This window comes from Python bivittatus, unplaced genomic scaffold (genome assembly GCF_059951505.1).
Source record: "Python bivittatus isolate LINGU-HERP-01145 unplaced genomic scaffold, Pbiv_v1 ctg000580_np1212, whole genome shotgun sequence".
Taxonomy (NCBI): Eukaryota; Metazoa; Chordata; class Lepidosauria; order Squamata; family Pythonidae; genus Python; species Python bivittatus.
Genome location: NW_028277087.1, coordinates 17,358,912 through 17,503,090, shown reverse-complemented (window position 1 = coordinate 17,503,090; position 144,179 = coordinate 17,358,912). Strand labels below are relative to the sequence as shown.

The window sequence follows — 144,179 nt, the reverse complement described above, 5'->3', positions numbered from 1 at the left end:
AAACAGGCATTTAAAGAACACAGAACTCAGAGGGAGCTGTTCTGGATCTAACTGCCCTTGAAGGAAGATTGACTGGAGAGAAAGCTTCAGAGAAATTGCTGGGGGAGATCATTTGAGTGATGGTATCTGCTTGCTTGCCTCCCTCTGAGGCAATCTCATGGCCCCAGCTCCATTTTTTTTTTTTTAATTCAATTGTGATTCAGTGCAGGGAAATGGATGGTGCTTTCAGATAGAGAGGATTCCTCCATCCCTCCCATTCCCGTGCTTTTCAAATCATCCCTTTGGAGTTTAAAAGAATAGTTCCCCCTTCCAAAAAAGCCCCTTCCCCAAACAAACAAACAAACAAACAAAGGCTATTTGTTTGCTTGGGGGCATTCTGCCAATTAGTTTTGTGTGTGTATACAGGCACTAAAGATAGTGATGCTTACACTCTCTCCATAAATATATGCATGCATACATACACACTATATTATTTTAAAAATTGGGTTGGATTTAAAGATTCTCTCTACCACCACTATCCAGTTTCAGGTTATGAGATACATTCTCCAAATTATGTCCCCTGCTTATAGAAACCCTACTGAAGCCACGACTGAGAGCGCTAGGCCAGTTCAAAGGCTGGTTAGATTGAGGGCAGTGTCAAGGATTGCAGGCCAAGGGAGGAGGAGGGGAAGGAAGGCTTGATTTCAGTATCATGCTCAGTCTTCCTGAAACAGCAGAGATGCCACCAGTTGGCATTGTGGAGAGCAAGTAAGGAAAGGCTAAGTGCTAATGGAGGAGCTCTTCTCTCTCACAAGTAGAGGAAGTGATATTGCTTCAGGCAGACAATCCACCCTTCTCCATTAGCAAGCCAGTGGTTGAAAAATTAGGAGAAGTTCTCTTTTCTTGAATCTGAATCCATAGCACATGGTGGTAATAGTGTTGGCAGACCACCCACACACTGCAGGGCCAAGGACAGTATAATGTAGATACAATTCAGGCTTGTCCTGTCTGCAACCACTGCAAGATGGTCAGCAGGAGAAAAAACACCCGGCATCTTTCAACCTTAGGAATGTTTAAGATCTATATAGAATTATCTAGGTGTCATTTCCACTTTGGATAGCCTAGGTAGCCTGGATTGTCAACTAGCAGCAAGGAACCTGCTGTGAAGCAAATCATGTCTGTGCACTGGTTGAAGCAACCATCATGGGGCAAGTGGCAGTGTTGTCCAAAAGCTTCAAATGTGACCTGTGCTATCATGTAGATGATGGCTTTGGATGACCATTCAGCATGTTGGAGGATGCTGACATCTCCTCCAACTGCCCGAGTACTAAATCCCTTCATATACCACCTCCAGCAAGAAATGTCAGCATTGTGAATGGCAGGCCCTGACTATTCACCTCAGACATTTCATTCCATGAAGGTAGAGTGTGCTTTTGATCTTTTCCTCACTGTACACTGGTAGAGTGGGATGAGAATGAAGGGGTGTCTGCTACTGTAAACCCCAACACTTCAACACTGCAAGATTCAGACACAGGTTGGTGGTACTTCATGCCAGGTACTGGACATAGCTTCCATGGATGTGGTCATGAAGTATAGGATGTGTTTTACTGCAAAGGCATATTTTAACTTGTTGATTTTAGTAACTCAAGTGTAAGTAGAGTTGCTTTTCAGAGCTAAGATGTGTATATGACTCATAATTAATGTCTCATAATTAATTTTTTCTATATGCTACTGATGCTGACATGTTACTTACAATTATAAAGTCCACCATCAACCAATGGAGCTCATCGGGAGATTTTTGGGACAGTCACCTCACAAGTTTGCTTGTGCGGAGGATAGTAAATCTTGTACTGCACATAGATATTAGCCCACACCAAATAAAAAATGCAGTACTATAAATCCTGGCAGCCAGTCAAATAGGGATTTTTGGTGTTTCCCAAGGTGGGTCCATCTCCAGAGCACCATCTTTTCTTCCTGCTTGTTCAGGCTTCACAAACAGAAGTGCTTATCTGTTGTTGGCAACTGTCAAATTATCAGGTTTATCCCTCATCATAAATCCACATTTATGACTAGAGTTCATACATGTTAGACATATCAAGCAGGCAGGTATCAAAGGGCAGTCTGAGAGTACTCAAAGGTTGCGATTTCAGAAAAAAGTCAACAAGGAAATCTTTGTTCAATATCCAAACAAAAAGTGCATTTCCAAGGCAATCCAAGAATTCCTTGAGACTTTCCCAAATGATATCATTTCAGCAAATCTCCCATACTGAACTCCATCCACAGCTCCAAGCACAGCTGTTTCTCATCTGCCCTGGACCTGAGATTAACTCATTGGGTCTAGTTGCCTGTAGGTGTAATTAAGCACTCCACCAACATTGTGCTTTCAGTTGTTGCCTCTTTCATGCTGATGCACTGGTGTGCTGGGTGGAGGAGATCCTTGGTTAAGGTCAGGGTCTGCTGTCTTGGGTGGCCATGGTGGAGTCAGAAGTAGGCTCCACGTTTCCTGAATGCTGGTTCTGCCTCTTCCTGATCCCTCTTCTCATCTGGGACCAGGTCATGACTAGTTCAAGGAGGGTTTTTTTGTTCATGCAGCTTATATTCCATATTCTGATTTTAAATACTACAGTATTTACTGTATTTAATTCACTGATCCAGGAACACAATATTCCAGAGAACCCTGGAACATTCCATTCACCTTCCAGATCATGTTGCTCCAGAGTGATTCAGTTTCCAGAATTGTCCAAACTAGAAGAGGACATGGCCCACTCTTGAATCTTTAGTAGAAACTTGCTTTTTAAACTGTTACAGTTGGAGAAAGTGTTTATTTTTAAGCTGAACATTTTTTGTATTGGTCTAGCAGAACTTCTCTATAGGATCCGATGGATAATCTGCAGGCTGTACTTCATTCCCATTATTTTTCCCTTAAAAAGTGGGTACAGGAAGAATATTTCTAAAAATTATGGTAGTGACACCCACAAAATTATCTGGCTAAATTTTGCTGGTTAATTTCCTCTAAAGGAAATTATTATTTGTCCTCATTCTGTCAAAAACAGAAACAGCCGCAAATGTTTTGATGCTCCCCCATTTTAGCCTAAAGCTACATCTCTTATTGAACTGACAAAAACAAATTTGTCAATTTGAATTGGATGCCCCAATAATTTTACCCATCTCTGTCACCTCCACCCCCTGGAAGATAATGAATTAGAGTAAGAGAGACAAGAAAGGTCTTACAGTTTTCTTAGAATCTAATCAAAATAAATTACCCAGAATCTTTTGCGATGCTTCAACAATCAAAGTGTATTAAAAATCACTTTGTAAGTAAAAGCCCTTGTTATAGAGGCAAGTAGCTGAAATAAAACTTTTATGAAGTGTACTGTACAGTCTCATCTTGAAAATATGCTTAATGTCTAACTGTATACAAAAAGTGACAGCATTTTCAAAAAAATATCAAATCCTGTATTTAAAGCCTCTTCACTACCATCATACAGCAAATATTTGTCATCTATAAAGAAAAAAAATACAGCAGCAGGTGATATGGTCTATACTTCAGAAGGTGATTGCTTAATAATTCCATGTCGTAAACAAAAGCAGTTAAATATCCATCCCAGAAGCACAAGCCAAACAACCCACCCCAACTCCTCAGCAGTTTTAACTCACAAGGAACACAATAGAGAAACAATACAAATTTCATTGCATAACAAGCATCATGCCCAAAATCACTCACACATGAGACAGAAGGGTTAAAAAGGTTTTACTACACAGCATCGAACTACAATTGCTTTCTGAAAGGGAGTCTTCCATTATTGGAGGAATAGTATCTCAATATGGCAGAAAAAATCTCTTAACATGAAGGAATACGATAAGCAGAGATGCTGAACCCCCAGTAAGAAAGCAAGCTTCGTTTTTAGTTTGGCTTTTGAACCACAAAGCTTGCCCATTTTTAAAATCTGACCTTATCCTGTCCTTTCTTCCTCGGACAATATACTAAAGGACTTCCAGTCAGGTTACAGGGGCAAGGGAAGGCAAGTGACATGCACAAGATGATGTCATCATACTCATATGCAACTTACAGATTGGCATCAAATGTCTTGACACAAGGACAGAACTGTGTCAGTTGCATATCATCACTTTGCTGTCTTTACAGTTTCTTACAGTCCTCTTTGCTTCCAGCATTTAAGTGATGCATCAAAAGTAAGTTAAAGTCTGACAGAGTCTTTTGTAGACAGAAAGGTGTTCATGAAGTATTTCTGTGGAAGGGGGACAAGACACTGAATGTGGAATTAGGCCACAAGGACTTGGGTTTAAGAAAAATCAAGCAAGCAGCCAATATGCTTGCTTGACACCAATGAATCAGCCAAACAGTGACAAATGGTGCACACCTATCAACTGAATCCTTTCTGCCTTCCCATCCCGTATGCAGCAGAATTTGCAAGATATGCACAGATCACAACATTCAGAGTTTTAAGAACTATATAAAATGCTGTATTATATTTTTCTTATGTTACAGTCCCTTATTTGGAGCAATGGCTGACAACTTGGTCAAGTGCACTAAGTCCAGAATCTAAGCCAATCCCACTAGCAGATATAGCATATATGAAGTCACACTGACGCCACAATGCTTTTATTTCTAGTTTAAGCAGGCCCTACTGTGACTTAGCTGCAACCTTATAATCATTACATAAGAGCCACTGAACTAAACAGGACATCCTTCTGAGCAGATTTGTATGGGATTGCACTGATAGCTAGAAACACAAGATCATGGTGCCTCTATCACAATTTAGCTTTAGGATGGGAAGAAATCAACATGTATTAGGACAAATCTATTATATGAGCTTGATTTCAAGATGTAGCAGAAAAGTATTCTGTCATCTTAGAAAAACTATGCAAAATGTCTTTCAGCACTCGTCAAGAATTCATAAAATTTAATATTTCTATAGAGTAGGCAGAACACAGAAGAGTAATACTAACCTGTTCTATATTTTGACCCACATTTCTCATTTCATATAATTGCATTTGCCTCAAGAGTGTTCTGCAAGTATCACAAACTTGTATACTTTTGTTGTCAGCAATAATTAGTTTCCCTTACTGCAAGCCAACATGGGAAGTATCTGCTGAATTTTTCAAATTTAAACTGGAATTCTGACAAAGCTTCTTAGTATCTTTCCAGAATTGAAACTTGTCAAAACTTCACTTTAATATTTCTACATTATAGCAGATTCCTTTTCAAAGCCAATGATGCCACATGCAGTGCAAACTGGAACAGATGGGACAAGAAGATGTCATCAGAGACAGGTAAGTTTATCAATTGTGTACTCAAGATGAGAAAATGGGATGTCCATACAAAGAAGAAAAGCACACCTATCCTCAAATAATTGCATTAGACAATACAAAAGATGACAGGATGTCACTTCAGAGTTCATTAGCACTGGGGTTCCCAATCATTGCTACCTGAAAATATCTATTATTTTGCCTTACTTGTGAAACATGCCAGGATGCAGTTTTCACAAAGAAGCTAAATTATCAAATATTTTCAGGGATCAGTCAAATTCTAAACCCACCCCCTGTACAAATCACTGTGTTTTAAAGTTATGGGAAGATGCAATATCTTTCAAGAGAAGCTGAAGATTGAGGAAAGACAGGAAGATAATATGTAACCAATGAGGGTGGGAATGGGAAATGCTTACTAAACTAGGACAAGGGGTGGGGAGGAAAACAAAGGGCCTTTCCAAATTCTGTCTGATTTTACTTTGAGGAAATGAATACTTCTACAAACACTACAGGATATATGCTTGAGTTATATCCATTCTTACCATTCAGTTAAGCCAGTCTATTACTTCTTAGGAAGAACATGGACTCCCTAAAAATCCCTCCTGCAAAGTTATTTCCTAAAGAAACCTTGGAAATAGCCGATTTATGATAAATGCTAGAAATCTGTATTAAGCAAATTTCTGGAGACGAAGGAAGTTATCAACTGTTAAAACATGGACTTATCTTTAAGACAGTGATGAAGAATTGTATTCTTCATGAACAGTGATAAATGAGCCCAGCATATTACTCCATGGGAGACTCCATGAAGGATTAGCTTTTTGGTGTTCATCCCAAAACTGAAGTGAGAAAACTGTACATCCAGACTGTTCCATCTATTGCCAATATGTTCATCACATACATTTTATCTAGTTACATTGCAATAATCTAATCATGAACATTAAGAGACATCCTCAACTACAGAAACTTTCCTGTTTAGAGTTTGTTATCCAGGGACCAGAAGTTCACATGATAGTAAGGGCTCCAAATGAACTTTCAAAGACTCTGGAGCTGCCAGTCAAGAGATTATACTGATTACATTCCCACCCCTTCTTGCAAGAACTTTTTAACAGGAATTTTACTTGCAGAAGTGAAGCACACCAAACTCTTCAAATGGTTCTGAGGCTCACTCAAGCTAAAACCAAAATGTCTTAGCTTCAGACTTAAAAGTAGATTATTTTTAGATGGCTCACAAAAAGTATGAAGGCTAATGCAGCTGGGAGACTTATCTGTCAGAAATATCTATCTGAACTACCTAAACATCTAAACCAACCTGGCACTCCCCAAGTGTGTTTGTAGGAACTAAGCATCAAGTATCAGATGTTCATCTCTACAAAGGTTTCTCAAATAGGACAAATCAAGTCTGATGCTGAGAATTGCCTCTAAATTAATGTGCTTTGCTTCTCTTCAATTTGATGAATGAAGGTAGGGTGCCTAGCTCATTTCTTCACAAGCTTCTCCAGATAACCGAAATGATTTAAATTAAGATGTGGTCTGTCAATCTGGTCAATCCTCTAAATCCAGCAATTAAGAAACAGTCATAGCATTGATCCAGGGTTAGTCCTTACTCATTAGGCTAATGTCATTTGATGAAAACTTGATTAGAGTAAGGATTAGAGAGCTGGGGCAGTCAACTTGTTTATCCTAATCCATCTCACACAAAATAAGCGTTGGAAGAGTGCTCCCTCACACCACAAATGGGCTGGCAGAACACAGGTAGGCTCTTCAAGACTCCAAAAGATTACTAAAAACTTTTTTTTTGTAAATAGCAGGTAAGGAGGCAGTACCTCATCAGCCTGCCACAAGTTCAACGGTAGGGCTGAAAAAAAAAAAGATAAACATGAAAACAGTCAGTTTCTATTGTTCCAAGATCAAATAATTTTTAGTTAAAAAATAATGAAATAGAAAGTAAAAATTTGTCAGATATGTATTGCCATTTTGTATGAACCACCTGCAGCTTCCTGACATGATCTGGCATGGGGTCAAAACAAATAACATCTAATGTTTACAAGGGGAGACAGCAGAGGCCATGATTGGCCCAAAAACATTTGGTACTTGTGACAGAATGGCTAGTGGAAATTAAGTTAGTGGTTAGTGGGTATTAAGCCAAACAAAGCAGCATGCTTTTAAATGGCATTAGTGGTCTGTCAGAGAAGGCTACTGTCTCACTATACAGCCAGGCAACATACCATGTGAAGAGACTAGAAACAGTGCTGAAATCCCAACCCTCTGACCAGCAAGAGCTGGGCCTGGTCTTTCCCTTTTCCCCTAAACTAACAGGTATTTGATATTCAAACCTTAAGGGTTACAGTAAATGGTGCAAAGAATTTGAGCTTGCTGTTTTACTTGGACAATGAGTAGGGCTATCAACATCAATACCAAACACTTCAAAGAATCTTAGATGATATTTCATTCAACAAAAAATAATATTGTGGACTTACTGAGCTCTACTGCACTTAAATAGGAAAGGCTTGAGTAAATCATAATGTTGGTGGAGATGCAATGAGATTAATGTTTCATTTGAACATATGTTTCTACAGTGCCCTATAATTGTTCCTTTTCTGGGGGGACATTATTACATGTACTAATTCAATTGTGAGGCAAAATTTAATATCCTCACATTTCAAATTGGTTTGAACTATATTTCTGTTGTAAGGAAATTAACTTTTAAAAAAAGAAAGTAGATTCTCTGTGTCCTACTTATAACTAAAAGACACTCTTCAGCATTAGAAGAGCAAACATATGGCCCCAACTACTCAGTGACCAATATAGCTGACGTTATTAGCAATATATGAACAAATATGGAGGGGCATAAGGAATGGAATGAAATATGATTACCATTCATTGAAATGTTTATGTAGAATTTTTATATATGTATACATATCTGTGAAAATATGCCTTCCATGTTTTTCTTTTTTAGTTTTGCTCATTTTTCTTTATTTTTTTAATATTCAATTAATAAAGAAAATTTTAAAAAACAATAGGCTTTTTTACTCATTCATAAAGGCTTTTCAGAATCTCAAATCAGAAGCTATAATCAGCAGTGTATCTATGATCCATAGATTCTAACTCCCACCCACAACAGCGAACTACATTTTACAGCTCTCTTTAAAATAGCTGTGTTTATTTGCAGGGCACCAAATAACAACACTAAGAATCAGTGAAATTAACCATTTTGCTGAAAAGCTTAAGCATTTCTTCCTACCAAGTTACTATTTCTAGAACATTGTCATCTATATTCCCCTCACCTTGAATGAATGGATCCCCCAGAGATTAACCACAGGACACTGCCGTTTCAAAAGCTTGCCTAAACACGTATACTACATTCAAGCTGCTAACTACACAGAAATGTTCTGTTTACACCAAATGTAAATTCCCACTCTAACTCCTGTTAGGGTCCAGGGTTTTAAAAGTTTGTTAAGTCTGGTGGCAGGACCAATTATTTTACGTTCATGTCAAACCCAATCATTTTAGCTACAATGTTTTCAAAAGGTTTTCTGGGAACCCTAAGTTTCCACACAGCAGTGGAAGTCATCTCATTCACAGATATGGAACTTTCCCTGGAAATGCCCAGCTGCAAGATATAATGTAGGATAATTATGAAATTTAACTCACTATATAAACAGTGTGCACCCTAGAGCACATTTTGCAAACAACCAAGGCTCCTTAGGCAAATTAATATAGAAACACTTGGAAGCCATTTCAATTAAAAAAAAAAAGTACATCAATTGGACACAAATTTGATTACTAGTCTTCTTTGCCTCTGAAGCTTAGCTGCATCATATCTGAGAAAAGCCTTACTTACATGAGGGCCACCAGGTATGGACGGTGCTCCAGCAGGCGCAGGCGGCACTTGGTAAGGATTAGGTGGCGTTGGGTATAACCCTGGAGCTGGATAGGATCCCGTTGGTGGAGGAAATGGGGCAGGAGGCGAAGGTCCCCATGGTCCTGGGGGGACAGCACCCCATGGCACTGTAGGAGCAGCCCCTGGAGTCTGAGTGGGAGTGGAATATGGCCCTGGAGGTGGATATGGCACACTAGGTGCAGGATACTGTCCCCCAACTGAGGGTCCCCACCCTCCAGTGGGCATGGATCCCCATGCTCCAACAGCAGGGGGTGCAGCTGGTTCAGTGGGACCCCCATATGGCCTTGGAAGCTCTGGGAAGGGCATGTTTGGTGGTGGGTACTGCCCTGGTGGGGCAGGACCAGGAGGTGGATATGGAGCACCTGGAGGACAAGTAGAACCAGGAGGAGGAAAAGGAACAGGTGCCCCAGGGGGGAGGGAAGGATACATTCCTGTTGGTGGTGGTCCAAAAGGCACGTTGGAAGTAGATGTGCTGGGAGGCAAACCGGATGGAGCTGCAGGAGGAGCACTTGGTGCGCTATTCCAGGGACTGGAAGCTGGCCAGGCTTGTGGAGGCTGACTGGGCTGTTGAGGTGGCTTTGTAGTGCCCACTGAGGAACTCTTGGCAGGAGAACTATCAGGTAGAGCATCGGCCAGCTGGGAAAACAAAATATCAGTGAGACCCTGTGGCTAATACCTGACCAACAGTAACTTCTTGTGCATCTGTTTAAAGTGGAGACGGTAGGAGAGGAACTCTGTGTGTGTGTGTGCACGCGCGCACATGTGAGACAGAGAGAGAAAGAAGGCCTGTGGAATACACCATGCTGGGAGCCTGATGCTGAGACCATCTGAGGAGCTGTCTCACCCGTTATATCTGCCCGCCCCACTCGGTTCAGCAGAAGGGGCATGTTGCGGACCCCACCAGTCAGGCAATTTCAGCTGGCAGGGTCTAGGAAGATGGCCTTTTCTGCCATGGCCCCTGCCCTGTGGAACAGTTTGCCAGCTGAGGTGTGGGCTGCCCTCACTCTCCTGGCCTTCTGAAAAGGTGTAAAAACATGGCTATGCTGGATGGCCTGGGGGCCTGATGGGGGCTCGCATTGCTGGAGCTGGCTCATGGGATGATTGATACTGCTTCCCCCATCTTCTTGATTTGTATATTGCTTTTATAGATTTGTTATTTGTGTTTTAATCCGGAGGTATTTATATTTTTATTGTTTTATTGTCTTGGTTTTTAATTGTAAGCTGCCCTGAGTCACCCTCTGGGGGAGATGGATGGCATATAAATTTAATAATAATAATAATAATAATAATAATAATAATAATAATAATAATAAAATCTCAGTAAGGAACAGCTACATGGGCTAGTTCAGTGGCAGCAGTGGCTGAAGGGAAGGATGGGAGGCAATGAGATCAGAGGTGGGAGAGAAAGGCAGGTCAGTGGGATATACTGTGCTGGAACATCAGCAGCCTCTATGGGGAGGTGACAGGGAGGGAGACAGAGAAGGGTAGATGCTGGAAAGGATGTGGGGGGAGGATGGATATGCTACTCTCTGGATCACCGACAGTGGAGGGAGAAAAGAGAAAATGGTGGAAAGAGCACTGGGTGGGAGGGTTGGCCAGTGGGAGATGCCTCACTGGGACATTGGTGGCAGCTGAAGGAGGGAGGGAAGGAACTGGGAAGACTAGAATTATGCCAATGGAAGGGTGCAACACACACACCTATTCATTCCTCATATCATTCCAGGATCCACCCAAATTTTGTTTCAGCTGAAACCAGAAGCAACCAAAATACAGGTAGTCCTCGCTAAATGATGGTAATTGGGACTGGAATTTCTGTGGCTAAGTGATGCGGCTGTAAAGCATGATGTCACATGACCACATCACTAGTGACGGCAATCCTGGCAGTCCCTGTTGCTGTCACTAAGTGAGGATCGTGGGTCATTAAGCAAAGACCTCATGTGACAACTTGCAACCTCCTGCCTGACAATGGGGAAACTGGCAGGAAGTTACAAGTCCCAGTCACAACAAGCCTCTTTTCTTAGGCGGCTTGCAAGCAGGCCTGTGGGCAGGTGAGTGCTACTGAGTGTGGGTGGGAGGAGGGTGGGTGCTGAGGAGTGTGGGCAGGCATGCAGGTGGGTGTTGCGGCTTGGGGTGAGCACAGCCAGGTGGAGGCAGGGTGCTGCAGCACAAGTGTGGGCGGGCAGGCCATGGGCACGATAGAGTGTAGGCAGGCACGCAGGTGGGTGCTGTGGCCTGGCGTGAGTGTGGCCAGGTGGGGGGAGTGCTACGGAGTGCAGGTGGGTGCTGTGGCCTGGTGATAGCGTGCCCAGGTGGGGGGGGGTGAGCACTATGGAGTGTGGACAGGTACGAGATCCCCAGAATCTCATACTCCGTAGCAGCGCTCCCCAGGAGAAAAAGCAATGGAAGCGGGAGCAACTTGTGACCTTCCCTGCCGGCTTCCCCATTGACTTTGCTTGTGGGAAGTCTGCAGAGAAGGTCGCAAATGGTGATCACGCAGCCGCAGGGCACTGCAACTGTTGCAAGATGTGAGCCAGTTGTCAAGCACCTGAATAGCAATCATGTGACTGTGAGGGTGTTGCAACGGCCACAACTTTAAGGACCAGTTGTAAGTACCATTCATTCAGCGTTGTAGTAACTCTGAATGTTTGCTGAACGAGTGGTTGTTAACCAAGGACTACCAGTATTCCAGATTTTCTTTGCACCAAGCTAACCTGCAAAGTTTCAGCAGAACTTCCAAAATGTGATGATTTGTTTCAGGTTCAAAACAAAGCATATTTTCCATTTTGGGTACACCCTCGCTTAGTTAGTGCTTAACCCATAAAAACTCACTTTTCACATATTTAACATAGTAATGAGACTTTATAAAAAAGCAACACTTCATCTATTGAAACATCTTAATTCTTTTCATTACAAACTGGTTACAGTTTATGAGGCTGACAGAATGGACTACTCACCGAAAAATCGTCAGCAGCTAACATTTTCCTGAAAAAGAAGACAATGATTAGTTTAATGCAACTTCTGGCTGCAGTATTTATTTATTTATTTATTTATAAATCAAATTTATATCACCGCCCAACTCCCCCACAAGGAGGGACTCTGGGAGGTTCACAACCGAACAATTTAAAACCAATAAAAACATAAATAATACAGCATAAAATACAATTATTAAATATGATAAAATCCAAGCGATGGTGGTATTGTTGCAGCCTATGACCAGATAATATTGGTCAGGTAGGACTAGGGAACCAGCCATCCCCAAAACTGACTATTCTCATCCCCACCCCATGCATAATAACAAAACCAGGTCTTCAGTTTTTTTCTGAAGTCTAAGAGGGAGGGGGCCAACCTCACTTCTGGGGGAAGGGTGTTCCAAAGGGCAGGGGCTGCTGCAGAGAAGGCTCGCCTCCTAGACCCCGTCAGATGAAATTCTCTTGCAGACGGGGTCCGTAGTATGCCCTCTCTGCATGACCGGGTGGGACGAGTTGATGTAATGGGGATGAGATGGTCCCTCAAATAGCCTGGCCCCATGCCATGTAGGGCTTTAAAGGTGATAACCAACACCTTGAATTGGACCCGGAAGCAAACTGGCATCCAAAGCAGCTCACGGAGCAGAGGTGTTATATGTGCTGATCTTGATGCACCTAAAATCGTCTGTCCTGCCACATTCTGGACCAGTTGAAGCTTCCGGATACTCTTCAAGGGTAGCCCCATGTACAGCGCATTACAATAGTCTATATGGGAGATGACCAGGGCATGAGTGACTGTTCGAAGGGCCTCCAGGTCCAGGAAAGGGCGTAACTGGCAAACAACACGAAGTTGTGCAAAGGCCCTCCTGGCCACAACTGCCACCTGCATATGCAAAAATAAAATAAAATACAGGACATTCTCGACTTACGACCACAATTGGGACCGGAATTTCCATCACTAAGCGATGTGATCATAAAGCGAGATGTCACGTGACTGCATTGCTTAATGATGGCAATCCCAGCACTCCCCATTGCTGTCATTAAGCGAATTCCATCAGTCATTAGCCGAGGACCCACCCCAATTCAAGCCATTCTGGGCTTGGTCCCTCCCAGCCTTGAGCCTCAGTAAGGTAAGGGACTGCTCCAACTCCTCCCTCCTGCCTATCTCCCCCCAATCTCTGCCCTTTTGGACGCCCTGCACCCTGCCTTGTGGGGCGGCAAGCAGCCCAAGAAGTGTGCAGCTCTGGGGCTGCTTGCCATGCTGTGGCTCTGGGACTACTTGGCCCTCCTTCCCCCTTCATTCTCTTGCACGCACCAGCATCTCCCTTCCCCCCTTGCTCGTTCACACGCACCAGCACCCTCCTTCCCCCTTTGCTTGCTCGCATACACCAGTGCCCTCCTTCGCTCGCTCAAGGGTACTCCAAGAGCACTTCTGGGTGCTGAAGGACTCTCCAGGGGCACTTCTGGCACACACTCTTCAGCTCACGTTGGAAGCCGCTGGCCATTCGTGAGGCTTTCTCCTTTCTCCTGCAAAGCCTTCCTCCTGCAAAGCCCCAGAGCTGCAGCGCAGTGTGAAGGGAGCATGTTGCGTGCAAGCGAGCAAAGGAGGGCACTGCTGATACGAGCAAACGAAGGGGGAAGGAGGTTGCTGGTGCATGTGAGCAAAGGAGGGTGCGGTGCGTGCATGTGAGTGAAGGAGGGCATGGTGTGTGCATGCGAGCAAAGGGGGAAGGAGGGTGCAGTGAGTATATGCGAGCACGGGGGTAGGGCAGGTACGGTGTGTGCGAATGAAGAATGGCCAGGGTGGGTGGGGGAGACTTACCTTAGCAACTTGCGACCTCCCCTGCCAGCTTCCCCATTGACTTTGCTTGTGGGAAGCTGGCAGGGAAGGTTGCAAATGACAATCATGTGATTATGGAGTGCTTGGCAACTGCTCATAAGTGTGAACAGGTTGCCAAGCACTCAGGTCACGATCATGTGATTGCGGGGGCGCTGCAAAGCCATAACCTTGGGGACCAGTCATAAGTCCATTTTTTCAGCACCATCGTAGCTTCGAATGGTCGCTGAATGAATGATTTTAATTCAAGGATTACCTGTAAAATAAAGCTAATTTCTTGCTCTGATCAAAGGATGCATTTGAAGCTCCTAAGCTGCATATCTTTAGGTCTGCAGTTGTCTTTAAAGAACCATGCAAAGGCTACACTTTAGGGACAATGACCACAATCACAATGAAACAGAGAGAGATACCACCATAGTGCTTAGGTGAAGGATTCTGACTAAAGTTGGGGGTCATGACAGAACTTGATAAAAGAGGAAAAACAGCCACCATAATAAATAGTTGCACAGAACAGACCTTTGTCTGCCCTAAGATCAAGAGTTTCTTATGTTTAATGGTGACTCTCTACTTCTCAAGTGAGCAATAAAATGTAACATGAAGCATCAGCAAAACCAAACCTGCTCATGTATGATCAGACATTCTGTTTGGGTCTCCTTGAAGAGCTCTCCAAAACATCACAACTAAAAGGCCCACCTGCCTGTGCCAGCCCCCAAGCTAATACAGATTGATAGCATAATGAGCCACATGTAAAGGAGGGCACCCACAGAAAAAAGTTATCCTCAAATATCTTCCTTGCAGCTGGCATTAGTCATATGTTTTCTCAACTTTAGTTATTAAATCTCCTCTAATATTTCTAGTGTAGTCAGGGATCCAGAGGTGGTGGTTGTAGCAATTCAGCCTGAATGCAATTGAAGTTGCATTGTTGCTTTCTTCTACACCCTCTGTCTCTTGAACCAAGGAGCTCCACAAAAATATTGCCACTTCAAAGTTATCACAAACATAGCATGTGTTAATTCATCTACAAAGGCATATTCCAAACATCAAGGTTAACCAATATTGCCAAAAACTACTTATTTACATACTTTTTGGCATGAGAGAAACTCCTCCCTCCCCACTTCAATATGCAGTTAACACCTCTACCAAATTTGACTTTGGCTTCCTGTACTGAAAGAGGAAACCAATAGCTTCAATTGTATCATTCTAGAAGAACAAACACTATTAAAAGATTACCCCACTCAGTTATGAAAAAGCTAAAAATAGAACTGTTTGAGCAGCAATAACAGCTACTCTGGTAACCATCTTTATTGCTGGCACCACACCTTCCCACACCCTAGGAATGGGAAAGAGAAATATAACCAGATAGACTTTTAACCTTGCTGCTTATTAAGCCTAGGGTGGACCTAGCTGGGATCAAAAGAGGCACAAAGATTCTTGCATAGTCTCACCCCCAGGGAGAAGCCTAGCAGCAGGCAATACTGTACCCACTGGGAGAAAACAGCAACACCAAAACTCAAGCAACAGATCAAGAGCAATACGGAGAGCCATAAGACTACTGATGCTAGCCTATCTCCTTTTGCTCCTCACCATTCCTTCCCAGTCCCCCAAATCAACTCCAAAAAGCCAGAGGGGATGGCTGAAGGAAGTAAACTTTAAACCAAATAGCAAGAGCAGGGACTTAAGGACGGGAGGGGACAGGAAGAAAATGCTGACAGGAATCAAGGAAGGAACAGGAAGCTAGAGAAATTATGGGACATGGAAAGAGTGAGGTGATGCCATATCATGATATTGTTTTTAATCTTGTGAAACTGCCCAGAGTCATTCTAGAGTTGGGCAGCCTTGACTGAACAGTAAATAAATATGTTTAATTATTTCAGTAAATAATTATTTATATCAGTAAATAAATACCTGAAATAAACAATATAATTTTGGCATAATCTTATGAAAATGGCAGTTTCCCTAAAACATGCAACATCAAGAATGGACTTCTAGGGCAGATATTCAACTGTATATATTCAGTTGTATTCTGCTCAGCATTTCTATGCTCATGGCATGACTCAACTGGATTATATTAAAACATCAATGCAGATTATTCAGAGGAAAGAAGCATCTGCTAAATTCAAATGTATATAATTGGTGTAATTTACATGATTTGTGTATTGATTGACAATAGACAACTGAGAAAACTGCATTTTTAATCTTGTATTATTCTTCTCATTAGCTAATCAATTAGCTGATAAAATCCCAGGTAATTCAAAAAGCACAAAGATAAACTGGATCAACTGCCTTGTGGCTTATATTGTTAAAATATAAACAGCATCAATTTGCCTGAGGAGATGGATAGAAAAATATTAGCAGGAAAGCAGAGAGTTGCAAGGAATGCATATCAAATCTGAAAATACAAAATTAGGCAGGATAACTTTATTGCAAATAAAATAAAATTCAAATAAAAAAGCAGACTGTTACCAGCATGAATTTTAAAAGACAAGGCAGAGTTGTTTACTTAAGGGGAAAAAAAATCAAATGCATGGATATGGAATGGGGGAATGTTTACCTGTCTTACTAACAATATTTGCAAAAGAAGATTTTGGAATAGAAGCTGATTCTATAAAGCACAATTTTAGGTTGAATCAACCAAAGTATAATTTTTAAATCACAATTAGTAAAGTTTCATTTTACCTTGCTTTGGTCAGATCCTATCTCAAATATTTGTATCCTGAAGAATTAAAAGAAACTGGAGCAGGTGCTAGGGCAAAAAGCATGATCAGGGACCTAGAAACCATGCATTAATGAAGAAAGGATCACTTGCTGATTTTTGCCCTTTTAGTTTTCCTCCATGAGGAGAGGCTGAAGGAGTTTGCTACATGCTTAGCATTTAAAACCAATGGCTGAGGAGAGATATGACAGCACTTTTCAAACACTTGAAGACTGTCAGAAAAACAATATCTCTGTGAAGGACACAGAATAAAGGAGTCTGTTATAGGAAGACAGATTCTGGTTCAATGTTAGGAAAAACTCTCTAACAATAAGAGCAGTTCAACAATTGTAGAAGAGTATGGAGATAACATTGAAGAAGGAATGCAAGAGAAGTTACGTGAACATCACTTAGCCCTGAAAGGGAAAAGGGGATGAGAAAGAAATCCTGTGAAGCTTTCAAGATTTCATTACAGGTAGTCCTCATTAATGACGGTAACTGGGACCGGAATTTCAGTTGCTAAGCTATACGGCTGGAAAGAGCAATGTCATGTGACTGCACTTCGCAATGGCAGTTCCAACAATCCCCAGTTACTGTTGTTAAGCAAATCACCACATGTTGTTAAGTGAGGACCTCATGTGACTGTGACCTCCGACTTCCTGCTGGCTTCCCCATTGACTTTGCTTGTGGGAAGCCAGCAGGGAAGGTTGCAAATCATGATCATGTGACTGCGGGACGCTGCGACAGTTGGAAATACAGGGCGGTTGCTGAGTGCCACAATCACATGCCTGCGAGGGCACTGCGATGGCTGGAACTTCAAAACCAACTGTAAGTACCTCTCGTTCAGCCCCATCATAAGTTTGAATGGTCGCTGAAAGAATGGTCATTAACCAAGGACCATCTGCAGTATACCTGGCAGCAACAGAGTTCCAGCAGTCCTTAGGAAGTCTTTTTCCTGACGTGGTATACCTTGAAGGGCTAACAGCAGAACCAGCTGCAAAAGGAAGTAAATTCCTGTACATCAGATACATTCAAAAAGAGGCTAGATAGCATTCTGTCTGGGATGCTTTAATTTGGATTTCCATACCAAGATGTGAGTTGGACTCAGCAGCCTAAATGGCTCCTTCCAACTTTATGACTCTAAGTGTATGGAACTAGATTTTTGCCATTATGTTTCTGTGTTTTCATTCATTGCTTATCTGGCAGAAAGTTACAGGTATTTTTTTTTCCTGGCATGCAGATATGCACAAATGAAGAAAGGATCACTTGCTGATTTCTGCCCTTCTAATTTTAAACTCTACTTTGGTAGTCATTGCACACAAGTAAGGCAACACAGTCATCAACATCTTCCTTAATGACTTGGAGGAAAAGCTATAGGGAATGCTTATCACATTTGCAGAGGTTATGAAACTGGGTGGGACTCCTAATACTAAAGAAGATGAAATTGAATTCTAAATAATTTTAATATGAAATTGAACAATAGCAAAGGTCAAGTTCTTCACTTATGAAAAAGAAACTGAATGCCTAGTAACAGGATGGGGGTACATGGCTGAGTTTATTGAGTTGATCACAAGTTGAATATAAGTCAGTAGCATTGTGCAGCTGCTAAAAAGGTAATGCAGTTTTAGGCTGTTTCAACAGAAGTATAATTTCAAAATCACTGGAGGTAAATGTTCTAGTCTATTTAACTTTAGTCAGGCCCTAAGTTAAGTATTGTGTACAGTTCTGTGGACTACACTTCAAAAAGATTCAAAGAAATTGGAACAGGTTCAGACAGAGAACAATGATTATCAGAGGACTAGAACTAAACCCTGTGAAGAAAGATTGTAGAAGCTGGTATTATTTGATAGATTGATCATATTTATATAGCCGCCCATCTTACACAGGAATGACTCTAGGCAGCGTACAACACTCAATTAAAAACCCATAAGTACATATAAAAACAATCATTAAAACTATAAAAACTATAAAGAACACACAAAACAGGAGAGCATGATATTAACTGTAGTAAGGGAGCCATCACAAAATCTCCCAGGTCCCCTGGACCCCTCCAGGCCTGGTCACATAGCCAAGTCTTGAGGGATTTGCAGAATGTTAAGAGGAATGGGCTAATCTCACTTCGAGGGGGAGAAAATTCAACAAGGAAGGCACCATGGCAGAGAAGGCCCACCTCCTGGGATCCACCAAATGGAATTCCCTGGCAGGCGGGACTGCAGCATGCCTTCTCTGCCAGACCTGATGGGACGGGCAGATGTAATCGGGGAGAGGCAGTCCCTCAAATAACCAGGCCCCATGCCATGAAGGACTTTAAAGGTCAAAATGGTATACTGTATTTAGCTTTGAGAAAAAACAATGGAGGGGGGAACACCTGACAGGATTTCACTGAGAAGATCTGTTCTCTTTCATTCCAGGATGCAGGACAAAGAACAGTGGATTTAAGTCACAGGAAGGCAGATTCCAATTCAGAAGGAAAACAAAACCTTTGCTAATAGCAAGAGCAGTTCAATAGTGGAATCAGTTGCCCAGAGAAGTGGGAGTCTCTCTTTCAAGTGGGTTATCTGAAGGACCACCTCTCCCTCATTACATCAGCCCATCCTATTAGATCTGGCAGGGACTTGCATTTCGTGGGTCCCAGGAGGTGGGCCTTCTCTGCCAAGGCTCCCTCCTTGTGCAACATTCTCCCTCCTGAAGTGAGGCTCACCCTTTCCTTGTTGATTAGGAAGTTTCTCAAGATCTGGTTATGCCATCAGGCCTGGGAGCCTTTGGGAACCAGAGACATTCTTAGATGCTCCACTGTAATTGATATTCTGCTTTCTCCATGGGGTTTGTATATTTTAAAATTTAAAATTTTAAAAATTTTTGATAATGTTTTCATTTTAATAATTACTTTTTATCTTTTTATAATGATTGTTTTTATCCATTTGTTATTTTATTTAATTGTTGTACGCCACCCAGATTTGCTTTGTGTGAGATGGGTAGCTATATAAATGTGACATGTAAATAAAAACAGTTTAGTAAATCACTTTCAACTGCCCAGAGTCGCTTTTTAATGAGATGGGTGGTGACAATTTCGATATATACAGTGGGGCAAACAAGTATTTAGTCAGCTACCAATTGTGCAAGTTCTCCCACTTAAAAAGATGAGAGAGGCCTGTCATTTTCATCATAGGTATACCTCAACTATGAGAGACAAAATGGGGGAAAAAATCCACAAAATCACATTGTCTGATTTTTAAAGAATTTATTTGCAAATCATGGTGGAAAATAAGTATTTGGTCACCTACAAACAAGCAAGATGTCTGGCTCTCACAGACCTGTAACGACTTCTTTAAGAGGCTCCTCTCTCCTCCACTTGTTACCTGTAGTAATGGCACCTGTTTGACCTTGTTATCAGTATAAAAGACACCTGTCCACAACCTCAAACAGTCACACTCCAAACTCCACTATGCTCAAGACCAAAGAGCTGTTGAAGGACACCAGAAACAAAATTGTACACCTGCCGCAGGCTGAGAAGACTGAATCTGCAATAGGCAAGCAGCTTGGTGTGAAGAAATCAACTGTGGGAGCAATAATTAGAAAATGGAAGACATACAAGACCACTGATAATCTCCCTCGATCTGGGGCTCCATGCAAGATCTCACCCCGTGGGGTCAAAATGATCACAAGAACGGTGAGCAAAAATCCCAGAACCACACGGGGGGACCTAGTGAATGACCTGCAGAGAGCTGGGACCAAAGTAACAAAGGCTACCATCAGTAACACACTACACCGCCAGAGACTCAAATCCTGCAGCGCCAGACGTGTCCCGCTGCTTAAGCCAGTACATGTCCGGGCCTGTCTGAAGTTTGCCAGAGAGCATTTGGATGATCCAGAAGAGGACTGGGAGAATGTCATATGATCAGATGAAACCAAAGTAGAACGTTTTGGTCTAAACTCAACTTGTCGTGTTTGGAGGAGAGAGAATGCTGAGTTGCATCCAAAGAACACCACACCTACTGTGAAGCATGGGGGTGGAAACATCATGCTTTGGGGCTGTTTTTCTGCAAAGGGACCAGGATGTCTGATCCGTGTAAAGGAAAGAATGAATGGGTCCATGTATTGTGAGATTTTGAGTGAACACCTCCTTCCATCAGCAAGGGCATTGAAGATGAAACGTGGCTGGGTCTTTCAGCATGACAGTGATCCCAAACACACCGCCCGGGCAACGAAGGAGTGGCTTTGTAAGAAGCATTTCAAGGTCCTGGAGTGGCCTAGCCAGTCTCCAGATCTCAACCCCATGGAAAACCTTTGGAGGGAGTTGAAAGTCCGTGTTGCCCAGCGACAGCCCCAAAACATCACTGCTCTAGAGGAGATCTGCATGGAGGAATGGGCCAAAATACCAGCAACAGTGTGTGAAAACCTTGTGAAGACTTACAGAAAACGTTTGACCTCTGTCATTGCCAACAAAGGATATATAACAAAGTATTGAGATGAACTTTTGATATTGACCAAATACTTATTTTCCACCATGATTTGCAAATAAATTCTTTAAAAATCAGACAATGTGATTTTCTGGATTTTTTCCCCCATTTTGTCTCTCATAGATGAGGTACACCTATGATGAAAATTACAGGCCTCTCTCATCTTTTTAAGTGGGAGAACTTGCACAATTGGTGGCTGACTAAATACTTGTTTGCCCCACTGTATATAAATAAAATAAAATAAATGGAGGCTAGACAATCCAGGATATTGTAATTCAGATTCCTGCACTAAGCAGAGCAGATTTGATGGTCTCTTCCAACTCTATGATTCTAAAGAAACTCAAAACATACTATGCATAAATACCAGGAAGAAGATGGTTTATTCTCCTGAAAATTACTGGGGGAGTTCCTAGTTGTTTTCTCAGGCTCCTCAGAACTAGGTTTACTCATGCAAAAGAAACCTCAGTTCTTTTTAAAACTCCACAGAAGACAGTGACAAATATTGCCTTTATGTACTTCACCAGAGCTGATATAGCTTGGTTTAAAAAATCCAGACAACTGCAAGATGGAGGAGAGGTACAGAATAGTCTCTGCTGCTATCTAGCAGTCATCTGGCATTCTGTATGCCAGTTCAGATATGACAGCCCTATATTTCAGAGCTACAATCCGGCTTTCTTCATAAAATATGTAATTTGAACAAATACAGTTTAGTAAATCACTTTCAACCACAGCCAGAACTTTAAAGACACTTCTCACAGCATAAAGACCATGTCTGCACAGCACTCTATCCCACAGTTAAGTGAATCATGATTTACTGAATTTGCCTACTATCCTGGGTTTGTACAACACACTGCAGCACAAACAACACTGTACATGGTGTGAACCCAGTCAAATAAAGCTTGTTTTATGAAGTACTAAATGACACTTGGCAACATTTTTTCCTTGATCTATACTAGAAATACTCCATTTTCATCCAAAATGTTTTTTTCAATTTGTATTCCCAGAATGGCATGGTCAAGCAATGTAACACTGCTCAATTACTCAAACCTCAGGAATGCGGTTGTGTGTTCTGCAAGTGGTGGTGCTCCACAATTTCCTCACACTTGCGAGCTGTATCAGGAAATATCCAGAAATATTTATTTCCTTTAATCAGGACATCATAAATGCCCTCCATTTAGATGAGTACCTCTTGGGGCTCTTTAAGAGTCTGAATGAAAATACAAGGCCTCTGTAAAGCAAAATGCTTATATTTCCACCAATAAACTCTTCCCAAGCCCCTGTATCAAAGAAAAGTCTTCTTGGAGAAAATCAGCTATTTGGCCACCATAATAGTACTATCCCAAACTGCTTAAGATGACAAGGAAGTGTTGGTGGCCATCTGCATTAACTGATCAAGCATAGTTTACAAAGTGTAATGCTCGAGCACATACACACCAAAACAAGCAACGTATTAAAATGTAGGATGCCGCACGAGCCAAGCCACTGTTTGAAAAGTCTAATATATGGCTTCAGATATGTCTATATGAGCCCATACAACTAGCCAACAAAATAACCACCATCCTCATTCAGCTCCCTCCCCATGCTACGGGTTAAGTAGCCCGATTAAAATCGAAAAAGATCCTCTAGTAAGTGCGCCGTGTTAGCCAGATATGGACAAGAAGCTGCTCTGCTCAACTTACGCCTCTCTAGGCCACTTCAGTAGCCGCTCTTACCTGAAGCAAAGCCCGCTGAAAACTCACTCCTCGGAAAACCGAGGTCCGCCCCACGGGCGCTTCTGCGTGAACCAGCGGGAAGGAGGAATCGGCAGAGGAGGGCAAAGAGGCAAATGCCACTGCCCGTTCAGGGCAGGCCCCGCCGCAACCGGGACGAATAGAAGAGATCAAAGAGGCGAGCGAGGCCTCCTCTTCCTCCTCTCCCCGTTCAGCCCAAACCTGAGACCGATGGAAACGCCAAGCCCAGGCCGCGTCTGCGCATCCCCACCAGCGTCGACTTACCTATGACGCGCCGAGGGAGCTTGACGACAGAAGATCACAACGGCAACAGCCGCCGCTCCTCGCTCGCTCGTTCCTTCCTCCCTTCCTCCCTCCCTCTTCTCAACCAAGCGGAAATGAGCGTTGTTGTCACTTCACCACTGCATCCGCTTTCCTGGAGAGAGGGAGGATGGGAAAGAAGACCCATTGATCACGTGACAAGGTCATCGGCAAACAGGCTCAAGACCCAGTCGGGCGGGTCGAGAGATCACGTGATCTTAACCCGCCATTCCGCGCCTTAACTCTTCCCGCGCCGAACTACGCTTTCGCTTGTGCACGTGACGACCCCTTATCGTTTTTCAGGTGCGCGGCCTTCCTCCTCCTAAAGGTGGCGTCTCTCCGCTGACAGCATCTCCTGGTGGTGGGAGGAGAGAACTACACGTGGGATTAAACTGGATTTGCGTTTTGCCCTTTGCTAACGAGGCGGGACAGATGCTCGATTTCGTCGTCTCGAAGTAGGATCCCAAACTCCGTTTCTTCAGAGAAGCCCGTTATGAAGAGCCTTTCTAAAAAGTGGCAGGCATTGGCACAGGCTGTAGAATCCTGTATGCTGAGAATCGCAGCTCCGTATTTCGCCGCAATTCAAATTGACTTAAGTTTCTAGTCCTTAAGAATGTGTAAACAGTCTTGAAAGGTGATGGGGCCGAGAGATTGATTGAATAAGATACCCGCTGATGAGCATAGGGCCATGCATCATACTCTCACTAGTAAAACTAAAATAGTGGTGTGTGAAATGAAGTAGTGCATTTATTACAGGAAATCCCAGTGAATTTTAAAACCAACCTAAGCAAAGTTGTAAGAGTGCAGTGTATTTTGAAGCTGTACTTGTATGACACACTTATCCATAGGTACTTTACCCATGGTTTACAGAATCTGTTTGGAGGGCATGGAACTAGCCACATGACCTAAGTTCAGATAACACACCGGATTTAGATGTAGCTGACCAGTTGACACAGTGTGTTGTTCAAACACAGCCATAATGAAAAAAGGATGAGGAAATGTGACCCCTAAAAAAGCATCTTGGGCAGCTTTGTTGTTTACACACACACACACACACACACACACAATATTTTGTACACCACCCAGAGTCACTATGTGAGATGGGTAGCTGTACAAATGTGATAATCAGTCTTTGGAAGTGATTAAACTGGAGAGTCTGGCAAGTCCATCATGTATTATTTCTTACTGTTCTTGGAAATATTTTTTGGACCAAAGACTCTATTTAACAGTGTTTCTCAACCTCAACAAGTTGTGGACTTCAGGTCCCAGAATTCCCTAGCCAGCTGGGGAATTCTGTCCACACATTTTAAACTTGCCGAGGTTGAGAAACACTGCTCTATAAACACAAATGGTTAAAACTTTCTTCTAAATCATTTATATTCTAGGTTTCATTGTCCTAAATTGTATCAATGCTGAGAACAAGATCAGTATTGAAAGACCAAACTATTTATTTACAGAATTTAAGGCATAAGAAAAAGAAAACAAAGCATAGTTTAATCTAATTTATGACAATGCCATTCACCCTACCTCTGCATAACTTTCCATCATCCTTGCTTCTGACATGTCTTCACACTGCTTTATACATTGCCTTTTATCTTTCTATCTATCTATCTATCTATCTATCTATCTATCTATCTATCTATCTATCTATCTATCATAATTATATAGCTGCCCATCTCACACAAGGTGACTCTGGGCGGCGTACAACAATTAAAAAAATAAATACATAAAAACAACTACAGGAGGGGATAAAATTAATAAGGGAGCCATCGTAAAATTTCACCTGTCTTCTTTTCAGGATCTCATCAGTTCCTCCCAGCCAGGACTTTCTCTGTCTTTACCTTCCTTTCAACCCATTCACTCTTTGTTCATATATTTGTTTTGAGATTTTATCATCATTCTCTGCAAATGATCAAACTACCTCAATGCACTTCTTACACATTGGTCACTCAGTTTTATGTTCCATCTCCATTCTGTCAGTGTCTATTCATTCTTGACCCCATCTCTTATTATTGTACAGAAATACAATGCTTAAGTACCCAATTTCCACTATGTTCAGTTCACTTTTTATGTTTCTCCTGACATAACAGACTCTTATTTCCATATAGCAGAGTGGGCAGGAGCATGCTGTTAAACCTGGTAATTTTTGCATTCATTCTTGCTACCTTTTGTTTTACACAGGAGAACAATAATGGCATTCTTCCAATTGTCAAATGCAGATCCACTCTTCACACATACATTAAACAAGTTCCACAGCCATTCCATAAACAAACCACATGCATATTTGAATATTTCTCCTGTTATACTCTCTAAACCTCCAGCTTTACCATTTCTCAACATTCTCACAGTATTCATTTTTTAAAAAAAAATGAATTAATCATTTTTAAAAGAAGAAAAAAGAGTGAATGAACAAGTGAAAGGAGAAAAGAAAAAAAGGGGAAAATGGTTGATGCAGAAATATAGTAGCAAGTGGACAAAGGAATTACCAAAACTGTAGTTAGTACTCAGTATATCATTGATGAGAAATTAACCATCAAAGACAAAGTACATTGAATTATTTTAACAATAAGAGAAAGGATTTGAATCTCGGAGCTGAGTGCCAAAATCTTCACTATTGGTTATTTAAAAATAAAAAATAGAAGAAAAACTACTAAAAACTTTACAGATAAATGTTTAAGATTTTAACTTCTCTTTGTTGTACTCCAACTGATGTACAATATTTATAAACATTAAAAAATAGTTTTAGTTCAGTTATTCTCACAGATTTATGATTTCCTTTCATCATTTTCCCTTTAGACTTTAACTTATATAGCAGTGTTTCTCAATCTTAGCAACTTTAAGATGAGTGGACTTCAACTTTCAGAATTCCCCAGCCAGCCATGCTGACTGGGGAATTCTGGGAGTTGAAGTCCATACATCTTAAAGCTGCTGAAGTTGGGAAACACTGCTCCAAGATCTACTCTTGATGCTGCCAAAAATAGTCTGTCCCACTCTCAGAACCTCTATCATTCTTATATCCCCCACTAATTCTGTCACTCTTTCATCATTAATCAATTATGATTTTAGACATACATCTATATGTATGAATATATGAATATATTCATTCATCATGTATAAGCATTTATAAACTTGTGTTGTATCCATGCATTCAAAACAGACCTTTTTCTAAACATTTAAACAAAGATATTTACCGGACTGTCACCCTTCTCATTCATTCTTAGGCCTCTGAATGGCCCAATTTTTTTTTTTTACTCTTGACATCTTGTTTCCATCCCTGCATTCTTGATATCTCGCTCAGACTCCATCAACTACAGTAGGTGGTATATGCAATGTATGGACCCACTCAGTTTCTTCATTATTATTACTTTCATTTACGTTCTGTTGGAAAGAAATGCACCTAGTCAAAAAGCTTGATGTACTTTCAACATATCTTTATTTATTTTCTATTTATTATTGTAGTTTTGTAATTTTAATTGATTTTAACTGTTTTGTAAACTGCCCAGAGTCATTCAATGAGATGGGCAGTGACAAATTTGATAAATAAATAAATAAATAAATAAATAAATAAATAAATAAATATCTGTTAATATAATTCAGTACAGCAGTGGGGGCAGCCTGCAGTCTATGTCCATGTGTCTCAGGAAATCCTGAGGGAGTTGCAGCCAGCAACAATTAAGAAGGCTAGAACCCTGTTCCATGAAAGAAAGAGTGAAGAAATAATGCCATTCCCCATTTTGTACCCACTCTATTGAGATTCTCCAAGTGACCAAGGACAGAGTGGGTAGAAAGGCCAGAGGAGGAAGTTGAAGGGCTCAAAAGAAGTAGGCTAGTTGGAGTTAAGAGGGAAAATAGATTGGGATAGTTTAAATAGATAAATAAGTTAAGAAAAAAATATTTGGCAATATTATATTTAGAATACAGAGTCGTAGTAAGTGGACAGAGTAGAATGATAAAATAAAATTGGACAGAGAGTAGAATAGAACCACACAGGTCAAAGTAAAAATAATTTGTGGGAATACGAAAACAAAATGAACTCTTTCTAATACAAATCTTTAAAACAGAAATCTTTATTTTGAAGTATATTTGTAATAAAATCCTTTTTGAGGGGACTTGTTAAGCTTCTAGCTGATTCTGGCACCATCAGCCAAAAAGAACCCACAGCAATCCACAAACACTTGTTGAGAATAGCTCATGAAAAATGCTTGTCCCTGCTGTAGTAGTAGAGGGTAGCAGGACAACACTGCAAGTCATCAACAGAACCAACTCAGAGATTATGGGCTAGTTCTGAGAACTTTGCTCCGTTGTTTAAAGATATGCATGACAATTAGATCCATCAGTTTAAAACAGATGAATTTTCCTGCCCTTACAGAAAGATCAGAAGCTTCTTTAACCCATAGAAATTGTGCAGTTCCTGAAATGGTGTCTATCCCTTAAGATATGTGGGTCAGCCTGACCTTGCTATGTGTTCTGTTCTCTTTGCTGCCATATATTTCTCTTTAGCATGAGAGAGTTGAAGCATACTGCCTTAGGAATTTCTCTAGTATCTTTTAATTGTTTAAATTTATTTGTTTGTTTGGTTGTTTAATTAATTAATTTGTGTGGCTGCCCATTTCACCAAGTGACTCTGGGCGGTGAACAAAATTTAAAAAATAAAAACAATTAAAGTAATGCAAATATTAAAATACATAGCCGAGAATAAAGCACCAAGATAAATGGGTGGTTATCATTCCATCTGAGGGCAGCAAATAAGTACAATTTAGTCGGACTCTGGGAACTGATTTCATTGTTGATATTGCTGGTCAGAAGGCCAGGCTTATAGTCAGAAGCTCAGCGACTTTTAGTTTTTTAATGCTCTTGGTTGAGCTCACCAAGTTTCCATCCTGAGAATGTCGTCTGGGCAAAAGACAAGTTGTTTCTGATTGGGAAATAGATACTCCACACCCTGTTTGTGGCATTATTGAAACTATCAGTCATTTGTTGTTGGACTGTGTTCAATTACTCACTGAATGAGAGGTTCTTTTTATGTCTATTAATTCTATTGGTTCCTCTATTCCAGCGTTTCTCAACCTTAGCAACTTTAAGATGTCTGGGCTTCAACTTCCAGTGGAAGTTGAAGTCCAGACATCTTAAAGTTGCTAAGGTTGAGAAACACGGCTCTATTTCATCACTTCAGAGACTGGGGATCATCATTATTGGTCATTAGCTCGCAATTGTGGAAATTTCTTCTAACATCCCACCTCCATGAAAAATTGAGATGTGACTTGATCATTTTCTAGATGGTGGTGTTAGGGGGACCTTCTGGTCCTGATACAAGAAGAACTGCATTCATATACTTTTCTTGGTGCATTATGGAATTGGTTTGCCACTGCCTATCTCTGAAATGCTTTTTTGACTTCATATTCTAGCCAACAATTCTAGAATTTCCAAGTGGGCCTCCAACCAAGTACTATCAAGAGGAATTCTCTTTATAGTAATTTCCAAGATAGCCAAGGTCAGCTAAATGCTGCTACCTCTGGAAGGAGTATCCCTAATTATATTGTGGTTCTATTTCATAATCTCCCTATCTTATTCTTTAATATAGTGTTTCTCAACCTTGGCCATTTAAGATGGGTGGACTTCAACTCCCAGGACTCCCCAGCCAGCATGGGGAGTTGAAGTCCACCCATCTTAAAATGGCCAAGGTTGAGACACACTGCTTTAATAACAGGAGCTAAATAATGAAGACTGTTAAATATTTTTTCCATTGAACTGTTTTGACTCTTGTCTGTTTTGGTAGTATAATATAAATAGTTGAAATCTCCATCCCCACCTTTCCCCCCCCGCCCTTCAGGATGCTTCTGACAATGGTGAATTCTAGAGCCATCGGCTAATTCTTCCAATTCTCAAGGCTATTAATGTAACTCCTACCAGTTCCTCTTCCCATTTTTGAGGAGAGGAAGAGGCGATGTTGGAAAAGAGTCTTTGCAAAATAGCAGCTAGTGTCCCTGAGGGAGTTTGCTGGACATTTCAGTGATAAATTGAAAGAGGGAGCTTACAGGCTTTCTGCACACGAGCCCCTCTGCAAGTATCTCATGAGGGTGGGGTGCTTTAAGAGTAGGCAGTTGGTCCAAATTAGCTCATTCAAGTGCCTGCTGGCTAGGTAAATAGTAGGGAGGGTGAGGAAGCTTCCCCTGAGCGTTTGTTTGAACTGGCCCCCTGCCTGCTTTAGCATCAGGCAGTGCCCAGAAAAGAGGCTTTCCCAGTCAGTGTGCAAAAGAAGGAAACTGGAAATGCTCCGGTGGCCTTGGGCACCATCTGAGGAAGTCAGATGTATAATTGAAGGCATCAATCTTTTCCTCGGGTCTCTAAAGGAGATGGCTGTGCTGCTAAATTCATTCCCATCATTATCCTTTTCTGTCACTGCACTCTTTTTATGATGAATGGTAGCCCCATTCTTCTGCTGAACACCGACTTAACCCGATGGATGAGCCACTCAACCTTGCAAAATCCATAGCGAGGCCATATTTTTACGAGGCCAACTCAAGATCACAAAACAACATGGAAGCTTTTGCAGTCTCCAGCATTCTCCATCAGGTACAATGGGAAGCAAAGGAAAAAAAGAAAAAGGAGAGAGGGAACAGTTGATGGCTGACGCTCTGCTCACGTGTGCATTTTGTAGCATAAAAGAAGATGAAAAGTGAGGTGGGCTAGAAGGAAACATATCAGGTCCTATCAGCTCCCATACATCCTGAGACAAAGAAACAACTGGAATCCTCCAGACACTGAAATCATGCAATATTTTATTATTTATTTGGATCTGGATTTGGATGCATTTTCTTTATGATGGTATACATAGTTGTCTCTCTCCAGTATTATTTTTGCAAGACTCTGTGAAGGCCTAAGGGGGGAAAAATAGCTATTTAGATTAGAATGATGTCAACCCCCAACGTCTCTTGGCAGATTATGATTTTTGTTCTAAGGTGAAACAACAAAAACCGTTAATACAGCAGTGAAATCAAACAAGTAAACTCAATAATTAAAATTAACCGTTAAAATGGAAGTTAAAAGCTGGTACAGAAATAGGTATTTTATGGGCTTTTTAATGAACTAATAAAGATGCTGGGCCCCCATCTCTGCAGGGAGTACATTCCAAAGAGCTGAAGTAGCAGCAGAGAAAGCTTGATCTTGGTTCTGCCAGAGAAGCTTGTGGCAACTGTGGGCAGATCTCCTCAGATGATCTTAATAAACGTGCAGGTTCAGAAAGAAAGAGACATTCTCTCAAATAACCCAAAGTCATTCAATGAGTTTCACGCCTGAGTAGAGATTTAAACCTGGTTGTCCCCAGTCCAATCCAACAGTAACTTAATTGTGGGGAATCCATGGTCCTCCTTATGGTGCTAAATTCCAAATACCCATAACCCAGCTGTTCTCTCCAGGCCAGTGAGAGCACATGGAAGTTGTAATCCAACATGTATAAAAAGTACCAGGTTTAAGAGAGTTGGCTTAGAAGTATGGCTTGGGGCAGACTTTCTGCTAGCCAAACCTGCACAATAGGGTTGGGACTATATATTACAAGGGTGACACAAGGACCTTGTATGCTGTTCTTTGAGGAAGGGAAGAATAAATGTGTAATAAATAAATAGAGACTATAGAGCAGTGTTTCTCAACCTTGGGAACTGGGGAATTCTGGGAGTTGAAGTCCACACATCTTAAAGTTGCTAAGGCTGAGAAACACTGCTATAGAAACACAACACTACTGCTGTCTCCATTCATCACAGTGAAACTGCATTCACCACAGAAGCAAAACACCCCGAATAAGTTACTTGTCCAGAAAAAGGGGAAGTCATCTTTGAGAGGATATGTGCACAGAAACAGGAAAAGAAGGAGATAAGGTCCAGGGAAAATAATACCAAAAAAAAAAAAATACCCACTACAGATTTTCATGGGTTTCTCCAGCATATTTGTGTGTGAGAAACTATGCCTATGCTGTATTAAAAAGTTTCAGGGCCGCTAGAAATGGCCTCATCCAGTCTTGTTTCCAAATAAGAAACAGCAATTGGATTAGCTGGTAGGTTGATAATTGTTATGTCGAATTTTGATGTGCTGCTAACAAATCCCCTGAAAACAGAAAATGGTGTAAAAGACATTCCTGGAAGCCAAGCTGCTGTGTTGATCACAATATCACATTTAGCAGAAGATCAAACAAGGGTAGTTAGTCAGTCTGCTGGAGCCCTCTCATTGCGTAGATAATTTGAAATGGTCTCTTGGGCATTAAACAGTTCGCTACTTTTGTGAGGGAGGGGCAGGGTGTAGGATAGCAAACGTGTTGGGGGGAAAACAAAGAAGATTGGTTCTTTTCACTGATATTTAAACCCTGACAAGCTGATGCAACAAGCTGCAGGCAAGTGAAAAAATCAATGGGGCTTCAGAGATAACAGCGGCATGAAGCTATTGCAAGAGAAGTGTGTTCCTAAATATCAATAAATTCATTAATTTCTGAGACTTGTAGGCTGCCTATCCCTGACAAGGCACAGTATGGGCTGCTTTATCAACATTTCTCCCTTGCTAGCTGGCAGAGGGGGGAAGGTTTTTATGTCTTTGGAAATTCATTTGGGGAAAGGTAATAAACTGGGTGTCCTCAGTTCTGCAAGCAAGACACCTTTGATGTGTCTGTGATTCATCGAGGTTTGGTTTCTTTTGAAAGACGATTGTAAAACATGGTTGTTCTTAATAATTATATTCATTTATAAAAATACAGGCCTGGAGTAGTGATGGCAGCCCAACTTAGAATGATCAGAAATAGCAAAGTCTAACATTCAAGATACTGTTAGCGTTTCAAATTGTTTTAAAATCAGTTACGGAGAGTAATCCGTCCATGTATTTTGTTTTCATGGCAACATATACCCAACAAAAAAAGATGATTGTCCTGCCCTGCCCAGAAATATTAACGTAACCTTTTGTCCAAACCGGGGTGATCGCAGCTATAAAATGTCATCCAGTGAAACCCCACAAACTTCCAATCCTGTTTGGCCTGATTCAAACAAACCAGGAATTAACTGAGGTCATTCCATGTGGTCACACGCACAGAAAATGAGCAGTTAAGGTGCAGGAAGGGGAAAATCTGAAAGGCCACTCCCAAATGGCAAAGTGGAGTAAAATAGTCCACCTTTATTTATTTATTGCATTTAGAACATTTATTGCCATTGACAGCAGTATTTCTCAAGCTCGGCAACTTTAAGATGGGTGGACTTCAACTCCCAGAATTCCCCAGCCAGCCATGCTGACTGGGGAATTCTGGGAGTTGAAGTCCATCCATCTTAAAGTTGCCGAGCTTGAGAAACACTGATTTAGAGCATGGTTGATGATCCTGTTGCTGTTTAAGCTGCGGAGAAGAGGGATAGAACAGGGTTTTTTTTCCCCTCCTCAGGAGAAGGGGAGCCACCATTCTGTACAACTACCAACAATACCTTTCTCCATGATTTGGCCCTCTGAATGTGGAATGGGTCACTTGCATCCCCGTGGGACATTTGTCTGGTTCCTGGATCTGCCAAATGCCGTGATACGCTTTGCTTCAAAATACGTGGCAGCTTTGGGCAAAGTAAGGGAAAGATTCTTCTGATCTTTGGGCAGCTACTTGTTTATCTCTCAGAAGAGGGAGAGGCCAGACCCTGCCGCTGTTTCAAAACAGGCTCAAAGCCTCAAGCCATGTTATTTTCTTCAAAAGCAAACTTCAAAGGTTGTTATTGTCAGTCAGGTGATAGTGCTTCTGGTTGGCAGGTCTGTTGATCGAGATATCTCATATATACAAAACAAGAGAGTTGATCTCTGTCCCATCACATAGTTACTCTGTCACAACTTTCTTGGATTTTGTGCAGTCAATTCTTCAGTCTAGGTCAGTGTTTCTCAACCTTGACAACTTTAAGATGTGTGGACTTCAACTCCCAGAATTCCCCAGCCAGTCTTGCTGGCTGGGGACTTCTGGGAGTTGAAGTCCACAGATCTTAAAGTTGCCAAGGTTGAGAAACACTGGTCTAGGTTGTTCCTCTTGATACAGGAACAATTCTTTAGGTGGCCATTGTAAAGCCATGATGTTCTAGATCTGCTTGGTTTTGATGGATAGCTATCCCTGTCAAAGAATCAGGGGGGATACTATATGAGGAACCTCAAAGCCCATCTTAGTCCAGCATACTCTTCTCCCAAGGTCCAAATCAATCCATATGGGAAGCCCAGAAATGAAGTGAAAAGGAGTCTCTTGTTCCTCTTCTACAGCTGCTGGCAAATTGTATTGCTTCTATAATGTAGATGCATGTAGAGGGTTACCAGATCTGTGCTACAAAAATTTGGATGACCACAAGATGATTGCAAGGGGTTAGATTTTTCTGTATTTCATTGCTGCAAGCTAGTGATTATATGGACTTCTGCAGCCTCACTCTGGTAGCCCTAGGAATTTAGTTACTGATATTCTTCCATTTCTATAATCCCTTTTTAAGACCATCTGAGCTGGTAGCTGTCTTCACATTTTTTGATAGCTAATTCCATAGTTAAGCTATGCACTTTAATCTGTCCCAAAATGCTCACAATTCAGCAGACTGCTTACAAGCTCTCTCTCTCTCACACACATTCAAAATGACCCAAGTTTATGGCTCTGAAGTCTTTGAAAAAGAAAGATACAAACATTAAAAATAAAGAGGCGCCAAAGGTATATTAACCTTTAAGCTCAATATTTATCATTTTAAAAATACTCAGTTCATAAATCTCCTTGAGCAAAATGCTCCCATGGCAGCATAAAGGCTAAATAACAGATACAATAGAAGTTGGGAAAACAATAAATATAACAGAGAAGCAGTATAAAACCAACATCTAACGGAATCACAAGAACAACTTGGAAGCCAACTATAAAAATATGACAAGTATGGGCAAATTCCAAAATCATCACTAGGCCTGCCAGAAATACAGTATATCAAAATTGGAACTAGATAACTTAACTGGGGATGACATTTCATATGAGATGCACCATGTTCCACAAGACCTGCCCTTCGGGTGGGCAGGAGAAAGTCCTCAGATGACAAATGAAGTTTCTGGAAGATCATATCACACTAGGAAAGTGTTCCTTCAAGGAACCAGGAAAGCGTTCCAAGGAATCTCTGAGTATTCATTCCTTCAAGGTAACAGCCTTCAAAATATGCCTGGAAAGAAACTTGAATGAACTAAAGCAGCTGTTTAAGTGTTGCTGAAATGTTTTGTAAAGAAAACAACACAGAGGAACAGCAAAGTTCACTGCCACCCTGCTTCCACACCATGTTTTAATTTTATGTTGTTATTCCATGTAGAATCATAGCAGTTACATTCCTTCACTGGCAGACACGTATTTCTACCCAGTTCTCTTGCTGTATACTAATTAAAGAGAGCTTGACTAAATGAGAGTTAGCTTATTAGTATTATAAAGGTTAAAAAGCCCATTCATATCAAAGGTAATTTTTCTCCAGTTAATCAGTGTTCAAGTTCCTTACCGGATTTTTATTAGAGTTAGAATTGACAGAGAAAATGACAAAGATAGACTTAAAAATGGAAAGGAAATGTGGATTCCTAATAAATAGATCATCAAAGGTCTTCTGTGCCAAAGGAAGGAAGCTGTCTTTGTATTATGCCAGCTATAAAAAATGATTAAAACTGAAGTGAGACAGGAAGCTGATAATTTGATTTATCATCTTAATGGATACACTTCATAAATAAATAATAGAGGCCGGTTATGTTATCTCTAGTAAAATGTTAAAAAGGCAGGGGAGATCTCAGCAAAAGCCATTTCTCTAATAAATGGTGATGAGAATGACATTCTGAGTCTTGTTCTAGTCTGCTTAAAAGGGTTAAGGAAATAACTTATTTCTCTTTATTTAGGAGATAATGTCTGGCTTTGTTTCTAAGAATCCAGAAAGCTTAACTAAAAGCCATTCACTTCCCATTAGCATTATAGAAAGAGCAGAGACCTGATGACCAGATCATCAATACACTTGGCCAAAGAACAGACTAAAAGCTTCCTTAAGCTTCTTTTCTTCATCCTGCTCCCTTCATTCCAGGGTATGTTTTTCAAGACTTCCTCCTCCAGTTTTCAATTATTTAAGAGCATGTCAGCTGTACAGTCAGGTCAGGAATGAATGCATCCTACAAGAATGACTTTTTTCAATGGAAAATAGGGGAGTGTTTTTAAAGGGGTACACCACTTTAAAACAGCTGCACCGTGTAAAATTATATTTGTATCTATTTATGTTCACAAATAGTGCTAAGCCAGAATGTAGTGTATTTGGCTTTTGTTTAGCACATTGTGTCAACCCAGCCGCTGCCCTTTTGAGAAATATGAAATACGGCTTAATGTGTAGAATGAATCCAGCCGTTTGAGATGTATTCAGTAAGGCACAATGAAGCAAGCCATGGATCAGCACAATGTCTGAACCCAGTCAGTGCTGTGCCCTTGATATATGTGTGCCAATGACTGGCAATCACATGGGCCCTGTGGCACTCCACTTGATACTTCCTTCCAAGCTGATGGGATGATGGGAACTAGAGTAGATGCCTCTAGGTACCAGATGCTGGAATACATGAGTGGGAAGATGATCTTAGTATTCTTGAGCTGTTCAAGCCATTGTATGAAAGAATGCCAGGCTAGATGAGGTAGAATGCCAGGCTAGATGAACAGTCCTTCTTAGGTGTTGATAATCCAGTATGCCCCAGTGAAACTGAGGCTGGAACTCAGTATGGGAACTCAGTCAGAGAGGTTTTGGGTCAGCAAATAGACTGCATCTGCCCTTATTAGCCAAGAGGTTAACATTCCTCAGTATCAAGCTCCTCCCATATAAATTTGCCCAATTCTCTATTCCACATGTTGATGGAAGTGGTTTGTGTAGCAGTTACTGTTAAAGCATTCAGGCAGCAATACAGTATAAAGCCTCTCTTCCACTCAATGTTCAGCTCATTTGCTCTGGTTTTTTTTTTTTTTTTTTGCTTCCATTCACTTTTCTATTGTTTTAATGGACTTTCTCGTGTTTTTTTCAATAGTTTATAAAATTATATATCCTATATACAGATGGGGACTGAACTATTAAAAAAAAAGTCCAAAATTGCTTCCTATGCTTAAAAATAACATTACAGTTTTTAAACTGAAATATAGAGCTTTATCCCACGATTCCCAAGTGAACCTCCCCTCCTGCCATTTTCTGACCCTCCTTCCCTCTCCTCAATCCATGGTGGGAGGGCACCAAATTTGTCCCTCAGAGTTGATTTGGGAAGAGATGTAAAAAAGGGAGAAGCAGAGAAGAAAAATCCATTCTTCGGACTCCATCAACAGAATATATTGTCCTCCCATAATTTCCCATTCAGAGAAAATGTTGCTATTAGAGGTGGGGTCTCAAATAGGGTACATGTAATCATTTCTGTTGATACGCAACAGGCTGTCTGACTCACCAGATGCACAAACCTGGCAGGCTTATAGCACAGCACCAGCCTCCAGCATCATGCTAATTTGCCCTCCACTTTCATAGATAATAAAGATGGCCTGGGATGCTGCAGAGTGCTTTTTTGGGGTGGTGGTATGGCGGGGGAATGTGTTCACCTGCCTGGAAAGAGGACAAAAATAGACTAGCCACAGGAGAGTGGCGTTTTTCAAATTCTCCATTATTGTGTTGCTTGGATTTTGCTGTCTCTATTGTAAGCCTTTGACTTAAAGCTTTTCTTTTTTTCTCCAGCATTTTGCTTAATTGCAACAAGAGGACCAATTTACATAAGCCCCTGTGGGTTTACAGTACTTCTCTTTTCTACATTGCACATGGTTCTTTGTTTGCTTGTAGATTTCTTTCTTTGGGGAGAGGGGAATTTAGAGCAATCTGGGTAGGGTGTTTGAGGTTTTCTTAAAAGAAGGTCCTCTAATACGTTTGAACATCTCTGGATTTTGGCTCAGGGTTGCTGGTTCATGAAAAATGCCTATTTTCTTCTCAGAGAACTGGAATGGTCTATTCTGCCCTAGCACAGGCAGTATGGCGATGGCAGGAATTTGGAGGCGGAGTACTTGTCTAGATTACCAGCAAAGAAATTTCATATATCCCAGAACTAATTTCTGCTACTTTTCTTCCCAACATTTTTCTTCTGGACTTTTCATTCTGATAGCTCGATCAATTTGTTTTACTGCATGATGAAACTTAGGCTTTATTTAATTATAAAAATAGCAAATGCTTACTTTGTGGCATCTTAAAAGCTTTTTAAGAAGTCATAGCCGTTTACGGACATTGGTAAGTGTAGTCATCCTTTTGGCACCCAGGAGACTTTTTTTGTGTGTTTCTTTCGGGGGGCCACTGAAGGATGCAGTATTCACAGTGATGTCATAACCAATGCAGAGATGTTGGGGGTTTGTGAGGTTTATTGACTTTGGGGATGTACTAAGCATACCTGGCAATTTATAGATTTGCTCTTTTCCTTCCTGCCCAAATTTCCCAGAAAATCACACCATCATTCTTCCATGATTTGTGCCCAAAATTCAGTGGAGCCATTTCTGGAGGCCCCAGAAACTACAGCAAAGGGGTTTAGAGGTGGTTTGCAGCTTATGTGCCAAGCGTTGTTTGCTACAGATGCACCAGTGAAAGGTTGCAGGGCAGAATACATCTATCCATCTTTCGAAAGCTACAACATTCTGCTGTTCTGGCCATCACTCTGAAAATGTGAAGTGTAAAATCTCCCCCAGTCTCCAATATTTGCTACGTTACTTAGAAAAAAAAATTAAGAGGGACCCACCAGCAAAGTTTTGTGTATCTGTCATAGGGATGATCACTAGTATTTAATATGAACCAGCAGCATTAGCATAAGCAGCCTGATGCCTGATGCACAGCAGTATACCTTCACTCACTTCCTCTGGCACCCAAGAGTTTTCCTGCTCTATTTGACTGTATCCGTTTTTATATCTATAAGCCACGTTTGGATGATGGGCAATGCCATCAGTGGTATTTAAATTGTTGTTCTAGTACCAAGCTGTACAGTGTTAAGATAAGCAATCCTCTTTGTCTGTGGTTTGGCATTTGGGCATCAGATCTGGGCTTGCAGAGGTCTTCCTTTTTGGAAAGAGTCCTTCCTTGTTCAACAGAGGCATGGCTGTGGACAGGGCAGAAGGGAACAGTCACTATTTTTACCAACACAACTGCCAACTGGATGAGCTGTTTTGTCTGCTGAGATAGTAAAGCACGACTGAGAAATGGTTGGCCTCAGCTGCTGTTGTGGAAACAGATGTCACAGTAAAATGTCCTGCATAAAACAAAAAGCAAACCAAACACAAATATTATAGCAAGTTGGAAGATTATCTCTTGACCTTTCACTATCAACTACACAATCTGGTTTTAATCTAATGGCTGAACACTATCGCCATTTTCTTGGCAAGTGGCTCTTCTTCGATCTTATATTAATCCTGATGAACCAAACAATGCTGCTGTCAAATCATTGCATTCCAGCTATATGGTTCCTGAATTTACCTAACTTCTTCTTAAAGCCATCCAAACTGGTGTCCATCATTACATTCCATAGCAGTGAATTCCATACTTTGCTTATGCATTCAGTGTTTTTAATCTCCTGCTATTTAGATTAATTTGATAATACAGATGATCCATGATCCCTCTCTCCAACATCATCTTTATTTCCCAGAACAACAATTGGTAGCTGTAGCCCAGCACTTATGCATATGAGTTTGAATCTGTTGGGCCTGAGGAAGCAGACAGGGTCCTTATGACTGTGAGCTTGGCCACCTGCTTACTAGATCCATGTCCTTCCTGGTTGGCAAAGGCCTCCTGGGAGGTGATGTGTGGCTGGGTTCTAGCAGTGATAAACTCTTCCTTGAGAGAGGGGGTTGTTCCTCTGCCTCTTAAGGAGATGTTGGTTCACCCCCTCCTCTAGACCACTGTTAGACCCAACCATACTGGTCAATTTTCATCCAGTATCTAACCATACTTTTTAAAGAAAGGTTGTTGAAAAGATGATTGTGCAACAGCTTCAACAGATCCTGGATGAAGCAGATTATCTGGACCCCTTTCAATTGGGTTTCAGACCTGAGTATGGGATGGAAACAGCATTGGTTGCATTTTGGATGATGTCTGGTGGGAGCGGGATGGGGGTAATGTGTCCAACCTTGCTCTACTTGACCTCATGGTGGCTTTTGATACTGTCAACCATGATATCCTTCTGGACCAGCTGTAGGGGTTGGGGTGACCAGCACTGAATTGTGCTGGTTCTCTTCCTTCCAGTCAGTGTTAATCAGGAGTGAGAGGTCCCCTCCTTGGCCCCTATTGTGCAGGGTTCCACAGGGTTCAGTACTCTTTCTGCTGTTTAACATCTACATGAAGCTGCTGGGTGAGGTCATCTCTCACCATGGGGTGAGGTACCATCAGTACACTGATGATATCCAGTTGTACATCTCTGCCCCTGGTAAATTAAGTGATGCTGTTGATGTCCTGTCTGTGTCTGAAGGCTGTGGGGGTTTGGATGGGCTTTGGCTCAATCCTAACAAGATTGAGTGGCTTTGGGTTTTGGGGCCTTCAGAATCTGGGAACTTACCATCTTTGGTGCTGGATGGGGTGTCACTGTCCAAACAGACCCTGTACGTAATCTGGGGGTCCTTCTGGACTCACAACTCCTGCTAAAGGAGCAGGCGGCAATCATGACTAGGAGGGCCTTTGCACAACTTCGTGTTGTGTGCCAGTTGTGCCTGTTCCTGGATTGGGAGGCTGTACTCTGTCACGCATGCCCTGGCCACTTCCTGCATGGACTATTGTAATGCACTCTACATGGGGCTGCCCTTGAGGAGCATCTGGAAGTTGCAACTGGTGCAAAACATGGTGGCATGGGCAGTTGTGTGTGCTCTGAAATCAGTGCACATTACATTTGTGCTCTGCAAGCTGCACTGCTTCTCAATTTGCTTCTGGGTTCAATTCAAGGTGGTTATGGCCCTTGAATCCCTATGTGGCATGGGGCCAGGTTTTTTGAGGGACCATCTTTCCTTGGTTATATCTGCCTATCCCATCAGGTCCAGCAGAAGCGACATGTTATGAGTCTCGTCTACTAAGGAGTTTCATCTGATGGGACTCAGAAGGAGAGCCTTTTCTGCAATGGCACTGCCCTCTGGAACACCATCTCCCCTGAGGTCAGATTGGACCCAACCCTATTGGCCTTTTGGAAGACTCTGAAGACATGGCTTTGCCATCAGGCCTGGGGATCCCTTGGAGGTAGGGAGCCTGCAAGATGGCTGTATTGTAAAATAAAATAAATACTATGAAAGTTTCTGAGTATAGCAGTATTGGTGATTGAAAGGCAGCCTACACAGTTGACTTCTAATATGGGGGCAGAAGAGACTGACTCCTACAGAGATAGGGAAAGTATGTGATGTGAGTATTTAGAACGTATTTTGACCATGTAAGAAATTCATGTAAGGAAGAAGCAATGGAAATAGCAGACATCCTACTATAAAGATGTCGATGGATCTATGGCACTGAAAGAAGCCTCTTTAGATTTAGTAGTTGCTCATGAACGAGGACCAACTATTTATGAAAACAAGGCATCTTCCTCCAAAATATTCATAGAATCAGTGTATCTCCAAATATATGCAATTACTTTTGTTCTTTTAAAAAACTGGCATCTTCAAAACAAAATCAGAATGTATAAATACTAGAACAAATTTAAATATATATTTAAAGATTATATAATTGAAAGTCAGTAAATGTTCCCATGCATGTGTTTTATCACCTGTCCATATCAATGCTCCCATGCAAACATTTTGACTTCCAAATTATGTCTTCATCATGAATATATTACAAGCACTGTTTTCATTGTCAATGAAGCTGTATTTATATTGCCTCAACTGATGCATCCTAAGGGGAAAAAAATCCCAGATCTGAGGTGGCATCAGTAAAAACATATTTCAAAGTATTAATATCACACTTTTATTTTTCTATAGCTGTGTTTTAACATAGAATAGATCCTGGTAGAGTTTTTATATAAAATCCCTTTGATTTGTGTTAGTAATTCATGTGTACCTGAACAGAAAGATATTAGTGACTTTCTCAAGCATTAGTGCTATTTATAGGGCTGAGCAAATTCTTCTAAAGACATGCTTTGCAACACACAAGACTGTCTGAAGCACCACTCTTCAAATAATTAAGGCAGCATAAGATTTAAGAGCAATATGGGCCCAAAACAAAAAAGAAATAGGAGGCAGTTAAGAAATCAAGAATAATTCAGTTTCTAAATGAAATAAAAAGAAAAGGGAGTTATTGCAAAAATAGAATCAGGTATTTGTGGCCTTGAGTTTTAAAAAAACCGTGAAAAAAGCCTAGTAAGTTACTTTTAATCCTAAGGGGACACAGTGCTGTCCTTGAGTTGGCAGATAAATTATATATATAGTTCAATTTAGACAGTTAAATTTATACTTTTTTCCAAGAGATTCCTATCTGAAAGAGGAGGGTAGTACTGGGGAGGGTAGTACTGCTCTAACCTTTATCTTAAGGACACACTCCTCTCTATTCTTGGTGATTGTGATCATCTGCAGTAACAACACTCTCACGCGTGACAGGAGTGACCAAAAGTATGCACTTGGTAAATGCTAGAGTGGTATCATAAGAAAGGAATGGCAACAATTTGAAGAGTGGATGTGTTGTGTGCCTGAGGAACTGCTTTATTCAGGGATAAGGGAAGGAAACAAGCAGAGTGTTGCAAGGTATTAAAAAGACTGTCGCCCAGACACATGGACACACATCTGTAAACAGTAGGTCGCAATTGGCATATGGTTATGCCAAGTTTAACGATGGGTATTCTATTACCTGCTGTCAATGTTCATTCTTGAACACTGGGTATCAACAGGGTTTTCTGGAACTGTTATATACTTTGGGCCCTATACATGACTGCATAAAAGTTAGACTCAGTTACAGGGACAATGGGTGCACTGTTGGAAGACCTGAAAGACCAGGTTAGGGAGAGATGGAAAAAAATCTATGGGGTTGCTAAGAGTTGACACTGACTTGATGGCCATCCATCCATCCATCCATCCATCCATCCATCCATCCATCCATCCATCCATCCATCTTGGCTTAGCTTCCAGACCTGTTGTATACCTTTCAAGCATCCAGTGTGCTTAAACTTGAATGGACATAGTATGCAACAACAGTAACATTCAAACATTGAGTTTTCTTTCAAAAAGCTTATGGAGCAACAAAAACATGAACTGGTTTTGAAGATGCACAGATTCCAAGGACAGCTTTTCATCCATCTCTATTTCAGCAGGATCTTCCTGGGTCTTTTCTCCCTTCCCTTTTTCAGGCCTGACAAGAGTAACTCTCAGCTTTGGAGTTCTAGGCATGAGTGTGTGATTGTGTGGGTATGAGACAGATTTAGAAGAATAATGAGATTTACCCTAAATAACATCCATATATCATGGAAGTGTTCTTTTTTAAAACTGTTTTGTTATCTTAATGCTTCCCTTCAAAGTACATTACCTTGGAAAATCTTTTTAGTCCCACTTGGTATTCCACTTGATGATGAAATATAAATCTGCTTTTTCCTTTTCATACAAATGTTATAATTGTAATTGCCTTTAGAGAAAAGATCACATCCTCTTCCCCACATCAGCATGGCATTTATACTTCTACTGGCATCTGTGAAATCTTTTTCTTAAGTTTAAATGCCACATGGAGAATTGGATCTTCCAAGGGATAAGTTTTAAGTGAAGAGGAACATGGGTAGTTAACCACTTAGCTATAATTGCCCTTAGAAATTGCCCTACATAATAGTTAAATCCAAAAAACAAACAAAAAAATTATTAGCACCAAAGGACATTCAGCAGGCTGAGAAAAAGATCCAAGGCCCTGCTGAAACAGAGTGATAGGCCAGAGCAGGGAAGCATGATGATTTGAGGTAGTTAGATATACACCCATCAGATTTTTTTCATACATTTCCTTTAGCACTTACAGCTGTTAGCTTGTGGAAACTGCATCCAGCTTGCGCTTCAACACACAGTTCCTTTTAAAACATATACTAACTTCATATCAAAATCCTTTAAGATGATCTGCAATAGTTTTAGGATTCTTAGACATATATGTTCAACATTTATTACAAATGATTTTAAAAAAACACACCAAATCATGTTCTGACAAATAGCATATGACTATGACATTAAATCTTAAAACACAAACAACTTATATGAAATTTAAAACAATAAGCACCCAAAGATTAGTAGGAACAGGGTAATCTTATTAATTTTACTTTTATAGCAAGAACAAAATAATAATTAAAAAAATAAATTACAAATTGGTAATTCTTGGAGAACTACCATATTCAGTGTTTCAAACATGCCTATACTGCATATAAATTAGTTTATAAAAGGCAAGTCAAATTTGAACCTTGACTTAGCTTTGTATCTAAAAAGTTAAGCTTGAGTGAAAACTTTAAAATATCTTCCTTGAAATTCCACAAAACTTTATAGAATGTTAGTACCAATTTTGTGTTTTGCGTTCATTGGGGCAGGAAATAAAAACATATTTGGATGTAAGGCTCAGGCAAAGTTAAATTTGGTCTGTAGATATTTTTGCATGAACATTTTGTTAATAAGAGAGAGAAATAACAACAAAGTCCCCGAGAATAATCATAAATAACTAGAACAACTTCCAGAATGTCTTCTAGGCGTGTTGATCTGGTACATCAATTCTGAGGACTCTTACTTTTGATTTATAATGATATTCTTTCAAATACAACTTTACAGATGGAGGAATAGGAAGGGCATTTATCCCATCGTAAGTTGTAGTGTTACAAATAACTGTCCTGCATAGATGTTGAAGGGAAAAAGGGAAAGTTCTGTTTAAGGGAGTAGAGAGAAGCGGCTCAAAGAACATACAAGAACTTGGATCTTTATAATGTTCTAAGAGTCCAGTAATGTCAGGAGAATGGAAGACACATGGATCGTGAGCATCAAAGCTGAAGTTGTGATTCCACTGTTCAATCCTGGCATGAAGTGAACGACTATAACGCCTGAAACTAACAGAAAATAAGTAATCCTCCTGGGCAGAATCACGTAACAAAAAAGTCCCCTCTGGCTTTCCATCTAAAAGTGCTTCTGCAGCATATTTATCCATCACTCCCCAGTAACATGGGTTATTATTGATCTGAAGGAGGTCAGGAACAAGACAATGAACATAATCAATCTGGGTGTGATATTTGAGAGGCATTTGCAGCTGTAGCAGTTCATCATCTGTTTCCCACCGTGGCTTGTTTCTCTTCCTAGAGCTAGTGCAAAGTGTCACCACTTCATCATCAGAGTCCATGTCACTTTCCTCTTGGTTGCTCTTTAGCTGCTTACCTGTGGCAGATTCATCTCGAGGATCACATGGACAGGAGGCATTATCAATAACATTACTTGCCTGCAAAACAGCAGAGTCTTGTTCATCTCCAGTCTCAATCTCCCTCAGTTCTTCATCTTTCCCTTCACCTTTTGATGAGCCCGTACTTAGCCAACTTTCAGATTTTTGTTTTACAGGGGCAGTGTGCCGCTTGATTAAATGCCAACGAAATGCTAGCTCAGATCGTGGTGGAAAAGGGCACTTGTCCAACATAAGCTCGCTGATATGTATTTTTCTCTTTGATGAAAGCCCTGAAGAATGCCGAGTGCTACAACTCTTTATGGGGAAACATTGTCCCATCGCATCCTGCAATTTCTGTTTAAAAGAACGGCCTATGAACCTGTGACCACATGCATGTTCCAATTCCACCTCAGTTGAAGAACAGCTGTGTTTCCTCTCCTGATTCCTTAGACTTAATATAGGTTTTCCTGAGGTACTTGCCATTTCAGCATTAGAACTGTTCTCATTCTTTTTCGTCCAGGAAAGCTTCTTTCCACTCCATACATATCCGTCCTTTCTGTCTGCACTCCTACTCCGACTGGTTTTAGGTCTCACATCTGCATTTTTAGGTTTCCTTTCTTTATTTTCTGCCATATTTTAATGTTACACGCTTCATAAAGATTCCAGAACTAATGTTGCCAAAATCCTTCTTCCTCAGTGACTATCACAGAAAGCACCCCTCATGTGTTCTGAGGCTGTATCTATGAAAATAGAAAAAAGAGTACTCAACATATTTATTTCTCACATTTCTATACTACCAGAATCTGAAGGCTGTTTACAAGAATAAAAAGGACATAACAGAGATTAAAAACACAGTGCAAACTCTGTTAAAAAAATCAAATAATCACTTTAACATCAGATAGTGCCAACTCTTATAGGCGACATCAACTTTTAAACCTCTTCAGAATAATCTGATCACCTTCTGGAATGAAGTCAGGATTGTTGCTAGTCTTACATTTTGGGGAGGAGGCTGTTTCATAGGAGAGGGGGACCACCAAAAAACATTGTCCCCAGGCCAGCGCTGATCTTATCTCATGTAGACTGGGGACCCACAATATTCTGACATGGATTGAGCATATGTGATGGAAGTACCCAGGAGTCAACTCATTTAGGGCTTTAATGGTTAAACCCAACACTCTGAATTATACCCAGAAGCCTACTGGCAGCTAGAGCAATGCCTGAAATATTGGTGTAACTTAGCAGTAACAGCTCTAACTTATCACCATGTGGGCCATATGCAGAATACAGTGCACAGATTGCAGCTTCTGAATAATCTTGAAAGATAGTTCTATATGGAATGTATTGTAATAATCTATAGAAATGGTGATGAGATCATGAATGACCATCACCAGGTCCTTTCTAGATAGGGCCACTAGTGGTACACCAGCCAGAGTTGGACCAAAAGCTGTCTTGCACATCATCTCCACTTGCCCATCAATCAATTACCATGAAACTATGAGAAAACCCTAAGTCATGGACCTGCCCCTTCAGGGTGATTGCTACCCTGTCCGGAGTAACCACCAAAGTAGATAAAGAAACAGATGATCTCTGGACAAACAGTAAGTCCTTCTTGTTTGGGTTCAGCCTCAACTTGCTTCATCCCAGTCAGCCCCTCAAAGCCTCTAGGCATGGTCAAGACCTCAACAGCATCTCTTGGAGTCCAGAGGAGCCCTCCTTCAGAAGGAGGCACACTAGTGTCTTGTTACAGACAACTGGGATGTCCTCATCCACCAAAGAGATGTTGCCAATCTCCTGGATCCAACTATTCTCTCCCCCTCTGGCCATCTGAAAGAGCCAGGAAGGGCATGGATCTACAGATGGTATAGCTCATGCCACAAAGCCTTATATTTGCTTCATCAAAGTCTATAAGCCAGAATGAATCACCCACGTAACATAACAAGATCTTTCCCAGTCACCCCTTCAAACCTCACTGATGAGGAATCAAGATTCTGGTGAATATGAGCAACTTTATCAGCAAAGCATTATATAATATCCTCAGAGCAGCCAGATAGTAAATGGTCCTGCTCATTCCTCCTGCAACAGATATTAGTAACTTTAAACAAGACAACTGGACAACAATCTGATGATGGAATAAGGGTGGAGAAGTGAGAATGCTTCACCACCCTTATCACCACGGTACTAGATTGAACATGAACTCTTACCTATGCTCAGTTAAGTTCGTGATTAGTCGCCTATCAAAATATATATATATATAAGAGACAGAGCAGGCAGTCCTGCTTTCCTGCGCATCAATAGGCTGCCACAAGCATTACAGCCAGAATATTCTAGCCCTTTCTACGGAATATTCTAGCCCAACACGAGGAAAATCTGGTAGCTTATCCTTCTCTAAACTTCAATCTACTACAAAGAAAAGGATATTTTTGGAGAGATTTTGAAGGACAACTTCAAAGTGAACAACTAGCTGCAATGTTGTGTGTGGATTTAGCAGTGTGGAAGTGATTCTGTAGAAAAGGAAAGGCTATACAAGTAAGATGTATAGTAAGTTTAAAACTTTAGTAAGACAAGATTGAACTTGGTCAATTAAATTCAAATGCAGTTAAATACTAAAGATAACTTTTCCCCACGATTATATACTTACTCTCCCATTTAATCGATCTCTTATAGTGATAATTGTACTAAAGGCAATATATGTACTAGAGAAAGCAGGCACCAATTCAGCTCTATACCATTTAGGCCGCCATTCTAATATTGTTTTCCCCAAAGTTATGCCTCTGATTTCAGGGGATCTTTCCAAGGTGCTCTGACAAATGCAGCATATTTTAATTTCCCTGAATAGTCTATATGAATTCAAATGTGCCTTGCAGGCAGTACTATGCATTTTACATTCAGTAATGATTACTCTAGGAAAAATGTATATATGAATGAAGTCTTGGAATGTCAGACTAGAGGGCCTTAGTGAACACTCAGCTGTAACATCAGTGTTCATCTTTGCTTTAAAAAGGGGATTTAAGGAATAGAAACAGGAAGCCCCATTTTTCTAATTAGGTGGGGGCTCTATAGGCAGAAAAGCTGTCCCAACGGAAATGAAAGACACCATACTAATGGCAGATCCTTTCTCTATGGAATGATAAGTATTAGCATTTTATGAGCTACTTTTAAACATGCATAGCCACTGGTTTAATTCCATAATAAAACACTGGTAGATCCTTGGACTCACTCATCTTTTAGGGCTTTCAGATAAATGGATCTGTGAGTGATGATGTTCTGAACCACCTCTAATAGAATTCTAATCTAATTAACTTTCCAGAGCTTCCTCCATTATCATGTTAAGGCAAACAAACTGTAGATTAATTTAACCTCCATTCCTGGGAAAATACTGTTTTCCCATTTCTTTGCCTGTCCTTTGGACAAATGCCATATTCAGGCCAGCGAACCATTCAACAGCAAAAAACCCAATGAGAGATAAAGTAGGTCAAGGAATAAAACATAGTCAAAGATTCATGTAATGCTTCTTACAATACTAGTTCACATAAGCATAATGTTAAGAGATGGTATTCTGTGCTGAGACTTTCACGTCATTCTTAAGACAGAAACTAATTAAAATATATCAGAGATTGGGTATTCTAGTCATTTGCTTTTCAAAATGAGTTTTTAAAAGGGTATCCCCAAGGCACTTGAAGAACCTAGGCTTTACATCCTGAAAAGGATTACAAAAAAAAAAAACTTGTTTTACTAAAAGCAATTTTATAAAACCATGATGCATGGAAATGCTTTTAAGGAACTGCAGAGGAAAGAAATGGCATTACAAAAAGTAAGACTCCCTCAAGGTCTAATTCATGCATGGTACGTGCCTTTGTTTGCCTTAGTTATTCTTTTGAGTATTTGTGTTTTCAGAACATAATTCAACCACACAATATTTTTGAAGTGCGTCATAACAGCATCTGAATCAGTGAGGCCACTTTATGAAGACTAGTTTTGAAAAGCATCTTTAAATGCAAGTTTATTATGCCTTAAATATGCGGGAAGAAAGCCACATGGAAGAAACTACACTCTTTCCTGAGAAGAAGGAAGGAAGGAAGGAAGGAAGGAAGGAAGGAAGGAAGGAAGGAAGGAAGGAAGGAAGGAAGGAAGGAAGGAAGGAAGGAAGGAAGGAAGGAAGGGTGTAAAAAGCCAAAGTCAAGTAATCCAGTCATGGACCCTTGCCCTGAGCTCTTTCCAAATCCACTCAGAGTCATCCAACCCAATGAAGCACATTTGAAGCTGCAGGGGGACCAAGTAGGATACATCTGAAATGAGGAATTTGAATGGGTTCAGCATGTGGATCGATAGTGTAATTTAGCACAGGAACAGTTTCATTTAAGCCTGACATCATCTTACAAGTTGCTTGATTAACCATCTTGTGCACTAGTCAAGTTAATACCCTTGAAGCCTCTTACTGTCTCATTCATCAGATTCAAGTCTAGTGAGGAAAAATGAATGAAAGCTGTTCAAACTTGCATATAAGAGTGCAGATGGGGGTAGGGAGGGAAGGCTTATTTTAGAATCTTTTCCTAACACTTTTGCCAACTATGCATCTAACTGCAGACAAGACTACAAGAAAGCTGTAAACTTCATTCACCATGAACACTATTAATCATCACGGGGAAATAAACTTCTGTGGAACAAGGATTAGCAGCCAAAAGCAGTTTGTATATTCAAGCATTCATTGAACCTACACATAAGTGTATGTTTTTGTTGCTTTTAATACTAAATGAACAAGGTAGAGAAGCATGCAGAACATGGCTTCTGGAATTTGTTCTAAGCCTTTCACCAGCAATGGCAATAGGAGGCATCTGTATTTTCTTTTGTGTAATCAAGGAATGTGTTCTTTATGTGTGTGTTTTTGCTCTCCCCTTGTGTTGCATCTGTACATGTGTATATTGGGAAGCACAGGCAGGCTACATATGCTGTGCTTTGGTCATTGGTGGGAGAATGGAGAGGCACCTGGCATCATCCGGAGTCCTCCTGAATTGCTTCTCCCTTAAGGAAGCATGGAGGAATTTTTCAAGATTATTTTTCTCCACAGCCTTCAGCCTGATCCAGCCCATTTCCAAACTCAATTTTTTTTGCTGGCTTTTCCCTGATACCAAATTCGGTTCAATTTTTGGAGACTTAACCTGCCGATGGACGAACACTGAGACCCTGAACATAATTGCTTTCCAAGTCTCCACTGGGTTGGAAATAAAAATGGAGCTAGGTATTATCTGTATTATATTCATGACACCACACACCAAACAATTTTACTCAGCAGTTTTATATAAATATAAAAAACAGGAAAGATAGAGAAGCCCCAGTATGACTATTAAGTAGTTAAATCAGCAAAAAAGAAAAAAAAATCCTATTAATTCCTCTTAGTTTCTATTAATCAGTTCCTATTAATGTTTTATTACTTAATGTTACATAGGGATTCTCTGAAGCATCTTCTAGAATTTTAACTGGTTCATGATATGGCATCTTGGTTGCTAACTGGTATTATGCTATAATAGGCATACTTTAAAGCAGTGTTTTTCAAACTTGGCAACTTGAAGATGAGTGGACTTCAGCTTCCAGAATTTCCCTGCCAGCATGCTGGCTAGGGAATTTTGGGAGTTGGAGTCCACTCATCTTCAAGTTGCCAAGTTTGAAAAACACTGCTTTAAAATAATGCAAAATGTCCTTGAGTCAAGCTTGATTCCTGATGATTACATGAGTGCATCAATATCATAGGTATGGGAGGCAAGTGACAAAACATGTGTTGCAACACTGCAGTGCAAACTGATGTTGGGACACAAGTATGAAAGATTGTAATTGTAAACATGCACTGCAATGCATGTTTAGTCATTTCTTTGACACTGTGGTTTGTGCTGAATGTCTACAATCAATATAGGTTTTTTTGGTAGCAGTATAGGAGTGGTTTGTCACTGCCTTCTTCCAGGACTTTTGTTTTACTTTCCAATCCAGCCTACAGTTCTGGGATTTCATTATGGTCTTTCATCCAAATACTGCCCAAGTTTGACCCTTCTTAGGTTTTTTTTTTAGGATTAATGAATGTTAGTCAGCTGCTGTTACCTGCTGTAGGCAAACATTCTTCACTGATGCTAAAAGATATCAGTAGGTTTTACTATATTCTGGGGCATAATTAAAACACAATTATCCTATGCATGTTTTTATTACTCTTATATCCTGTACTTCCTGTAAGACTCAGGTGGAGCACACGGTATGGGTCTCCTAATTTTTATCCTCAAAACACCAATCCTGTGGGATAGGTTGGTCTGAAACAGGAAGTGGTTGTCTTTCTCAAGATTAACAAAGGTTCAGTTCAGCTACGATCTGGTTCCTTCAGTTCTTTAGAATGTAATTAATCTGGTCCTGGAGATTTAAATTCTCAAATTAAAGAGATATTCTTGGACCACGATTCTATCACTCTCAAGCTTCAATCCTGGCCCTTTACCTTGCTCTTCATAATTTGCTGGTAGAATGTATACTTTTTGTTGGAAACAAATCATAACAGGAGTTGAGTAGTGTGGCCTTTTCTTTGCTATCGCTTATCATCTGCTATTTTCATTGAATAGCTGGTATACTGATTCTTTTCCAGTTCTTTTGAACATATATAAAGATGTTCTTTTTGTTATTCTTAACATCCTTTGCTAAGTTAGCTTATTCTAAGCTTTTACTTTCTAGAACTATAGTGTTAGATTACCTACTAGTTTTCTCCCTTTATGACTGGGCCTCTTTCCACTTCTTATATGTGTCCTTTTTTCCCCTTTCGACTTGAAAACAATCTAGATATGCCAGGGTTAGTTCCAAAATATCAAACTATTCAGAAAGGATCCTCTCTCCAATTTTTATATTTTACAACGAACCCTCAGCTTAATTTTATAATATTTTTTCTGGGTAAGGGGGATGCTTTGAATAAAGCATTGGACTGCACTGTCTATACCGCTGCAAAACAAAACACCTTGATTTTTTTGGGTAGGAGAAACCATAAAGTAAAAGAAATTAAAGTATCCCATCTCAACAATTAATTATATTAGTTCAGTGGTTCTCAAACTGTAGGTTGTGACCTCCCAGGGAGTTGTGAGCAATTTATAGGATAATCACAGCTTATGATCCTGACAGCAATACTGTATTCTTGAAAGTATTACAGGCAGTCCTTGACTTAGACTATTTGTTTAATGACTGTTCAAAGTTACGACGGCACTTAAAAAGTGATTTACAACTGGTCCTCGCACTTACGACTGTTGCAGCATCCCTGTGATAAAAATTCAAGCACTTAGCAACCAGCATATATCTGCAATGGTTGCAGTGTCCCAGGGTCCCATGATCACCATTTATGACCTTCCCAAGGGGCTTCCAACAAGCAGTCAATGGAAGCTGGATTCGCTTAATGACCATGTGATTCACTTAACGGCCGCAGCAATTCGCTTAACGACCACAGCAAAAAAGGTCATAAAATCAGGTGTGACTCACTTAATGACCATGTCACTTAGCAATGGAAGTTTTGGTCCCAATTGTGGTCATAAGTCGAGGACTACCTGTATTTGTGTTATAGAATGTTACTTTGAAATAAAGTTGTTTTTAATATTTGCATATCTATTTATTCTACAAAATGTTTACATTAATCAAAATCCTTAGTTAAATCAAAAATGCCAATTTTTTGTACTTTCCTTTGATTAAAGTGTAATGTATTTTGTGAAAATCGTAATAAATAAGCAAGTAAGTTTGGGGTAGTGGTTAAGGCAGCAGGCTAAAAACTAGGAGACTATGAGTTCTAGTTCCACTTTAGGCATGAAGGTGACTTTGGGCCAGTTACTCTCTCTCAGCTCTAAGAATGCAATGGCAAACCAATTCCAAAATCTTGCTAAGAAAACTGCAGGAATTAGTCCAAGCATTATCGGATACTGGTAATTCATTGACACTGACCACAAATAATTTGGGCTTGACCTCTCCTAGAAATATTTATGTGTTTCAGACTTTTTTGCTGGTGAGGTATATAGTAGTGTATCCCTAGATTTTGGAGTGTCTGTAAAAAAGTATGTGTTAGTGACGTCCAGATTTTATTTATTTTATAAAGCTGTAAGGTTCTGTCATGGTTTTATTTGATAAATAAATTAACATTTAATCATTAAAAGTAACTAATATATTTATTTCTTGCCCAGCGCTAACCCCAATGGAATCATTAGCTTTATTTTGAGGGAATCACACAAATTCTTTAATCATTTAAGGGGGTTGCAGTATTAGAGTTTGAGAATACCTCTTCTGGTTTTTAGAGGAATTTAAAAAATTCTCCATATAACTGAAATCACAGATTTGGTTTTTCCCACAGTAAGAAACAAGCTTGTCTGAATTTTAGAAAAAGTGGGTTCAAAATAGTTCTTTCCACATTCCCCCCTCTCAGCCTTGCTATTCCTCTTTTATTAAACTGACTGAAGTGATAAAAGAACAAAGCTCTCACTTCTACCCTCTGTTTAATTAACCTATTCTCATCATTATATGTTTTTACCAGTCATAATATTGCTACTGAGAGGCATTCCTCTTCCCTGACTTATTCCTTTAGGGTTTATACACAATCACTCAATCAGTGATTGAGCAAGACAAAGGACCTTTTATTAAATGTTATGTTTAAGCAGCACCGTGTTGAGCAAAAGGAACCTAATAATAGATTTAAAACAATAAATAAGTCCACAATACACAGTTAAATAATCTTATGCATGCAATATGTTGATGAACATTCTCAGTCATCCAGGTGGAATTATCTGGAGGTTGAGTCATGGCAACCGGACTTCTTTTCTAAAGGCCAATTACATTTTGACAAACAGACTGATGACAAAAAACAAACAAAAATCCAGTTCAAATTGATTCAAAACAAGCACTCACATAAATTGTATTCATACATATTTACTTAAGTCCATATTCATTTTTGTTCTCCTTCCCATCAGTTTCACCCTCCCCAACTATGCTTCATAATCTATAGACATTTAAACTAAATACACATAGCTTTATGTCAGCTAATACCACCAAAACAAATTAAAATGAAAGACAGCCTAGTTATTAAGCATATTTTCACCCAGAGGGCAGTATTAATGGAGTGAGCCATTTGGTAAGTCAAGATAAGACGACTGCCTTATTTTAACAGAAAATTAGCAGAGGTAATACAGGCAGGTCATCTCAGTAAGAAGGAGACTTGCATCCTCCATTTTTAACTGCACTTGAAAAACACTTAAATGTGAAGCTAGCTCTCGGACAGAGACAATAACAAAAAATTCTTTTGGGTCATACAACTTTTGGCTATAACAAAAGTCATCGCAGCATGAAAATCACTGAAGTGTTTAAGCCATTGTTCCTTGACACATGACTACCTCCCTGGCTATAATGTCAAATCTTATCTGAGCAAGAGAATGGAAATTGATGCATTCGCTTTAACTTCACTTAAAGCTTGACGTAGATTTTATCCTGAAGGGAGAACATACAAGATATTTTTATTTATTTATATTTCAAATTTAGATACTGCTCATCTCACGAAGAAGTGACTCTGGGCGGTTCACAATAAAACAATAAATATTAATTAAAATACAATAAGAACAGTATAAAAATACAGTAAAAATAGAATAAAACCAAACGCATACACAAATAATAATATCTTCCAAGATGCTGATGTTCAGTAAGATGTTAACGTATGGGAGCATCTTCAAGGTGCTAGCCACCCCCAGGGTTGGTTGGTCCTTTTTTTGCCCCATGCCAGTTGGCAGAGCCAGGTCTTAACTGCTTTCCGGCAGGACAAGAGAGTTGGGGCCTGCCTCACCTCTGGGGGGGAGAGTACTCCATAGGGCAGGGGCCACGGCAGAGAAGGCTCTCTTTCTGGACCCCACCAGTCAACATTCTTTCATCAACGGGGTCTGCAGCATACCCTCTCTGCCTGAACGGGTGGGATGGATAGATATAATGGGGGTGAGATGGTCCCTCAGGTAACCCGGTCCCATGCCACAGAGGGCTTTAAAGATGATAACTAATACCTTGAATTGGACCCAGAAGCAAACTGGGACCTAATGCAGTTCACGCAGCAAAGGTGTAACATGTGCCATCTTTGGGGCACCTAAAATTCCTCATGTGGCTGCATTTTGAACCAGCTGAAGCTTCCGGATACTTTTCAAGGATAGCCCTGTGTAGAGCGCATTGCAATAGTCTATACGGGAGACGACTAGGGTATGAGTGACTGGAGGAACTCCCGATCCAGAAAAGGGCGTTACTGGTACACAACACGTAGCTGAGCAAAGGCAATCCTGGCCACATTGCCACCTGCTCTTCAAGCAGAAGTCATGAGTCCAAGAGGACCCCCAGATTACTCACCAGGTCTGTCTGGGGTAGTGTGACCCCATCCAGAACCAAAGATGGTAAACTTCCGGATACAGGGGAGCCCCCAACCCACAGCCACTCCATCTTACCAGGGTTCAGCTGAAGCCTGTTGTTCCCCATCCAGACCCACCCAGCCTCCAGGCACCTCGAAAGGGTAGTCACAGCATCACTCAGATCACCTGGGATGGAGATGTATAACTGGGTATCATCTGCATATTGATGATACCTCATCCCATGGTGGCAGATGATCTTGCCCAATGGTTTCATATAGATGTTAAAAACGAGTGGGGAAAGTATTGAACCCTGTGGCATCCCACGAAGGAGGGGCCATCTGCTGGACCTCTTGCTCCCTATCAACACTGATTGGGACTGGCCTTGAAGGAAGGAAGTGAACCAGCACAAGAATGTGCCACCCACCTCACTCCCCAAGCTGACCCAAAAGGATACCATGGTCAATGGTATCGAAAGCCACTGAGGAGTCAATAAGAGCAAGGATGGATGCACTACCCCATCCCGCTCCCTCCAGAGATCATCCAAAAGCGCAACCAATGCTGTTTCAGTCCCAAATCCAGGCCTGAAACCTGACTGAAAAGTTCCAGATAATCTGTTTCATCCAGGATCCTCTGGAGCTGCAACACCACCACCTTCTCAACCACCTTCCCTAAAAAGGGAAGGTGGGAGACTGGATGAAAATTGTCCAGTATGGTGGGATCCAGTGATGGTTTCTTGAGGAGGGGCTGTACCTCTCTTTGAAGGCCACTGGAAACACTCCCTCTCTCAAGGATGAATTCATCATCGCCTGGACCCACCCACAGGTCACCTCCCAAGTTGCCTTAACCAGCCAGGAGGAGCATGGATCTAATTGACAGGTGGTGGCATTTACAGCCTGGAGGACCCTATCCACTTCCTCAGGTCCAACAGGATTAAACTGTTCCCAGATAACAGGGTAAGTACTGTAAGTAAGTATTTGACTGATCTTTTCCTACATCAAACCCAGGAAGACAGAATACTGCTGGAAGCCATGTCCTAATTCTTTTCAAGTGTGTATCATGTCTCCTCTGATACCAAATTTTGACTAGAACAGAAATTGCATAATGGTTTTTCTTATATTGTTAGGACCACATAAGGCATTTGCACATCATATTACAAGTATATTGAATGAAAGTGAATTATTATTGACTTGGAAAATACTGAATTTAGCCATTCTGCAGTGAATTACATAGGAAAAGGAGGATATTATATCACTTGAGAGTTTACTCCCTCTCACTAATTTGTTAACACATATTATATTACCAAATGTATTTCCTTTAATATAAAAACTGCCCAAGTGATGCAGTCTTGAACATCAATGTTTGATGTCATATGTTAGCTATAAGGAATAATAAATTGAACTGGACTTGCCAAATATATTTTGGATTCACAGAAGAAAAATCCAGAATGACTAGTTAATATGGAACACAATTAATTCTGAACGTCTCCTGTGCAACCCTTGCTCAAATGAATGAGAGCTGGATAAGACCATTACAGTATGTAGCAGGGACTTCTACAGGAAGAACTTCCCAGTAATGTTGGGATCAGTTGTCTCATACTATGCTCTCCAGTGGGAACCAAGATCCATTATATCAGTAAATCCTCTTGGTATTTGGTCCTGAAAATCCACAAGGCTACTGGGATGAGAAAAGAGAGATACTTGGAATGTCAAGCAGCAGAACAATGCTGTTATCCAGAAAAAGAAAAGAAAAACAATAGCAATAATAGCTTCATGTTGTGCACCAAATGCACCCCTTCCTGGATTGGGAGGCTCTGCTCACAGTCACTCATGCTCTAGTCACCTCCAGATTGGACTACTGTAATGCACTCTACATGGGGTTGCCCTTGAAGAGTATCCAGAAGCTTCAACTGGTGCAGTTATGTGTGCTCCTAGAAGAGCACATATTATACCTCTGCTTTGCGAGCTGCATTGGCTGCCAGTTTGCTTCCAGGTCCAATTCAAGGTGATAATATATATATATTGAGATGCATAAAGAGAACAGGCTGATAGGAAATTGTCTACCCTGACTGTTCCCTGGCCTCCTAGATTGTTCCACTTACAGAAATATCCTCAGATTCATTCAACAAGGATTAAGATCCTCAAAAGGCATTTTTCACAATTCCTCGGAAACTATAGATATTCTAAATAGATATTAAATGGCAGAGTAAAATGCAAAGAATATTAAGAACATTTTCTAAAATAAAACAAAAGTTAGTTAACTTCAGATATTTTGGTATGTCATGTCTCACAGCATTAATGAGAATGATTAGAGCAATATTCTATTTAAAACCAGTTAAATAAAATACCTGCTTTCCTAGGAAGAAAATACATCACCAACTTGTTTTTTAAAATAAATTTCTCTATGTATCCCAAAACGATCTGCCCCATTAACAAAGCATAGCTTGAGACCAAAAATATTTCCTTATGTAGTGTAAACATGGGCAAACAACCTATCCAAAACTATTTATATATTTTGTCAGCCAAGAATCAGTAACACCCAAACTAAAATTATAATGTAAGTGGGCAAGGACAAGAATCCACACTCCTTATGGTTTCTCCAATTTTTAGTTTTTATTCTAAAAGAAGCAGTCTTGAGATGAAAACATGAATAAACGGTTCCTGGAATATTCTCAATAAAAGTCCCACAGATAAGTATTTCAATTAGTCTTAAGTGACATTTCCATGTAACTTTGAAGACTTTAAAATATGTTCAGCAAGAAGTGCCAGAAGATGAAGAAGAGAAATAAATTTAATCCTTAACTTTTTAGAACTAGAACAGGTCAAAGTTCTTTTTTTTAAAAAAAAGGTGCAGTGCTTGCTTTAGAGCTGAAATGTTCCAACCTTTAGAAACACCATTCCTCGGCTAAATGTAGAAGGTGGATGCGATCACCAACGTGGCAAATGCTGGACTAACCACAATGGATATTTTCCATTAAACCTTGCATTTCAAACATTCAGCAATGTAGCTATTTCACCACAAATTCTAAACATTTTATAATATGTACCTCCAGAATTGTTACAAATGTTAGAATAAAGCGGCACTTTGAAAGCCCTTCTAACAAAGTTTCATTAAAAAAAAAATGTTGCCTTTAGCTGTTTTTAAAAGTTATACTGCTGAAATGATGGCCATGGCTATGAAATTAACATTGAAACTAGTTTTCTGTTTGCTCCGAACCACAAACAATGGACATCTATCTCAAATTCAGATTCAATTCAGTTTTCTTTCCCCAGAATTTAAAGAAACATATCACTGAGAGATCGTGTTAGCTAATAAAAGTTGAGTATCTTTGGTGGAGTGGGATAACTTTGTCAGAATGAACAGATGCCAGCTCTCTCCCTCCATCTCCCCCCTTCCCCATCCATGCACATGCTCACCTGCTGCTTACCTGAAGAAATATTTTGAGGGGATGCCAAGAAGCAGGGGCGAAAGAGGAACCTCCTCCAATACCCTGGCACGGACAGGCACCTCTGCTCTCCATCAGACACAAAGGATGACAGAGCAACTGCACAGCTGGAGGAGGAGGAGGAGGAGGAGGAGGAGGAGGGGTCTGGGCTGAGGGGTCCAGAGATGAGAGGGGAGGAGAGAAAGGAAGATGTCGGAATGGAAGGGGAGGGATCTTTAAATTGTGCGTGCCTGCGTGTGTGTTTGTGGGTGTGCGCGTGAAAGAAAGGGGACTGGGGGATGAGGCGAGAGAAGGGAGAAAGATGAAGGAAAAGGGGAGACTGGAGGACAAGGTGTGCCAGGAAGAAGTGGCCGAAGATGGATGGAAGTTAATGAGGAGAAGCAATGGCTGCAATTCTAAATCCATTCGTTTGGGAGGAAATCCCTTTACGATACATGGAAGTTATTTCTGGCTACGTATAGTTGCAATTAAGCTGCAAAGGAGAGGAGGCTGGGGGTGGGGTGGAGGAAATCTGGAAAAGCTCCAGAAGTCTCGATGCATGGAGAGGAAAAGGGGGGGGGGGAGGGAAAGGGACCGTGGCGAAGAAAGCTGCTGCCGCAAAACAGGAGAGTGTTATTTTCTTTCCCCCGTAAATCTGTGTCCCAAAAGAAGCGTTAAATATGGGGAAAAGTACAGAACGGGGAGGACGGGAAAGGAGAAAGAAGGGCGGCAGCAGGAACGGAGCAACCCCGCGACTTCGAGGAAAAAAAGCCTCGGAAGGAGACGGAGCCAGGGAAGCCCGGTGGATTCCCGCCCGCCCCCTACCCCACCCTTCCCGCCGTCAGTCCTCCCTCAGCCGCCCGGGCAGAGGCGCTGCTTTTCCTCCCCGCCTCTCAGGCAGCCGGGGAGGCGCCGACGCGGCCCCGCCCGCCGCGCGCTCGCCGGGACAGGATCCATCCGGCTTGGGAGGGCGGGACCGAGCGAGGGACGGAAAGCGCCGCGGCCGAATGAGAGGGCGAGAAAAGCCCGTCCCGTCCTCTGGCGCCGATGACGTCGCTCGGAAGCAAAGCGCGGGAAGCCTCGAAGGACGGCGGGCGGTGGATCTCGTGGCTTTGCTGGTGAGGGGCTGTGAGCCGCTCTTTGGGGCTGCGCGTGGGGAATGAGCGTCCCCCGCGGCTGTTCTCACACACGCTGTCGGGACCCGGGAAGGGGAAGGTCCTGTCGCCGCTCCTCGGATGTCCTCAGCGGGGAAGGAAATAAAGCGCGTTAATTAGCTGAGCCATAGACCGCCCTTCCCAACCTGGTGCCCTCCTGGTATATTGGGCGACATCTCCCCCCAGCCTAATGCGGCGTGGTTTGGGGGAGGTCGTGCAACCCACTTCGAAGGGCACCTGGTTGCGAAAGTTTGAAATAAGGTATAACCTTTCGGGTTGCTCTCCCTAAATCTGAAGCTGCAGCCATAATGATCATATCATTGATAAAACTCTGGATTGCCTGGTCAGCATCAGTAAAACAGGGATCCTACCGATCATTCTTCAGTAGGAGAGGCCTGCGCCATATTTTGCAGTTCTTTTACTTCAACGCTTTTTGTTTCTGCTAGAGTAGTTTTTATTGAAGGATATAAAAATGTTGCTTTTGTTATTGGTTAATGCTTGTATTTAGTTGCTGAAGTCCTTTATAATATCTTGTTTAAACAGGCAAAGAAAATGTCCTCACAAAAACCAATGAGGTACGGACATACAGAAGGCCAGACAGATGTCTGCTTCAATGATACTGGAAGGTGAGTTATCAAGGCATTCCTCACAGGGCTTCGTTTCCAGATCCTTCTCTGTCATAGTAGCCATCCTCTGTACTTGCTCAAATTTATTACTATCCTTTTTGAACTGTGGTTCACAGTCCATGCACATTCATATCCCCAACTAATATATCTCTAATGTCACCACAAACATTCTTTATACATTTATCCTTACGTGCAGTAAACAATCAAGGGGACATCACACATCCTTGACTTACTCCCTGTTGTCCGTAGCAGGCTTCACAATAAATCTTGACTCTACACAGCAGAGTGTAGATCTCTTTTGCTTCGTTCCCACCTATTTATTCATGTCACCTAACAATAACTTTTTCAACTGGATCACATTCATTCAGGATGTTGTGCAGCATTTCCTTAGTCCTTCTGTACATGGATTCATCAACTCATCAGTCCACAAGATCAGGCTAAGATTTTTCATATAGAGACTACCTTATAAGCCATCATCTTAATATACTCAGGATCCTGTGGGCTAAACATAGTTTGGTTAACCATGGTCTGCATATAAACCATAGTTAGCTAGGTTTGCACCTTGTGGTAAGTCATAAACTGGTTTAGAAACCAGAACGATCAGATTCACCCAAGACAGGAAGCCAAAACTAAGGAAATCACATGATTTAACGGGTGTATGGATACCTGAGATTAATTAACCTGGGGGCTACTTTAGGAAACATCAGTCCTGTAAATGCCTTCCTGGAGATCACCATCTTTGCTTGTAGTCATTACTCATTATCCTTTAAGGAAAAAATACATTTGGATACTGTTGTTACTATATATTTTAATGAAAACTGAATGTGTGAAATAATTATGCATATCTTTCCTGTATGCTTGTATTACTTTGATTTTTATTTTTTTTTTGAATAGTTGTATTGTAACTTGTGGCAGTGATGGAGATGTCAGGATTTGGGAAAGCCTGGATGATGATGATCCAAAGTCAATTAATGTAGGAGAAAAAGCCTACTCATTTGCTCTCAAGGTACTCCTGATACAAACGATAGCCTGTTTTCTTTCATTATATGTATAATTTTTATTTGTGACAGTATATCAGCTAGGTTCATATATTATCCTTAGCAGTGTTTTGCTAAAATATGATTAGTGGATTGTACTACAATTTGGCTGGGGGCATACATCAATCTAAGTTACATAATTCATAGTGTACAAACTACAGTATCTGGGACCACATAACATTGCTAAGGCAAACGCAAACAAAATACAGGATTTTTGTTGTTGTTTAGTCGTTAAGTCGTGTCTGACTCTTCGTGACCCCATGAACCATATTGCGCCAGGCCTTCCTGTCCTTCACTGCCTCCCTGAGTTTGCTCAGTTTCATGCTCATTGCTTCAGTGATGCTATCTAACCATCTCATCCTCTGCCGTCCTCTTCTCCTTTTGCCTTCAATCTTTCCCAGCATCAGGGTCTTCTCCAAAGAGATCTCTCTTCGCATTAGGTGACCAAAATATCTGAGCTTGAGCTTCATTATCGATCCTTCCAATGAGCAATCAGGGTTGATTTCCTTTAAGATTGACTGGTTTGACCTCCTAGCAGTCCAGGGGACTCTCAAGAGTCTTCTCCAGCACCACAGTTCAAAGGCATCAATTTTTCGGCGCTCGGCCTTTTTTATGGTCCAGCTCTCACAGCCATACATTACTACTGGAAAAACCATAGCTTTGACTATGCGGATCTTTGTCGGCAAGGTGACGTCTCTGCTTTTTAATATGCTATCTAGGCTTGCCATAGCTTTCCTCCCAAGGAGCAAGCGTCTTTTAATTTCATGGCTGCAGTCTCCATCTGCGGTGATCTTGGAGCCCAAATAAATGAAGTCTGTTACTGCTTCCATTTCTACCCCTTCTATTTGCCATGAATTGATGGGTCCAGATGCCATGATCTTAGTTTTTTTAATGTTGAGTTTCAAGCCAGCTTTTGCACTCTCCTCTTTCACCCTCATCAAGAGACTCTTTAGTTCTTCTTCACTTTCTGCCATTAGGGTGGTATCGTCTGCATATCTGAGGTTGTTGATGATTCTCCCTGCAATCTTGATTCTGGCTTGTGATTCTTCCAGCCTGGCATTTCTCATGATGTACTCTGCATATAGGTTAAATAAGCAGGGTGACAGTATACAGCCTTGTCGTACACCTTTCCCTATTTTGAACCAATCGGTTGTTCCATGACCGGTTCTAACTGTTGCTTCTTGGCCCGCATACAGATTTCTCAGGAGACAGGTAAGGTGGTCTGGTACTCCCATCTCTTTAAGAATTTGCCACAGTTTGTTGTGATCCACACAATCAAAGGCTTTTGCATAGTCAATGAAGCAGAAGTAGATATTTTTCTGGAACTCTCGTGCTTTCTCCATGATCCAGCGAATGTTGGCGATTTGATCTCTAGTTCCTCTGCCTCTTCGAAACCCAGCTTGTACATCCGATAGTTCTCGGTTCATGTATTGCTGAAGCCTAGCTTGTAGGATTTTGAGCATAACCTTGCTAGCATGTGAAATGAGTGCAATTGTGCGATAGTTTGAGCATTCTTTGGCGTTGCCCTTCTTTGGAATTGGAACATAAACTGACCTTTTCCAATCCCGTGGCCACTGTTGCGTTTTCCAAACTTGCTGGCATATTGAGTGCAGCACTTTAACACCATCATCTTTTAGTATTTTAAATAACTCAGCTGGAATACTGTCATCTCCACTAGCTTTGTTGTTAGCAATGCTTCCTAAGGCCCACTTGACTTCACTCTCTAGGATGTCTGGCTCAAGGTCAGCGATCACACCAGCGTGGACATCAGGGACATTAAGATATTTCTTGTATAGTTCTTCTGTGTATTCTTGCCACCTCTTCTTAATCTCTTCTGCTTCTGTTAGGTCCCTGCCTTTTTTGTCCTTTATCATGCCCATCTTTGCACTAAAAGTTCCTTTGACATCTCCAATTTTCTTGAAGAGATCTCTAGTCTTCCCCATTCTATTGTTTTCCTCAATTTCTTTGCATTGTTCATTTAAGAAGGCCTTCTTATCTCTCCTTGCTATTCTCTGGAAATCTGCATTCAGTTGCTTATATCTTTCCCTTTCACCCTTGCTTTTCGCATTCCTTCTTTCCACAGCTATTTGTAAAGCCTCATCAGACAGCCATTTTGCTTTCTTGCATTTCTTTTTCTTTGGGATGGTTTTAGTTGCTGCCTCCTGTACAATGTTACGGACCTCCGTCCATAGTTCTTCAGGCACTCTGTCTACCAAATCTAATCCTCTAAATCTATTCATCACCTTCACTGTGAACTCACAAGGAATATGATCTAAGTCATACCTGAGTGGTCTAGTGGTTTTCCCTACATTCTTCAATTTAAGCCTAAATTTTGCAGTAAGAAGCTCATGATCTGAGCCACAGTCAGCTCCTGGTCTTGTTTTTGCTGTCTGTATAGAGCTTTTCCATCTTTGGCTGCAAAGTATATAATCAATCTGGTTTCGGTATTGACCATCTGGTGATGTCCATGTGTAGAGTTGTCTCTTGTGTTGTTGGAAAAGAGTGTTTGCTATGACTAGCTTGTTCTCTTGACAGAACTCTATTAGCCTTTGCCCTACTTCATTTTGTACTCCAAGGCCAAACTTGCCTGTTATTCCGATTACTCCTTGACTTCCTACTTTAGCATTCCAATCCCCTATGATGAAAAGGACATCTTTTTGGTGCTAGTTCTAGAAGGTGTTGTAGGTCTTCATAGAAGCGGTCAACTTCAGCTTCTTCAGCATCAGTGGTTGGGGCATAGACTTGGATGACTGTGATATTGAATGGTTTGCCTTGGATACGCACTGAGATCATTCTGTCGTTTTTGAGGTTGTACCCCATTACTGCCTTTCCCACTCTCTTATTGACTATGAGTGCAACTCCATTTCTTCTAAGGGTTTCTTGCCCACAGTAGTAGATATAATGGTCACCCGAATTAAATTCACCCATTCCCGTCCATTTCAGTTCGCTGATTCCCAAGATGTCGATGTTCAATCTTGTCATCTCATGTTTGACCACATCCAGCTTGCCTTGGTTCATAGATCTAACATTCCAGGTACCTATACAATATTGTTCTTTACAGCATCGGACTTCTTTTCGCTTCCAGATACATCCACAGCTGAACGTCCTTTCGGCTTTGGCCCAGCCGCTTCACTCTTTCTGGAGCTACTTGGAATTGCCCTCCGCTCTTCCCCAGTAGCATATTGGACACCTTCCGACCTGAGGGGCTCATCTTCCGGCGTCATATCTTTTAGCCTTTTAACATTGTCCATGGGGTTTTCTTGGCAAGGATACTGGAGTGGGTTGCCATTTCCTTCTCCAGTGGACCACATTTTGTCAGAACTCTCTGTCATGACCTGTCCGTCTTGGGTGGCCCTGCACGGTATAGCTCATGGCTTCACTGAGTTACGCGAGCCCCTTCACCACGACAAGGCAGTGATCCATGAAGGGGAAATACAGGATAAGTCATGTTATATGTGAACCAAATTATTGAATAGACCTGTATATAATGGTGAACTAATCCTATTTTGAATGTGAAAAGTTGCTTTGTTTATTTTAGAAGTGTTTTGAATTCAGAATATAGCATCTCAAACTCAGCAGGGCTGTTCTGAGATTGAAACACTTCCAAAATGACCAAAATAGTGCATATCACACTGGCTCAGATTTAGAACCATTGCATTCAAAACACTGGGCAAATATTTAGTGTTAATTTTTCAGTTTCTCATATGTATATGATTCTGGCTTTGAGTTCAGAAACACAGGTTATTAAACTGGGTTTGAAAACAAGTCAAGCTGTTCATCTGAAGAAAACAAGATTATGATCAGATTCACAAATTTTTGTAAATTGAAATAAACAGTTCTTTCTCACCCATCCCTTTCTATTTTTCTGGTCATGTATGCCACAGATGGTTATCTGTGGGGAGTTGGGGTAGTAAAATGTAACTTTTTCTGTTACAAGACTTCAGTTCCATTCAGTTTATTCTCTGAATGAAATTTAATTTCTTTATTTGTATTATCCACCTACAGTTTTATCATGAAGTAACAATACAAATGTCTGAATTGGGTAGAAAATTGATATTTTTATTTATTAAGCTTCTTGCTCCAATGCAAAAGTCAAATGTGTACAAATTACAGTTTTTCCCTGAAACATTATTTACGCTTCTCTAAAGCTTTAAGTTTGGCTTTTGCTTCAGAATTTAATTAGATTATTCAATGGACTGTTTGGTGTCTAGATTAACATTCCTAATAGAAATTTGGATCAAGGCTGCCCCCTGGTGAATATGGCAAATTAAAGCAAATCCAGGGCTTTCTATAAGATATCCAGCCTTTATATCACGAGTGGGCAATCCTTTCCAATTGGAGAGGTGCACTTCTTTGTGTCCTGCCAGAAAGTGTGGTCTGGGTTGAATATTTTGAATGTATTCATCTGTTAAGCTTTGGGGTAGATTTAAGAGATGTTACATGAGCCTTAAGTCTCTGCAAAACTTAAGCCTTCTGTTTCACCCCTTAAAATGGACCCCCAAGTTAAAATGATTGGCCCTGCATCCCTCGGCAGACTCTAGGAGACCCAAACAGGAGGCTGGGAGGTCAAATTTATAGTCTGTTTATTTTCTTACGTTTACGTATAATTCATGTGCTGTGTATTTACCTGAAAGTTTTTAATATTATGAATGCAATCAGTCTGCCATTTTTTGTTTCATCACAGTTTTGCAGTTTTCTCACAGGACTTTATTCAATATTGATCTTGTTTGGTGGTTAGTTTCCTACTCTTTTCAAATGTTAGAATGTAGTTGGTTCTTTCTTGCTATTCATCTATATATTTTCAAGATATACTGGCTGCATGATTCTTCCTTAACTTTATATTTATATGCATACATGAATCATTGTGATTTGTAAAGTGAACCATCAGTCTAGGGCACTCCAGGATTAAAAAAAAAGATGAATTAGAAAGGAATGTTTTAAAATGGAATCTGGCCATATAGTATCTGTGACACCCCAATATGATAAACTGATTCCCAACATTTATATCAAGAAATTGAATTAAACAATCAAAATTGCTGAAATATTCTAAGATAGCCAAATTATGCAAAATATCTGACTTCTTGCATGTTTTGGCCCTTTTTGATTGATTCATATATTGTGAAGAACATGTGACATTGGGCAAAATCATAGGTACCTGCAATGTAAAGTGGTGGCTGACTCTTGTTTTAAGGCGTCATCTTTAGTAAATGTATCAGCCTTAATGCCTACTCATCCTGTACTTCAAATGTTCTCCTGTGCTATTTTCAGCTTTGGAGCTGTGTATAGAAAATAATTGGCCAAAGAACTTGGGAATAGCATTTGCAGGTAACAATTACAGGCTAGGCTAAGTGCACAGTTTTAGCCTGGCAGTGATCTCTCCAGTCTCTGCATGAGTATTCTGAGACACAAATGAGGCTGGATTCATCATTTTTGTCTCAAAACATACAGTGCAGAGTAGGTCCACCTACAACTGCTTGGTGTAGTTACAATGTTTTTAGTATTTGAAAAGGCAGTTGGAGAAGTTACTGGGTTTTTTTCAGAAGTTTCCTTTTGTATCTGTCAAATTGCATGAAAGGTTATAATTTACTTTTTCCGTTCAGGGCAATGGATGATGGAATAGCCTATAATCCTAATACTGCTTTATTTGTAGAATGGAAGATTGATTACTGCGGTATCTAACAACACTGTCCAAATCCATACATTCCCAGAGGGCCTTCCAGATGGTATCTTGACACGTTTTACCACAAATGCAAACCATGTGGTTTTCAGTGCTGATGGGAGCAAAGTAGCTGTTGGATCTAGGTAAATTTATTTGGAAGTTGAAAAGAAAAATACTCAAATTGTTTCAGCTATGGATTATTTTTCCTGTCTGAACTTGCTGGGAATGAAGTATTCTTTGAACAAAGACGTAAGCATTCTGTGTAAACAAGTTTGTGTGTTCTCATTGATTCTCTGAGACAGAGAATTTGAGTTATCCTTCCCCAACCTGCCGTCCTCCAAATTTGTGATCTACATTTTCCACATCATAAGTCAAGAAGCCAATGCTGGGCCAGAGTGATGGAAATTGTAGCCCAATATATCTGGAAGCTTTAGGATGGGAAGGCTGCCCCAGATTGTTATTGTATTATAGGAACATAACAGCAATGGATAGTAGTTGTCTATTCTGTTGTGAACTGCACAAGTGGGATATGGAAAGCTGTCCTCATGAGAAATTATCTCTGCACTCTTGATGTGACTTGCAGTTATCTAAAGATGTAAAAGGGAATTTTTGTGTAGTGTTTCACATAAGCAGGAGAATAATATTTGCTATGGAAGATTGATAAGTTTCCGAAAGTTGGTTTTAAACTGCCACATTCTAGCTGGATTCTACTGCCATCCTTTAGTTCTTGCTGTTACTATAAATAGGTTATAGTGGTATTTATGGAGATGGTTCTAAGGTTAATTCTAATTTTTGAATGGATCTGTTATAAATAAAGTGTGTTTGGTAGAATTTTCTTTAAAAGATTGTCTATTTCAATCAACAATTAATATGGTGTAAGTTTAAAATGAGAGCCAATTTGGTGTAGTGGTTAAGGCATCAGGCTAGAAACTGGGAGACTGTGAGTTCTAGTCCCGCCTAGCCATGAACCCACCTGAATGACCTTAGGCCCATCGCTCTTTCAGCCCTGGGAAGGAAGCAATGGCAAACCACTTCTGGAAAACTTTGCCAAGAAAACTGCAGGGACTAGCCCAGGCAGTTGCCAGGGGTCAAAAACTGACTTGAAAGCACACACACAAAAAAAGTTTAGGATAAATAATGTGAATTAATCTATAACTTGTAGAGATTTTTACTTCTATAGTTTTCTTTACTAAAACGTGTGTGTGTGTGTGTCCATAGATATGTCCAGAGGTGGCTCTCAAAGGTAGTTAAAATACTGTTTTGAATGGTGGTACAGTGCTCATTTATTCAATAAAAAGAAGTACTCTTGGTTTTTTTCCCCCAATTATTATCACTCTGATAATTATCTCTAGTGACTTTCTGGTGAAAATAGTGGATATAACTGACAGCAGCCAACAAAAGACATTTCGAGGACATGATGCACCTGTTTTAAGTGTATCATTGGATCCAGCAGATGCCTTTCTGGTATGTCCTATAGATTTTCTTTCCATTGCTTTTTAATAGCTTATGCTACAATTCTACATATTTTGTATTGTCATATTTCCTTAGCACAGCATTTCATTTGGAGATTCTGTTGCAGGAATTTGCATATGCCAGCCTATTAACTTATGCCTTATGACTTAATCTCATATTTACTTCATGAAGGGAAGTTATTTATTTCTTGGTCTTTGTTAAGCCTATTTCCAAAAAAGATCAAATGACGATAAATCAAAGTAGTGTAACCTCAAAACCAAATTTGTAGATCATCTGTGAACCTACATACGTGAGTAAACTTGTATAGTATTGTACTGTTAAAGTTATTTAACAACAATTATCTTTTACCTAAGAAAGATGAATATAGATTTGAAAGGTTTAGTTGTGGTTAATACTTAGATGGAGAAATTATTGCACCAGTATATCTTGCGTAACTTAAAAATACACAGCATGAATAGGTGAAAAGGTATATTTATTGGACTAAATGGTAGTTTAAAATTTACCCAGGTTTTAGAGTTTTTAATACCAGCTTTTATTCTGGCATACTGTACTTACTTATTCCCTTACTAGAATAGAAAAGTAAAGTCTGTTAAATACCTGTTTCACATTTCACCTAGCTGGTTCCTACAGGCAAAGGAAAGCCCAGTCAGGTGAATAATTTGATTGTTATTTATGTATTAAAATTACACCCTGCCTTTCTGCTTAAAAAAGCATTTGTTTTCTTCCAGAGTGGGGTGTTTCAAGACAAGTATGTCAACAAAAATGTAGCCTCATAAACTGCTCATGATACTGAACTCAGTGCAATTTTAAATGTAAATCTTAATGCAGTAAGTAATGCCAGGTGCTAATATCTTTAAAAATGTTCCTTCTGCAGGCGTCAGCTAGCTGTGATGGGACTGTCAGAGTGTGGAAAATTTCAGAACAGGTGAAATAATATTTCCTGGATTAAACTTAGAACTTTTCAATACGCCTTAAATATTTTCCAATGTATCTGTCCTCTGCATTGATCCCATTACAACTCATAGGCCTGCCTTTGGTATGAAAGCCATCTGGATCACTTTGGGTCGGCCATTCTCTCTCAGCCCAACCCACCTTACAGGGTTGTTGTGGGAAAAACAGGAGGCAGAAGTATTAGGTATGTTCACCACCTTGAGTTATATATAAAAAAGGTGGGATAAATAGCAACAATAATAATTCATGTTCCAACAATATATTTATCCTCTTAAAAATACAGCCTCTGCTGTGTATTTTTTATAATATATTTTATTATCAATATAATATAAGAAGATACAATATAGACAAAATTAAATAGGCCTTCCTCTTCCCTCTTTACAAATAACAAAATAAGTAGAAATAAATTGCATTTACCAAATGACCAGTTTTACTTCGATTTGCTTAGTTAAAATATATTTTGGGGCAATTAGTACAAATGCACATTTTAATATTTGTTTTTTGTTTGTCCATGTTCAGAGGAAATATGTGATTGATGGGCACCAGTCTGATATAATCATCACCAGTTATTTAGATTTAAATTCCACTTTTTCTCCAGGAGCTAAAGACAACTTATATGGGGGTGGGGGGGTGGGGGGGGTCTTCCTTCACTTTATGCTCATAACAACAATCCTATGAGGTTGGTTAGGCTGAGAGAGTGACTGTCTCAAAGTCAGTGAGAGTTTCCGTGGCTGATGTTGGGCTAGAACCTAGATCTCCTCTGTTCTAGTCCAACATGTAACACTATACCACACTGAAACTATTTCTGTTTCCCCTTTTAAATTCTGATGTAAATCCTAATGCAAGTGGGGGGCCTCAGTGTGGAACTAATATGTAACCAATTACAGAGTTAAGACTAATTCTTTTAGCAGTTTGGAATAAACCCCTTTGGATTCAGTAGGGCTTACAGCATAATCCTCAACATGTTTATTCGGTTATAAATATTACATCTAAGAATGTTTTGTCTTGAAAACCAGTCATGATAGGCTGGTTCTTTTTATGGAAGATGCCTATTGTTACTTGCTTTCTCAGTGGGGAACTCTTAATAATGCAAGAAATCCCTGGATATAGTAATAAAATCATAGTGTGAGAAACAGTAATTAATTTTTATTATTTGTCTTGGAAGAGGAACCCCTTCTAAAGCAATTGCCTGCAAAACAGGACTGTCACATGAATTAGATTGATAAACTGGTTAAAACTATCCAGTGAGTTTTGTGTCTGAAGGAAGCCTAAACCTGGATCTCTAACATTCCAGCAATGTCAGTGCAAGTATTCCATATTTGCTTCCATGCTAAAAAATCAATATAGCTGCTGGCAAGGTGACCCTATTCCTACTTTTTGCAACTTGCAAAATACTTTATATTTCAGAAAGGCCTATATCAAGCTAGTTAACCACCATTAACTTATTTTACTTCTAGAATTGTGAGACAAGCTGGCCGCTGCTGCAGAAATGTAATGATGTGATAAATGCAAAATCCCTATGTAGACTGTCCTGGCAACCAAAAAAAGGAAAGGTAATATGCTCTGTGTGCGTGTGTGCGGGCATGCATGTGTGCATGCCCTGTGGGGGTCTGCAAATGGTGGTGCTGATGACATGTGTCATCATTTGGATGTCACTGCTGTTTTATATGGATGCCTCTGGGGGTTTGTGCATGTGTGCACATTCTGCAATGTTGTTTAATCCCTCCTAATGCTACTGTGCAGATAGGTGTTTGAATTTAGGAACTGGCATCTGGTCTAAGCCGAACAAAGGCAGAACTGGTAAAGTTTAGTGGCAGAAGGGAGTTGGCAAATGCATTATTTTCTAAGTAATACAGATTCAAGGAGAGGTCAAATATAAAGTAGCTGTAGAATCTCTACCTAGAGCTTTATATGCACAGCCTGTCCTTCCTTAACTCCAAATACCTTAGAAAATTATTCTGATTCAGATAAAAACTGTATGGCAGTGGGTGCTTGAACAAGAGCACTCTGTAGCCCACCCTGAGAATGTTCAAATAATTGTTCCTTTCAACCTATTAGTAAGAAACCATAACCATTATGCCCAATGAGTATGTTCACAAATCACACTAAGCTAAAAACCAACCCCATTCTGGCTTACCCAGATGTGTGAACCAAGTCTTTGACCCTTGTGAGTTTGTAAACAAAACCAGGATAGAACTTATTTAAAAATCATTTAAAAATCAGATCCACCTTATTAACAACCTTTTTTTCCTCCCTAAATAGCTGCTAGCCATTCCGGTAGAGAAAGTAATCAAGCTATATGGAAGAGAAACCTGGGATCATGAACTGGATCTGTCAGATAACTTCATCACACAGGTTGGTATCCTTTTAGATAGCTGCTTTTTAATATGCCCCTGTTCTGAGAAGTGTTTGCTTGGTAAACCAGGGAAGAGAAAACCATACAGTATTTTCTTAAGCTGATTGATTGTTAGTGGGTTAGTCTCCCTGTGAAAGAGTTTAGTGCTATATGGGAAGTCTGATGTTTGGGTGGTGTATGTGTGTCAGATAGACTAAAAGCAGAGACCTGTAGTAGTAGTAATCAGAGGTTAAAGTTCCTTTGTTTTATGAGCTGTCTAGAAATCTATTGCAGAAACAACAGTTGTGCTGCCTGTTACAGAAGTGTGCTTTCCTTTTAACATTTACTGTGTGTACATTTGTAAATAGATAATTATTAGGTACCTACAGCAGTGGCTGCTGCAGAATCCAAAACCCAACTGGGCAGATCTCTGAGAGGGCAGTATTCCTGCCTTTGCCCAGCCAAGTCTAGGTTGTACATGCCAGGTCTGTATGCTCATCCGCAATTAAGTTGTGAAGGAACACGGTCTTATTACAAATGATCAGGTGTTTACCAACAGCAGGATAAACCCAAAGTCACCAACAATCCAACTACTAGGACCCAGGATTGGCCACTGGGCCAGAACTGAAGATTGACTCCACATTATTTATTTCCCTTCCCCTAGAATGACCCACATGGCACCCATTATCATATCTACCCTGGCCTATTACAACCAGGATTGTGCTTGCCTTCATCCCTCAACCATGGGCACCTGCCAGTCCCCATATTCTGCTGCTTACAATCACACCCATATTTCACAATGCTACCACCATCTACACTAAAACTCAACATAATTAAAATTAACACTTCACCTTTCCAGTTCTTCACCTAGCATTTGCTAGCAACCTTTATTAGAACATCCACCCCTCACTCACTCCTGATTATCACTCACACATCTTTACAATTGCCAGCTATATTCCTGGCAAAGACACCCAGAGAGGCTGGCAAGCCACTTCAACACTCCCATCCTTACCAAAAAAACAGTGCAAACAACCTGTTCCCTTTTACTCTGTCAGGCAGTCTCTTACTAGGCTCCTGGTTGGGGGAAAAAGAAGCCCCTGCTTGCTTGCTTATTGCAGGAGGGGCATTACAATTCTAGTTTCCAAGTTTTTATCTCACACATGGATTATGTTAGTAAAAAAACCCTATTATCTCCTTATATTGTCCAAGGCTCCAAATAAAACTCACCTTCTGACATGGTTGAGACCAGACAATTCAGCCTATGTTTTACTGTGGTTAACTGGTGAGCTTCTAGGCTGGCCTCCACTGCTCAGTCTGTTGAGGCTCCTATCTCACCACCATTAGCTGTCCAAGAGTAGGCTGTCTAGGCTTATAGGATGGACGCTCTGGCCTCCAGTTTGGGTCCTGAAGCTGTTGGCTTACAGGCTCCTCTAGTATCCAACATCCCAAAACCAGTCTCTTCTTGCTCCAGGAGATAGACTTCAGGCTGCCACAGCTGGTTGCTTCTCACTGTCTGCACACTCCTGTGACTAACTTGTATTGGTCAACCCAAACTTTCCTCCTACCCAAACCCACTGTTGCCCACTGCCACAATGAATTTCTGGGATGTGGGCACCAACACAACTCTGCCATTGCCACAGGTCTCCTGTCAAGATATAAACTTGTTGTCTTGACTTTCTCCTCTCCTCTCCTCTCCTCTCCTCTCCTCTCCTCTCCTCTCCTCTCCTCTCCTCTCCTCTCCTCTCCTCTCCTCTCCTCTCCTCTCCTCTCCTCTCCTCTCCTCTCCTCTCCTCTCCTCTCCTCTCCCTGTCTCTCTCCCTCCAAAACAGTAACATGATATTAACAAATTAACAAAAAAACTAAAACATCTTTCACTTTCTGCTCAAGGGATGGGCACACCAACCACAATCTTAGCCGAAGACACAGAATTTGTAATATCAAGGACTTACTTTCTTTTTTCCATGTTAGCCCCTAAATGTTGTGGCCTGGTCTCCATGTGGACAATATTTGGCAGCTGGAAGTATCGGTGGCTGTATAGTCATTTGGAAAGTGGAAACCCAAGAATGCTTGGAAAGGTACCAGTTGGTTTTCAGTATCCATTACAAAGATGGGCTTTTGCAAAGAAAAAAAAATAGGAAAACTTGCGGGAGCCGCTAATACATGACATAAAAGGTTTGGACAACCTCTACCATAAAATCAAAGCTGTGGTAAATCTGTGAGACTTTCTGGGTTCACATGTCTTGATCGACTAGCATAAAGTGGTTTGTTTGGTTTTGGTTTAGCACAATGTTTAAGAACTTAAGGCCTGAGCAACAGCTAAGCAAAGGTCTGCCAACCTACATGATTTTGGATGTAACTTATACTTTTTATTTTTTTTATATTATTATTATTATTGCTTTTGTTATTGCCTTTTTAGGGTGAAACATGAGAAAGGTTACACAGTCTGCGGTCTGGCATGGCATCCCAAAGGAGGCCAGCTTGCTTATACAGATACAGAAGGCAATCTTGGACTACTTGAGAATGTCTGTGAAGTAGGAAGAAAGAAATCATTCCATAAGGTAATATAAACTGAAATCTTTTTTTTTTTAAATTATCTTCGTGATTATTAATTCAATCATGTGAATCTGAAGTTTGTTAGCTGGAGGGCAGAGCTTTCCTTTTTGAAGAATATTTGCTAATTTGGCATATATACATTTATTAACTGTTAAATCCTGGCTTCAGGCACCTAATTCTTCTATCAAAAGCTATGATGAACTTTTTGATGAGGATGACAAAGAGGACTTTCTGAATAGGGATTTCATTGAGGATGACTGGGGCTCGAAGGCAGCAACAAATGATGAAGATGAAGATGACTTTAAGATGGCGTCGGGACGTCCCAGAAACCGAGGCGCAGTAATAGAAGATGATGATAACTCTCTAGGTTAGGATTTCCCAAAGTGGGAGGTTTGGAGCAGAAGCAGAGGGAGGGGCTGTACATTGGGGCAGCTATGAACATATAATCATGTGCTAATGCTGTCAGTTTGGCTGCCAGCATTCTGAAGATGCTACAAAATGTCCTGATGTGTGCTATCTGCCTTTCATAGATGCTGGATTGTTGAAAGCTAATCCTGCTCTCAACAAGGAGGAAGAAGAGGATGATCTGGAAAAATTTGTTCCAATCCAGACACTGCCATCAGTCCAGAGGCCGTTCTACAATGGGCCATTGCCAACTCCTCAGCAAAAGCCATTCCAGTCTGGTTCTACCCCAATACATCTCACCCACCGCTTCATGGTTAATTTCAGGTTTAAATTGTTTCATTAGCTGATCTTTTAAACAGTAAGATTATTAATGTTTTAAATAATTTGTAAACTGCCCAGAGTTGATGGGAGTCAGGCAGCATTTACATTTAAATAATAGTAATAGTAGTACTAATAATAATAATAATAATAATAATAATAATGATGATGATCGTAATAATGAAGTTTCTAGATACTCTACTTAAGCAGTTCCACTTAGTAAATGTAACCTTATGGCTTTTAACATATGTAATACAGTGCTCAGATCACTTTCAAGATATGGCCACAGCCTAAGCTGATAAAGGGCTGCAATTCTCACAAAAGCATTCAAAAGCAAGTTCATTTCATAAGTAAGAGGCCAGGTTGCCTCTTATAGGACTATAAACCTACCCCTATAAAAACAAGATAAGTACCATCAGTTGGTCCTCTACTGTTAACATTACTGACTGTACTTTTTTGTTGTTGGAATCTTTTTTACGTTTTGAATATTAGTAAAAAAAAGTTGCAAAAAAACCTTTCAGAAATAGAGGTAGGTTTAAAGACATTTAATTTAAAATTTCTGAATAGGACTAAAAATAATATAGATTTCTTCACAAATGGGAGGGAAAGAGAAATATATTTATTTAACTATATTTGGATAAGGTGAGGGTTAGAATCCATTGCTTCTACCTCTAGAGAGAATGGAAATCTGTTCCAGGAGTTAGGAATTTAGCTTATCTCTCAGACATTAACCCTGTCTTTTGCTGCTTGCCTGTTCTGATCTCTTGATTGCAATAACTCTACTTTTTGACAAATTTGTGATGTAACTTATATGCCTATCTTGGGTGTATAGTTCTCCACTGATGGTGTTATCCCTTGTTCTCTCCATCTCAGTTTCAGTTGCAGTGATATTATATTGGCCCATCTCCAACTGCTGATTAAACATACTGAGACTATATGAATGGGCTGCATGCTATCATATAGCCTATATACTGTATATAGGGCAGATCTAGAGTCAACCTTGTAGAAACATTTATACCTTCTTTTCTTAACAAGTCTTGACATCCTACTTGTAGGTATGGAACTCTGTCGGTATTATTCGCTGCTATAACGATGAACAAGACAATGCTATTGATGTTGAATTCCATGATACTGCAATACATCATGCAATGCATTTGCCAAATAATTTGAATCACACAATGGCAGACCTTTCCAGTGAAGCTATTTTATTGGCCTGTGACAGCACAGAGGAGCTAGCAAGGTAAAAAGACAGAGTACTTCAGTGTGAATTATAGCCAGTAAAACTAATTTTTGTATTCCATGAACTCACAAGGGAGTGGGAGTAATAAGGATGGAATCAGTGCATATCAGAGCTGCTGTTAGGTTCTAATTGCTTCAGATTTTCTTTAGAAAAACATGTGGAGAATGAGGAAAAGGAGAAACCAATGACTGCAGATCTCCTTATTGGAACTACTTAATATCAAATCAAAAGCATCAGTGTAATCAACAAGCATTTTAGGTGACGATCCTCAAAAGTGCAAGGCAAGAGGTGTGTATCTGGACATCCATTCATGTTTTGCTTACGTTCATTTCCCTCTTTCTTTTGTAGCAAGCTTCACTGCATCCATTTCAACTCCTGGGATCCTAACAAAGAATGGACTGTTGATATGCTGCAGGGTGAAGACATTGAAGCTGTTTGTTTGGGCCAGGGCTGGGCTGCATGTGCCACTGGCTCTCTTCTGCTTCGGGTGTTCACCATTGGGGGAGTTCAGAAAGAGATTTTCAGCCTCCCCGGTCATGTGGTGTCGATGGCAGGACATGGAGAACAGCTGCTGGTGATCTTTCACAAAGGTGTTTTTGGTATTCTTTTATGCATTTAGTTGTTTAAAATTTAAAATGTTGGTTATTCAAACCTCTTTCAGGTGTCCTTCTGTGCTTGGGGAAGGGGGTGTGGCTGTGGGATGCACAGCTAGTGTTTTCTAAGGCCAGGAAATTCCAATAATGTTGACCTTAGAAAAAGCTTGACCTTGAAATGATCCCTTCTACCCCTGAGCCTAGGGGCAAATTTAGATCAGCCATTTGATTGTTCTACAAAATTTCCTCTTTATTTTTTTTAAAGACCATGCTACAGCCATTATAGCTCTGAATTTATTGGGTCACTTCATTTTCAAGTAGTCTTTTGGTCTTTTGATTTTAGTCACATGACTAAAATAAGCTGTCTTGAAGTACTTAACAATGGCTTGATTTCATTGTGATTACCACATTCCTCACTTTCTGTTATCTTTTTCCAAAACTAGAATTTGCCATGTAGTTCTGGCTTCTGCATTTTGGAAATCTTGAGCTATGAAGCTGCCTTATATCAAGTAAAATCAGTAGTTAACTAGTCTAGTGCTGTCAAATCTTCCTATAGCAGCACTCTAAAACCAGGAGATCTTATGCTGTGTTGCTAGTTCCCCTCCTTCTGAGTGGAGATATTGAGCATGAATTCTTTTACATGCTAAGCGTGTGCTTTGTCATTGACCTATTATTCCCTCTGGCTTTCTACTATTTTGTCTTTATTTTTTTTTAAATATAAAGATGCAGTACTAGTAAAATTAGAAGTTAAGGATTCAAAAGACAGCAAACATCTATTCTACATCTCACAGTGATTTCTGTAAGAGTAGAATAATAATTACTACTATTATTATTAGAATTTCAAACGGAGAAATGTTTTAGACTTTACGTCATGAATATAATATTATTTTCCTAAAATAATTTCTTAAATCCCAAATTATAGTCATCACATATTGACAATGTTTAAAATTACCCAGCAAGTGGAAATCCATCACAATAATTCAGTAACACACAAAAAGGTTTGTTTGTACACAGCTAAATTCCTTCCTTTTCTTTATACTTTCCCAGCAACTTTTCAGTGTGACTTTCTTTGGTCAGAATTAACGGCATATATCCTTCCCATCCCCAACCCTCACTTGTAGGCACCGGCTTTGAAGGGGATCAGTGTCTTGGAATTCAGCTTTTAGAACTTGGAAAAAAGAAAAGACAAATTTTACATGGTGAATCACTTCCCCTTTCCAGGAAATCATATTTAACATGGATAGGATTTTCAGCAGAAGGTAAGATGGATCATTTAAGATATGGTTAGATCCCAATTTATTCTTTTAGTGTAAAATGAGGGAAGGAGAATGTCATCAAATCTTGTACATTTGCAATCTTCAACACTTTTCCATGTCAAACATCCTCCAGACATCAGGAATGGAACGCATCATATGCTTTGTTAACTAAAAAGTATGCATCAATTATCAGTGTTAAGACAATGCTATTGGTTTCTAGGGGGATGGGGAAAGGAAGCTGGCTGATTGAATGTCCATGGTTTTTTTACTCTGGATCACCAGAAGAGGGAGCCATTGCCAAAGTTAGCAACCAATCTGTTGATTCTCTTCAAAATATTTGTACTTTTTAATGTACATGATGGCAATGAGAGATGTAGCATTTAACGTCATGTTCGTTCATTAATCAATACAGCTGCTTCAAAGAGAACTGACTGTCAAAACAAAACTATATATGTGCTTTTCTAATGAATAACTAGGTACCCCCTGTTACGTGGATTCTGAGGGTATTGTACGAATGTTGAACAGAAGGCATGGTAATATTTGGACCCCAGTCTGTAATACCAGGGAGCACTGTAAAGGGAAGTCAGACCATTACTGGATTGTTGGCATTCATGAAAACCCTCAGCAGCTCAGGTACAAAAATAACTTGAAGGTTGTCCCTGTTGTTCTTTAGAACAGTGAGAAGTGCTCAACACAGAAATATTCAGACAGATCTGTTGAAATATGACTTCCTCAATCATCCTCTCTTGTTATCTTCCCACTGCCTCCATTCATTTAAACTAGAGCCTTCCAGGATTAATTTTTTTACTAGAAAGAGGCCTATGGTACTAGCAATAATTCACTTACCAAATGCACAAAAATATTCAGCAATTCCCCTTTCGAGTAATTCTTTTCTAGGAGATTCATTAAAACCTTGGAACATGTCAGCCTAGGAAGATTGGTTATGAATGAAAGTCATTGTGGGTTTTTTTTTCTCCTGCTCATCCAAGATAAGTAAAAACAGAAAACACATCATCTAAACCTAGTTAAAAATGGATTTCTGTGAAAATGTTCCCTTCATTGAAGGCTTGGTTTTAAAAGAGTGTCTGATTGGGCTAGACATTTCAAATCATAATAAATACATAATGAAATACAATTAGCAGAATGACAGGAGCAGAGTTGTGAAGAGGAGGATATAAGAGATGGAGTTCGAAACACTGCCTCTAACCCCATTTATGCTCAAGAACTTCAAGTGTCATCCAGTAACACTTCTTCGGTGAATTGGGCATCTTTATGAAGCAAAGTTTTTTTCTCAGCTCAGCCTTGCAGAGAAGTCCAGCAAGTTACTCACTGATTTGCCTAAAATGGCAGCAAATTTTTAGGCCAGTCCAGAGATAAGAGGACTATGACATTATGCTCTGTATGTGAGCGATCTTTTCTTGTCCTTGACTTTACTAAAAAAAACTGCTGAATAATTATAGAATAACATGGCATACTATGTTAAATGAATTAAAGTGACAAAGGGACAGTTCTGTATTTCTAGGGAAATCTCATTTGAATGCTAAATAAAGTATTTGTATATTCAAGGCTTAGAGAAAACTCCAGGTTTTTTTCCTTAAATTGCTGTTAATTTTTAGCCTGTCATTAAAAAAATTGAGAAAAATGCAGACTTCCTCTTCTTGACATATATACTGCTGAATATGTAAATAACTTGCTTAGACTGTGGTGATTCTGGGAAGGAGAAGAGGATGCACTGCTGTTAGATGTATCTTTTGATTCTGTATTTTTCTTGAATAGATGCATTCTTTGTAAAGGAGCTCATTTTCCACCTACACTTCCCCGTCCCGCAGTAACAGTGCTGCCATTTAAGCTCCCTTTTTGTCAGACTGCAACAGATAAGGGTCAAATGGAGGTGGGTAATTAGAATTTATAATATAATTTTTAGATCCATCCTGAAAAAGGAAATAAGGAGTTGCAAGTTGCTTCCCTGCTCACATCTATTTTATTTGCTTTTCACTTGGTTGTTATTGCATGGAAATAGATATGATATCTCCAGTAATTTTATCTTGCATTCTGCATTAAATACTGTACTAAATATACTGCATGCAGATAATCTCTAAAATGAAGAAAGACCATAAAACTGCTCTTACCTATTAAATTAATATCAAGATCATTTGTACAATTTGGTTGCAATTGCATATAGTACACATATACATAGGAAATGTATAGAAACAGTGGCCCAACTTATGTATGTGTGTCACAACTTTATGTAGATGGTATGCATGTCTATGGCTTTATTTATAACCCTAATGTATAGTGGCACAATAGTGATAATGTTTTGGTAGCCCTCAGGGCCTTGTTAAAACAGCAAGTCTTGTTTTCAGTAAAACCTTAAAAATCCCTTAACAGTTTTTTCTCAGCTGTTTTTCTCTCTGCCCCCCCCCAAAGCAAATTAGCAAGTTCCTAGTCCTTACAATTGCAGAGTTACGCTTGGGAGCATATGGATACCATCTGCTGAAATCTTGAAAGCAAGAGGGGGTGAAGATGAATAATCTCTCAAGTAATTAAGAACAGAGCTTTTGATGTATATAAATACGTGTGTGGTTGAAAGGATCCTTTGCTCCACATTATTCTGATTTTTAAAATTTCTTTTACATTTTCAAATTCTAATTAATGTGGTCTACTTTGTTTGCTTATTTCCAGTCTTTTGGAATTTTAATTATCACATTTTCAAAGTAATTTATAAACTTCTCTTTGTCTCTTTGAATAAATTTTATATTATTTTTGTGTTCTTGCAGTCATGATGAAATAGTTATATGAACTATGATATTCTTTCCTTTCTCTGCATGATGTAGGAGCAATTCTGGCGCTCAGTCTTGTTTCACAACTACTTAGACTACTTATCCCAAAATGGATATGAACATGATGAAAGCGTGAAAGGCCGGGCAGTCCAAGAGCAGCAGAATCTCTTGATGAAAATGTTTGCAGTAAGTGGTAAAGTTGTAAATGGAAGAGAATATATGTAGCTCAGGGTTGAACTGTGGAGTCCTTGGGGTTCTCTGAGCTTGCCTGTTTCCTTGCAAACGTTTCGTTACCTGGCTAAGTAACATCTTCAGCGCTGAAGATGTTACCTAGCCGGGTAACAAAACGTTTGCAAGAAAACAACCAAGCTCAGAGAACCCAAGGACTCCAAAGTGGCAAATCTGTCTTCTTCAATCGAATCCCTTTCAGTTGTGCCAGATTTCAGCTTCCATGAAGCCTCAGCCTACCACCAAGTTGGTACAGGAGTTAAAGTGAAACAGCAGAAGGATACCACATTGGGGAAGACTATTTTAAATTTACCTGAATAAAGCTTCTTAGACGTTTGGTTGTTATATTACTTGAATAAAGAATCCTGTTTCATGATTTTTTTTCTTTGCAATTTTTGAATTTGTCTGTTCCATGCAGTCATTCATTCCATGTGACTAGCTGTTGACTTTTGTTAACTCTGAAACAGATGAGGAATGTTTTAAGCACACAATTAGACAAAATATAACTTGCTAATATACAATACTGTAATGCTCAGTATAAGCATAGATAGTCATCCTGGACAATAAGCAGACATTTGCCAATCAACAGAAAAAATATTGCAGGTGTCCACAGCAAATCGAGATAATGTCAAAATGATGAAATGTGCATAAAGGCCCAGTCTTGCCTTTACGTACTTGGATCCTGACATCTGATGCATGTATGTAAGTTGTGGGTTTTGTGTCATGGTGTTGTTTCATTGCTTGCCTCCCTCCCATGGATGCCCCTGGTCCTAGGTAATTTGGCTGTGGGCAGAGCTGCTGCCAGAGAGAGGAGCCGGCACAGCACAGCAAGGCACAGATAATGAGCGGGTCCAAGGCAGAAGAAGCCTGAGCTAGCGGAGATGAATGGGCCTAAGCATTTGTGGCAGGAGTAGCAAGAGCTTTGGGAGGCAGAAGGCCAGACCCAGTGAAATTGCTGCAATTCCACAATGGAGAGAGAAAGGCAGACCAGGCTCAGGAAATGAGTCATCTTGATCAGCAATTTATGTTCAAAGCTCAGTCTCTTAGTGCCAACCTAGAAATGAAATTAATTAATTGTGTGACTATCCCGCCATGTTTTATAAATAGCCTCAGGAAGCCTGAGTATTCTTGAGACTATGGGGGTAAGGGCTGAAAATTTAACACTTATCTGTTCTTGCCAGGGTCCTAATAAAAATGGCCTGTTCTGGCCAAACCCATTTGTTTTTCAAGATAAGCCTGTTTCAACTTCCTTGCAATATAAAGGAGAGGCCATTTTTGGAGAGGAACCTGAGAAGGAGAGAGGCACTTCATTTCGCCTTTCCACAACCCATACTTCTGTTTACTCAGGCTTCCCTGTGGCTTTTATGTACTGTGCAGGTTAATTATCAGGTGCATGAGGAGTTTGATCCTTAACTACACTATTTTATAGCTATCTGGAAAAGAGCATCATTATGTAATAGAACTTTTGAAAGCAGAAAGAGACATGGATCTCTTGAACTCACTATTTTTTTAATTAAAAAAACTACTCTGGATGTTCTCTGGCTCTTTTAAATGTAGTTTTTCTTCAATGGAGGTTTCATATGCATTGTTCCTGAGGTTGCTCACTTTAATTGCTGCATCATAACTCGAGTTATTTTCATAACTATGAAATGGCTTTATAAGAAAATAGCTGGGACTCATTCTGCTCTGGCATGGATGTATTAGGAGGCTGCTTCCTTGAATTCTGTTTTGTAAAGAAAGAATGAGAACTGAATGTTCTATCCTTTTAGAGACTTTTTTTAATCCTCTTTTTTTTTCCCAAACAAATATTTCTCAGATAAACATTAACATTTTTTTTTCCTCCTTGCTTTAAAAATAGCTATCTTGCACACTGGAACGTGAATTTCGCTGTATGGAGCTTGCTGAACTCATGACACAAAGTGCTGCAAGTTTAGCTATCAAATACGCCTCTCGCTCTCGGAGGCTGATTCTTGCCCAGAGACTTAGTGAACTTGCCGCTGAGAAGGTGTCAGAGCTGGCATCTGCTGAAGAGTATATTGAGCAAGAGGAGGAAGAAGAGAAGCCGCAACAGGATTTTAGAAACCACCTGAATGCTGGGTAAAAGTGAATTCTGAAAGGGACACAACAGAGAGAGAACTTTTATTTTTATAGTTGGGTTTTTGTTTAAAGTTGGGCAGGTGCTTTCTAAACCACTGTGGAAGAAAATATGCCACTGCCCCATCCCTCTTACAGCAGGACTGGGTTGGACTAACAGTAAACAAAGGCTCTCAATTATAATATCAAAAACAGGAACCCTGAGTTCAGTAGCTTACTTTTAACCCAAGAAAAGACAGAAATGCAACTGATCAGGTGACGGGATGGGAAAAATCAGCAATCCAGCCCTTTTAAAAGGCTCTAGGTGAATGGAAAGAGGAAACATTGTAAGCAGAGTGGAAGAAAAGGATGGATTCAGTCAAGAAAGGAGAAAGGGTCTGGGCAAACCCAGAGGTGGCTATTGCCACTGAAGGAAACAAAGAAAATAGTACAGTAGCTTGTAATGAAGTGGGTGTTCTGGGCAGTAGTATAGTTCATCACATTTTCTGTTTTTAAAAAAGTACCATATTTTTATGGAAATGGCTGTTGGTAATTGATTCCATGAGGACCAGGATAGCCTGTTTTAAACAAGTATTATGGAAACAAAAGGTGTTGTTTTATCATTCTTCTTAAGGCCTGGCTTTTCTTGTAGAGGATGTGTGGCAGTTGCCCCTTCCTTAATATTTTAAGCAAAGGAATAGAAGCCATTGGCTGACTGCATTTCTCTATATGCAGGTATAGTAATACCCCCACAGAATGGAGTCACGCTCGAGAAAGAAACCTTCAACGCCAGCAAAACATGGAGACTTACGAAGAAGAGGATGAGGAGAAAGTGAACACTGTTAATGAGGCAAAACCTAGTAAGCTGAGCAAGCACCCATGAATATTAAGGCAGAAGGCTACATGGTCATAAATTCAGACTCTGAAGACTGGCTAGTCCTTTCAGAAAACAGGATGTATTTGGAACAGAGATGGGCAATTTGTGAGGAGATGGGAGTTGTGATCCAGCCTTCCAACCTCCAGGAAGGCCACAGGAGGCCCTCTGGTGACGCAAAGTTGTTACTGAAAGACTAGTTATGGGGAGTGGGTAGGAGCGGGAGTGGGAAGTTCAACCCAAGCTCGCACTGGGTTTTCTCATACTTGTGCATATGTAACCCTATTGTGCATCCCTTCTGTTTCAGTATTTATCACATATGGCTTATATCATAGTCTTAACATAATTAAACTGGAAAATGTTTAAGTATTTCTACTGGAATATTAATTTTTCCTCCATTTTAATTCTTCTGAAGGCTCTCCCACACTGTATGGAAATGCATCTACTTCCAAGTCTGGTGAGTCAAACTGAATTTATTTTAGGGAAGGAAAAACTCTTAATTGTTCAACATTTTGTCCAAATATTAGGTTTCAGCTATGCAACTGTATTCCCACAGAATTTGTTAAATGCTTTTATTCTCACGAAGAACTTTCAAGCTGATTAAATAAATTGGAAACACACATATATGATTCACATTTTTGTTTAATAATCCCTCCATTGAAATCTTGCTGCCTGGTTAATAGAAAGCTCTACTGCTTCCAGTGATGCTGCGGTATAGTTTGCCATTAGAATGTGATGCATCAGTTCAGTTTCACAAATCAGGGGCTACACTCGCCCAGTGACTTTTTACTAAGAACAGTGTAGTGCAAAAGAATACTAGGCTGGTGGCACTCAGCGTGATCCTGTGCACATCATTAGAATCAAGTTTCTCCTTGCAGTGTTGTAATAGTGTTATGTAAATTGCTGAAAGACCACAGTATTTCGTGGTACAAAAAGTAAAGTAAGTCGTACAAATATTGCAAATTAGCAGATGTATAAAAAGGGGGAAGTCAGAAACTTAATAGTTCTTTTTTTTTTATCTCTTTTTTTCCTTTTTTCCCCTTTTTTTACTTTTTGGAATTTAAATTTTTGTTAAACTTGCTTTGTTCATCTTTTTTTTCCTTTCCTTAACGTGTGTGTGTATACACATACATATGTATATATACCAAGTAACAATACAACAGGGATTTTAACATTAAGTAATTTAGCTTAAGACAAAAACCTTTATTGTATAGCAAATACTTTGATGCAAGTCACAGTGTCTTCATTTTTATTTTTTCATTTCCAATGTTATACTTAGCCTTGAATTAAAAAGCCAAATAATTTTAATGCTCGTAACACTGATACCTTAAATTGTAGCTTATATTTATAGAATATCTAGTTTTTTTCATTTCCAATATTCCAAGTTATCTAAATAATAGAATGTCAAGAATTTGTAATTATATCATATAAATATCATTGTATTGAAATAACATATTGTATCAATATAACAATAAAAAAGGTGGGGGGAAGTAAAATAAATAAATAATCGTAAGGCATAAATATTAATGTCTGGGCCTAACTCAGACATCCTCAGTATGTGAATATGATACCAACCATATTACATGCTGACTCTGTTGGGCACGTCCACAGACTCCAACTCATTGCCATTCAAAGGGAAGCACCTTGATTAGAGGGGTGCCACAGGAAGGGCTTGAGTATCACAGTCTGCTGGAGAAGCAGCAATTCTGCAGGCGCACAGAGGAGCAGATTGTTAGATTTCATCTGGCAAGGTCTTTTTTTAAAGCTCAAATTGTCGGAATACTAAAGTAACAGCAGAGACCAGGTCCTGTTCATGTCTTAAAGACTAGAGGTGGGGGGATATGAACAGCCCTGCTTAATTGTTCTCGTTGTAAATAAAAATTGTGCAGTATCTCTTAAAACATATGGAGATAGTTTTATAACGGTTTGCACTGGTATTCTTCCCTTCCCTTCCCCCCTTTTTTTTTTTTTTGGATAACCAAAGCTGCCCATGCATCTAGCAACCAGGTGCGAGTAAATCCTTTCAAGGTGAGAATTGATGGCTTTAACTTACCTTACTTTTAAGATATTTTTGAAGTCCTGTGGGGGGAAAAGGCAAGTTGCTTAAATCTCTTGCTCCTGTAGGTATCCAGTAGCCAAAAGGATGCATTTGTTCACTCACCCAATATTCTGGACAACCTGACTAGGCTGCCTAAGAAAAATCCCACGCTGAATGGCCAAGGGGGTCCAAACAAGAAGAGCCCAGTTATCAAGCCGTTGATTCCCAAGCCCAAGTCAAAGCAGGTGATGGATTGGACCTTTATCTTGGTTTATGGAAACAGAGCTTGGAAAATTCATTGTTTCCAGATGTAGCAAATTTTATAAATTTAATGAAAACAGAAGGACTACCCAGAGATTGGTTGGCGGGGAAAGAGATTGAAAAGGGTGGGGCAGGAAACTGACATTAATTAAGTAGTAAAAAGAAATTTCGTCTTGATGACCATTCAGGAAATGTTTATAACATGGTATTGCTGGTATTTTTTCCCTCTTCTTTCTTTCTTGTCATTTGATATGCAGTGGTTGAGTAAAAGAGGTAGTCATGGGGGTGAAATAGATGGTTTGTATAGTACAGTTAGAAGTGACACAGAATCTTTACTTGAGTTAATAATGTTTAAAATTTTTAACTTTATTTACAGCAGTATATTAGTGATGTAATTGGTATTACGTACTTGGTTTACTCTAAGTATATATACAAGTGCTGTCTTTTAATGGCATACATTTTTTTTGCTTCTGAATTACTGCGTACGTGCTGCTTATAGTTACTAAGTCTACAGTATTTCTCACCTACAAGATGTTGAGCAATAAGCCTCATGTATATACGTATGTATGTAATTATTTCCAGTCTGAGGGCTGCATTTCCTTACTGAGTGGCTTTACAGAAGCTGCACTCTAAACAGTTGGCAGTTAAGACAAAGAAGTGGGTGGATCTGGAGCAAAAATTACATTTGCTTTATTTTATTTTAAATTAAATTAGATACAGTTAATATGGTTGCTTTACATTTAAATCATAGTTTAATGCACTGCTTAAATCCTTATGTATTTCTTTACCTTACTATCTCCTTCCGTTGTAATCAATATTACTGTTTCCAAAACTATTGAGTAGATAATTACTGCAAAAATACTTTTCCCTCAGAAAGTTAAGTGGACACTCACCAAAATTAGAGGTTCTTGCTCTGAGAAATTTAGAGTAACAAATGCAATATATAAAGAAGCCATTTGCATTGAATTATAAAAATATATTCCATTGCTCAGGCCACAGCAACTGCATTTTTCCAACCCCGAGCACTTACTACTGAAAAGAAAGTCGCAGAAGATAGAGAGGGAAAAAATGACACTGTACCATCTGAACTTCAAACTGTGACTGAGAACAGAGATAATAAAAGGTCAGTGTGCCAAGGAGTCTTACATTGCCATTGTGAGATGACTCCACCTTCTGGGAATATAAATGTTCACAGGTAGTATAAAGGTTTTGTTTCAGAACATTTTCCTTATCTGTATAATTTTTAGGCCAAAAACTGGATTCCAGATGTGGCTAGAAGAGAACAGAAGCAGTATTTTGTCAGATAATCCTCATTTTGAAGAAACAGAGATAATAAAAGAAGGCATGATTCGATTCAGAATTCTGTCTGCTGAGGAAAGAATGGTAATGAAATCTTCTTTCGGAGGATTATATCTTTGTATACCATGTAGAAATGTATTCTGTTTTCACTTTTCCTAAAGTCACACAATTTTACATGTAAAAGCAGGTAGTAGAATGCAAAGTATGACAGATCCTTTTCTGGAGAGATGTATGAGGAGTTCCTCATCTGGATGCGTATTTGGCTAATACCCATTTCATACATTATCTTGCCTCTTCTCCAAGAAGCTTTTTCTTCCTACCCATTGCAACGTTCATTTGCTATGATTCTATGCAGTAATTCAGACAAAGACAGTGATTGGCCCAAATTATTCATTGAGATTTATAGCTGAATGAAGATTGGACCTGACTAATTCTATTTCAGTACTAACCTTGACCTCACACCATCCATGCTGCTCTGTTTGTGCAATGGCCACCCAGCTGGAGTAGTCAGAACATGATTCAGTGAAAATGTGCAAGGCGATCTCATGTCATTGCTCTAGTGCCAGATCATTCAGTCACATAATTCCAGTATGGTTCTAGTGCTACTATCTTCAGAATTATATGCTCCACCATACATATATATAGGTGCCTAATATTTATGGGAAAGTCATATTAATTAATGACAATATTATAATTTAATAGTGATTGTAGAATTATTGTTTTGTTTTTGTTTCCATTAACTAAAGGCTTGGACTGAGAAAGCCAAAGGAAGAGAAACCAGTGATCCATCTGAAGGGAAAAAGCGAAAGCACCCAGAAGATGTTAACGATAAAGGGCAAGAAGGCCAAGAACAAAAATCAAAAGAGGATGTAGGCTCTGCTAAAAAATCCAAATCATTTAATCAGTCTACCTTCACAAAACTATCAACATTTGCATATAAGCAGAGTTAAACAAATCTTGCACTTGTCACCGTTAGCCTGTAGTATTAAAAAAATTCTAACAGATGGATAAAGACTGTTCCCCTATGGAGATGTGCTTCTGTTTTGAGCATTCAAGGAAAGGAAATCTGTGGAAGCTTGGCTATTAAGATACGCAGAATACATTGATCTAGGAATGGAGATTCAGCACGTTCTGGAGCAAAGTGGCATGTTCTGAAGTTCTGTGAAACATTTTGCTCCCATATAAGCACGTCCCTCATGGCTGTAAGGCTGACAGTTATAGCTTATATAGCTTAGGATAGTAAGTAACCTAATTTGCCTTCATAGGTCTTATGGCATTGCCATTGAATGTCATACTCATATAGAGTGGGTTCCAACTAATGTATGTTATTGACATAAGGCCAAGTATTATCTGAATTGCTCATTCAGATAGTACATTCAGATAGTGCTTTATAGGACACTAAGGCAGGAGAGAGCAGAATGGAGCAAGGAGAGGAGGAGACATGTGATTCAGGAGATGAACTGTGCTAGCTTGATACCAAGTTGTGATTTCAGTGTTATGTTTTCTCCATTTCCTTCATACCCATCATATAACAAGGGTTATTAATTTTTCTGCCTCCTTGACAGCTGAACTTAATAATGGAGCCAGTTCATTGTCCCCTTGCCATTCAAGTCAAACTCTCCAATGGTTTGTGTTACTCAACTTCCATTCTAGAAAAATCCATAAAGAATGGATTTTGGTTATCTTGGTTCAGCCTTCCCTTCTGCTGGATTTCACTCCCAGACAGCATTGTATTATAGAAGGTAAGTCAATCTCCAGTTTAGGGAAGGATCCTAGCCCCTTTGGCATTAAAAAGTATCTCTTAGTTCTGTGTAGTAAACAGAATCCTGGTCTCAGACTATTATGCCGTTGTTCTCCAGATCTTACAATGCTATATTTTTATGTTACTGATGATTTTAAATAAAGCAAGGACCTTTTGTATTTTGGCTGTTGAATACTTTGTTTCCATATTCATTATCTTAAACAGGTAGTCCTCCCTTAGCGACCACAGTTGGGACAGGTAACTCTGTAGCTAAGCACTGTGGTCACTAAGTGGAAAATCACATGACTGCAATGGACTTATGTCACTTCCCATTCAGTTGTTAAGCGAGTCAGCTCAGTTGTTAAGCAAAACATTATGTGTCCACAACTTATGATTTTACTTCCATGTTCTCCATTAACTGCTTGTCACAAGCCAATTGGGAAGCATGGAAATCACATGATCGTGGGATGCTGCAATGGTCATAAATCTGTGCTGATTGTGAAGTGCCCAAATGGTGATAATGTGACCATGGAATGCTGTGACAGTTGTAAACGTGAGAATTGGTTGCAAAGCTTTTTTTTTTTTTTACACACCGTTGTAACTTCGAATGATCACTAAATGAGACAGTCTGTAAGCAAGGACTACCTGTTCTGCAACTGCTCCAGAGAACTAAGATGCTAGTTTATGTAATTTACTTCTATTTCTTATATTGCTAGAGATAACTGTACTTTGGTCATTTCTGAGGTCAGGAACAAAATAGTTAATTTTTTTTTTCCAGAATAACCAGCACTGAAAAAGCAGTCAGGTGGTATCCCTTCTCACACTAAGAGAACACTTGAAAAAACTTTATAGCATTTAACTTTCTCTCACATAGGACAGAAAATTCCAAATCTGAAATTTAATTCTGTTTCATTTCCCCATGGCATTATTTTCATCCCCAAATTCGTCCAAAACATTTGACATCAGCCATATAATTGTCTTTAATTTCTGGCAACCTTGGAATGCTGAGAACACATAGAGAATGCCAGGAGCCAATCAGTGTTCCCTCCACCTGACCCGTAGAGTAGTGTAAAAAGTACCATTCAGTGAGTGGGCTGAGGCAAGATTTCAATGTTTATACACTACTTATGCACACAGCAACGGTCATGCTAGGCAAGTTTTTAAAAAAAGAAAACAGGTATTATTAGAAACTGACTAGAAGGATTCAGATGGAATTTGCTGACAAGGTTGCCTATGAAATTACAACAAGTTCAAGCAACACAAAGTGAAGCAAGAGTGTTTATCAATGGGGAATTAACCTGTCACCAAGCCCTGCAGAGCTTCCTCCATTTTGCAATTTCAGCTGTGCCAGAACTGAATGGAAAGAATGTCAGATGGGTTGCCCAGAGAGGACAACGTGGGAGTTCAGTAGTGTGTGAGCTAAATGAGTGAACATGCCATGGGTGAATGCACCCTTGAAGTGTTCAAATCAGTGGGTCTATGTAAGCTAAATGGGGAGCCTCACATTTAACAAAATAGATATACAGAGCAGAAAGTCTGCGGCAAAACAGTTCAGCAATATAGCATATCTCCATGTAGGAGAAAAGCATTTTTGGCTTTTCTCAAGCAGGGCTGGAAAAGATTGCCTCAAAGTATTGGACAGCCAGAGCCAAGCCGCTGTAGAGTCTGTGTATCGACCAGTGCTTGAACTCGACAGAAGGTAGTTTTCGACAGACAGGCCTGAACCCCAAATACAGCTTTATGAGTTCCTTTTAAGAAGCGGTTTAGGAATATTCTCTTGGATCATTAAAGCAGGAGATGTGTATTTTGACAAATGAACAAGTGGTATGCATGTCTAAGGCTTTAAAAATACAACGGAAATCAACAGCTCTCTTTCTTCCTGGCTTAGCACCTCAGTCTCTAGTATTTTTGAACACTGAAAGGCTCTAATCCTATGGAACATCACTTTCATCCAGATAGTAGATAGGTAGATATAAACAGATAATACCTAACAGCAGCTTCTGCTGGACTGAAGAAATCTAGATGTTTGTTATAAACAGTGTATTGAAGTATGAATCACCTCATCAATACCAAGATAATATGCCCAGATATAAACAAACACAGCTGCTTTGATCCACAAATCGAAAAGGAGGCCTTGTTTTCTTTTTTATTCAGAGGAATTTCGAGAAGATGGTGGTTTTAAAAATGCAGGAGTCGTTTGACAGTTTAGTGAACTGAATAAGCTCTATGCCAGAAATGTTCACTTCAAATTTCACCTATACGCTAAAAGGCTAGCTTAAGACTATTGTGCCTTGTGCAAATGCTCAGTGTAAAATATCTCACCTTACTGTGGTAGTGTAAAGGTTACTGAGATGATTACAGATGAATAGTTGCTGTTAAAGTGATAAACAGTATAGACTTTCTTAATATTTTTTTTCATAGCCAACTGAAATATTCCGTTCTTAAATGGGAGTGGATTTCTGGTCTTAATTAAAACGGTATCAATGGATATGCACGATCCTGTTCTTTTCCACATCTCTTAGAATGCAAGCATTCTTTTTCCACATGATACCAAGCTCCATCTAGTCAAATATTGTCTCTAACAGTAGCTAAACGGTTGGGTAGTCCTGGGCTTCAAGGTTTAGTGACCACAGCCTAGACAATAGCTAAATAAACACTTTTGGCAGGTTCATAGGACATGATGGACGCTTATCTATTGTCTTCTGCATCTATGAATCCAGGATAAATGCTTCTAAACATGGAAATTTCATTTACCAATTGAACCTATATTTAAATATCAGCCAAATTCCACTTAAATATCTTTTCAGCATTCATTTCCCTTTAGGTTTCAGAAGTGAAGATCCAACTCTTGCCTTCACCTGCAATTTCCATTGTACAGCTGTTATTTATTACATATAGAATTTATGTACTGCCTTTCCTTTAGGAGTTCAAGGCAGCATATGTAGCACTCCCATCATTTTTTCTGCACAAGAACTCTTTGACGGAGATTGAGCTGCGAGTGACCAGGCCAAGTCATGCAGTGAGCTTCCATAGTTGAGGTTAAGCATAAACCTGCTTCTCCTCAGTTATAATCTGTAACCTTAACAACTACATCACACTGGCTTCTACACTAGCTAGACACTGGCTAGACATAGTTTGTTTTCTCAATGCTTTTAAAAGGAGAAAAATATCCAAGAAGGCTGGGAGCTTCTGTGAAACAAGATACTGGAGGTGAAAACCCAAACAATTCCTACAAGAAGGAAGAATGGGAAACATCTAAAGAGACCAAACTGGATCCATACAGAACTTAATAAATTACCTAAAAGAAAAAAATGAAATGTACAAGAAATGGAAAGAGGGGAATATATAGAATACAAAGCAGTTTGCAAAAACTGTAGGTTTAGCATGAGAAAAGCTAAAGCCCTGTACAGGGTTAGGCTAGTAAGGGACATCAAAAACAACAACAAAAACTTTTTTAAGTATGTCAGAAGCAAAAGGAAAGTTAAGGAGACAATAGGTCTTCTGGAGAGAGAGAATGATGAAATTAAGAAGGAGGGTGAGAAAGCAGAAGTCCTCAACAACTATTTTGCCTCTATTTTCTCTCAGAAGGTGACCAAACCCTCAGCTGGGCCTCATTGTACCACTAGCTAGGCATAGTTTCCCCTAGAGGGGAAAGTAAACTGAAGCTCAAGATAAACAAAGAGCAAGTGAGGGAATTCCTAGTAATCTAAATTAATTAAAGTCTCTAGGGCCCAGGGTGAATTACACCCTAGGAACTAACAGAGGTAATTACAGAACCAGTCTCTGTAGTCTTTGAGAAATCATAGAGAACAAGCCAAGTCCCAGAAGACTGGAGAAGGGCTAATGTTCCTATTCTCAAAAAGAGAAAGAAGCAGGACCTGGAAAACTACAGGCCTATGAACTTGACTGGGCAAAGTCCTTCAACAAATTATCAAGCAGCATCAAATCTACCTAGAGAGGCATCTTGAGTGGGGTGCCACAGGACTGTCCTGGGCCCAGTGCTGTTCAACATTTTTATAAATGATATGGGTAAGGGAGTCAAGGGAGTGCTTTCCAAATTTGCAGACAATACTTGAGAAGAGATGGAAAAAATTCACAAAGTCTTAGACAAGCTAAAACAGTGGGCAGAAACAAATAGAATGAACTTGAACAGGGAGAAATGTGAAGACATGCACCTAGGTAAGAACATGAAAGAAACCTGTACAGAATGGGGAAAATCTGGCTTAAGAGCAGCGTATATGAGAAGGATTTGGGTGTACTAGTGGATCACAAGCTCAACATATCCCAACAGCTTAATGCAGCTGCAAAGAATGCCAACAGCATCTTGAAGAGCACCAAGAGGAACATTTATTTATTTAAAACATTTATATGGTCACCCATCTTAAACCAAACTCTGGGCAGCTCACAACCCAAGGAAAAAACAATATATATCAATAGTAAAATAAAAACAAAAAACAAAAGATCTGGCACCACAGCTAAACTTTCCCATGGAACCCACAAAACATTTGTTTCATGGCAATCTCACCCTATCCCAGCACTTGGGGGAAAAGCCAGCTCTTAAGTGCTTTCTGGAAGGTTAAAAGGACGGGGGCCTGCTGGACCTCAAGGGGAAGGGTGTTCCATAGGGCAAGGGCTGCCACAGAAAAGGCACGCTTCCTAGGTCCTGTAAGATGGCAGCATTTAAGGGAAAGGACCTAGAGCATCCGTCAGAGATATTTTAATTTGGTTTTTGTTACTGATGTTCTATTTTTAAGACTAGCTTTATTTAACAAATAGAAATTAGTAATTCAACAGCCCTCTGAATAGCATTTGACTCTCAGGAATTTTCATTCCTTGGAGCAGTAAAATATGCTGGAACTAGAAAGAGAAGTCTTTAACATTAGATAATGACCTTTGCTTTGGGTAAACCTTATAGAAGAAATCTGGCCATGGAGAAAGGTATTATTGGCCAGGGCTGGCTGAGAATTCTAGAAGCTGTTCTAACACGGACAGTTCCCAGAATGGGGAGAGCAGGAGGAGGAGGAGGAAAATTCAGAATAAAGCAAAGCTCAATGTTTGGAGAAGTTCATTATTAGGAAACTGGAGCCCTTCTGTTTATTGGGTAACAAGGTTCAGTAATATTTTACTGTAAAGCAGCCATAACTCAGAGCCTAAGGTCAAAAGTCTGTTGCATTGCAATATGCCATGTTTCCCAAAGGTCACTAAAGAAATGTAAATGCAGTGAAACTCATCCTCTGAACTGACATAATTAAAAGGAAATGATTCTAGAATTGATACCGACATTCTTAGCAAACAAGTGTCTCAGTGGACAACCTGGGAATAATAAATGCTGCAGCTTTACTGAATTAGGCACAGAGGTAGTGATATTTGGATGGAAGATGTACTCAGGACCTCTAACAAATGTTTATTTCTAAATTTGTACCCACCATACTCATAAAGTCTCACAGTGGCTACAGAAAACAGCATTATAAAAACAGGAAAACAGCTGAGAAAGTTCAATATTGATTTGGGGAAGTCAGGAATAAAAAGGATAAGAGTAATCAAGCAGCGTTAAGTTTGTAAGAACAGGATGGATTTTGCTACTGTATGTTATCACTAACAAGAATCATGGGTGAGGAAAATATTAATTATTGTGGAGTCCTTGGTGCTCTCTGAGCTTGGTTGTTTGCTTGTATATTAATTATTTCTATAGCAGTTCCTGCTGTAGAACATTCTTTCTCTGCATTGTGAGGTAAGGACACAGAGAACATGCTTGCTTTTTAAAATGAGTTAAATTAGAATCCTATATACACTTCTTAGAGGAAGTCTAGTTGAAGTAATGGCTGCAATTCTGACTGCCTCTCCCATTATTGGGCAAATGCTGGCAAGGTTAGAAGCAAAGGGCCAGAGAACAGACCAGTCTGTTACAGTAACAATGCCCAGGTGCCAACCATTCCTTCCACTGAGAAATGAACCTGTCAATCTGCCATGACCGGAAGGCAGCTGAAAGAGACGCAAGATTTGAACCTGGGGACCACTGTGTACAGGGCTTGAATCCCAGAGTTTGAAGTAGCTGCTTTTCTGCATGATTAAGGACTTCCCTGGTATCTGCATTAGAAGTAGCTTATCAGAGCTGCACTTTTGCATCTCTGGTTGATAGCTTCCTAGTTCATATATTGGTGTGGGAGAAGCCTGACATCCTTGAGTCAGGAGAAAACTCTACTGGCCTGCAATTTGCTGTCTCCATTGACGGTCCCTAGTCTGCTTCTATTGCCTTGTGTTTCCAGTCATTTCCAGTCACTTGACTTCTCTAGGTGACAAAGCTTACCAGTCCTGAGGCTACTTTAGTGTAGTATGAGACTGAGGAGGAGAAACAGCACTTTAATACCAATACAGCTAAAGAGGATTTCAGCCTGTCTTATTCATGGACTGGGGAATGAGACAGATAACATCATGAGTGATTGGTCACGTGCTGTCAAGTCGGTGTCACTTCTTAACAACCACAAAGATCAGTGTTTCTTATGGCATTCATGGCTGGCTGGGGAATTCTGGGAGTTGAAATCCATGAATCTTAAAGTTGCCAAGGTTGAGAAACACTGACATAAATAGATTTCTCCAGAAGCAACATCATGGGGACATGAGGGGGAAAAAAAAACAAAACCATTGACAGGATATGTTTGTGCCACAATTGGATACAACTGGGGAAAAGCCTTGAGTAGCTCTAAAGGGGGGGTACAAAAAGGGACTATTAAAATTTGTAGGAAAAAAGATACTAAACACATAGGACAAATGGGGCTTTTTCACTTCACAGATGCCTGTGAGAATTCCAGATGCATTGGAGGGTGAAAAATAACATATAACTCTTAAAAAAAAATAATAAAACACTAAGGAAAAAAATTGCATAATTTCCTCTGCACATATTTTGTTCCCACTTTGCACCATTTACTTTCTCACAAGGTTCTTATATATGTAAAACTTAATTTAAAGAAGTTGAATCATTGCATTATTTATAAAGCATTCTGTCCCTTCCATTTATGGAAGATTCACACGAAGCCCACTACTGTCTTTTAAAAGCATTCTTCATAGCTAACCTCAGAGCTAAAAACAATGTTATCATTAAAAAAAAAGCATGCTTTCTCAGGCTAAAGACAGTTGTTTTTTCTTTAACTGGATGCTTTATAGAAAACATCAGATGTAGCATAATAATGTAGGAAGATGGCCTGCTGTTCTCAGTCCAGCTTTTTCTTATGAACACAAACCAACCCTTGAGGCAAGTGATGGAATTTCCCAAAATCTTTTCCAATGTTGGGGGGGGGGTGCGGTGGAGAGGAACACAGGTTCTTCCCCATTGACCAAAGTGAACATGCCACATCTCTAAAAATCAGAACTTGGCAAATAATTAAAGTGCAACTCACATGTGGACAGTTGCATCTCAAAATTAGGTCTGCCATCTGCCACACTGTAGTTTGGAAAGAGCTCTGAGCAATGAGGCAATAGCTGAGGAAGTTTATAGACCATCAGGAACAGTTCAGCAGAAAACATGAACAAAATATGTCAGTAGACAGGATATTCTGAGGAAAAAGCAAGCAAAGATGAGAATTTAAAACCAATCTTCACCTGATGGTTTGGAAGATAAGCCAAGATGGAGAACAGGGACCAGAAGGAAACAGTTGGGTTTAGGAGGATTTTAAAAAAATTAAAATTATGGAAATGAGGCACATTCCTGCAATTATCTCTCCCCTCCCCCAAAAATGTTTGCAACTTAGCTGATATATACTGATGTCATTTTCATATACTTCTTTGCTTCTGTGTTATTTATTTTCTTAATCCTTAAATTCATACTCTGTGCTATCCTTGCCCCCTACATCTAGTAACATGCTATCCATGCTTAAAAAAGGTCTATGTTTGCTTCTTTTTCCTGAGAAAAAAAGATGGTGGTACCAGTGCTGAATTTTGAATGGAGAGTTTGGGGGATGGGGGATGGAGGGTGATCAGAAAATAAGAATATAGAGTTTTCCCCTGGCTTAGAGCACTGGTAGTAATGAATAAGACATCAAATAGTTAGCTTTATTGTCACTGTGATCATTGTTATAATTATTACTGTTATTTCTTCCCTGCCAAAATAATTTGGCCAGCCATAGGTATTCTAACTGTAACTTGAGAGAGACTGTGGCTCCGTTCTTAGCTGTAATGCTGTTATTCCTTTGTAGCACCATCAACTTCAGCTGCAGAAGTTGACATTATTGCAAATCTTCCTGAACCTGGAGCTGCCCAGTTGCTTCTATTTTCTTTTTAATCCCATTAGTGACTCATTTCCTCACCACCCTTGGGCACTCATATGTATTTGTGACATTTCATTGGCTCTGCCTTTTGGACAGCCTACAATTTCAGCTCTTCCATGTGACAGCCTGTAATGCTGACCACCGACTGACGGGCAGGAGTTACAGAGGGAAGAATCCTTGCTGTTTTTTTTTCAAAGGTATCATGAACATGTTTTAAAAAAAAGTTTGTATGATGCTTCTGTGAAAAAACCCAGACATGCATCAAAATATTCAACAGTGATGTTCTGATATATGTAAGATTGAAAAAAGATTTCAAAATTAAATGGGGAGAAAGTATTTAATGGCATTTGCAGGGGAAGTAAAAAAAAAAGGCAAGATGTGTGATTGAAGCTCAATCTTTTCGTATGTGCATGTTCAAAAGTGATTTGATCTTCCTGCCACAACCACCAAATCACCTTTTTTGAACACGCCCACCCCCTCTGGATGCCACAGAAAGTGTCCTACATTGGATTAAATCAAATGTCTATCTATCAGATCAAACTATTAACCACAGATGTCCAATGACTTCTATTTGCCACAATGGCCAACCAGACATGTATGGCAAGCCCACAAATAGGATGTGAGCCCAATTTTGCAAAGTTGTTCTTGTTCCTCAACAATGTAACTTAAAGAGCTGCTGCCTTTGATCATAGAAGAAACTTAGTGTCATCTTGAGTACTGGCCACTCATTGTCTTATGCTCTCTATGAATTTGTGTTCTTTTTAAAGCTGTCTAAACTGGTGATCATTATTTCTGATGGACATGATCAACTAAGCCACAGGAGAAGCAGCAGAAATAAAGGCCTTTAAGCTCCATCAAAACTGAAGTGACAAATGGAGGACCAACTTGAATTCCACTGATGTCAGTAGGTTGTAAGCATTACTAGATTTCACTCTGCTGAAGCTAACATCGTTCGAAGACAAATCAATGGATGATGATGATGATGATTTGCAAGAATGGTATTTTCCAATGGCCCTCACAGGACATAGCACTCAAAGGCAGATATGTACATCAGGGTTTCTCAGCCTCAGCAACTTTAAGATGTGTGGACTTCAACTCCCAGGATTCCTCAGCCAGCATCTTAAAGTTGCTAAGGTTGAGAAACCCTGATGTATAGGATTGGGATTTATGTGCAAAAATTTGCTTGGCTTGTAACTTACTATATTAATGAACCTTAGCATGAGATAATTGATCATCTAACCAAAAGAGATTAATATTTCCATTCAGGCTAAGAGTCTGGTCAAGGTACATATTCTCACAGAATGAAATTTCGATGCCCATTTCAGGCCTGAAACATCTGGAAAGTGTGTGTGATAAAAATAGAACAGTAATTGACATACTGTCCTCAGCTGAGATTTTTTTTTTTTAAATAAATAAATAACCAGAGCCATTTTACAAATAAGAGTTTTTTTTAAGTATGTTCTTTGTTCTAATATAGGAAAATGAATATATGTCAGGCATACATTATACATGCATTCCTTTTTCTCTGTAACCAGACTGGAGCAACATCTCAAGAAAAGGTGCAAATTGCAACTTCTTACAAGGAAATTGTAATCCAGTGGCAATCTCCAGGTTTGGCTAAGACACTTCTAAAAAAAAATTTTGGGGTACCTTCCAGTCAGTTTTTGACTCCTGGCAACTGCCTGGACAAGCCCCTGCAGTTTTCTTGGCAAGATTTTGGAAGTAGTTTATCTTTGCTTTCTTCTTCCTAGGGCTGAGAGAGAGTGACTGGCCCAAGGTCACCCAGTTGGTTTTATGCCTAAGGTGGGACTCAAGATCTCCCGGTTTCTAGCCTGATTCCTTAACCATTACACCAAACTGGCCTTCCTTGGCTAGGCCATTGCTTAGTGCCTGTTTTGCAGATGCATAAGTTGTCAGTCAGTCCTATAATCTCCAGCGAAACATTTCCAAGAAGCCTTTCCAAGAACATTTCCAAGAAGCTAAGACTTATTAGCCTAAAACCAAGCTTAGTCATTATGTGATGCTTCTCAATGACTCTTTCTCAACTGGGAGAACAACTGAGGGCGCCATAGAGTTCTGTTCTGTGGTAATTTCTTTAAAAATTATTTGGACAGAAGGATGCTCATTCAATCTGCAGTTGGCTCCAAACTTGAGAAGAGGGCAGCTAATGTGTTAAGAATAGGATGAAAGATAAGAATGATACATGAAATGTTTTGCAATGCATGTAGAAGGGTGACACCTGAATTTACACCAGCACAGCAGAAAAAGTTGAATAGGATGGAGGAGACCTCAAGCTGCGTGTGGCAGTAGCTAGAAAGGCAAATACCTTTCTAGCAACTGCAACCTTTCCTCGTAGTATTAGGTGTGGTCGGCATAACCAATGCTTGCGTTTACAGATCCCGCTAAGCCACAGACACAAAACGGCTCGGGTCAGTGTTGCTAGTAGCCAACATAACACGGTTCCAAGGCCTGAGTAACGATTTAAGTACCCTACCAGGAAAGTGCTCGATCGTCATACTCTCCTATAACTTAGTCTCAGCCAATTTAAAGCAGCTCCGAGAACAATCCCCGCCCCCCCGCGGCTGTGGAGGATGGGGCGTCTCCTTCTCCTGGCCACCGACGAGCTCTCGCAACGGGAGAAGCGCTCGCCCAGCTTACGCTGCCTGTGGCTTCCGGCGCTTGAGCCTCTTACAGGCTGCCGGGCGGGGTGACGCACGGGCAGAGGTGCCCAATGAAAGAGGGCGCCGTGCCCAGAACCGAAACCAGGCGATGTATAAAGTGGGGCGCGCCGCCTGCAAGGAAGGAGCGAGAGGGTGGAGGGATCCTGTGGGGCGCCGGTGGTCTTTTTCCTTTCCTGCTTGTCAGAGGGGGAGCCTTTTGTCCGGGGGCGACGCGTAGGGACCACTCTCTCGGCTGACACGGAGGCCGGCCGGTGCTTTTAGAGGCGATTTCTCTAGTTATCAGTTCCCACTTGGGTCCCGGGAGTCCGTGAGCGGGGCCGGACGCTGCCTTTGACTCCGGGCTGGGCGCACGTGCTCTCACGAAACGTCCTCTCGCGCGCCAAGCCTCCCGCCCAGCCACCCGCTGTTGCCAGAATAGTTTCTTGGCGATCGGTGATCCTCGCTTTCAACTTCTGGCAGGGCTCCGCATCTAGTCGCGGCTCCTTTTCCAGCGCGCACAGGAGCCTCTGAGGAGCACCGGCTCTCCAGGGCTGGGCGCACCCTTGAGCAGATGGAGAAAATGAAGCCGCGGCCCGCGGTGGACCAGCCGCTGCGAACCGCCAGCTGCAATGGGTACGCGCTGGCGGAGAAGCAGCCGCCCCCCCAGCGGAGTCGCTCCGGGGAAGCGCCGTCCCGCAGCTGGAAGGCCGCGGCTGGTGAGCGTTCCTTAGAGAGCTGGAAGGAAGAGAGGACCCGCAGCGAAGAGGACAACGAAATGAACTTGCCCGGCCTGACCGCCGCTTACACCACCATCCTGCGCGCCTTGGGCGAGGACCCGCAGCGCCCCGGGCTGCTCAAGACGCCCTGGAGGGCGGCCACGGCCATGCAGTTCTTCACCAAGGGCTACCAGGAGACCATTACAGGTGGGATCCGGTGGGCGCGCGACCCGTGGCGGTATAAGCCTCGGAGGCATTGAAATGGGGACCTTCGCCACAGCCCTGTGGGGTAGGCCAGTTATTACAGACGAGCTGTCGAGGAGGAGCCGGTGTAACAGTGTGGTTCAAATGAACGAACACCGTTTCTGGAGCCCAGATTACATTTAAAGTATAGGTAGCGTCAAGAGGTTTAACAGCTTTACTTGTGAGGCAGCTGGTGCCTAAAGTTCGTTTATTGGAGGTGATGGTTGAGGGAGAAGTGAGGATCAAAGCCTAGACGGAGGTTTGTTGGAGCCTGGTGCACGCAGCTTCCGTCCGGTGAAATCAGTGTGACTTGAAAGAAAAAGTGTTCCTCTTAGTCTAGATGGCCTGTTCACTTTCTGTAGTCCTTTTACAGAGCTGAAAGAGGTGGAGCCATGCCTGCAGGATGCTTTTTCTAAATTGCTTCATAAATGATATTTGTCAGTACTTACCCGAAGTAAGTACGGGCAAACCTCTTCTGAAAATGTTGCCAAGAAAGCTACATGGACCTGCCCATATAGTCACTAGGAGTCAAGATTTACTCAAAGGGTCTTACCAGCAACAAGGGGTGGAGTTGTATCAGCAGGATTCTTTCCCTCAGTTGCGTCATAAATAATAAGGCTGTCCTTGCTTTTCATAATCCTGATCAATGAAGATACAGCAGTACTGAAGGCCTGGGTGGTTTGCTTGTTTATGGCTTTGGACTGCATAATCTTGGTTCCTGTAGTTTGCAAACCATTATTCTGGGGTTAGCAGGTTGCATAAACCAACCATGCTTTGTCAAAAACCCATTGTTAAACAAACCATGGCTTACTGCATAGTATGAACACAACCAAAGCATTCGTAAGTGCTGGATACTTTACAAAAATAGCATTAGTGCTTTCAAATATATAATAGAACTGGGAATGATGGAAGTCATAGTCCAGTACAACAGGAGGAATATCAGTTGTAGAAAAACTTTCATTAGCACTCTAATCACTCTAATTATTTCTCTTTCTCTCACATGATTTAGATTTAAATTTATTGAAAATTGACTCTGTGTGCATATAACTGAACACATAAAAAGAGAAAAACAGAGTTTTGCGAGCAAAATATTATTGTACAACATACATGCATAATTCAAAACAACCCAGTTGTTAATTTAATTTGCACCCTTAGCAATGGAAGGATTTCAACTGAAAGCAATGGAGGAGGAATGCCTAAGTTGGTAAAAAAACAAAAAAAAAAGTTTAGATTTAGATCCTGCCTTTCCTCCAGGAGTTGGACAGTGTCTCATGTACTTCCTGTTTTTTTTTTTTTTGCACAACAGCAACCTGATGTTCTCTCTCAACTCAGCCACCTAGTGAGTTTCCATGGCTGAGGGTAGACCTGAATCTGTGTTGCTGTGGTCCTGGGCCAGTAGCTTAATCACTCCACCACACTACCTCCTCGAGAATGAAACAATCCTTCTGGCTTAGCAAATATCACTTTACGTATTTGCTGATGAATGGCCACCTTGAAAGCTGGATCTCAAACTCCTTTCTATGTGACTGGAGGCAAGAAATTTATATTCTGGGCTAAGACTTCCATCTGTCTGATGGTTACAATCCAGGTCCTAGGAAAAGGGATCCACCTATCTATCTCAATGTTTCTCAACCTTGGCAACATTTAAGATGGGTGGACATCAACTCCCAGAATTCCCTAGCCAGCACAGCTGTGCTGGCTAGGGAATTCTGGGAGTTGATGTCCACCCATCTTAAAGTTGCCAAGGTTGAGAAACACTGATATATCCTATCAGGTTGACAAGATTGGGCTCCTTCTCCTGTAACAGCAATTTTGAGGCAGAAATTTTAAAGAAATTGTTCTCAACATGCTAGTAAAACTTTTGCCAGATCATTTGCAGTGCATAGTGATATGAAGGGCTGGAAAATCACAAAGCCAAAGATTTCTTCCTTGGTTTTGTTATCTCTGTCCCAGTTATGTTCACGATCCCCACAGGAGAGGAAGGACATAGCATGTACTGTACAGAACAGATTGCAATTGATGTGTCCATTTCAAGTTAATTGTCCTAGATCAAACATGGACTTTGTATTTTGTGCTCCTGTTGCTCACCACTTTTTTCCTGGTGTATGGTGTTGTTTTTCCATGGAGAAACAAGGCTGGGTATTTTTAACTCCTATATAATTAGCACATCGATAAAAGAAGAATGGGGTAGCCAATTTTTGCTCAGCAATTCCTGTGATTTGAAGCTGTTGAACACGCAGAAATGAGCGAGATGTTTCTGCCAAAATGATGGAGCTTTACTAGGTTGAAATCGTCCAGGTGAAGCTTTCCCTGCTGTATCTTTAGGTAGCAGACTTCTTGTAAATTGCTTTGTAGGAACAATGTAATTATAGCCTTTCGCATTTTGGAGTCCAGAGGCACTGTTCCCATCACATTCAGCCATGGACATTTGGTTCATGGGAATTGTAGGAATTGCAATTCAACAGGTTTGGAAGGATGGTTTAATTCCAACTTATCTAAATTTTCTTTAATGTTCCTATTTTGCTTTGTGCAATGTGACAGATGGTAGTGTGTCTTGTTTAGCACTGCATTTTTATGCAGCATGTAGGATAAATAAGTTTTTATTCAAGCACTCTAATATTAATGTGAGGATAAATATGGGAATCTCTTGGTGTGGGTGGCCATAATAAATTTAATAAAATAAATAAATAAATTGGCAAGCCTGATGCCAAATGAAGTGACTTTGTGCCTCACTTGCTTACAGCACATGTTCCCATCTGGTACATTCATGTGTGTTTAATTAAACTCTTGTCATCCCAGCCAGCATACGGAAAATAGGAATTATAATCTAGTACATCTGATGGGTACCAGGCTGGGAAAGGTTTGCTAAGGCTAGGAAAGTTTTAAGAAGCCAAATGAAAATGATCTTAATTGCAATTTCCTTGCTCTTTGACTATGCAGTTGTCCTGAACTTTATGGGGTGGCAGACAGGGAATCATACTGATGTCATATTCCATTCGTAATCCTCCTATATAATTTGTCTTCTTTTTCCTTACTGAAAAAGAATATGGTTAAGGAGGCAAAGTTGAAATATCTGTGAAGCATTAGGTAGCACTGTCAGATTTGGGCTGAAAATAACCCAGATGACCACCAGATGAAAACAAAGAGTGAGTCTTCTGGACCTCTTTGCCTCCAAATAGTGATTATCCATGTTTTGTAGAACAGGTTTGATAGCTCTAGCATCAGGCTATATAAATATGATGAATAAATAAACAAAGAAATAAATAAAATCAGGTGCCATCTCTCTAGAAACAGCCTATTCTGTTTTCCAGAATTGTGTTTTTCTTATGATTAAGTGAACAATGGGTTAATGTTTTCTATGCAAACTACCAATATGAACATAGGCATAACTATGCCAGGGACTCATATTGTTGACTGATTGATTATGCGCCATCAAGTTATCAACCACATAGATAGACCTGACCATTCAGGACTTCCAACAATGCACCATTGTAATCGTCTATACATCTTGCTGCTCGTTGTCCTCCTCTTCCCTTTTCTTCCACATTTCTCAACATTATGGACTATTCAATGCAGCTGGGTCTGTGTTTAATGTGTCCAAAATATGATTGTTTGACCCTGGTCATTTGTGTCTCAAGTGAGAACTCTGGGTTGATTTGTTCTATGAACCATTGTTTTGTTTTCTTGGCTGTCCATGGTATTCCCAAGAGTCTTCTCCAACACTGAAGTTCAGAAGCATCAATACTCTATCTTTTTTCTTCCAAGTCTGACTTATATGATGTATCCCTCTATTTGCTAATTTATTGTATTTCTCTGAAAGGAAGATGACCCTGCATTTATGAAGGCCCCCCCCAAAGAAAATTTTAAAAAATCAATAAAAAGTCTTGTGCAATATCCTGCTTCCCTACCCTGTACACCCAGAGATGCCAATTCCAACTTAAACGAATCCTGAAGAATCTTTCCTGCCCCCTAAATGTGCGCATGTGTTTTCTAAATTTTTTATTCAGAAAGGAAAAAAGGAAATATAAGACATAACTGAAACTAACTAGATCCAGGGGGAAGAAAAAAGCATTATATTATATTCACAATACTGTACACATACAAACGTAGCCAATAAGCAATACATTAAACCTTGACCATATGGAAGAATATTGGTCAGACGTTTCCCTGTATTGATATGAAACAAACTTATAGAGGGAGAGTAAGCAAATCTGAGCAATCTATGATTTAACACTGGGCAATACAGAACAAAGTACAGTACTCTATTCTGTATTAGGTAAAGCCATTTTTTCAGTGACAGTCTGTGTATAATAAATCCAGAGTTCTTCATAGGTCATTCAATTCCACGTTTTTGATATATAATTCAATATTACATTAACATCTTTCAATCTTATTTCTCTTCCCAATTTTATATTATTTGTATATATTACTCCAAAACAGGATAACCCATCAAGAAGTTCCAAAACATGTATCAGTGTCTCTTCCACCATTTACATTTCCAACTTACTGAAGTTGGCAGCCAGTTTTTAAACATCCTTTGAGGTGTCCAGTACACTAAAAAAACCCACAATATTTTGTTGAATTAAATGCATCTTAAGACCACAGGACACATATTCAGCATTCTTAAAAACCTGAACATATTGATTTGCTAAAATAGGATATTCCAGCTCTTTTGCATGTTTATAATGCATTGCACACACATTGTATGGTCAAAATATATGAACTGTATATAATATTCAGTGATTTTAAGCAGAATGTGTGACATACTTGTATTGTGTGTGTGTATGTGTATATGTATCTCTCCCAAAAAAAGGATTTGAACTGAATGAATACAGTAACAATTGTTTCAAAATAATTGCCTGTATAAAAGTGCCCCATTTCTACAAGTAATTGAGCTCCTCTCTATACATACACCAAGCATTTTCTCAGCCCCTTCCCTACACACACACTGTCTCTTTCTCACATACACATACAAACATTTTCTGTTCAGGGAAAAAATCCTAGGAAAGAGGTGGGATATAGGGAAAGGGTCAGTGTCCCCTGGGAAGAGAACGGAGATAATGAAACTGAATGGAGATGAGATTCAGGGAAGAGACGGCTGGACAGAGCTTGATGGCTGAGTTCACATAACACATTACACAAGCTAACAGTGTTGGGTTCCCCCAACATACTGAACCATAAGTTCACTTTAGCTGAGTCTAGTTGTGTGAATCTAGCAGCTAAACAGCTTCAGGCAGGTCCCCTTCCTCATGTATCTCAGCCTCAGTCTGCACCAAGAAAATTATTACTTTATCTTGTAGCCTTAGTGGAAAATTATAACTGGCCATCAAGGGAAATACTTTGAACACTGAAAAGCACTATATAATGGTTAAGCATTATTAACTCCAAATCTATTCTGAACACACAAAATGTCATCAGTCCCAGTAGTACAAACCTTTCTGTTATCCTTTTGCTTAACTCCATCAGTAGTGACAACAGCCTTCTTCCCTGGCTCCTATTTCTGAACAGGTGATTCCTAAATCCTAAGTGGGCCTACCCTTGTAATAGTCAAAGGGTGCAAAGGGATCATCTTTGTCCTCCTTGACACTCACGAGGAGAGTAACATTGCTGCATTTCTAAGGCATTTCCATCTTCAGATTGCAAATTCTGGGGCTGGGGTTCACCACGTGTTCTAGAAAAATGGTGAAACAACCACCAAAGTGAGCTGAGGATCCTTTTCTTTGAAGTTTTTTTTTTAATTTCATGCTAAGAGTTTGTTTTAAAAAAACAACATTGTACAGGAGGCAGCAACTAAAACCATCCCAAAGAAAAAGAAATGCAAGAAAGCAAAATGGCTGTCTGATGAGGCTTTATAAATAGCTGTGGAAAGAAGGAATGCGAAAAGCAAGGGTAAAAGGGAAAGATATAAGCAACTGAATGCAGATTTCCAGAGAATAGCAAGGAGAGATAAGAAGGCCTTCTTAAATGAACAATGCAAAGAAATTGAGGAAAACAATAGAATGGGGAAGACTAGAGATCTCTTCAAGAAAATTGGAGATATCAAAGGAACGTTTAGTGCAAAGATGGGTATGATAAAGGACAAAAAAGGCAGGGACCTAACAGAAGAGATTAAGAAGAGGTGGCAAGAATACACAGAAGAACTATACAAGAAATATCTTAATGTCCCTGATGTCTACGCTGGTGTGATCACTGACCTTGAGCTGGACTTCCTAGAGACTGAAGTCAAGTGGGCCTTAGGAAGCATTACTAAAAACAAAGCTAGTGGAGATGACGGTATTCCAGCTGAGTTATTTAAAATACTAAACGATGGTGCTGTTAAAGTGCTGCACTCAATATGCCAGCAAGTTTGGAAAACGCAACAGTGGCCACGGGATTGGAAAAGGTCAGTTTACGTTCCAATTCCAAAGAAGGGCAACGCCAAAGAATGCTCAAACTATCGCACAATTGCTCTCATTTCACAAGCTAGCAAGGTTATGCTCAAAATCCTACAAGCTAGGCTTCAGCAGTATGTGAACCGAGAACTACTGGATGTACAAGCTGGGTTTCGAAGAGGCAGAGGAACTAGAGATCAAATTGCCAACATTCGCTGGATCATGGAGAAAGCATGAGAGTTCCAGAAAAACATCTACTTCTGCTTCATTGACTATGCAAAAGCCTTCGATTGTGTGGATCACAACAAACTGTGGCAAATTCTTAAAGAGATGGGGGTACCAGGCCACCTTACCTGTCTCCTGAGAAATCTGTATGCGGGCCAAGAAGCAATAGTTAGAACTGGTCGTGGAACAACCGAGTGGTTCAAAATAGGGAAAGGAGTACGACAAGGCTGTATACTGTCACCCTGCTTATTTAACCTATACGCAGAGTACATAATGAGAAATGCCAGGCTGGAAGAATCATAAGCTGGAATTAAGATTGCAGGGAGAAACATCAACAACCTCAGATATGCAGATGATACCACCCTAATGGCAGAAAGTGAAGAAGAACTAAAGAGCTTCTTGATGAGGGTGAAAGAGGAGAGTACAAAAGCTGGCTTGAAACTCAACATTAAAAAAACTAAGATCATGGCATCTGGACCCATCAATTCATGACAAATAGAAGGGGTAGAAATGGAAGCAGTAACAGACTTCATTTATTTGGGCTCCAAGATCACCGCAGACGGAGACTGCAGCCATGAAATTAAAAGACGCTTGCTCCTTGGGAGGAAAGCTATGGCAAACCTAGATAGCATATTAAAAAGCAGAGACGTCACCTTGCCGAAAAAATCCGCATAGTCAAAGCTATGGTTTTTCCAGTAGTAACGTATGGCTGTGAGAGCTGGACCATAAAGAAGGCCGAGTGCTGAAGAATTGATGCCTTGGAATTGTGGTGCTGGAGAAGACTCTTAAGAGTCCCCTGGACTTCTAGGAGGTCAAACCAGTCAATCTTAAAGGAAATCAACCCTGATTGCTCATTGGAAGGATTGATAATGAAGCTCAAGCTCAGATACTTTGGTCACCTAATGCGAAGAGAGGACTCTTTGGAAAAGACTCTGATGCTGGGAAAGACTGAAGGCAAAAGGAGAAGAGGACGGCAGAGGATGAGATGGTTAGATAGCATCACTGAAGCAATGAGCATGAAACTGAGCCAACTCAGGGAGGCAGTGAAGGACAGGAAGGCCTGGCGCAATATGGTTCATGGGGTCACGAAGAGTTGGACATGACTTAACGACTGAACAAAAGAGTTTGTTTATTGCTGTGTTTCTCAACCTTGGCAACTTTAAGATGGGTGGACTTCAATTCCCGCTGTGCTGGGGAATTCTGGGAGTTGAAGTCCACATGTCTTAAAGTTGCCAAGGTTGAGAAACACTGGTTTATTGTATTAAATTTGCATCTTGCTTTTATCCAGCAATTTTCTCCCATCACCCTCTAACTGATCTCTTAAAATGGGGCCTTTTCAAAGCTCTCCCTAGCTCCTTCATTGAGTTATGATCCCTTCAGAGACATTACTAGTGATGTATGAAGCTGAGTGACTCTGTTGGATGTCCCCTGCATCTCCTGCCTTTAGGACTTTTTAAAGCCCCTGCAGGCTACCATCAGTGTGCGGCTGGTAGGTTGTTTTCAGTATGCTGGTTTATCAACTTTGCAAGGCTGCTGTCGTCTCTTGCTTAATGGCTGTTCTTGTGCCAAAAGCTTTGCGTAATGTTTAAAACGCTTGATCTGAATCCATCTTAAAGGTGGCAAAATTACGCTAAGGTGTTTCCCCCCCCGGTTTCGTTCTGAATTTTCCAGTATGTGTTAAATTATACTTTTTTTTTCCACTGCTGTTGGTGACGGAACTACTAAATATTTTCCAAACAATTGATTCCATTGGGGTGAGAAGAGACAATATGTGTTTGCAGACCTTGTTAGTGTTGGAAAATTACTGTAGGTAATTTCCAATTTAGTTTCCACCCAGCACGCTCCCAGTCAATTCCTATATCTGGATTAGAGCAAATAAGCAGGGCCATTCCTTTCAGTTAACAAAAAATATTGTTTATTAAACAACAACAAACATAAAAAACAAGTTAACTGGCACAATGGGATGAAAGGCAGGGAGGCAGGGAGACATAAACAATGGACAAGAATTTACATTCTGTATCTCTATCAAAAGGCACAGAACTTTCTAGTCTCTTGAAAACAAGACTGTGGGTAATTAGCAGGAGCAGCCCAAAGGGAGCGGCTTTTGGTTATTCCAGCCTTAACCCTTTTATGTACATAACAACAGCACAGTAGAGATGGAAAGTAAGACACCAGGTGATCCCTTCCTCTATTCTGCACCATGAAGGATGGCAGGGAAGTATCCACCAATTCGAGATTGTGATTACAGAACCAAAATGTGTTGCTCTTTACATGTCACTCTTGGAAATACTGTTTTGGCAGGTGCTGCAATTTGGATCTGTTGTCACTTTAAGGATTTTGTTTTAGTTTCTTTCCATATTGATTCTGCCATGTTTTCACCTTATTTTATCTGCCTTTTGTGGGCTCTGATGAGTATTATTTAATTTTGCTCTTAGCTCCTCTTTCTCCTGTCAAATGTGGTTAGGTTGAAGTGAAAAAATGGTTTTGATACACTGTATCACTGTATCATTATCCCAAGTCAAATATTGACTTATGGACCTATGTCATCTCTGCCGAATTTTGTACTCCAAAAATCTCTTCTTTTTGAAAGCACATTCTTTATTTTAGATGGATATTCATACTAAGCATTTTTCTGGGTGTAGAATACTGTGGAAAATGCAAGATGGTTGATTGTTAATGTCTTGGCAAATATCCTCTGCCATTATGAGCTGTGAACAGACAGAAAATTGACAGGTGAGACTTCTGGTAGGAAAAGGATGCACAGGAGTATTTTATTTCAAGAGGTAACTCATAGAAATATGCTCATTTAATTCCACTTCATGATGGACACCCATTTTTTCCTTGGGAGCAGCTGAGTGCAATATCACTGAAAACAATGTCTTGCTTTAAGGAATATATTAATGAATCTTTATCCCATCTTTCATTCATGTTTAGAAGTTCAGGGCTGTTTACGTGATCATTCATCTCCCCCTACCCTCTGTTGTCCTTGTAACAATCCTGTGAGGTAGGTAAATGTGAGAACACATTGGGTGTAGTACAGTATTTTGCATTAGCACAATAGTCAACTATTGTATCTTAAAGAGGAAGTTAATACTATACAACGTGAAACTAGGGTGCAGTTATCTATAAGAAATCTTGATTTGCATTAATACAAAGGTTAAGTTGGAGAGAGTGGGGTTTAGGTACCATAGCCTCGAGTTTGGCTTAAGGCTCTTGAACCACAGTACAAATGAATAGTTATTCCAACTTTAATCCATCTACCCATCCATCCATCCATCCATCCATCCATCCATCCATCCATCCATCCATCCATCCATCCTGCCTTTATTATTTTTATAAATAACTCAAGGCGGCAAACATAGCTAATACTCCTTCCTCCTCCTATTTTCCCCACAACAACAACCCTGTGAGGTGAGTTGGGCTAAGAGAGAGTGACTGGCCCAAAGTCTCCCATCTGGATTTCATGCCTAAGGCAGCGCTAGAACTCACTGTCTCCTGCTTTCTAGCCTGGTGCCTTCACTAGACCAAACTGGCTCTGCATTATGGCAACAGAATAGAGATGGAAAGTAGGACACCAGGTCATCTGTCCTCTATTCTGCTCCATTAAAGAAGCAGTTTGGTAGATGTGGGTGATATATCCAACAATAAGAATCTCAGAAAAAAGTGGGTTGTTGTTATTGCCCAGTAGTTGGTGCCTAAAGTGGTCATCTTAGTCTGTTCATTGGTGGGGCTGACCATGACAACCAAGAGTTTTATGGCACTTTAAAGACTAATACATTTAGTTGCTGAACATTGCAATAAATTTGGTAGCCTTTAAAGTACTACAAGCCTCTCTGTTGTTTAGAAAGTTCGTGATTCTGTTTATTCTAGGAATGAAGGATGTAAATTCTCAGTTGCTCAGGGACCATTAAGTATGTCTTCTATATTCTGTTGACCTGCCTTTTGAGTATCAAATTGACTGTGCTCCGGAGAGGTTGCCCAAGTGACATTAAAGCCATGCAAATAGTTTCTATAGCAACAGGCTCCCTTATCTCTGACGCAAAGTCTGTGTTTCCCCTCATTTAGGTTTTATCTTTTTTCTCTTCCTTTCTTGCTGTGCTCCTTGCTTTCATCCAGCATTACTTCCGTTGAGTGCAGTTAATCATGTTCCACTACCAGCATCTTCTAAATCTTTCAACTCGAAAGAAGAGACTCCTGATATGGTTATTGTGTGTGGAGATTCCACATCTCCTTTGTTGTTGTTGTTTAGTCGTTAAGTCATGTCCGACTCTTCATGACCCCATGAACCATATTGCACCAGGCCTTCCTGTCCTTCACTGCCTCCCTGAGTTTGCTCAGTTTCATGCTCATTGCTTCAGTGATGCTATCTAACCATCTCATCCTCTGCCGTCCTCTTCTCCTTTTGCCTTCAATCTTTCCCAGCATCAGGGTCTTCTCCAAAGAGATCTCCTTAGCTATGGGTTAAAAGAGATTGTGTCCATACAAGATGTTCAAAGATTAAAACTTAATCCAAATGAGGTTTCATGCCCCTGTTGCTTCAGCAGACTGCTCATTCAAGGACTTGTGGCTCCTCAAAGACTTATGTTCTTTTGTGGCTTAGGAGCAATCCATTGGACTAGATGTGATACCTATTTTGTCATATATGCAAATTCTTCTCCTTGTCTATCAGAGTTAGACATATGTATAAGTAAATCTCCTGTGAGTCAAGCTTTCTCCGTGCCTACAGAGAAATAAATTATAAATTTATGTTATAAAATAACTTACAAATGTGGCTAAATTGCAATTAAAGGCAAAAGACTGAATCTTTGATAATTTGGTCAATCTTAAATGTATCAAAGATGAGCCCAATTTTCTTTATTGACAGTAGCAACCCAGATTCAAGATGGTCATAATCCTAGCTTTGCTAAGCTCATTCTTCAAGTGGAAAAGGAAACTATCATTACTGTAACCAAAATACAAAGAATCAAATTTGCTAATGCGTTCTATTTAATCTGATGAAATATATCTCCTGAAGTGGACTGGGATCAACCAAAGCCCATATAAAAAGAAATATTAGTATTTAAGGTGCCGCAAGACTTGGGTTGGGTTTTTCTTGGAATGATTCATTACAAAAAATGACAATGCGTTTTGGAAATATTTTCATCTCTATTTTACCACTGCTTTATATCTTGCCTTTTCTCTTGAGAGCTTGGGGGTCAAACTGGTAGGTGATTATAAGGAATGCAAAAAAAAAAAAGAAAAAGAATTTGAGTTTCTTTTCCCTTTTATTTTTTGATATATAATTGTTGTCAAATTTGTTCTGTGTATCTTTTTTTCTTTACCAACGTGTACAAAAAACATTAAGTAACAATATGATGGAGATCTTAACACTAAGTAATTAGCTTAAGACCGAAACCTTTATTGTACCACAAATATTTTGACGCAATCAGCAGCAGGATTTTTAAACGCTGTATTCAATTCTGGATGAAAAAGCCAAATAATCTTACAAACGTTAACATTAACATCCTGAATTGTAATTAATATTGATATAATTCTTCTTTCTTCTTTTTATCCTCAACCGTCTAAGTTATTTAAACATTAAGAGTGTTAACAATCTTCAATCAATACTGTATAAATATTGTTGTATTGAAACAACATAATGTATTAAGACTTACAAAATAATAACAACAACAACTTGGAGACACCAGAATAAAGGAGAAAGAACTGGAGAAAATCACAAAATATAAATACCTGTAAATAGAAGTAGAACAACTGTGGCAAAAGAAAACAAAGATAGTATCAACAGTAATAGGTGCCTTAGGTGCAATCCCAAAACATCTGGAGCACCTTTGAATACCATCGACATTGACAAAATCACCATCAGTCAGTTGCAAAAGGCAGCTTTACTTGGAACAGATTACAGCCTGCAACAATACCTTTAACACCATCAAACAACCACATCTGCCTATCTCAAGTCCTTGGGAAGGACTTAGGTGGATAAAAATGCCAGATCCAGCCTAAACATCTGGCTGACTGTGCGACCAACAGTAATAATAAAGAAGTGGGGCTCTAGACAGCTGGGAGCTGCCATTTTTCTCTCATGGGGAGCGGGGAAGAATTTGTGGCAAAAAAAATATTAAAGGAAACAATAAGAAATATATTGCGAAGCAAAAAGCATCTCAGAAAGTGTTTGGATTGTTAAATGACCATGAAGGGGAAGGAGGCTATGGAGATTGCAGAGAAACTTGATACTTCTTTGTATCTGTCTTTACTACGGAAGATACAGAGCAGGTACCTGAGCCTGCATTGACTTTCTCAGGAGAGAATTGAAAGATGTAGCTTGAGGTAACTGGAGAAGGAAGTCTGTAGTACCTTGAGAGACTATAAACTAGTCAAAAAAATCACTGGGTCCTGATGGCATGCGTGCACTGAGAGATTTTAAAGAACCCAGATGTGACATTACTGGCCTCTTAGCAAGAATATGTAACTTGTCCCTCCAACTGGACTCAGTGCCAGGGGGTGGAAGCAGCAGCATCCCCAGGCAGGCCTAGGATGGTCAGAGCATGGCAAGCAGTGTCATGGTGTTGTGACACCAGCTCCATGTCCTTTTCCAAGCGTGCTATGAAATTGCACACATGCCTAAAAGAAGGGGACTTTACGGTATGACACTCCAATGCTGCTTCCATCATTCCGATGAAAGCAGTGAGGTCGTAGGGAGGCTGGGGGGAGGGAGCTAATTTTTAAAAAGGAACCCAAAAATTTTAAAAAGATACAATTTTTAAAAAGGGACCCAAAGGGAGAACCAAGATATTTTAGCCAATCAGATCAACATCTATTTGGAGCATATTGGTAGAAATGGCAATTAAAAGAAAATTAAGTAAGCACGTAGAAGCACAAACCTTGTTGAAGGAAAGTCAGCTTGATTCTGCAAAAGTAAATCCTGCCCTGCCAATTTCCTATTTTTTTGAGAGTGTCAGCTGGCACATGGATGGAGGAGATCCATTTGACCTTTTAGACTTGGATTTTCCAGAAGATATTCATTAAGTTCTTCCTCATAGGATCTTGAGTAAACTTAATAGTTGTGGGATGAGAGAAGTTGTCCTTCTATGGATTGCTATCTGGTTAAAAATAGAAAGCAAAGAATAAATGGGCAATTTTCTTATTGGAGCGAAATATGAAGTAAATTGCCTGAAAGCTCTCTGCTTGGACCAGTGCTTTTTAATTTGTTCATACTTGCTCTTGATTTAGGGATAAGCAGCAAGCTTGGAATTATTGTGGATAGTAGTGTGAAGGTGGTGATGAAGTATGCGGCAGCTGTGAAAAGCCACTTTTGTGTTGACAATCATTAGGAAAGGGATTGAAAATAAAAGTGCTAACTCTGTAATGCCCTTGTAGAGGTTTAAGATGGTGCATTTGGAATACTGCATTTGGTTCTGGTTACCACATTTGAAAAAGAATATAGTAAAACTGAAGAAGAACACCTCAAATGATCAGAGGATTGAAACACCTTGTAAGAAAAGGCTAGAACGTCTGCCATTTTTTAGCTTAGAAAATGACAACGGAGAAGAGGTATAGTTGAGATATATAAAGTCATGCATGGCATTGAGATAGTGGAGAGGGAGAAATTTTTCTTCCTCTCTAAAAACCAAAGGACCAGGGATCCTTTGATGGGAAGGCATTTTAAAGTAGACAAAAGAAAGCCCATCTTATTATTAACCTGTGGAATGTATTACTATAAGATGTGGAGATGGTTGCTAATTTGGATGGCTTTGAAATGAGGGTGGATAAATTCATGGAAGACTGGTCAATCTAGAGTTTTAATCTTTAGACTCAATGTTATCTTGAGGTTGGGGACAGCATGTTAGGAGAAAGATACGTATCAGTCTCCTGCTTCAGCACACCAGAAGCATCTGGTTGGCTATTGTGAAAAACAAAGTGTTGGACTGGCCTTACCCTGTCCAGCAGAGCTATTCTGTGTTTTATGTCTCCCCTCATTTTATCCTCACAAAAACAACCATATGAGGTAGGCTGGAGACAGAATGACTTGCTCAAAGATACCTAGAGAACTTTGTGGGTAAGTGGGGACTTGATGTGGGTCTCCTTAGAGCAAGCTCAACACCAACACCTTAACCACTATGCCACACGCCATTTTTTGAAGTGGCAAATGCTGACACTTAGATCAACAAATAGATATTCTAGGTGACTTGAAATGTTCTTATTGTTCCTTTTTTTTTTTTTTTTACAATATGTCATCTCTTTTTAAAATTTGGTATAGAGACTCACAGCAATGGTTAATGGAACTGCTCTGTTGATTTCTACTCAGAAGGGTAAAGTTAATTGAATTCAGTGGGATTATGCTCAAGGAAGTGTGTGTAGGAGTGCAGCGTCTGTGATCCTGTATATCAGCTTTCCCCCTACCAGATGCTGTCTGTGGTGAACAAAAGCTTCCACAATCACCCAACCAACATGGACAAGAAAACTGCCTGGATGTAGTCAACCAGGAGTCAAACTTGACTTGAGGGGGTATTTACTATTTAAGGGCAAAATGTTTATGCTACCAATTTATTTTCTAAAACCTCTGAAACTTTTCCATAGCAACCTCACTTTTGAAACATAGCCTTTGGTGTGCCATACAGAGCCTGATGTGGCCCTTGCCCTGGCACAATTGTGCTTACTTCATACTTGAAAGAGGTATTTACGAAAACCTAGAAATACGATATTGCAGTGGGAATAGGTGAATCAAGATTGTGTTTTTCTGGGAAGCAAATCTAAAAATTAGTATAGCCACTTGGTGGGGTTGGGTGGGCTAATCCTGATAGTTCCTCCTTGCATGTGCCATTGGAATAATAGATGGTGTATCCTGGACTAGATTTTTTATCCCAGGAAACCAGATCATTGCTGGGTTGCCTGCAATCCATGATTTGAATGGCGTCTCTCCTGAGATTAGGGGTTGCCTCACCTTCAGTGGTGTTCTGATACCCACCTCCTGAGCAGAACGTAGGAGGAGAACTTGTTAAGACATAGAGTTGTTGGTGGAGGCAAATGACTTTTGGGAAGGGAAGCGTTGAAAAGCCAACTTAGTCACAGCTGCCCTTCTGAGCCTTTTGGTTAGAACAATTTTTTAAATCTTTCCTCCCCCCCCCCTCCAGCCCCCCGTTTACATCCCTGGCTTCCTTAAGACCCTGCCAGTGATGGACAGTGCGCAACAAAACAGTAGCGTGCCTCTAAACACTGGTTGTCAGGGATACCTGCGTCTGCCTGGAGCACACAGGAAATTAAAACCACCCCTGATAGCATATCGCGGCTGGCCTAAAGGGCAGTTCATCGGTATATGTGCCTGTGTTCATAATGGGGATGGACGTATCTCAGAGGAAGCTAGAAGAGGGAAAGTGGCTGGCACAGATGTTGAGTTTTTATATTAGCTTTTTGGTTACCTGAAGATGAGAAGGAAGCTTTTGATGACATCAAATCCTTTGTCTTTATTCAGATTGGCTTTTTAAAAAATATCTAAGAAGTGTGTAAGAAACATAACATGAGATTAAAGCTGCACCTTTATTTATAACTTCCTTTCTATTCCCTTTTCTTTTTCATCCCAACTGCTTTGGATAAATAAACTGGTAACATTCCAAGTCCCAGGGAATATTTTATATTATGGCTACCGTATTAACTAGTTTTCCAGGTTGCTTTTGTATCTGTTTGTTTTCACAATAATCTTGTGAGATAGGCTATGATAGTTCAAATTTTACAAGAGGAGAATGGAGATAGAGATGCATTACATTATGCCCAATAAGATCCTAGTGAAGTTGAGACCCAAACTTGAAGATCCATGTCTTAAATCTGGGTTCATGTATTATACTAAGCCATTATGCTATTAGTTTAGACCAAATGAGTTTTATATGACCTCAGTCATTGTAACTTAACCTTAATTTGTGGTTTAACTATGGCTTTCTTGTACATGGTTTGACTAACTCTTGGGCCAGTTTGGCTATTATAAATTAAGTCTAGATACTTTAGAATTCAGGAAGGAAAGCTGCAAGTTGAAAGGGTAAATCCTGTGCCAGTTAGAAAAATATCTATGCCACAGAAGTATCAATGCATAGAATATGTACCATCATAACATTTTGCCCAGTTTAAAGATATTTATATCTTAAACACCCCCACCCCCTACATTCTCTCTCTCTCTCTCTCATACACACACACACACACACACACACACAGAGTACAGTATATATATGGCATAAGGTTTAGCTATTTCATTAGACGCATACAGTGGTTCTTAAAGTTTGTGAACCCTTTTGAATTATCAGTATTTCTGCATAAATATGACCTAAAACATGATCTGTTCTCCACACAAGTCCTGAAACTAGATAAAGAGAACCCAATAACAAGAAAACAGTGGGAGAACATTTAAACTGCCCAGGATACTGATGTTCAAGTGTCATTGTGAACAAAGGAACTTCAAAGCAGCTTTAAGCAGCTGACGAGGGTAAAGATGTCTAAGGATCGCTCCAAAACTGCTTGGAGAATGTCTGTCTCAGTAATGTAACTAGCGTTGTAATTTGGAAGGCCACCCCACATGGGTTACCCTTGGCTCCAATATTATATTGGTTTTGATGCTAAGCTTAAATCTCTGTTTGCTGAGGTACTGTAAATAGTTGTGTCAATTTGCCAGGTGACTAATTGTTCCTGTCTGGATGATGACTTTGTGCTTTATATTTTTAATTTTGTAGATTTCTCACTTTAATGTTTACCTCTTTGAGATTCATTTTTTGGATAATGGTGTAGCTTATACATTCAAATAAAATAATGTAGAAGGAAAGTTACAGGTAATGTAATAGTTACTTTGTATATGCCTGTCTTGGTTTCAGATGTACTCAATGATGCCATATTTGATGAAGACCACGATGAGATGGTGATCGTGAAGGATATAGATATGTTTTCATTGTGTGAACATCACCTGGTTCCATTTGTTGGAAAGGTAAACTTTAATTTCTTTTTCTCTGCTGTAAAGTAGAATCAATAGGCCAGTCATTCTTAAGTGCTTGATTTGTGAAACTATTTGGGATGAATTTTGCAAATTATCAGAAGTGTTTTTAAGGGCAATATATCTCTGCATATAGAGCAACCATGGGCAGAAGTTAGGGCCATCAAGCAAGGTATAATATGCAAGGGGGGCAAGAGAAAATGCAAGGTGCTGTTTCAAACGGCAGCTTTTGGGGAGTCATGAATAGGCAACCGAGTCCATTATTTAATTTCTTGCTATTCAGTTTTTTTATATATTTCGAAAAGTGGGGAGAGGTATTCATGGCATTTAGTGCCTCATGTCTCCAAATACCTTGACCGGTTGTCAAAGCTCTGCACCTTGACTTAGTGACGTCAAAGGATTATTTACTACTCTACTCAGGCAGCAAAATGTTTCAAGATGACCACATGTATACCATCCAGTTTAATATATTGAGAGTCCAGTTACGGATAAGCATGGATGTGTAATGCTACTTTCCCCTGTCTATTTACTATGTGTGGGTTTTTGTGGAATAAGTGCAGATTGGGTGTTCCGTGCATTGGTCATTTTGACTGTATCCTGTGACTCAAAGAAGAGGGAGGCACAGCTGTTGGGAGAAGGGTGAATGGATTAGTTAAAAAATTGATGTCACTTTGTTTGCTTCTCTGGAACAGTCATTTTATAGGTCATTACTCAGTGCTAATAGGAACGCTCATATTTGCTTTATCTCAATTTCGGCTCTTCTCATTCAACTTCACATTTAACTGCCTGCCTGTCTGCCTGTTCAGTGTAAGTGGGAAGATTTAGCAGTGCTGAGTTTCTTTTGTTCCTTCAACAAATAAAACTAAAGTAGAATTCAGTGCTGGGAGAATCACATTATGCTGCTGCAATAAATAATGAGAATTGCAATCATGTGTATTTACTTTCTTAATAAAGAAGAGCAGCCGTGTTGGCCGTGAGAAAAAAATAATCCTAAACCCATAGGAACAATACTTTTATTAAGCTGACTGAAATGGGAGTGAGAGCTGTGTATGGCAGGAATAACTTAAAATGGATGGATGGATTTCTTTATTTTTCAAATTTTGGCTTGCATGCTTCTGGCAAAGCCAGCCCATAGTCACTTACAATTTTAATTTGGCAATAATACTTTCAGTTAAAATAAACAAACATATGAATCATGTAGCAAAATAAATATGTTACAATAAAACTTTACATCATGATATTACAGCAGCCATTAGTACGCGACATAATGTGTGCTTAAGCAAGGAGATGCCAGCTTATGAAAATAAGTTTTCAAGTTATATTTAAAAGTGATCAGAGAGTGTGAAGACTGTAATCAGTGGGGAGAGAATTCCATAGCACTGGGGCTGAATCAGGGCTTGGTCTTAGATGATTCCAGCTGACACTTAGTTGAGGAGCAAACTCCCAGTTAGTGATAATCAGAAAGGTTAAAACAAGCATTTTGAAGCTGAGCCAGAATGATTTTATGTACTTCCAGGGAGAGACACTCCATAGAAGCCAGGCCACCAGGCAAGGCGTCATGATATTGAAATGATGAAATGTGTTCAATGATGCCATTGTGCAAACGCTAACCTTACGTACTTGTGTCCTGACAACTGATGCAAGTATTTTATTTATTTATTTGATGATATAAGTTCCAGCATTTCCATGGAATCATTATGCATGTCTTGTCATTTGCTTCCTGATCCCACCCACCTCGCTCCATTGATGCTTATGACGGCCACTGCCCTCTGGCCCCACTGTAACTTCCAAGTTTCCTCCAAAAGCATTATCCACACAAAAGGGCATTACAATACTGTAATCTATTCAGGAGGTAACCAGAGCAGGCATCACAGAGGCCTATCCAAGTGATGTGTGTGTGTGTGTGGGGCTGGTAAATTAAATGCCCCTTACCACCACACTTAGCTGAGCACTCAAGAGGGAATGTAGGGTTGATAAGCACCCAATTGTGTGCCTGGTCTTTAAGGGGGGGCAGGCAAAACCCCCATCCAGGGCAAGCAAAAATCCTTCTGATCAGCCATCACCAACCCCGACCAGCAATCCTTGGAAATTAAGTTGAATGCAGTAGGAGTGGCTGAGTTAAGAGTTGTGCTTTGTAGCAAAACAAGAAGAGATACTGCCGTAAATGAATAGGTATTGAATACAAAAGTGAGTGGAGTACAAAAATACGTTGAGCGAATTTGGTCACAAAACAAATATATGAAAGAAATGTGAATGAGCTGAGAGGAAGGGAAAGATTGAAAAAGTTGTGGTTGGATGGTGTTGATGAGATCCTGAATAAGAGAGAAGTGAGAAATGTAAAGAACAAAAGGCCATACAGGTAGTCCTCGCTTAATGATAGTAATTGGGACCAGCAATTCTGTCGCTAAGCGACATGGTTGTAAAGCGCGATGTCATGTGACTGCACTGACTTACAGCAGCAGTTGCGGCAGTCCCAGTTGCTATCGTTAGGCAAATCCTGTGAGTACTGTAACTTCAAATGGTTGCTGAATGAGGACTACCTGTATATGTATGTGGATATGGAGTATGATGGAAACAAAGAGGCTAGAGGTATGAGGAGGTATCGTGAACAATGCTGCTATAAATTAGATTTCCTTTCCTCTTTTCTTCTTGCTTTAGCTTCTTTTTCTTACTACTTAGACTTTTTGTGTGTGTGATTTGCATAATGTTGCTTATCCCTAAAAGTATTAGATGGGTATATGTTTATATATGTATATAAGAAATGTTGATGAATGTAAGCTTTAGAATTTCAATTATTCTTCATCAGAGAAGTTAGCTAGAAAAAAAAGAAAGGGGGAAGGAAAGATGTAGCTGATGTCAGACTCAAGTCTGTACCTGATTACATTGTTAGAAGGGGGTCCCTTCAGACATGCAAACTGAATCTGATCTAGTACAGAGTTGTTATGTCACGTCACGTCACGTCATGTCTTGGGCTGTCCCCAAATTTCCTGGAAAGAAGAAACACCAAGTAAGCGTATTGCTTCTATGCATTTTGGATATATTGATGTGTTCATTTTGATTTAATTCAGGTTTGCAAAGGTTGAAAGATTCAGGTTTACAAAGACCTGGAGTTTCAGGAAGTTGACAAAAAGAAATAAGGGTGGACTGAAATCAGAGAGTCCAACTTGCTTGTTGTACTCTGTAGGCTTTTAGTGAATGAGTGGGATGGTGTAGTAGTGTGGTGGGGTCAAAGGCTTTCTAACATCCATAGCAAATCTTCCAAGCACAATTTCCACCTTTCTTTAGTAATAGCCCTGTCAGTCTCCTTCTTGGAAATCTGCTTCGATCTCCCTGCACTAGCCTGGATTTTTGTCCTAATAGTTTCTGACATTTCATTTCAGAGCCCTTTGTGATGTGCCCCTGGTGGCATACCTTGGGGGCAGACGTCTCTATATTAAATCTGATCATCACAGACATAAGCTTTGGCTTCTTCCAGGTCACGAGAGACCCATTTGAAAACGCCCTTGGCCTATTGCAGCACAGTGAGAACAATTGCCTACCTGCCTTTACTTTCTTCTTTTCCCCTCTCCATTCCTTTCAAAGGGGAATCTTTTCAAATCCATGCAGCCTAGCTAGGCAAAATTCTGAATGCTGACACTGTGTGATCGAATTGACTCAGAGTCCCTTCTCCATTTGTTACTAAAAATATGAATTAAAAAGTATTGTAGCTTTAAACCAGGGCAAGCTAGCTGTTGGATGGTCAAAGGCCACCCTGGGTAGAACAGTGATGGCCCAGGCCCGTGGATAGGATCAGCTTTTTGGAGGGGAGTTTTGGAGATTGTCTTTGATTTTAAAAATTATGTTTGGCTTATTTTATGGGTTTCTCTATCGTTTTGATCGATTTCCCACCTTAAAAATGGCAGGAAACCATGTCTCGCTTCTTGGTAATTGTACTCACAAAGGATTTCAGCAGGTGGTAGCATCTGTCCTGACTTTGCCCCAGCTCAAAAGCTAAACAGGGTTGGGACTAGTTAATATTTGGAAGGGAGATTACTGGGGAATTCCAGGTCTGGAGGCTAGAGGGAGAAATGGGAAAAAACATCCTAGAAGAAGACAAACTGTATAATTGTATAACTATAATCTGTATAATTGCCAGTTACAACTGCATAGGTGTGTCCATCTAGGAACCAGGAGTCAAGCTCAAAAGTTAGAGAGTGAGAAAGCTTTGAAGGCTGGAGAAAAAAATGATCTTGAGGACCACATGACCCAAGACCTCAAGACTTCATTCATCACTGACTTGAACTGATGTTGCCCTTTTGCTGTTGCCTTTTCATTTTCTATAAGATCTTTAATGCATACTCTTCTCCCCCAGTTTTTCTCTGTAGAGAAAATTAAATGCCACGAATCACTTGTTTTCCCTCTTAAATAAAAACAACAACAACAAGAAATATTTGTGAACATGTTAAATGAAGCATATAATGTGGAAAATACAGATTGGTCACTTTCTGGTATGTTGTGCCATTATCACTCAGTAACAGGCAGATATTCCACAGGCATGGCTTACCCTGGGAAGGAAAAAGTGCTGGGACAGCTTGTTAAATTTCAGACTTTGGATTTAATGATCTTGAGAGCCAGTAGTGTCTATAGATACTAATATATGTTATTACTTCTTAATTGTCTTACTGTGCCTCCCCTTATTGGATGGTCATGTTTTTAGGAAGAAAAAAAATTGGGATAAGCCAGTTCTGGTGTGTTGCTCTTGTCCTGCTGAGATCTTTGCCTTAAAGTCCTAATTCTTTAGTGCTAGACTTAGCACCTTGTTGTTCATGTCTTGTCACACAGTCTGCTCTTTCCAGAAAGTTAAATGCTCCTGGTATTGCTCCAAAGAATGTCTTATGACAGACTAGACCAACCTTCTCTTTTCCACACCATCTCCCAAGTAACTTTGATTTCTTGGAATCTTCTTTCTTTTTTCTAGGATGGCAAAGGCAGTCTCACTTGCAGTCAGCTTAAAAGAGATACACATAAGGAACTTATAGGCACAGATTTCTAATCAATGACTTTCCTTGTGCCAAGTCACAATGGCTCAACAGAGTGTCTTCTGGCATATTTGGGTTGGGAAGATCATTCTCTCAGTTTGTGCTGGAACTTCCTTTCATGTTTTCTCCGTCTTAGGATCCATTCCTGACTGTAATAATTAAACAGCCTCATCCTCTAATCTACTGTATGGGCCATTAGACTTTGAAGTCTGGGAAGAAAGTTCCATCCTGCTTTAAAGTGAAAGATCCTTCTCCCATATTTTTCTGATGCTCCAAGAAGTCAGAGGAGGGATGGACCATTTGAAGTTGCTCAGGCCTTAACCCAGAAAAGTAATTCAAGATGGCCTTTGGCTGCAAGTTGGTAACCATGCTGGAAAAATTCTGGTACCTGTTTTAGAACCTATGGAAAAAACGTGGCTGTGTTCCTTACATTCTTTAAATTGAATGGCCCCAAAACTGAGCTCTGAAACATGCTCCCTTCATTTTTCCTCCCTCATTAGTCTATGGTATAACAATCCCCTGTAAGATTCTTCTCTACAGAGAAAGTACATTATGTGGCTTTTCCAAATATATTTTGATTTGGTTTTTAATTTCCAGCTAATTAGAGATGTCTTGTCCTTTTTTTGCTAAACCAGCTAATGGCTCCTAATGGCTAAACCAGCACTAATGGAGTGCTAGACAGTGATTTTATCTTGGTGCCCTTTAGTTGGGACTTCAATTCCCAAATTCCTTAGCAATTCTGGGAGTCCAGACCCTAGACATATGAAGGGCCACAGATTGGAGAAGGGTGTCATGGTCTGAGATTAATCCTTTCATCATCATTTTTCCCTTCCTAGCAAAGAGGCGATAGAAATTCAATAAGCTAATGAATGTAATCAGGATTCTAGTTTTATTCTTCTGCCAAATAGATCAACGTTGTTATATTCTTTACTGGGTAGAATGGGAAACATACACCAAACCCAAATGTCTTCAGAAATGTTGGGCTATAATTCCCATTATTGATGAGAAGCACAGACAATGGGAGTTGGTCTATCAAACTTGCAGGGCATTGGATATGGGAAAATTAGAGCAATATGACATTTTGTGCCTGACTTAAAACCAGCAAAAATTGCTCTATACAAACAATGGAAATGAATCATTTTGTACCTTCTTACATTGGCCACCAATGTATTATACCAAATCAATATGACTTAATTAGAGTGAGTCCAACCATATAGGCAGTCTGAGCAGCTGCTTAGGCAGTGAAATTCCTGGGGTGTTGATTGTGGCAGTAGAGATCCATGAATCCTTGTTCTTATATACGACCAGTGCTCTGGGCAAACTGAGTTGTCTCTGAAATCCTTTGCAGTCTAGTCAGGTGGGGGAATCATTAGCCTTCCCCAAAGCCAATAGTGAGCATCATTTGTTATCCAGGACTGCAGGACTAATGTCTCAAGGCCTACATCATATGGTAATGGTAATGGTAGATGGGGCAGAAATGAATAATATTAGGGCCACAGCCAAAAATGGATAAGGTCACCCATTCTCTGCTTTTTGGCACATTCTTCTTTCTCTCTTATTTAAGACATCTTAAGGTCAAAATAAGACCTTTTGTCTTGGTTGCTGAGGAATGCAACCAATTGCTCTTGTTGGAAGTCTAAACTGAGGCCAAAGACTGCAGGTAGTCGTAAGGTCAGAAGTTACCTGCTTCTTCCTTCAGCCATCGCTGTGCTTCATTTATTGTTTCTGAGATTGATTGTCTCCTGCATTGCCCATCTCTGCATCCTGTCTTTATCAGTCTTGCAAACATGTCCATAAATGTAGTGAACTATTAATGAAAACATTTGTTTCTAGACTGCCAGCTCAGATGCACCTCATTTAGTCATGTGATAGGAGGTGTATAGTAATGTATCCCACTTATGCTTGGTGTGGCAAATTTTCAACAGATTGATCTCAAGTTAGGAAATTTTTCCATACTCACTGTTATCTATAGGACTTATGTAGCCATTCTTAGACTTTTCAGTAAGCTTAATATTTGAAAGATTTCTGATTGCTTCCTCTGTTCTTTACAGGAAAGAAAGAAAAAAATGGGAAGTGAGTTCACAAGCATGTTGGATTTCTCTTTATCCTTGACCTTTTAAGACTTATGCAACTGCATGCCTGTTTGCTCCACTCACAGATTTTTTAAAAAACCACTTTCTGGGTCATGTGTGACATGGCATGGGTGCACATGCATGAATCTCTCAAGTCAAAAAGTCCTGAGTTTTGTTTAATGACTTGTTCTTCTTCTGCCTAGGTGCATATAGGTTACCTTCCCAACAAACAAGTCCTTGGGCTCAGCAAGCTTGCAAGGTAAGAACAAGTAATTAAAGTAATGTAAGTTATTTAACTGCAGGTAACCAATGTAAAACTAGTATGGTGTGGTTAAAAGCACTGGACTAGAAAGCAGGACATTGTGAGTTCTAGTCCTGTCTTAGGCACAAAGCCAGCTGGATGACTTTCTTTCAGCCCTAAGACAAAGGTAGTGGCAACAGCAATTCACTTCCAAAAATGTTGCTGAGAAAAGTGCATGAACTTCTCCATATAGTCACCAGGAGTCAAGACTGACTTGAAGGAGTTATGGATATAGATATAGATGTGGATATAGAGTAATGGAAATAACTCCCAGATTCAACTGGATGCAGAATGTTGAGCAACTTAATGCAGTTGTTCTTTAGGTTTCAGTAAGCCATACAAATGTCTACAAGATTCCTTGTAGACATTTTGAGTGCAGAAAATGTGGGGGAAATTATAATAGTTGACTTTTTTTTAGCTTGGGGGAAAGCAGCAGTGATAATATACAGATTATGCAAAGAAGCTCAGTGGTACTGCTGTATCACTTATAGCCATGGTTGACATGTTTTAATACATGTTAAATATTGTGACTGTAGATGATTGCCAATAAAAAGTTGCAATTCTCTCTTCTCACCAGAAGAGAGGGGAAAGGCATAATGTAGAGAGAGTGAGAAGGGCTGATGTTTTGAACCATCAGTGGCAGAAGGTGGTTGACAGAGATGCTAAAAAGAAATCAGATTGGGCTCTGGGGAACTGAAGAGCTGTGGCTAAGTAGCTGTTGTATTTCTGATCGTGTGGGGGTTTCAGATTTCATCTCTGTTAGAATTGTTCATTGAGGGCTAGTACCTGTAAGGGCCACACATGGGAGAGCTCAACCCTCAAGTCAGACTCTCAAGCCTGATAATAAAGTACAATAGGATACATTGCTGTTTTACCCTAGAGAGGAAGAATCCCCTCCCCTCCCCTCCCACTACAGATAGAAGCTTAAGGAGAAAAGAACTGCTCCCCCGGGTAGAAAATCCTGGGTTGGCACCTAGCTGAGGAAGAAGCAGCTGAGCGGCCAGTAACTAAGAAGAAATGTTGCCGCTGTGGGATTGAGTTGGAGGAGTTCCACTCCCCCCTACAATTGTACTGTACATTTTAAAAGTATAAAATACATTCTAATGTTATTTACCACCTGGAGATGTGTAGTAAGACCAGTGTATATTTTACGGAAATAATAAAATGAGAAAATGGCTAAATATTAGTTCCAGTACTGAAAGGAATGTATTTTGCAACATCGTTGTCAGGAATACGAGAAGTAAAGGTGTTTCTGCCTTTGAATGCTGCTTGTGGGCTTTCTCTCCACATTTGGTTGTTAACTGTGAGAATAGTACCCTTTCATTTGAAGCAGCATGGCCTTCTTTATGTTAAGGGTCCAAAAAGGTGTCTGGAACCACACGCAGCCCATCAGCATGCCTTTTGTGACTCCCAGAGCCCTCAGGAGTTATTGAGGCCAGGTGGCTTGTGACATCTATGCCATCCTTTAAAACCCCAAAACTCCCTCCCAAAATGGGTCTTGGTTCCACCTAATTTTGCAGTATGGCCCTCAGTATGCTATACAACACCCAATGTGTTCTCAAGCCAATGGAATATTCTGATCTACCTACCTACCTACCTACCTGCATAACCCATGCCGCTAAACAGAAATTATCTGGGTAATAATAATTAAAGAGTTTGGTGTGGTGGTTAAACTGGGAGACTGTGAGTTCTAGTTCTGCTTTACACATGAAAGTCAACTGGGTGACTCTGGGCCAATCACTCTCTCTCAGTCCTAGAAGAAGGCAACGGCAAACCACTTCTGAAAATGTCAAGAAAACTGCATGGATTTGTCCATGTGGCTGCTAGGAGTCAAGACCAACTTGAAGGCTATACATATAATATAACCATTACCATGATCAGAGAGGGATCACATTTGAGGTACTAGAGCTTTGCTAGTCTTTATGAAATTCCTTGGGAGATGACTTGTTTAAGGCCTTGGAAATGGTAGAGATAGAAGTTTAACCTGTGTGTCCCAGATTGGGTTTAACTTTGTCTAGGGTAAACAGCTCCATCTGTATTGGTCCAGATATCTAAAATGGAGCTAAATTGACCATGCTTTCTTCCCCCTCTTTAGGTCAAGCTAAATAGCTCATGATTAACTCAAGGAGGAAGAGTTGTAGTGAGAAACATCCTACATGGTTGGTTATCAGTTTAGGAAAATAAGAAACTACCTTATGCCATTTCATACCATTGATCTATGTAGTCCAGTATTGTCAACATTGTATTGCAGAAATTCTCTAGCATTTCAGAGATGGTTTTATCTCCTCTGTTCAGACTTGGGGATTACTTATAAAAATAGTTGGACAGGTTTAAGATGGGAGTAAAAATAGTTCTTATAGAAGAATACAAGATAATTTTTCTCAGCATCTGGATGAGAAGCCGGAAAGCCATTTTTGAAACACTAAATCCTCCATTCACAGTTTGGTCTGATAAACTTTGTTTTCTCTCTACAATGACCTTCTGTTTTAATCATCTCAGTTAAATTTGACCTTACGTGTTTCATGGTATCCTGCAGGGATCAAGAACTTTATATGAGTATAAGCGGTTATGATTCACTTTTTTGGAAGTATTTATCTGTCTCATAAATACCATATAGCTTGGAGGCAAAACCACATTTTAATCAGAACATTGGGCATTTTATTGGAAAGTTAACTTTCCTACAGTACTTAACTACAAGACCTATTTTCTTCTCATAACTACAACCCTCTGAGTAGGTTGGGTTGAGAGAAAGTGACTGGTTCAAGGTCACACAATGAGGTTTTGTGGCTGAGGATGAACTAGGACGGGGTCTCCTTGCTCCTAGTGCAACACCTTAACCACAACACCACACTGGTGCATGGCTTAGAGACAAGATAGGCTGCAGTTCCACCACTATGGAGTGAGCAGATTGTGAGCAGATTACTATAGAGTGAGCAGATCTAAGTGGGTGATCAAGGAAGGAATAAGAACCCATTTGCTAGGGTTGCAGGAAATTTGGCAAGAGATTTTGTAGTTTCTTTTTGATGGTTGTCCATCTCCCATCTCCTCTGATAAGATACAGGCTTCCACAGAAGAAAAAGGAGCAGATTTAAGGACAATCTCAGATTCCCTTCTCCCCCTACATAGAAAGGCCATTTCTAATTGATCTTATTTTTCCCCTACCCCTGCACACAATTGCTATGCATTAATAAGAAAAACAGAGGTCCCATTATGACTCATAATCCCATCTATTTTGACCCTGAATTGCTGTTCCAGTCAGATTCCTTGAAGGTGGCAGCCTTTTTCTATTGGATAACAAGCTTCTGGCCAGTATAGATGCTGTCAAAAGCAAATGCTCAGTGGAATGCAGTGTACAGAGCTGCAAACTTTAAACTGGTTTTGTTTAAGCTGAGTTAAAGTCCATGTGTCCACACTTCACTACACTGCTAGGTACTGTGCTTAGCCCAGCAAACTGAAAACAAAACTAGGTAAGAACCTGGTAAATCTATCATTGAGTGTGTGTATATGGGCCATGCCCACAATTTTAAGCAACTGGGGATGATGTGATGGAGGAAGTGACACTAGGGGAGGTAATATTAACTTTCCCCAGCAGTATTTCTCCTAGCTGAAATTCTCTCTTTTTGCCCCATACGGAAAAACATTTAGGCACCATTGAGATGCAAGGCAAGTAATGGCTTTGAGGATGGTAGAGAAGTTTGGCTGGGAAACCTCTGTTAAGAGAGTGTTAAATATTCCCTTTTTCAGCCCTCATCCCCTGGCCATTCTACCATTCCCCTCCCGTTACTTTAACTTTAACCTAAATATTCTATTATTAGATTGAACTAAGAGTTGGAAGGAGAGAATATATAAAACCCTAAGTAAAAGGATGGGTTTGCACAACACTCTAGGTTAGGTTAAAATGAGGTCAGGGAGTTTGTGGCCCCCCGGGGGACTATAGCCATTGTCACAGCATGTTGAGTAAACCAGACTAGCAAGCTGAACCATAACATGGTTTGTCTGGCAATAATATGCTATATGATTACAGGAGTTGTGTTTTATTACCCCAGATTTAGGATTTAGGATGTTGTGTGAAACCTATCACTGGTGTGGTAATTGTGAAATAGGCTGAAAGTGCACTGGATTTACATGTGTACTCTGCAGCTCATGTAGGCCAGCAGTGTGCTTCCATCCTGGACTTTGTCTTCTCCTCTTGCACAGAGTAGCCAAGGGAAGAGAGCACACAGGGAACTGGACAGGCTCTTAGCAGGAACCAATCTGCTGAACCAGTGTTCCTCAGGCTTGGCAGTTTGAAGATGTATGGACTTCAACTCCCAGAATTCCCCAGCCGGCATGCCAAGCCTGAGGAACACTGCTAAACCTAGATAGCTTCTGTATGCCCCTGAATCCTGCTCTTTGACTGAGGAAATGGGAGCGAAAAGAGCAAAATGATGCTAGGGGTGGGAAGATGAGCAGCAAATTGTACCATGCCTTTATAGGTTTATTTTTGGAATGGTGGAGGTTTATTTTTATTCATTTATTTCTCTATCAAATTTGCATGCCACCAATTTTATTTTTACTCAGGGCTGCCCCATCCTCAGAATGAAATTGTAGAGCTCACAAAAGCTCGTGAAAGGGCCTGGAGCAACTCCTCTCTGAGGGAATATGAGTTTGTTGAGTGGTTTTAAAGCTTCAAGCAAACTGAAGTGTTATTGCACAATAAAATAACAATAATAATGGATTAGATTTATATGCCGCCTGACTCCCAGTGACTCTGCGTGGTTTACAAATGTTAAAAATTTAGAGGCATATGCAGTTGCATATGGAGTAAAGAAAAGGGATATATGGAGAAAACTATGTTGTCAGGCGAAGAAATTTCCAGTTTTTTTCTACCAGTTGCTTTTGAAATCAGCTTTGGAAATTCTTTCAAAGCAAAGAGGATTTTGGAGAAATTGTTAGAGAATACACTGTTCTTGCATTACTGAGTGATGTGTGAAGAGATATGTGTGAATGTCCTGTTTTTCATGAAACAGTCCTCTCCCTAGTTGCTTACTACCTCCTGGCTTATGGTGTGGATTATGAGGAATTCCTTTACTGGTTGTTTTCAGTAGAGCTGCTAAGAAGAAGTCCCATTGCTTGAGAATTTCTCTGCCCACAAATTTGGTGGACAATTTCAGAAGGCCATCTCTCCCCAAAGGCTGGGAGACATGGAAGAATGGCTGGGTCAGTCAGTCAGAATTGTCTGACAGCATATTTGGAGGAGGCAAGAAAAGTATATGTTTCTCCACACAAGAATAAATAAATATAGATTCTGTTCCCAAGGTCTGTCCTTAAGTTGAATTTGTATGTAAGTTGGAACAGTATTATTGTATAATACTTTATAAGTAGTATTGTGTAATGAACTTGAACTATTGTGTATTTAACTCAAATCATTGGGTATTTCACTCGAATTTTGTCACAATGGGCTCTGTTCTTAACTATGGGTTGTCTGTAACCCAGGTGTTCTTAACCTGGGGACTACCCGTATATGAAATTGGCTGCTACAAATTGTAGTGGTGACAGCTGATGACTTAGGCTGTATTTGCATTAGCTCAAGGAACTAACTCTGGTTAGTTTAATTAGTTTAATTATCAACTCCATTGACAATTAAATTTCATAGAGCATGCTTGATCCCCACCTACAAGGCCAGGTAGTTAATTTATTTATCTACCCAGCACTTCTTGGTTGTTGTTGTTTAACTTTAACTTTAAAAAAGACTACAATGAAAGCAACAGACAAAAATGTCCAGCTGGATATTCCTTCTAAATTATGGACAAATCATTTAGAACTGAAGTACTCTAGATGAAGTTCTTAAATGTACATTAAATTATTTTATATTTTTGATTACAAGTAGTGATCTCATTATGAAAATGACATAAATTGACTTGAATGGTGCTATGATGCCCTTATACAAATGGTAAATCAATGCAAATGACATAGTTTTGGATTCGATGAACATTTGGGAGTAATGAACCCTGAATGCATTAAAAGGAGAGTTTATTGTATCGAGAAAAAAAGCACAGTTATCCAAACAAGCTTGTGAGCAATACATGTGGACTTCAGGTAACAGAATCTTCTTCCTCTTCATTGACCTTGTTTTTTTCACCTTTTTTGTTGTGGGGGTGATGTTGGTGAAAAGGCTACTGGGGCTGCTGGGACACTGCTATCAGTGTTCCTCTTGGCAGTTGTATTAGCTACCCGTATCTGTCCTTGGCATAATGGCGGCAGCTGTTGGGGACCACCAAGCCATAGATCAACTTTCTTAGGTCATACTATGTTTGAGGGATGTAACCTAAAACACAGAGTTTTAGACTAGTTAAAATGTAGTTAATCACAATCTAACCCTGGATCTGAGTTCAGATTACAAACACAAGAATGTGGTTTACTGTATCATGTGAATGTGGTATTAAAAAGCAGAATCATTTAGAAAAAGGAGGTTGTCTAGCCTTTCCCAATGTGGTGCCCTCCAGATGCGTTAGAACTCTTAGAGTGCAGCACATCTCGGGAAGGTCAGTTTGGATGAGACTGGGTTAGGCGGAGAAGGGGACCATTCTTCTTCTTTTAGTCCTCTTCTAACTTCCATGCTGAGAGCATGAATCTCCCTCAGTGTCATACAGTGGGGTTGTCTGAATTAGGCAACAACAAGATCCCAAAATAATCATCTTAGCTCTTCAAATGGAAAAATATTAGCATAGTTAAGATTCCAAACATACCAATGTGTCTTTTAAAAGCTTTTAACTTTCAACAGAGTTAGAAAAGCACAGTAACTCACAAGAGTGGCAATAAAAGGGGGGGGTGGGATCAGACATTTTGGTGACATGATCCACTAAACTTTCAAGTAAGATTGAACTTTCTGTTACCTTGCAACCACAAATGCAGGAATCTGCTCTAAATAATACAATTTTAGTCCTCATGGAGTCTGGCAATATAAAAATACTATTAATAAGTAAGTAAGTAAATAAATAAATGCAGTTAAACTCTTAAGAAATGCAGTGATTTTGGAATGTAAGACTGGCAGGAAAAAAAAACTGATAGAATTCCCATATAGATAGCATCTGTACATATGAAAATGTTGAGCAAAATTTTCATCCATAAATCACAATTGTGTTTATCAAGTTCTGTTGAAAAGGAACCAATGGAAGTTAAATTCTTCATTAGCTGCTTAAATCCTGGTATTTTCAATACAGTCAGAGCTAAGATATAAACTTAGATTTTGCCCTGCCCTGCCCTGCCCTGCCCTGCCCTGCCCTGCCCTGCCCTGCCCTGCCCTGCCCAGCTGGCTGTCCAGAAAACATGGAGAATGGTCCTGTCAGGGCTCTGGCTTGGACTGTACATGCAAAACCTGATCCATGACAGGCAGTGTGATGGTTAGTTCTCTGTCTTACAAAGGTTTAGGACAGTGTTGTCCAAACTTGGCCACTTTAAGATGAGTGGACTTCAACTCCCAGAATTCCCCAGCCAGCCATGGGAGTTGAAGTCCACTCATCTTAAAGTGGCCAAGTTTGGACAACACTGGTTTAGGAGATGGTTTTGTAAACACCTGGCTGCAGTTGCCTGTGTTATCTGTGAAGAGACCTGCCGTTTCACTGGTTCACAGAAGAGCTGAAGGAGAGGATAGAGAAGGCACCACCCCAGTGTATTTTTGAATACATTGTATTTTAGGTGGGAAATAGTTCAGTTTCTGGAATTCTTACAATCCCATCCCAATCCAGAGACTCTGGAAAAGTTATTTTCAGTTGTAGAAAGAAGCCGAAGAACCGGCAGACTCTCCAGGCTTTCATTCCTTCTCTGCCTGGGGAAGTCAACTTTTCCAGAGTTGAAAGTAGTGTGACTTTGGGACTTATCTGGAATGCATGTGACAGTTTAACAACCAGAATGAATAACCTACATAGCACACTTGCTGAATGGTTGTTGACCATATTGTTAAGATGAACCTGGACTATATTGGCCTTTGGACTGACCCAGTCTTATACCTTTTGGTGTTCCACCTTTTGTGGATCTTGACATTTTCACCTCTCTGTTGCTTCTTACATCAGTGGAAACCTTCTGGCACTTTGACATTTGTGATTCACTTACCTCACATCTATTGACTACTGTGAGGGCTTCTTGTGTAATAATTGGCAGCTTTTATCTGCTGGCGTGAGCAAATGTTGAAAATATTATCTGGTGCCTCATCCATCTTGTGTTGTTTTTCATCTGGTGGGATTTATTTGAAGTGTGTTATCAGCCTATTGTTTTGGATGGCATTGGCAGGGCAAATCAATGGATTAGTATTGCTCGGGTGGCCCACAATTATCTCTAAATTGTAGAAGCGCAGTAAGGACTTTAATGTTGATTTGTCATTCACATCTGATGATTTTCTTTCTGTCTGTGAATCATGGCAAGCATCATTTTCTTTCCCTCTCTTATGAATCAATAAATTGCTGAAGTTAAGTGGTAAAGGATGTTGAATCTCTGTGATATGCTGCTTCTTATCTTATATCAGTGGAGGAGGCTGGTACTTTGTGTATAAAGAAGGTTTGTACTTATTCTGTTACCCAAAAAGTAGAAACTTCATCTCTAAAACCAAGACGATGCAGATCTGCATACAATTTGCATTTAGAAATTATTACTGTGATTTGAATAGCAATCCATCTCACCAAACTGAGGAAAACAATGTTCAAATAATCTTGCGCCTGGTGCTCAGTCTGCAGTCCAGGGGTCATGACCTATCGACAAGCAATTTTGTTAACTTTAAATTGGATTTGGACTGAACATCCTTCGATTTGAGGACTATCTTGCAGAAAGTTGGACAGATGGCCACCCAGATTTTGTCACTCTTGGTATTTCATTACATGTTATTCATGTTCATGCATCCAGCAGTTTTTTGGAAGAATGTGCTTTTCCTTAGTGAGATGAAACTCAGGAGTGAAATACAAGAGTTGAAGAATGTAAGTTATTTGAAAGGAATAGAGCAGAAAGTGACACTGCACATCTGTATTGAGATCCAGATATATTTCAACAGGGACAAAAGTGAAATGCTTTAGTGACCCAGGGCATAGAATAGGACAGTGGGAACTACATTGGGCTGCAGTGCGTGTGAAAATGATCTGGGGGTCTTTGTGGATCATAAGTATGAGCTGATAGTATGACACAGCTGCAAAAGAAGCAGAAGCAAAGCTAGGCTATGTCAACACAAGTACAGCATCAAGATCAAGAGAAGTTATTGTTCTCTATTCTACCTTGGTAAGCCTGCATCTAGAATACTGCATCCAGTTCTGCACACTGCATTTTAGAAAGGATGTTGATGAATTGGGGTGTGTCCAGAGGACAGCAACCAAGATGATAAGAAAAACCTACGGGAATGATTGGAAGCACTGGGTATGTTTAGCACAGAGAAGGGAAGACTGAGAGGAGCCATGATAGCTATCTTCCTAGCATCCGAAGGGCCGTCGTGTAGAAGACAGGGCAGGATTATTCTGAGTAGTTCTTACCACTGAGCAACTGAAGCCTGTTTGCAACCAGTTGGTTGAAAAGGAGTCAACCTAGAACAAAACAGTTTTCTCCCCAGACCCAAAGTTTGTTAGGAACTGGGTCTTGGGAGCCTGTTTTGCTAGATTGGCAAGCAAGCTAGAAGAGATTGCTCCAGAAGCAAACTTGGCTAACTCCTGAGGAGCATTTCTTACTGTGGCTGTTTGCCAAGCATAATCTCCCAGATCAAGAAGGCCAACTGCATATACTGTATTTCACAGGCAAAGACTGAAGATGACCTTAATTCTTCTCTTAAAAGAATTAGGGCTTAGAAGAGCTTATGTTTGGGAGCTTCACATCCCATGTTGAGACTTGCCTGTCCTGTTCTGTCATTATATCTCAGGACGCTTTACTATTAGATCCCTTGGGCTAAATTTTCTCACAACAATGATAGTGCAGTTGCAAGCCATGAGAAAAGTGGGGAAATTAGCATAAAACAATGACACATGGCTTGTTCCATTTGCCTAAACTGTAACACTGAAAAGCATTTAAATTTCAACAGCGTATCTGCCTGCTTGTTGGATAGTCCCAGTATCTCTCTGTGTGGAGGCCTGATTGCCGCCTGACAGGTGCAGGCCGGATTCTGGCAGATCAAAGAGGCCGAATGCGGAAGAGATTCATAAGAAGCACATTTCAAAACTACAGCATAGAGCCACGACATCTATGTGTCAGAACTTGAACACAGTAATAAAGCAGGGCAGGGGGGTTATGTCTCACTCTGTGTTGCTAAACCCTGCAAATGCAGTGATGAAAGAGGATGTTGGGAAAGTGGAGGATTACATCCCTGTATTTAAATACGTTGTCCTAGTCATATTACAAGCTCAGATTGAGATTGCCCAGGATGACTTCATGGACATTCTTAGCAACAGTATGGAGGTGGAAAGCCATTGGCTCCCTTTGGGATGTTTTTCAGATGCACCTACTGTTGTGGGGTTTCCAAGTGGTCTCCCATCCAAGTACTAACCAGGTCTGACTTGGTTTAGCTTTTTTTCAAGATCAGCCAAGGATGGCCAGGTGTTTTACAGACAAAGAGGTCAGGTCCTTGAAATAAGAAACGGCAGCAAGTGTATTTGATGGGGAAGCTTGATGGGCTGGAGGAATGGGAATTCCCAGCATCCACTGATTCTGTTTTGCAGATATGGGCCAGCCTCATTTATGCATTCACCCTGGCCCAGCTGACAAAAAGACGGCACTAGGAAATAGCTGCTTGGGGCAGCTTAGCGTATGAGAATCAGAGAAGGTGGAGGGGAGGGGGTGCTGTGTGGCAGAAGGTCCCTGACTTTCATGAGGACTTTGCCTCCCCAATGCAGGGGTCTCCCCAGGGGAGATGCTGAGGACAGATGGCTGTCCCCCAACCCGTCTGCCCCTTGCTCCCAGACCCTTTGGCCTCTGGGGAAAGAGAGGCTGGGCAGTTGCAAAGGAGATGGATGACTTAAAACATCACCCAAATATCCTGCCTGAAGACTACTTGTGGATTACGTTCCTGAGCCTAGAAGTCTTTGGGGCAAGTGCACACGCCATTATTTGTTTATTTACATGGCCATATTTGTAACCTGCCCTAATCCCAGAGCCCAACAGTGTGCAACGGTACAAGAATGAACAGTGGCAAAATCATGGAGGAAAACAGTAAAAGGATGAATGCAATCAGTTTATCATGTCAGTCTGTGTACTTGTAAGTGCAAATTCTATCTTCATTTTCCAGATCTCTGCTCCCAAAGTAATATTAACAGAGTGCATTGGGTTTTTTTTCCCCCTTCTAGGATTGTGGAAATATACAGTAGACGATTACAAGGCAAGTAACCACCTTTTGTGCTTCCCCTAATGAAATGTATATTTTGCCATACTAATAGAATTTGGCATACAGCATTAAAGATCTATTAACCAGCTGTAGCAATAAAAATAAAAGGCATGAATGTGCTGTAAACAATTTATTATATCCCACTATATAGGAAGTTCCCTGCTCCTAGAATATGTATTTATTCCTTCATTCCTTCATTCAATTTATAAAGCCGCCCATCTCAACAAGTGACTCTGGGCGATGAACAATAACAAGCAGAATAAAAACAGTGACAGAATATCAGCATGTTCATCAGGGAGAAGCATTCCAGCCTAGCTTCTGGATATGCTAGCTTTCTACTTGGAGGGATTTGCAAATGTACATTATATGCAGAAGCATATGATAGTCTGTGTAGGGCAAAAATCCAGTTTGTCACTTTTCTTGCCTTTTTGACCCAAGGGACATAGGTTCTCTTTTAGAACCTACATTCTACAGCGAAGTAGATAAACAGAGGCAATGGTGTGTGTGTGTGTGTGTGTGTGTCACAGCAGCAAGGAAGGGCATACAACAAATGTAACATTTCACCAATGTAACATAAGCCTGCCTCTTTTATATGTCCGTCATGAAGTCTCAGGCACGTACAAAAGCTTGCATTATGACAATGCAGTGCAGCATTTGTCATCTTGACAAAAGTACTGGATCCTGTAGACACTTATGAGGGGTCAAAAAGTCAAAATGGCAAAGTGGAGTGCATGGGAAAGATACGTTTCTTCTCTGGACTTTGATAGACTTCCTTCTATCTACCTCTATTATGGAGGCTTCCAGCCCTTTCTTCATCAGTAGACTTCATGGCCCATGAAGATATGATTGAAACTCAAGATTTTTAATGAGATCTAGCTTTAAGAAACTCTCACCTGAAATTTGGATAAGAGGATGGATGTTCATTTCCCTTCTGCCTCTTCTCACTGCAGTTCAGGAGCGCCTTACAAAACAAATTGCTGTTGCCATCACAGAAGCCTTGCAGCCTGCCGGAGTTGGGGTGGTGATTGAGGCAACGTAAGTTGACAGAAGCTTTGTGATGTGTCCAAAAGGTGAGGGAGTTCCAGGGCTTGGGGACAGACAACACTTGTACTACTGGCCAGATGTGGTGGATAGGAATTCTTCTTACAGTTCACACTTTTTCTTAACTTAAAACAAATTTTGACTTTTTAACTTAAAACAAATGAGAAGTAAAGGGCACAATGCTTGAAGAACAACATCAGCTAAGTAAGGTGGCTGTATTCCAAGTTCCATTCTTGTATTTAGAGGGAAATGAGGGGGGGAGGGAGAGAGAGAGAACTGAAATTAAGACACGCTATTTTCTTTCAGCAAAAAGATTTTCACTGGATTTCTCTTCTTTCCTGCAGGCACATGTGCATGGTGATGCGAGGGGTTCAGAAAATGAACAGTAAGACTGTAACCAGCACGATGCTTGGAGTATTCCGAGAAGACCCAAAGACACGTGAAGAATTTTTGTCACTCATTCGTAGCTAAAACCAGTTTTCTTTCCTGGACTGTCTTCTCTAGCATTGCTGTCGATTCTTTTGCTGTTTGTCTTGGTCTTTCTCTTTTTGCAAAAGTAACAGTCACTTTAACATTTCTGGGTTTTTGGTGTGTCGATGGTAAGTGCAACATGTACTTTATTTGCTCAAATGATTCCTTGTGTCAGTGGACTATAAAAGTCCTGGAAATACTTTCTCAGTCTATGTTACGTGACTGTTTTAAGGCAAATGTCATGCAGTGGCTATGTGTTTTGTGTGAGCTTAGTAGGGTTGTTCTTGTCAAGGTCATCTGAAGTGGGTTTAAGGACATATCGCCACTGAGACCGAGAAACCTTGTGCCCTAATGTCCACAAAATTTCTCCTTCCTTTTTCAAGGTCATGAAAGACGGACAAGGGAGTTGGAGATTTTTTTATATTCTAGATGTTAAAGGATGCCATGTCCTTCTCATATGATCATCTCTTTTTAGAGAATGATTGAGCCATACTTCCCCCACCCACCCGAAATCAGGGGGGAATTATCCATCACTACTCCTTGTTTCAGAGCAACTTGTACAACCAGTCCCCCAACCCTCCCCTTTGTACCTCAGTTGCAGCTAACCCAATTCTCCACTTTCTCAATCTCTCTTACATCTTGCAAATGAGTTTGGGCCCCCTTCCCTCAGGTGGATGGGTTTTACCTGCCCTTTGCTCAGATGCCTCTCAGATCCCAGGAAATGGAAATTATGGGCCTTTCAGAAAAGGAAGGAATATCTGGAACCCTTCTTTTGGGGTGGGTTGGATTATTTGTGTTCATTATAGGGCCATTACCCTTGACATAATAGGATTTTTTTTCCTAAAAGACCAAGGATCTGAAATCTGGAGATATGCACTTTAATCTCACCATAATCCAGGAAACTGGGTTGCAACTACTTTTCCTGCAAAGGAGTAGCTTAAACAAGAGACTTGGCAAAAGCTGTGGCACTGAAGAGACAAAGAATAAGTCATGTTTTGCCTGGGGTTTATTTCACTAATGGAACAAGGTACAAAATGGAATCCCTTTTGAAGGGAAGGGAGCAGAGGAATTAGGTGCAAACCCAGCCCTCCCGTACTGTATAAACTGGGTCTTCATTTCCAGTCTTGCTAGGCATTCTGGGAGTTGTAGTTTCAACACATTTGGAGGGTATAAATTGCGGGAGGCTGGACTGTCTTCAAGAGTCCAGGACTGATTAAATTTTGTTAGGGAAAAACGCAATGCTCAAATCCTATCTGAAGCTGATTTAGATGTTGTCTGTAGTAAATTGTAGTGCTCTTTTTACCACATTATTTCTACCCAACATGGTTTGTGACTATACTCTGGACACTACATGGTTTGCATTCTGTACTGGCCTATTTCCAAGGCTTTCATTCAAGTAAGAGCGGTCTTAATCACTTCTTGGATGTTAGCCCCACATTGTTTACAGTGGCTTGGTGCCAATTTCAGTCCACCTCCAGCCTGGGATTTCTGCCTCTTTGCCGTGACATTGACAAACATTTTGAACAGAGTCAGTTTTCAGAAAAATATGGAATATTAAGAGCCTGTATTTAGCAGCCAATTCCTTAATTATCTTCAGTTCTATTTGTTGTTCATGCTGTTCACAAGTGATTTTGCAAGCTAAAAATATGTCGAGGGGAACACAAGGCTCTCTGGAAAAACCCAGAGCTTTGTCTTTCTGACTCTCTCCTTTCATAAATGGGTAATATTATAGACTCTGTTTCCTTGGCAGAGTTAGCAACTGCTCTCTTCTGTGGCCCTTGGCAAGTTCTCATCATTGGGAGGGGAAAGCAAAGACTTAGATCATGAAACAGACAGTCTGTGTAGCTCCAGTGGGTTCCAGTTGTTTGTGTGAAGGACTTTGAAGGATCCACCTCATCTCAGTTCTGGCCATAAAGGTGCCAAAATCCTCAGCTGAATTCAGGCTTACCAAAACACCATCCAGAATTCCATGTTCTGAGACAACTTGCATAATGCAGTTTGCTCAGTCATGGTAGGAGATAAGGAGCTGCGCGCGGCACAGAGCTCCAGATGTTTTGTTCAACCTCCCTTTGGGTTTTTGGGATGCCACACTCAATTGCTTAGTTCACAAGTATTTCTTTGCTGTGTTAGCTCAAATGCTCCTGGAGCTGATTTCAACATGCAATTCTTAATGGGCTTTCTGTTGGATGCATGGCAGCATACCCAGTTTTGCAAGAGGGTTTACAGCATGCAGAAGCTCCAGCCAATGATGCCTTTCTAACACATGCTGCCTTCTAGGGAAGCAGGCATGATTTCATGTCCACACCTCAACTTTGGGCATATACCTAAACCCAGGATGGGCAACCTATAGTTGCAGGATTGCTCTGGCACCTGATTCCTGTTTATGACTCAGAGCTCCCCGGCCCTGACTGCTAAACATGAAGACAGAGTCTCCTGCGATTTGATGCAGGATACATGAAAACTCCCATACAAGCCCTTAAATAGGCTTATCACTGTTAAACCCGCCCCCGTCCCCAATTCCCTCACATGATATAACCGCACTTGCTTTTTGCTCCTAAGCCCCATCACAGTATTAAATGCAATATTAGCCAGCAAAGGTTGCCCACTTCTGACATAAGTATCTAATTCCTGCTTTGGGCACTGGCTTCCTTCATCACAAAATCCTCAGCAGATGAGCGATTGAGAAAGGTGCACATGGGAGTTGCGAGCACAGCAGCGCTGGGTTCTGCAAACAGACACTTTTTGTGGTGACCCCAAAGTAGGTCAAGCTCTTTCCCCCCTCTTGTGTAACTGGAATGTCATGAAAAGCGGCTTACTGGAACTGATCTCAATCATTGCCCTCTGAATGGAAAACTTATTAAAGAAAGTTTTATAACCACTCTAATTAGAGAAAGATGGGATCAGAGCCACCGCTTCACACTCCTAGTTTATGTGAGATGCTCATTTCACTTTGTCCACTGGACAAAGCAGCCTGTTTAGCTGGGCCTGGTGGAAACAAGTGGCGCCTTCTTGTCCGTTTTGCTTGTTGGCTTGTTGGCTTAGCCACCACAGAAAGCAAGGATGAAGCAGCAGCATCGGTGGAGGGGGTGTGGGTCAAAATCTGCAAGATGGCAGGTGCAGTATCGCAATCCATTGTTGTATGCACATACAAAATGGTGGGGATTGTGACATTCTGCCTGCAATCTTGCAGATTTTGTCACCCCCTCCACCCCGCTTGGATGATGGGCAGAATTTTGCAGCATTGGCAGAGACAACTTTTTACCTTTTTTGGGGGGTGGGGGTTGGCTGTTGGGAGGTTATGGGGCAAATGCAGAGGTTTAAAGAACCCCTTGCATCCTTTGAAACTATGATCACACTAGAATCCAGCCAATGTCCTCATTTTGGAGAAAGCTTTAAGGGGCAAAATGGATGCTGTAAGGCTTTCCTCCTTAACTTGCCAACTCCCCCAAATCATGAAAAAAAATCCACCATAGACTCTGGCGATGTTACAACATCATTGACAAAATTTCCTGTGGTCCCCAGTCAAGGGAAAACATTACAGTGTGATTCCCAGGCTAAAAAAAGGTTGCCCATCCTTGGATTAGACCCTTTGGATTCATTGAGCACTCTTTTTAATGTTCTTATGGAACATTCACAGGAATGAATATGTAGAGCTTTGCAGAAATTTTCATTAGTTTTCTTTGTTGGCCAGATCTTGCTTTTCCTTCAAGAAACGTATCTGGGTTTCCCCCATTTTATTCCCTGGGAGATTAAAAGCAAACCTAATCAACTTCCTGACTCTGCTGAAGTTTTGAGTCTAACCCTCTCTGACTTGTAACGCTGCGTCCCTCTATGTCACTTCGCAAATTGCACTCTGATGTCTCAAAGCCTTAAAATGCACTGTCATATCAGCTGAAAGTTGGGAAAAGCAAGTGATGTGATCAGTCTGGAAAGTATAAGAGAGTCTAGAGGAGGACTATACGGTTTTCATTGCACCTGTCCTTGAAACAGGAACCGCTACAGCCTGCTTTGGTCAAGGGGTAGAGGAAATAGCTGCACCCAGCCAGTCTCTGTGTCTTCTTTCTTACCATGCAGTCCTTCAGCCAAACCTCTTGACCGGTTCTTGGATGCACCCTTATAGCAACACTTCCTCTCTTGTGCTGTTTGAAAGGACATGAGATGCAAAGAAGTGGACTTCCATTCCTTTCTATGGAACAAAGGAAATTCCAAGTGGCTTGTTCTCTTTGTGGCCTTAGTATGGGTTGAGATCCTTTGGCTCAGTGAATACTATTTATAATTTTTGTGAACCCTGTCTCTTGCCCCTTAATGTCCTTATACTACCGCGTTTATGTAGGTACATGTATGTATGTGTTTATCTAAATATGTATATGTACATGTATGCAAACCATATGCAATTTGCTGTTGTCTCTCCCTCCAATCAAATTCTGGTCTATTTATAGTATTAAAATGCAGTGTTGATCACTTTTGGAGATATTCCTCTGTGTGATTTGTGAATTCAGTGCTGTCTTTTACCTGCTGAATACTGTGGCCTATGGGTTTTGTGGCCAGGCAGGCTGCTGTTCTGGTGGTGTGGGTCAGCAGACGGAGAGAAGAAAACATGGGGAGAGGAAGCTCAAGTCTAGCCTTGATGTGCAGGTGTACTGTCACGAGGGCTAATGAGCTGACCTGGCTGCTAGCCAGGGCTGCTGTGGGGCAGAGGGGGATACCAGACCCATTGGTCCAGCCTTGAACATAGGTGTCGGGGACTAGAGCCCTGGGGGGACACCCACCTCCTCAGTTGCTGGAGGACATGCTGCTGGTTTGAGCCACAAAGGAGAGAGTGGGAGAAGAAAAATGGAGAGACATGTTGAGTCTGTGCTGCTTTGAGTTACCCAGGCAAAAAGTGCCTTTGGGGAGACCTTGTGGGAAGTTGGTGGCTGGAGAGAGAGATTGCTGGGTCGATGCTGGGCCACTGGAGTGTGGTGGCGGGTGGCGGTTCCTGGCCCCAGAGGGAAAAGAGGGTGAAGATGACAGCTGGAGGCTTCCCTGAGAAGGGAAGCAAAGACCCAGACATGCTTCACCCCAAACCCAAGGCAGACGGGGATGGAGGAAGGGGGCTGCCTGCCATTGGACACCTGGAGCCTTCAGGGAAGTCCCAGAGGGAGGTGCCTCACACAAGAACCTCACAAAGGGACAGGTGCAAAAGGCTTGAAGCCCACACCAAAGTGACTTAGCCGATTCCCCTCTTATCTCTTCTCTCTCTTTGTGAAAAGCTGAGAGGGAGGGAGGAGGAGAAAGGGGGGAGGTGGTAGCTTTGCTAGCCAGGAATGAGTGGTTGCTAGCAAAGAGCTCTGGGGGAGAGGTAGAGAAAGACAGAAA

At 40.4% G+C, this 144,179-nt stretch overlaps 4 protein-coding genes across 6 annotated transcripts; 2 read left to right on the top strand and 2 right to left on the bottom strand.

Moving 5' to 3' along the window:
- Positions 1–3,250: 3,250 nt before the first annotated feature.
- MAPK1IP1L (mitogen-activated protein kinase 1 interacting protein 1 like) lies at positions 3,251–23,255 on the bottom strand. 2 transcript variants are annotated; one of them, XM_007427367.4, is made up of 4 exons: positions 23,098–23,255; positions 12,103–12,130; positions 9,089–9,784; positions 3,251–7,102 (listed from the first exon to the last, which is right to left on the bottom strand). In XM_007427367.4, exons 2-4 carry the CDS (start codon positions 12,124–12,126, stop codon positions 7,091–7,093), a joined length of 732 nt encoding a protein of 243 aa, XP_007427429.1. In that variant the 5' UTR covers positions 12,127–12,130; positions 23,098–23,255; the 3' UTR covers positions 3,251–7,090. The 2 variants fall into 2 exon arrangements, with proteins under 2 accessions (XP_007427429.1, XP_007427430.1); XM_007427368.4 differs by lacking the exon at positions 23,098–23,255 and adding an exon at positions 22,816–23,071.
- A 17,586-nt stretch (positions 23,256–40,841) lies between these two features.
- Positions 40,842–59,124, bottom strand: SOCS4 (suppressor of cytokine signaling 4). 2 transcript variants are annotated; one of them, XM_007427365.4, is made up of 2 exons: positions 58,255–59,124; positions 40,842–45,217 (listed from the first exon to the last, which is right to left on the bottom strand). In XM_007427365.4, the coding sequence occupies exon 2, from the start codon at positions 45,108–45,110 to the stop codon at positions 43,800–43,802; it is 1,311 nt and encodes a 436-aa protein (XP_007427427.2). In that variant the 5' UTR covers positions 45,111–45,217; positions 58,255–59,124; the 3' UTR covers positions 40,842–43,799. The 2 variants fall into 2 exon arrangements, with proteins under 2 accessions (XP_007427427.2, XP_007427428.2); XM_007427366.4 differs by having other exon boundaries at positions 40,843–45,217; positions 58,266–59,124.
- Positions 59,125–59,191: 67 nt separating this feature from the next.
- Positions 59,192–89,328, top strand: WDHD1 (WD repeat and HMG-box DNA binding protein 1). The gene is made up of 26 exons (XM_088149685.1): positions 59,192–59,380; positions 59,960–60,042; positions 60,937–61,048; positions 66,730–66,881; positions 68,091–68,202; positions 69,086–69,136; positions 70,620–70,715; positions 71,425–71,517; positions 73,466–73,572; positions 73,914–74,055; positions 74,219–74,417; positions 74,581–74,768; positions 75,829–76,013; positions 76,362–76,603; positions 77,728–77,865; positions 78,339–78,495; positions 79,639–79,753; positions 80,697–80,828; positions 82,729–82,967; positions 83,679–83,803; positions 84,233–84,274; positions 85,802–85,845; positions 85,942–86,100; positions 87,109–87,239; positions 87,364–87,499; positions 88,162–89,328. Exons 1-26 carry the CDS (start codon positions 59,270–59,272, stop codon positions 88,363–88,365), a joined length of 3,495 nt encoding a protein of 1,164 aa, XP_088005811.1. The 5' UTR covers positions 59,192–59,269; the 3' UTR covers positions 88,366–89,328.
- Positions 89,329–100,191: 10,863 nt separating this feature from the next.
- GCH1 (GTP cyclohydrolase 1) lies at positions 100,192–143,294 on the top strand. Its single transcript, XM_007425627.4, has 6 exons — positions 100,192–101,000; positions 118,480–118,589; positions 125,889–125,944; positions 137,272–137,303; positions 138,260–138,344; positions 138,695–143,294. The coding sequence occupies exons 1-6, from the start codon at positions 100,649–100,651 to the stop codon at positions 138,819–138,821; spliced, it is 762 nt and encodes a 253-aa protein (XP_007425689.2). The 5' UTR covers positions 100,192–100,648; the 3' UTR covers positions 138,822–143,294.
- Positions 143,295–144,179: the final 885 nt, after the last annotated feature.

Coding starts and splice junctions, on each gene's coding strand:
- SOCS4 (XM_007427365.4), bottom strand. CDS start 45,110: ATGGCAGAAAATAAAGAAAGGAAACCTAAAAATGCAGATGTGAGACCT.
- GCH1 (XM_007425627.4), top strand. CDS start 100,649: ATGGAGAAAATGAAGCCGCGGCCCGCGGTGGACCAGCCGCTGCGAACC. Junction 125,945..137,271: donor GGGCTCAGCAAGCTTGCAAG/GTAAGAACAAGT, acceptor TCCCCCTTCTAG/GATTGTGGAAATATACAGTA. Junction 137,304..138,259: donor ATACAGTAGACGATTACAAG/GCAAGTAACCAC, acceptor TTCTCACTGCAG/TTCAGGAGCGCCTTACAAAA.
- MAPK1IP1L (XM_007427367.4), bottom strand. CDS start 12,126: ATGTTAGCTGCTGACGATTTTTCG. Junction 9,785..12,102: donor TAGCTGCTGACGATTTTTCG/GTGAGTAGTCCA, acceptor TTGTTTTCCCAG/CTGGCCGATGCTCTACCTGA.
- WDHD1 (XM_088149685.1), top strand. CDS start 59,270: ATGAGAGGGCGAGAAAAGCCCGTCCCGTCCTCTGGCGCCGATGACGTC. Junction 66,882..68,090: donor AAAGTAGCTGTTGGATCTAG/GTAAATTTATTT, acceptor AATTATCTCTAG/TGACTTTCTGGTGAAAATAG. Junction 83,804..84,232: donor TGTTAATGAGGCAAAACCTA/GTAAGCTGAGCA, acceptor ATTCTTCTGAAG/GCTCTCCCACACTGTATGGA.